This window comes from Papaver somniferum, chromosome 2 (genome assembly GCF_003573695.1).
Source record: "Papaver somniferum cultivar HN1 chromosome 2, ASM357369v1, whole genome shotgun sequence".
Lineage (NCBI taxonomy): Eukaryota > Viridiplantae > Streptophyta > Magnoliopsida > Ranunculales > Papaveraceae > Papaver > Papaver somniferum.
Window position 1 is genome coordinate 150,377,024 of NC_039359.1, and position 144,179 is coordinate 150,521,202.

Here is a 144,179-nt window from a genome sequence, read left to right on the forward strand (position 1 = left end):
CAAACTGGAGAAAAAGAGGATGATAAAGGGGAAGGAGAAAAGAAATCTGGAGACAGGGTAGATGATGAAACTCCTAAAGCAAAAAAACATCTTTTTGTTCAATCTACTCATGTTCTTGAAGAAATTTCTCAATTTCTTAAATTCACAAAACAGTTTGAGAGCTTTCTTAACAGTCCTTATAAGAAGCCTGCATCTGTGAATATCCCTAGTAATGAAGACGAAGACAAAATTGAAGATGAGCTAGAAAAAAGATGGGACGATGAAAAAAGGTTAAAATCCATCATTAATCTGTATGGAACTTTGCCTGAATACAAATTGAAAGTTGATATTCCCAACTTTCATGGTGGTTTACACATAAAAGAATTGTTGGATTGGTTTTATGAAATAGAATCTTTCTTTAACTTCATGGAAGTACCCGATTCTTCTAAAGTAAAACTGGTTGCCTGTAAGCTAAAAGGTGGAGCTGCAGCTTGGTGGGATAAGATCTGTGAAGATCGATGTAACTTTCACAAACCTCCTATACGTACTTGGAAAAGAATGAGAGATTTATTAAGAGATAAGTTTCTACCTCATGATTATATGCAACAATTGTTTATCAATATTCAACAATGTCGACAAGGAGCTAGACTTGTCGAAGAATATGTAGATGAATTTTATAGCTTGGTTGCACGTAACTAATTGAATGAAACTGAGGAACAATTGGTTGCTCGTTTTATCGACAGCCTAAACAACTTAATTCAGCAAGGGATGACACAATCAGTGTTTACCATGGTTGAGGCGATTCAACAAGCTATTAAGGTGGAAAGGCGTGTACTTAATACTACCATACAAGCAAACCCACGCCAAGCTCGTTATCAAAATTATTATAAAGCTGACAGGCCATATAATTCTTATTCTGGTAATCAACGTGAAAGGGGATCAACAGTCACTGTTGATCCATAGAAATTTAAAAATGGTCCATCTCAACCACAACAGCAACCCGTGAGTTTTTCTTTTGCTCATCCAAATGCACCTCCAACTACTTCACCTATTTTACCATCCCCCGTTGCACCTCAATCTATCCAGCAACAAGTTAAACCAACAAATGTCAGATTTTCTAATTGAATGTAACAACAATTTCCATCTCCTAATAAGGCTCCTAACATTTATTCAAAATTTCATAGACATAAATGAAATAAATGCAACCAACCTGGTCATTCCTCAGCTGACTGTAGACGCTTCAATGGTTTCATTGGAGATCATCAGTCATAAATTGACTCAAAAGATGATGAGATTTTTACTGAAGATGCAAGTGAAGAAGTTGAAGATATTGATTTACATGAGAGTTATGGTGATCACTTTGTTGGAATGATTCGACCACTCATGCTTACTGAACCATGTTATTCTCAAAGACATAGTATTTTCAAAACCAAGTGTTTTATAGGTGCAAAAGTCTGTGACATGATCATTGACAGTGGCAGTGTTGAGAATTACATTGCATCTTTTGTTGTAGAGAAAATGGGATTAATAACTACACCACATCCTACCCCTTATTCTGTAGGTTGGGTGAATAGTTCCTCTACTCAACAAATTACTCATCAATGTGTTATTAAGTTTTCTTTTGTTGGATATGAAGAATCTGTGATATGTGATGTAATCGATATGACTACAACACATCTCCTACTTTGAAGGCCATGGCAGTATGATGTTAGAGAAGTTCGTAATTGTTTTGAGAATACTTACACCTTTTATAAAGATGGTAAACGAGTGACTCTGTTTCCTTCAAAATCTTCTTCAGTAATTAAGGAACGTAGTGATTGCAAGACTACTGCTTTGGTGGCTACTATCTCTCACTCTTTACATTCAACTCATACTTTGAGTTCGCATGAATACACCAAACCTATGGTACAAATTCCTTCTCAGGTACAACCTTTATTATCTAAATATCATGCATTATTCCCTGAATAATTACTTGTGAGTTTACCACCTTTTCGAGATGTTCAGCATTGCATTGATCTTATTCCTGGAGATTCTTTACTAATCAAGCTCATTATAGGTTAAGTCCTACTAAACATGATATATTATAGGGTCAAGTTAATGATTTATTAACTAAAAGGATTAATTAAACCTAGTAATAGCCCTTGTGCTTGTCCTGCTTTTGTGGTGCCTAAAAAAGATAATGGATGGAGAATGTGTATAGATTGCAGAGCTTTGAATCGTATAACCATTTCTTATAGGTTTCTCATTCCTCGTATTGAGGATATGATTGATCTTTTAGCAGGGTCTATCATTTTCACTAAACTTGATCTTCGCAGTGGTTATCATCAGATTAGAATCAGAATTGGAGATGAATGGAAAACTGCTTTCAAAACAAGAGAGGGATTATATGAATGGCTTGTTATGCCTTTTGGTTTGTCTAATGCTCCTAGCACATTTATTAGACTCGTGAATCGGATTTTACAACCGTTTCTGAGCAGGTTTGTCATTGTGTACTTTGATGACATATTAATTTTCAGCAGAAGTGCAAAAGAGCATATCAATCATCTTTCTGAGGTGTTCAAAGTTTTGTATGACAATTCATTGTTTGTGAACTTGAAGAAATGCACATTTATGTCAGCTGAAGTTACTTTCTTGGGATATGTTACCTACTCCAAAGGCATTCACGTGGATCCTTCTAAAGTTCAACTATTATGGATTGGCATGTTCCTAATTCTATCAAAGAGGTTAGAAGTTTTCATGGTTTGGCTTCTTTTTATAGACGTTTTGTACGAAATTTAAGCACCATTGCTGCACCTCTTACTGATTGTTTGAAGAAGGAAAAGTTCATATGGAATAAAGAAACTGATAAAAGTTTCAATGCTCTTAAAGAAAAACTATGTTCAGCTCTTATCCTTGCACTGCCTGACTTTTCCAAGCCTTTTCAAGTTGATTGTGATGCTTCTATTATTAGAATTGGATCAGTTTTATCTCAGGAAGGACATCCAGTTGCTTACCATAGTGAAAAGAATTCTGATACTCAAAAAAAGTGGTCTACATATGAATTAGAATTGCTTTCTCTTGTACAAGCTCTTAAACAGTGGCATACTTATTTGGTTCATCAAGAATTTGTGATTAATACTGATAATAATGCTTTGAAATATCTCCAGACTTCATCTAAGGTTAACCGTATGCATGATAGGTGGTTATCCACAATTAATAAGTACACTTTTTCTGTCAAACATAAAAGTGGAAAGCTTAATCAAGTTGCAGATGCTTTGAGTCGACGGCGACATCTTTTGGCAACCATTCGAAATGAGAGTTTTGCTTTTGATTATATCAAAAAGATTTATGCTGAGGATGTTGACTTTAAGTCACTTTGGGAACAATGCAGTTCTTTGGTGCATGGAGTTGATGACTTTCTCATTCAAGATGGCTTCTTATTTAAAGGTAATCGTCTTTGCATTCCTAATGGCTCTTTACGCCTTCATTTAATACGTGAATTGCATGGCAGTGGACTTGGAGGCCATTTTGAAAGAGATAAAACTATTGCACTTGTAGAGGAACGCTATTACTGGCCTTCACTTAAGCGTGATGTATAAAAATACGTTATGAAATACATGGTTTGCCAACAAGCTAAGGGTACTGTTCAAAACACCAGACTTTACACTCCTTTACCAATTCCAGAAGCTCCATGGGTGGACATTATCATGGACTTCATTCTTGGTTTACCTAGAACAGCTAGAGGTAATGATTCAGTGATGGTTGTCGTGGATAGATACTCCAAGATGGATCATTTTATAGCCTGCAAATAGACTACAGATGCTTCAAATGTTGCATCTTTATTTTTTAGAGAGATAGTTCGATTGCATGGCATTCCTAAGTCTATTACTTCTGATAGAGATACTAAATTTCTGAGATATTTCTGGAAGACATTATGGATGCGTTTGGGAACTAGTTTACAGTTCAGCACTACTTCACATCCTCAAACTGATGGGCAGACTGAAGTTGTCAATCGTTCTTTGGGTAATTTGATTCGAGCTAAAAGCATTGATAACAACAAACAGTGGGATATTTTGCTACCTCACATGGAGCTTGCATTCAACACTTCAGTAAACAAATCTACAGGTAAAACTCCATTTGAAATTGTTTATTCAAAAGTGCCTAATCATGTATTAGACTTGGTTGTACTTCCTAAGTTACATAAATCCAATGTCAAAGCTGATAATTTGTTGGAACAAGCTTCTCAACTACATCATGAAGTAAAAACAAAACTTGAGGAGTCTAATGCTAAATACAAGGATGCTTCTGATAAGCATAAAAGATTCAAAACTTTTCAAGAGGGAGAGCTGGTAATGATTCATCTACCCAAGGAAAGATTTCCAGTTGGTACTTATAACAAGACTAAGATGAAGAAGTACGTTCTTCGTGTTCTTCAGGCGTGTTAATGGCAGCAGCAGCAGGTAACTTCTCTGCAACTCATCCTGCGCCTCTCTGCTCGCCTCCAAACCTCCCCAAAACTCCCGACAACCATTCTAGTAGACCCAAAGATCATATTTATACTCAAAGACACGCTGAAATCCCTCGCCATAACTCCAAATAATTCGTCTTTACTCGGCAGTGAATAACATTATTTTTGAATATTTTCTTACCAGATTTAGAATTTCACACGTAAACTTCGATCCTGCACGCTCTAGTAAGCCTTATACATGCCTCATAAGTCATCCAACTCCTCCAAAACACTTCCATGCACAACCAAAACACACAAAACACCGTGTACAGGTCGTGTTCACTCCGTGTAGCTCTGTTTTGAGCTCGAGAATCAAATCGATATTTCCATCCAATTCCGATCAAATTCGACACCCAAACTATCTTCCTTAGGATAAATCACATCTTTCTGCCAAAATTCAGCCATTGAATCGACCTACAACTACTTCATTTCTTCGATCGAAAATTCTCCTCAACTGTGAACATTTTCCCGCCAATTTTCAGTTTTCAAATTGTTGAAGAAGGTGCCCCTTATCCTGGACTGGGGTGCGAATATCAGATGCCTTGGGGGTGACCTGGGGGTGCCCCTTAGTAATTAGGTTACCCCTTATCCAAACTTGGGAGTCCGAATAACACGTGTCCTCCGGTTGCCAAAATCAACTTTTCGAGCCGAATTTTCTTAAAATATTTATTTCCAAAAAAATACCTACAAATACAAAAAATAACAAAATTAGTACAAAATCGAGTGCCAACAATATATAGTATTGAGAACAAATTGGGCACAAAAATGTGTCTATCATCCACCACAATCTTTGAATCCAGCTCGAAAACGACTTTGTCTATCCTCTTCTCCTTAGCCCAATGCACTGCCTCCCATAATCCTCTACTTTCAGCTTGTTCCGCACTCGATACGTGGTTCAAATAGATGCACTTTGATCTCCTATGGGTACCTGCAAAATCACGAATAATCAGTCCAACTCCACCTGTTTTATTAATATACTGAAACGAGCCATCACAATCAATTTTAAATGAGCCTTTCGAAGGAGGAGACCAGTGCAAGTTAGTTCTGGGGATAGAGAGATTAGTCCTTGGTTTGGATACTTTTTTAGTTTCAAAATCAGAGATCTCTTTTCTGCACTTATGTATGATCATATCTGGGGTAACTTGAGTATTTTTGAAAGCTTTTTCGCATCTGAAGTACCATATGCACCATGCTCATAGGACCTCTTCTTGAATCTGTGATGCATTGAGCTTATCAAACCAATCACAGAACCAAATCATAAGATTATCTGTATTCCCAATGTGCCAACCCAACACAGAAAACCAAACTAGTCTTGAGATATTACAACCCAGTATACAGTGAGCTGGAGATTCCAAAACTTGATTGCAGAATGGACAGTTATACAGTCCACCATGAAGAAAATGTTGCAGCTTGTCTCTTGTTGGCAAGATATCTTTAACACATTTCCAAACAAATTGATTAATTCTGGGAAGAAGAGGTAGATTTCATAGTTTCTTAAAGATACTTGTACCAACTGAATTATTACCAAGTTTTTCCTCCAACAATTTCCTATAACTTGACTTTACAGAGAAACAACCATTCTTCTCAAGTGACCGCACAAGTCTGTCTTCCAAGTTATGATGAATAGTAATCTTGAGAATAAGAGAAACTGTAGTTGGTTCAAATAAGTTTGAAAGTAGACTGATGTTCCAACCACCGGAAATTGGATCAAACAGTTGAGCCACAAAAGTAAAATTCTGATGATGTAAAACACTAGGTTTAGGAGTAGGCGGATTATCAAGACCTTCTATCCATCTATACTTCCAAATCTGAATCTTTTTCCCGTATATTTTTTGACAAATTGCAGTTCTGAACTAACACTCCTCCATGACTAGGTGGATTTAGGATGTTCTTCTGTATTAAACACTTGGCCATTAGGGAAGTATTTAGCTCTAAGAGATCTAGCACAGATGGATGATTCATCTGTACAAAGCTTCCAGACAGCTTTAGCTAGCAGTGCTCTATTAAAAAACCTCAAAATCTCTAAACCCCAAACCTCCTTCTTCTTTAGATTTATTGACCTCTCTCCAAGCAATGAAGTGTTTTCCTTTATTATTCTTCGTATTTCTCCAGAATTGTTGCTGAACTGAATTTAACTTGGAAATAGTAGAATCCAACACGCAAAGATAAATATAGAAAGAAATTGATGATGCATTTCAAAGCGACAACCCTCTCCATTGTGTACATCAAATGAGAGGGTTTGGTTAGTAAATTGAACAACAATTATCAAATCCCTACAGGGTTTTAGCAGAGATTCATCATTAACTAGCCACTGCCTTCCCCGTCAATAACATGTCTTGCGATTTGCTTGCCAAAGAGAGCAAACTTAAGAAGAGAAACAGTTTGCCTTTTGGTTGACTGGTTGAGCTATCATCTACACTGTTGCAGGTCTATTTGCATTCATCGATTTGCTTGTTGACTTGCCATCCTACAAATTTACAGAAAACAAACAGAAAGGTGAGTATCGTTTCAAGCGTCTTTATCAACAATACGAGTCTTTGGACACAAAAAGTAGCCATACATAACATAAAATCAGTCCGGGTCTTCCAGTTTACAAACCTAAACACACAACCCTGAGATCACATACAGGTTTCGTCCTAAAAGCTACAGTTGAATAAACTAGGAGTTTTCCACATTTTAATTCTCTATCTTACCAACTCCAATCTTTTATTTCGTAACCTTACACTCTAACCCCGGAACCTAATCCCTACATTCTAAAGCCAAAACTAAAACACGAAAGAGGATACAGAACAGATCAATGTAGATGCATAACATGCAGTTAATAGACATACAAATGGAAACTGATGGAACTCACCTGTTATTTATCTCACCATCCATGGTCATGAAAGCTTGTAAGACATAGGAAGAATTTTTGGCACCAGTCTCCAAGAACGGCATTCCAATCTCATCTGCAAATGCCTTCAGAAAGAGAATAAAAAAATAAAGTGAGCCACTCACACAAAGACACTCACTTTTTACCTTAGATTCTAGTTCTACACACACACAAAAAATGGAAATTACAAACTAACCTACCTTGTGTGATAGGTAGGTTACGACTCTGTTAGTTGTCATATCACACTTATTTCCTACCAAAAGCTTGTTGACATTTTCACTTGCATAGCCATTGCTTAACATTGTTGAAGCTTTCTTGGTCTGTAACATCATAAACCAGACATTTCAACACTTGGATACATAAACATCTGAAGATGATGGATATCACGACAAAATTAGAGTAAGTTACATCAGTGCCATGTGCACCATGGTAGTAAATACTCCCTCCGTTCCTAATTAATATGCTGTTTTTTTGTTTAGAGAAAATTAAGGAAATTAAGAGAACTAATCATTGAAAGTGGTCCTCATGACACTTGTCAATAAAAGAAGTGAAGTGAAATGTTCCCGTGACACTTGTCAGCAAAAGAAGTAAATTGAAATGGTCCACATGATACTTGTCATCAAAAGAAGTTAAGAGAAAAGTGGTCCCAGAAAACTAAAGTAACATTTGACTTTCCCAATTAGGAAACCGACCTATTTTTTTGAAACATCTATTTATAGAAACCAGCCTATTATTTAGGAACGGACGGAGTACTAGTTATAGTACGGAAACGCTCTTGACCAGCTGTGTCCTGCTAAGCATACTAAGAGGTACTCAACGTCAGGATAAAAAACTGTGTTAACTGAGATTCAAAAGATAGTAACTAACTGGGCACTTACAATTTGGAGTTTGATGGTCTTTCCATCCTGTTCCGCAGTTCTAATTTTTTACGAGGAAAAGCAATTAAAGTTTCAGCTAACTTCGAAGTTGCCAAAGTGATCAAACACAGAAAACATGACTTCGAAGTTGCGAAAGTGATCAAACACAGAAAACATGACTTCGGAATCTCCGATAAGCAAAAGCTTGAAAAGATGGTTGCTGCAAAGTAAAATGGGTCATCAATAACCTCATACTACAACAAATGAAGACATTTGACAGTAATAACTTGACAAGTATTTACTCAACCAAACAAGATCAAGGAGGAATACGACATTCCTAACAGCTAATCTCCTGGCTTCAGTAAGCAGTTAACAGATGCACTTGACTTTTTTCCTACGACACTGTAATTCATCATTATATACAGTTCTCTTTGGGGTTCTGAATCAAGTGCTCCTCAGTTCTCTTTGGCCTTTTACACGTCAGAAAAGTCGGGATTTAAGTTACTGCTATTGCCCATAATTTGTTATGTTGATTTATTACCACCTGTTCTTTCGCACAGCGTACGTAATGACATCGATCACTATGAGGTAAACTGTTTTGCTTGCTGGCCAGTTCTAATATTACACAGTAGCATATTCGGTTTAAGAACCAGCATATTTGGTTCTTAAACCGAACCATCATATACGGACATCCACGTCCACATCCAAACCCCAAAACCACTCCACTATCTGTCATCCTACATGAGTTTCACTGGCATTGGCATGTACGGACCAGTATTTTCATAAATAAAAAAAGAAAATTGCCCAACTTATACTATCATTTAGTAGTCTAATGTCCATAATCATTAACACCGTTGCACCAACCTCCTCCCGCTTACTCCAATTATAGAAATTAAATCACTAGTTAAATTAAAGAAGATGATAGAGTGAGCCACTCTCTCAAAGATATTATCACTTTTTACCTTAGATTCTACACAAACACAAAAAGAGGTAATTTACCAACTAACTTACCTTGCCTGTCCTGTTTCACAGGAAACAACTCTGTTAGTTGTAAGATCACACTTATGGCCTACCACTCCAACCAAAAGCTTGTCAGCATTTTCACATGCATAGCAATCGAATTTCACACAGCTATTGCTTAACATTGTTGAAACTCTCTTGGTCTGTTATATCATAAACCACCTAGCAAACAAGACAAGACATTTCTTTTTAACACCTGCAGTGTTGCATACATGACCATCTGATGGTGATTGATATGAAGACAACTAGTGTAACTTACAATAATACCATGTTCGCTGAGTAGGAAAAATCTCACTGCCACGTTTGTTCTTCATTTCTACACTGAGTTTCCCCTCCTTGTCTTTCATCTTTCTACCTCCTTTTTTAGCTGAAGCAGACTGCTTCTCCACCTTCATAGAACCTTCTTTGGGCATGGATGATAAAAAGCACTACAAAAATAACATTACACGAAGTTTCAGCTACAGAAATCTCAAATGTTGCACAAGAAAAAGTCCAATGTAAAAGCAATTGTGATACTAGCGTTGTAAACAATGTACAGTTCAATCCGACTGGTACAGATGTATCATTTTAGCGGCACACACTACTGAAACTTCAATTCAGTATCTGTAATACTAAGGTTTCAATCACTACTACCACTACTATTCTTCATTAGCTTTTCAATAGATTGCTAGTAATCATTCAAAACCATAAAAGTTCTACTTTTGCTGTCACCATATGGCAACATGACAAATTTTAAAAACCAAAGCTTATAGAATTAGGGTTTCAACAGTAATGGCAGCATCAAATTACTAAACTTTCCTCATAGTCTCAAATGGAAACCTACATTTTTCGTTTCCCTCTTCTCAATCCCAATAACAAAAACCTTCATCACAACTTCATTTCTTACAAATTTCATGGAACCAAAATAAAATTTTTGGTTGATTGGAATGTTCCCATTCCTTAACCATATTCATATCTATAAAAAGAATCAGCAAAAACAACAAACTGAAGAAATTAAAAGCGAGAAGCTAGAGATGATGGTTACCTGTAATTTATAGAGATTGTAAGGATTTTTTAAGTTAAATGGTTCTTGAAACCCTTCTTTTCTTTCTTCTTCTTAAGATAAAAGAACACCTCTTATTATATGGGATGTGATTAGAATAATCCCACATCGGTAAACTAAAACGGTCCGCGAGTTATAACCCCAAAGATGTCACTATCCATATACGAAAACTCCAACACAACAAATTGTTCACAAAAACCCCATTTAATATAAACTGTCTATATTACCCTTCTAGTTTAAATCACCCAAACAAAAACAAAAATCAATCACACTTTAATTCTTATTATATTGTCACCCCCAACAAGAAATAAACAACCACCAATAAGCACCGCCGCCACCGATAACCACCGCCACCACTTCCGACCACCGCCGCCACCGACCACCGCCGCCACCTCCGACCACCACCTCCGCCGCCGCCACTGACCACTATCACCGCCGCCACCACCGACCACCACCGCTCTGCCGCCGCCCCACCGCCCCACCACCGACCACCGCCGCCGCCCACCACCGACCACCACCGCCGCCCGCCACCACCACCACCACCGCCATCGACCACCACCGCTCCGCCACCGACCACCACCGCTCCGCCACCGACCACCACCGCTCCGCCGCCGCCGCCGCCACCACCGATACTGCGCAATTGCACCACCACTGCCAGCCACCCTACCATCCAGCACCACCATTGTCGACCACCACCGCCACCACCTCCGACCACCACCACCACCACCGATACTACGTAATTGCACCACCAATACCAGCCACCCTACCATCCAGCACCACCACTGTCGACCACCGCCGACCAAAACCAGCACCACGACCGCCCACCACCACCACCTCCCAAAAATACGATGAAACCGATTTTGGTTTCATCATAAATACGATGAAACCGATTTTGGTTTCATCATAAATACGATGAAACCGATTTTGGTTTCATCTTGGTTTCGTGAGAAATCACCTGCAAGAATTTTTTTAAGGGGTATCATACATCTTCATGGATAGAAATACATTGTTGAAATACGATGAAACCATAATTGGTTTCTGCGCTTCAACAGCAATACCACCAGTTATGTCTCAAGACCCATTACTCAGCTTCACCTGGTATATCTTTCCATCTAGGTTTACAGGAAATTCCTCATTGTATTGCAGCAATTCATTGCACCTGCAACTACAGATTCACTTCAATCTCATCCTTAGCTTCACTGCAAACACACAAGTTCCACTCATTACAGCTTCAGTTAACTCAACTGACTGAAACCATTACTCCATAGTTGTAGCTTCTGCAACAGTCACCAACTCCAGTTCCATTGCAACTGCAGCCAGGTCCTGTAGTTCAATTCTTGCAACTTTACATCTCCTGCCACAAACAAAACCACCTGCGATGCTTCCATTAAACTCTCCAACAGAAACTGCAACTGAACTTCAGGCCTGCACTTCTTTCTATCTCGCAATCCCTTCTAAACAACAGCAACATGAAAGACTTTCCCGGCCTCCAAATTCTGCACATACTAACTTCCATTACATTCATTCTGCAACCACACTTCTTTAATTCAGTTCGACTGCTCGTCTAATGTAGCACTACCTCCATTTCAAACTCCATCAGCAACAACTTCAGTTTCAATTCAACCACCTGTAGCAGCAACTCCAACTGCCTGCACTTGAGCATCGAACATATCCAGTTAAATGCAAGCATAACATCTCCTCCTTGAGCTGTACCTGCAACTTCACAACTTCCCCACCTCAGTCACAGATTCAACACCACCATCATCTGCCAATTCTTGTTATATACCCAGCCATCATCTCTGTAACATCACTGGTTCATTTCAGCTGCAGTTCTCTTTGCAGTTCAAAACCCATTAGATCCTGTAATTTTTACCTATCCTAACATACATATAGGTTCAGGCCTTTCAAAGCACAACTCCTCCTCCTTGCAGTTCCATCAGTAACTCCAGTTCATCTGTGACTTCATTCATTCTGCTACTTCAGTTCAGCATCAGTTACACAATTTGCAAACCTTCTATTCCTTGTAGCTCATAACCATCACTTCATCCCAGTTTCTAGCTTCAGTCTCCGCCATCATTAGCAACATTATCTTCAGCTTACTGTCGCCACTGCTATCTCCATGTATTGTTCTCAAAAGAAACAACATAAACAAATCAAACCCATTTAGAATTCTTCTCAATTGCAGCATTTCCAGTTTCAAATCTCAGTTCAAGGAAACCCTAATACGACCCCATCTTCTCTGAATCGAACCAAAACTTCCCTTGTTCAACTGGAAATCAAATCCAAGTTAAACCTATCTTCTAAATCTTCACAAACTCTTCGAATAGAATACCCATCTTTAACAAACCCATTTTATCCTTTTCATTTTCTGACTTCTTCTCTGATATCCACAGCAACAGAAACATCTTCTCAATCCCTTGAATTTCTCGGTTCAGAACTCAATAGTTCCTTCCATCCTCTCTCAAGATCGGACTCAATTTCATCTTCAATTTTCTCCTGCTTCAATTGTACTCATCAGCAGTAGAATCAATTCGTCACCAACCCATATATGTTTTTCTTGTTCTTCAATTGTAATTATAGGTTACTTTAACTAATAACTGAACTCTTTATCTCTCTCTCTCTCTGTGTAAGACTCAAATTACGACGACGATTGAATTTACACAAGGGGGAAAAGCTCTCATTACTTTGTTTCGATCGGATCTGATCGAAACTTTTCGTTTATTTCTTGCGGTTGGTGACGAAACAAAGTAATAAAGAAGATCGGAATGAAGGAATTGAAGGAGGTGGAGGAGGGTGGTGGTAATGGTGAGATACGGACGTGTAGTGGTGTGTCGGGGGAGAATAAAATTATTGTTGGTCTTCGTGGAGATCCATTGTTGCTGCTGGTGATGATGGTGGTGGGAGAAGGAGACGGAAGAAATAAGAAGAAAGAAATCAGAGAAGAAGAATAAGAAAAGGTCAAGGGCATGTTTGTCCTTTTTTAAAGTAACAAAAATTAAATTTACACATTATTATTTGGCTTGGGGTTTTTGTCCCAGTTTTATTTGAAACGGTTTTTATTTGGTAGAAATAATATGACCGGTTTTTGTCAAATGTTAAATTATGCAAATAAGTAGGCTTGGGTTTACTGTAGCTATCGCCAATTAGCGGTGGGTTGGATGTCTAGGGTTAATGGTCCTATATGGGCTATCAGCAATTTGCTTAAAACCTGATTGTTTGGTTCATTGACCGCTCCACCCATCACTAATTGGTTTTTATTTTGTGGGAATTATATAAATAAGAACCATTTTTTAGGGACCATGGTCTTATTAGGCCAACCTCCTTATACTTATAAGGGGTGTCCTAAAGTTAGGTAAGTACACATTTATCATTTACTTTAATTTAAATTAAACTAACCTAATAATTATATATATCTAATCTAAATGAATCTATTAACCGAAATCAAAAACAAAAATAGGGGGGAATCGAAATTTTTTAGTTTTGAAAAAAAAATTATCCTCTTCTTCTTTTCTCTTTGCTTGACGTTCCTCGTTCGATTGAAAAATGAGTATTAACCATCAAAATGAGTTGAAAATGGAAGTTGCAGAGAGAAGTTCGACTAGGAATTATGTGAAATTTTTTGTCGACTAACCGAACCTAATGGAAATGATGAACATGAAGAACAGTTTGGCTATTTTTGCACAAACAAATTCCCAATCGAACCTTAGTTCGGTTATGTCGCAATAAACATTTCCCAACCGAACCCTAATAGTTCGGTTAGTAGCAAAAAACATTCCCAACTGAATCCTAATAGTTCGGTTAGTTGCAAAAACATTTCCCAACCGAACCTTTGTTCGGTTAGTAGCTAAAAACATTTCCCAACCGAACCCTAATAGTTCGGTTAGTTGCAAAAAACGTTTCCCAACCGAACTTTACGTCGCAAAAAATGTTTCTTAACCGAACTTTAAGTTTGGTTTGATCGTAAAAAGTTTTAAATTTTTTTGTAACCGAACTATTTTATGGTCACACCAAATATAGAGTTCGGGTTGATCGCAAGGAAAAATTTCAATTTTTATAACCGAACTTCTTACTGGTAACTAATCATACTAATCATTACTAATCATACTAATCATTAACTTCGTTTTTGATCATAAATTTGGGTAACCGAACTTAATCGCAAAAAAAAAAAAAAAATCTCCCAAAGAAATTTTTTAATTTTTTTGTAATAGAACCTTTTAATGGTAACTAATCATATTAATCACTAATCATACTAACCATTAACTAATAACTAATTAATCATTAAACTAACACGTTTAATTAAGGAGGGTAAGTTTGGTATTAAGAAAAACATTTAGATAAGGGTGACTTAGGATTACTTATAATGTCTTGCCTAAAATAGAATCATGGTCCCCCACAAAAAAACCATGGTCCCCAAAAAATGGTTCATAAATAACCTCCTTTTTGACGGGCTTCAAAATTACCCTTATGAAGCAATAAAAATACCCCTCTCCATTCAAAGCCCATCAGGGGCCCATTAAAAATTCGGTGAGATTACTAAATTACCCTTTATATATAGTTAATGTTCATAAACCAAACTCCAGTTTACTCAACGGAAAGAAAGACGCTGGATATAGAGAGAGAGACAGAGTTATTCGTCAGCTGGAGGAGAAAAAAATTCAAAATTTTTCTGTGAATTACAGATTAAATCAGCATAAAATCATCTTTTTCTTCTATTATTGAATCTATTTTCATCAACATCGTAATCATTAACAAAATCAATTGTTTCTTCATCAGATCTGAACTCGTTTCTTCATCAACAACAAAATTTTCTCAATCTTAAACAAATTGGTAATGCTAATTCGTGATAGAAGATGAGTTGTGATTTATTTTATATTTGCATGTTCGATTTGTAGTATCTCAATTTGTTTTTTTTATTTCAGTTTTATTTGTATTTTTTGTTACAGAGATCGAAATTTTGGAAACTCAATTCTTTGTGTTTGATTCTACTGGATTGATTGGTTCATTTACATATTATTTGAATCCGAGATTGTTATCATATCTTAAACAGGTATTTCAATCTCCAATCTCCGGTTTTTGATTTTTGAATTTCCTGCTGTTTTGAGTTTTAGATCGGTTCATAATTCAATGTTGGGTTTGAGTTTTTAGCTTCAATGTACTTTGCATGAACTATTTTGTTTTAGTTTTGAATTATTCTGGAGTATTTCATAATGTTGATGAGTTAGTAGGAGAATTATTTGGATAATACTGATTGTTTGAGTATACTTGTTGAGAATTATCAATTAGTTAACTGAGAATTAGTAGTATAATTTCATGATGTTGATCTGTTTTGGTATAATTTTGTAGTTAGAAGTTAATATAATCAATTAGAAGTTACAAGTTAGTGTTTATATACTCAGTTTACATATCTAATGTTCGACGTTGAATATATCTTTTACGAGGGGGCGCAGCCCCCCGAGTGATGTGCGACGTAATCTGAATTTGTATCTTAGATTAGGTTTAGGCTTTTTCTAATGCTTTGCGGTGAATTTTTTATCAAGGAGCATTTATGTTCATGTAGTATTTCATGTTGCTGGTTCACATTTGCACCGATCGCATACTAATGTGATGCGTAGTAACATATATGATGTTGTTTATGTAGTTTTTTTGTATTAAAGTCCTTGTTGCTGACATAAAATTTTCATTGTTGATACTGAAAATTTGTACTAAAGTCCTTGTATCAACATTGGTTATTGATTCAGGTTTGTTGGATCAACTTTCACTGTTGATGCAAATAACCTGGATAAATTTCTGATTATGGTTGTTGATATCTGTTTTATTGGATCAACATTGGTTGTTGATTCAGGTTTGTTGGATCAACTTTCATTGTTGATGCAATATCCGGGACAATTTGCTAATTATGGTTGTTGATAGATGTTGTTTTATTGTATCAACATTGCTTGTTGACAGATTATGGTGTCAACATTGTTTTTATGTTTTATTAGATTTGTTGATCCAATTTGACTGTTTTATTGTTGCAGGCCAAAGATGGTTGTTGCAGAGTTCACTTTATGCAATTTGACCGTATCGCATGTTGTTTCGGAGTCAACTACTGTCAGCGAGATGATTAGTGTGGTGAAACAATACTGGCCTTATGTACCTGAAGACCTCGTAGTTTTTAGTTACACTGTAGATGGAAGATCACATGTGATCAATCAGGATTTGCAGTTGAGGTTTTTCATTCACTAATGCATCTCCAAAGGGATTGATGTAGTGAAGTTTAACATCCAGTTTAAGATTGTTGTTGAATTTGTTCCATCTTCTTCTTCTGTTGCTCCTTCTTCGTCATCATCAAGTTGTGTTTCAAACAACGATGTGGCTATTGTAGAAGATTTGACGGATGATTCATCTTTGGTCAAAAGGGTCCCCAAGAAGTCAGATACTTGGGCCAACATCTTAACCGGAGTAGGGCATATTTTTGAAAGTAAAATTGATTGTCGTGATACTGTTAAGAAGTATGAATATCATAGTGGTTACAAACTTGAAGTATGTAAGAGTGACAAGAAACGTTACATTGTGCGTTGTTTTAACAAGAAAAGTCAAAGTTGTAGCTGGAGGTTTCATGCATCTCTCGTTGACAATACTAAAGATGTGTTTCAGTGAAAGACGTTTCACGGAGAGCATGCATGTGATTTAGCTTCTTCTGATCCAGCAAAAGTCAGGATGACAAAGTCTTTTTTGAAGGATATCTTAATAGATGAATTTCGAGCATCAAATAAGAAGAAGACTGCAGCTGATGTCCAAGATCTTCTCCATCAGGAATACGGTATTGATCTCACATATAGTCAGGCATACTATGGTTTACAATTCACTAAAGAGTCTCTTTTGGGTGATGACATCAAGTCCTATTCAGACTTTGTTTGGTATAAAGACTCAATTGAACGTTATAATCCTGGAAGCATCGTCAACTTTGAGGATGATGGTGTAACGAAGCAGTTCCAGAGCTTTTTTGTTTCTTTCGAAGCTTCCATTACTGGTTTCAATAATTACTGTCGTCCGATGCTATTTATTGATTGCACTTTTCTCACTAGGAAGTTTAAGGGAGGTCTTATGGTTGCTTGCGGGAAAACTGGTAACCAAGGTATGTTTTTTAATTTTTTTCCTCTTTTTTAAGTATTAAGTGTTTCAACTTTAGTTGTTGAATCACACGATATAGTCTTATATGTCCCTGGATTTCAATTCTATGGATCACATAACTTTGTTAATCCCATAATCATTGTTGTTTGATCTCATAATTATTGTTGTTGATCCGTTATTTTCAAATGTTGATACCATAACTGTTGTTGTTGATCCCATGATTGCAGTTGTTGATCCCTTTTTTTTGTATCAACTTTTGTTGTTGTTCCATAATTGCAGTTGTTGATCATATAATTTCTGTTCTTAATCCCATAATTCCCACTAATTCTTGTTGTTGATCCCATAACTTTTTTTGTTGATCTCATAACTGCAGTTGTTGATCACATAACTTCTGTGCTTAATCCCATAATTCTTATTGTTGATCTCATAATTGCATTTGTTGATCACATAACTGCTGTTGTTGATCCCATAAGTTTTGTTGTTCACCCAATAACTTGTTCATGGATTTCAGTTTTTGTGTGTTACTTTATGAATCTTTGTTTTTTTTTTTGTATTTTCTCTAGAGATCTATCCAGTTGCTTTTGGTATTGTACCTTGCGAAAATTGTGAGAGTTGGGAATGGTTCTTAACCAACCTGAAGGGTATTATTAGGGAAGACCGTCCACTGACCATCATATCAGACCGTGGAGCTGTCCTTCTGAATCATGTACCTATTATCTTCCCAAAGGCTTACCATTCTTACTGTTTGTACCACATGAAATGTAATATTTCGGTTCCAAAGGGTAAGAGCAGGCAAACTGCTGTGAAGTTGTTTGAAGAGTGTTATACTGCCTTAACAAAGGAGAAGTTTTTTGCTGCTACCAAGAGTATGAGCAATCTCAAGCTTGATTCAGTGATTGATTGGATGGTAAAGATTCCATTCGAGAACTGGGAAGCTCATGCTTTTCAAGGATAAAGGTTTGGTGAGAATATATCGAATATTGCGGAGAGTTTTAATAGTGTTATCAAGCATGATAAGTGTCTCCCAGCAGTAGAGATTGTGGATTGTATTCGTGCTAAGGTAATGGAGCAAAACTACAAGAGGTTGGTGGAGTCTAGTAAGTGGGATTCCAGACTTACTCCACGGATGCAAGCTAGGCTCAACAAGAGGGTGACCGACTGCCATTTCTACAAGTTTAGAAGATCAAGTGATAAAGTCTTTGAAATAATTTTTCCTACTTTAAAGCACATGGTCGATTTGGATTCTAAGACTTTCACTGCAATTGGTGGCAGAATCATAGTTTCCCTTGCACCCATTTGATGAAAGCTATTTTGCAGATTGGGCCAGACGAACCTTACAAGCACATCAATCTGTATTATACCACTGAGTACTATAGAGGTTTGTATGCACGTCCTATCTATCCTTTTCCCGACCATGAGAGGCCGCCTAAAATTAATGAAAAAGGTTATGTCTTGCCTCCCAATGATGGTCGAGCGTCAGCTGGAAGGCCAACTACTTCAAGGTATAGGGGTTCTCGAGAGAAAGTTCTCAACAAAAGGAAGTGTGGCCAGTGTGGGATACTTTCCTTCCACAACCGTCGTAGATGTCGCAGAGCTCCTTTGGCTCCTCGTGCACCAGTGTTTCACAGAGAGTCCAATTCCAGGATGATCAACTTTTTGAGGAGGATGTTGTTCTGAAGTTTTACTGGTTGATTTACTATTTCTCTGAACTTCCTTTTTACCCTTTTTATGCTAGTTCTTGAATGATCAACATGGATGTTAGTTATTTTTATGCTTTCCCTATATTTTCTTGTTGGATTTCCTGTGTTTTTAATGACATACATTATGTTTTATTTGTTCATGAATGTTATTCTTGTCAGTTTATGTCAGTTTGCAGGTTTACTGGTTTTTTTACAGGAAAAATTACTATATAAACTGTATCAACATATCAATGTTGATGCCATTACTGGATCAACTTCCATTTGTTGAGGCTTGCTGAAAAGAAAAAAATTGCATGGCTACAAGTTAACTACTTTAGCTGTGTATACCTGCAAGCTTTACTATGTAAACAGTATCAACATGTTAATGTTGATCCAAGTCATGGCATCAAATTCCAATGTTGATCCCTCTTACTGCATCAACTTCCATTGTTGATGCTTACTGAAAAGAAAAAATTTGCATGGTTTTATCTGTATTTACAAGTTAACTCCATTAGCTGAGCATACCTGCAATCTTTACTACCAACATTCATTCATTTTATGTGAAACCAATCAGTTAGTCATCAATTATTTTTTTGACCCATTGATTTTTGGAATCAACTTCCATTGTTGATCCCAAAAAATGATCAAATCCCATTGTTGATGCTCAATAAAAAGAAAAAAAATTCATGGTTTTATCTGTATTTACAAGTTAAATCCATTAGCTGAGCATACTTGCAATCTTTACTACCAACATTCATTCACTTTCATAACCAAAAACCATTCATTCACTTAATAATCACTTTCATGACTAATAGTAATATTAATTCATAACAAACTAGAACTAAAATATCCTCCAAATTGTTTGAGAACATAAACAGACTTTCATACATGGATTTACAGTAGCTACAAGATGTCTTTTAAAACTAACAATTTAAATAAATTAGCAGACCTATACAGAGTAATTAAATTACTTACCAGCATATGTTAAACTACACCTAAGTGTGTTTGCACTAATCTAATGGTTCAACAGAATCTTGTATGTTGAGTACCTCTTCGACTGAGTCTGTAATTTCTTGTACTTGGCTACCTTCTGATGGTTCAACAGAATCTTGAATGTTGAGTACCTCGACTGAGTCTGTAAGTTCTTGAACTTGCTTACCTTCTTCCAAAGTTGGTTTCCATGAACCGAATTCAGCTAACATCCTGGCAGCAATCTTCGCTCTCTTACTGTTTATGTTCTCATGGTATTGGATCTTCTTACCATCTAAATCCCAGCATTCTCCACGCTTCACCAAGCACTTCATGAACAAGAAGACGTGCATTGCGCAGTCCAAACCCCGTTGCTATGGTACCATGTAATGGTATAAAATTGTAGTTACTGGTCCACCTGTCTCAACATCTTTTATACCCATTTGGTTCAGGACTGGAGTCAATGTTTGGACCATGACATTGTACTGCTCGTTGTATCTTTTGTAGTGATAAATGGTGTTGAAGATCAACCACCTTCCACGTATCAATGTAAGAAGCACCCAATGGAAGGGTTTCTGATCCACGTCTTGTAGACACATCGGCATCAACAATATTGCGTCATTGTCATCCATTGGGAAATTGTTCCTCAACGTATCTGGAATCCCACATTTTTCCACTTTCATTGCATCTTTGCTAGCAACTGCAGCCCTCATTATTTGCTGCATCATTTTCTTGGCATTTAGTTTGTTTTTGACAGATAACAAAAATAATTCATTCATCATGTATACTTGAACCATCCCTAGTACACTAAATTGTTTCATCTCACCTAAATAAGGTTTCAACTACGATAATGTAGAACTAAATAAGTTTATGTAACAAGTTATTCAAAAGACAGATTAAGAGTTTTCATTACTTACATAACAATTTGTAGAAATAATTAGGTGCTTCTTCCCATAGTATGCCGGCTTAGATGGATTTTTCATCTTTGATTGCAACATGTTGGTGTAATAGTCAACAATCTCACTGTTAATGTTCTGTTTATCCATTAGATATTGGATGTGCCTTCCATAGACGATCTCTTCCAGTACATTGTTGAAGTAAAAGGTACATGCTCTGGTACTGCATATGCAAAGATTATGTTAACTCCCTGACATAACATAACATATTATTGTTCAAGCATTACATATTAGAAAATTCTAACTGCAACTTGGATTTTACAATCTTTTTTTTCGCAGATATTGCATAGCATCAACTTTCATTGTTTATACCTATGAATAAACATGCAATTTGTTACAGAGTTACATACCATTGTTTTGCTTGCTCAAATAATGGACGAAGGACCTCTTGTTCCTCCTCAGTGCAGGATTTCCAGAGTTTGAGGTTTTCTGGCCTCTTCAGCGGTTTTGTCTCAGGTGGCGTCACATCAACGTAATCATCAAGGTCGATTATTTCCGGTTCTTCTTAAACACCTCTCCCTTTCTTCTTTCCTTTTCCTCCTCTTGTCCTCTTCTTCACTTTATCATCAAGTGTGTATTTATTTGGTGCATTTATTGATGACCTTGTGTTATACCTCCTTGATCTTCCAGTAGCTTCAGACTGATTCCTTTGGCTTTGCGTCGCTTCAGAATCATCATCGTCTTGGGTGGTGTCTTCCTCTTCAGTTGGTCCATCAATTTCATCTAATTTGAATAGAACTTTAAGCCCGTCCAACACACTATCATCATCTGGAGTTTGAGAATCACCATGTTCTATTTTCCGTGTAGGAGTATATTCCGTTTGTTGAGTCAGAGCATCTTCCATCTTTTCTGGTGGAGTAAGAGTAAATATTCTGGCAGTGATCGCACCGAAGCTTGGGGTAGTACCTGCAGGTAAATAATCTGATTACATTAAACAGTATTAACATATCATTGTTTACTCATTGTTTTTGGTATCAACAATTGTTGTTGGTCCTTCTATTGGATCAACTTCCATTGTTTACCCCACATTATTGTATCAACTTCCATTGTTGACACTTACAAAAAATAAAAAAGTATGCATGGTTTTATCTATATGTACAAAGTTAATTCCATTATCTGTAAATGCTAACACTCATTCATTATTTTGTTGATCCATTGCTTTTATGGATCAACTTTCATTGTTGACACTTAAACAAATCAATAAAAAAAAATGCATATAAACAACTTAAACAAATTAATTCATAACAAATCAATAGATTATCCAAAGGCTGGTATGACTTAAACATATTGGCATACAATTCTTAGAGTAACTAATATGTCTTTCAAATTTATTACTTCTTCAACTGAGTTAAAATAGTGCATGTAGGGAAATAATTCGATGTTTCTGGACGTATAATGGTAATTGGAGGAGTTGAATAAACAACTACATCTCCCACGATATCCCATTTTGCATGTTTGTACTCCTTTCTCCTTCTTTTACTTCATTCTCCTCTTCTATCTGTTGAGCTGAGTTACCAATTTCTGCAACCACAGTACTGATCTGAAGATCTTTCTCCTCTTCTAACTGTTGACCTGAGTTACCAATCTCTGCTATCACATTAGCTATTTGAAGATCTGTTTCTTCTTGTCTTCTTTTTTCTTCTCTTACTTCATGGAATCCCTTCTGCCAGTTTGTCTTCAAAGCATCCGACACCGAAGGTTGTACCTTGAAATTTAGTCCACTCTGATAACCCTTCTTAAAGATTTTCTCCAAATCAATTTCACCTGCATCTGAAAGTGACAGTGCTAGTTGATTTGAATCTTGTTCTTCTTCTACATTCAAGTCAAACTGGTTCTGATTTTCAGATGGTTCTTCATTTCTAACATCTTCCAACTCAGCTTCATTTACCTTTTCAGATGGTTCTTCACCTTTATTCTCCACTTGAGTTAATTCAGTCTCAAGCATAGCATTGGCTGTTCTTTTGTACTCCTCTTGAGTACTCTCTGATCTTGCTCTCTTGAGATAATTCTCCTTTTCATTCCATAGCTTCACTTCACTAGCAATATCATCAAGTCTCTCTTCTTCCCCAGGCTGCAACTGAATCCTGTGCTTGTTACTGTCAATGATTTTCTTCATGAATATTATGTTGCTCATCAATGACTTTATTTGTCCCTTCCTATGATAAGTTATTTCCTGCTTTTCTAACTCAAGAAATATGTTTTGTTCTTCCAGATTCTCATTCCTCTGCCTCTCTTCTTCCAACTCTCTTGCTCGTGCCGACAGATCAATCAAATAAATCTCTTCATCTGTCACCGGATCAACAAAATCTTCTTGAACCTGCAAATTGACATAAAAATATAGTTAGCAAAATATTTTTTTCTCACTTTTTACTCATAATATATCTTTCACGAGGGGGCGTAGCCCCCGAGTGATTTGCGACGTAAATGAAATTGCATCAATATATAACTGGAGTACATTTCAGATATGATGTCAACTTCCATTGTTGACACAAACATAATGTGGTACATTTAGGTTACTGTGTAAACATTGGTTGTTGACTCCATGCAATTGTATCAACTTCTATGGTTGATACACAATATCTATTGTTGATACACAAAATCTATTGTTGATTCCATTCATTGGTATCAACTTCCATTATTGACACAAACAAAATGTGGTACATTTAAGTTAGTGTGTAAACATTGGTTGTTGACTCCATACAATTGTATCAACGTCTATTGTTAATACACAAAATCTGTAATACATTTCAGAATGCAACTCAGTATTCATTTATAATCACACATAAAATCACACTTGTTTTCCTAATCCTAATCTGAACCAGCTCTAATTTAAATACATAGATACAATAAATGTGCATAATGATTTTTTTTGTAAAGTAGATTTCAATTATTGTCTAATCAGTATACATACAAATGTATCAACTTCAATTTGTTGATACACAAACTTTGTTTGTTAACTCCCTAAACTGGTATCAACTTCCTTTCGTTGACATGATAAAAACTGAAATCTATTTGAAATATAAATTGAGTAAATGAATATTTTACCTTACGAGTGAACCAAGTCATGTCTATTTCGTTGTCAACTTTATCTCCAAATTCTTTTACTAGTTCTTTGCATATTGCATGTTGGCTCCATCTCAGGAATCTTGGAGTTGCGCTTTCAAAATTTGACCTCTTTGCGACGAATTTTTCTGTATGTTCGCAGAACCAATACTGCATACAGAGAATCAATGAGGTTGGTTTGACATACAGTATGCGTTTTACTATGTTCAAAAATAAATATTATATTAAATGAACTTCTTTTTTTACCGACAGTATAGTTGTGCAGGCAGGAACACTTCCATTCTTTCCTTTCTGTTTTCCAATGTATTTAAGAAGATACTTTACTATGTGATCTGGCCATGAGACTTTGTCCATGTTCAAAATATGAGGAAGCCAATTCTTTGCAGTTCATGTTGCACCAGCATATATGAAGAAAACAATTGTGCACAACCACATAGCAAAAAGTCTCACAAAATGTTGTGGGTCAGACTTATCGTTAGCTGCCTCCTTTAGTTTGAACTCAATTTCAGCCTTCGTTATTTTAGCACTGGTATCTTCATCTTCCCCTGGTCTGAACTTGTTTTTTAACCATGTAGTGACTACATGATCATTCTTTTTATTCAGCAACTTCTTCAACTCTTCACTCTCGATGACCCTTCTTATCTTAAACATTATTGCAAAATCTCTTGGTTCTAGTGAGCACTCAGAAGCATTTTTATTTTTTCTAAACCTGAACTTGTTTGTTTCCTTATCGAATGCTCTAATAAGTAGATGTATTGCAATGAAGATTTTGGTTACCACTTATCATTCGTTATATCGATCATGTCTACTGTGTAGAATGGTCTGATGAAGTCCCACAACGGGCATTCCTTTAGTGATTTCCCATTGATTGTCTTCTTCTTATTTTTGGGATCTCCTACTTCAAACAGTTTGTATAGCAATTTATACATTTCCACCAACGACATCAGACATGATTTGAACTTGGTTTCGTTCTTCCTTGTTCGACCTGCATACATGTAACTCATTCATTTATTTTTATATTTAATTTAGAATGAACTTAACTATATTGCAGCATACAACTCAAATAAAAAATAATGTATAATTCATTTAGTTTTACCTTTTCGTTCTTCCACCGCTTCGCCATCTGCGACTACTTTTTCTTCTTCTGATTCTGACTCTGATTCTACTTATTCATCCTCTGAATCTCCTTTGTCTTCTTCTTCAACTACCACCTTTTTCTTCCCTTTATGTACAGCTTCTTGTTCATTTTTCTTCTTCTTCTTTGCCGCTGCTTCCTGTTCCTGTTCATTCTTCTTCTTGGTCTCCCTCTTTCTTTTTGTTACTCTAACTTTTTGACTCTCTTGTTGCGATTCGTCTTCTTCTGAATCTACTTCTGGTTCTTTATTTATGCTCTTTCTTCTTTTTTCAACATGTTGCTGTTCTTCAAGCAATAACTTCTTATTAACCCTCTTCCTTTTAGGGGATACATTTTCATCAACCGGTTGTGAATCATCTTCTTATATACTCTTCGGATTTATCCTTGGTAATCTTCTCATTCCTTTCACCTATTTCAAACAACATTAATCTAGTCATCCATCTTATTCATTCAATAATCGCAACAATAACAGTTGAACAGTTAGTAAAGAGGTATCAACATCTGTTGCTGATCCTATCTAATGGGATCAACTCCTGTTGTTGGCAACAATTTACTTGTATAACTCTTGTTGTTGATACCATCAAATAGTATCAACTCCTATTGTTGATTCCATTTAATGAGATCAACTACTGTTGTTGATCTCATTGTACATGTACTATTATAGTTAGCATCGCAAAATTTATGGCATCAACACCTGTTGTTGAACCATGTTATTGGTATAATATGGCATCAAATACTGTTGTTGACACCAACAACAACAACTATACCGCAGTTTGTGCATCAGATATTACATGACATTATTTTGTAAGTTATTAGTTGAGGTTCATTCCTTCATTTAGAATCACTAACAACAATTACCATAACTTGTTCACATATAGACTTAGATACTAGTTTCATATTAATAGAATACTGTAAAAAAACTCCTGAGAAACAGTTGTAGAATCAACAAAGCATTTTATAGATCAACTCCAATTGTTGACCCCATCTATAAGCATCAACATCATCTGAAACTGGTTTTTTCCACATTTTTTGTCATCAACATGTAAAGAACTTACACAACACATAGAACAAAGCATATTATGGTATCAACTCCAATTGTTGATCCCAACTATTAACATCAACATCAACTGAAACTTCTTTTTTACCCAATTTTGACATCAATATACACATACAGAAAAACAAACACATACAGAGAACAACAAAGTGGGTGAAAATCAAAATTAACTGAAGAAATTATTTCTTACCTCTTTCATCTGAAACTGCTACTTCTGAAACTCAAAATCAACTCCAACTAACCTAAAACCAAAATCAATTAGATACAAAACTAAGTAGATACCAATTCAAATCAAATATATTACAAGCAGGAATTGATCATAAATCGTACATGCAACAACTTTTTTTTCTTCAGAGATATAAATGTGATTTTATAAACCGTAAGAAATCAACTTCAAAATGTTAAAAAAACATCATCGGAAGCAAAATCCTCATCAATAGGGGTAAGTAGAAGATGCGAATCGTGTTTACCTCTTTCAATTTTGTCTCTGAAAATGATTTTTACAGTTACAGAACAATGAGGGAGAAGAGATGAAGAAGGAGAGAGAGAGATCGTGGGATGTATAGTAACGGCTACTGGAGTAAATGACTCCACAACGTTATAATCGTGATATTTATTTAGGGGCATTATAGTAATCCACTTGTCCGTGATTTTTAGGGGAGGGTATTTGTGTTAGGCCTCTATAATAGGGGCATTTAATTAATGCACCCTTTTATTTTTGCTCATAAAACCTGATTATTTCTCCACCCATTACTAATTGGTTTTTATTTTTGCTCATAAAACCTAATTATTTTTTCCCATTACTAATTGTTTTTTATTTTTGCCAGTATTACCCGAGAATACTCGACCTTGTTATAAACTATTATTTATTTACTAAGATGCCAAGATGCCTTTCGTGTCTAAGTTTAGGGTTTACATATCTTGGACACCAAGTCTTCTATCTATATAAATAGAGGCTTAAATATTGTATTCTATACACACATCTAATAGAAATCTCTATCTCTTCTTCCCCTCTACTTTGTGTCTCCTTCTCTATTTTTTCCTTTTACAAGACATTATCACGCACATCGTTCTACCAATTAGGCGATTATTTTTTTTTATTATTATTATTCTCATAAGAACGAATTAGCTTTGATCTTATGATTTTTTTTCATATGGGTTTCTACTTATGTACTCAATTGATTTGATTTTATTATAATCTAATCAAAAGTACGTTAGTACATGTTTTTGTAAAAAAAAAAAATTATCATCTATTGTCTATCAAATATGATAGTATAATGGATGTCGGAAAGGATTACAAACTGGATACTCTGGTGACATCAAATTGCTTTATTATTCACGATCATGTTTTCCTAGTTTTCTTGCATGTATACGGTCCCTTATTCACAGCCGCCGCCGCAATCATGGTTGGTTGAGTTTTAGGGTTTTATCTTTCTTTTTTTTACGTCTTATATGACTCATAAGAGAAATCATGCACTAATGCACTTAACTTTCTGTCTTATACTGTCTCATATGTTCCATGCACTACTGTTGGTCATGCTTTACTACTATTCACGTCTTTACTCCAAGGACATGTTTGACGTTCTTAATCTTATACAGCTTTTGTGAGCACACTATACCGGAAACATTCTCTTTACAAGCTAATTCTTTGGATAGATTTATTTATTTCACAAGCAAGGTAAGTGTGTTGTTGATTCTTTTTAGTACTACACATATTATATCCTCTTGCTTTTATTTTCTTTTGTGTCCGTTATTTTTTTTTCTTTTTCACATAGACAGAAAAATAAAATCCATCGAAAGATGGTCTACAGTTTCTATTCCTTTCGTGAAATTGTAATCACCAAAAACTGGTGTTGTCGCATCTTTACGGTAATTAATCACGTGTATGGTTGAAAAACCTGCGGCCAATTAACTTTGGTATCCTTGTCCTTTAGACAATGATCATGTGATTTAATTATATATGGTTTCTATATATCTACAAGAAGCCATCTTCGACATAAAATGGATTTTCCATAAGCGACTGGCTATTACGACATTTCTTTTTCTTTTTGTCGATGCAATTTTGGTGTATCGTATATACCAACCGGTGTTGATTTTCTCCATCAATTCTGAGGAAAGAGGTGTTAAAATTGGCATTCTAAGAAATTTTAGCCACTATTTTTTTCTCGTAGTTTAACGACAATCGTTTAAACAAACCATTACCGATTAAGGTTTTATTTTTCTACTAATAAACCATTGATTTCCATTTCTTACGGGAAAACAACGGATTCCTCAATAACGAAAATGATCTCTTTATTTTCTTAAAAAGAATCATATAAGCCAATTGATTTGGTTTTTTCCTTATCGGTCCTAAAAGGATATATAAAGTATCGTTATTATGATATTCACAATTGCAAACACCTAGAGGAATTGTTGTATTCTTAAGGGATATTGAGCATTTTTTTCCTTCTCATGGTAAATCTCCAAAATTTTAAAACAATTCCACTTGTGGTTGGAATTGGACACTAAAGATCAAAGGGTGCGCACCCGGCTTGTTAGCCTATATTATTAGTCCTTGTAGCGACTATATTGATCTTTATTTGATATTCTTTTGATAAAGAAAGTGTCTATAATTTCATTCTAAAGTGAATGATTATCTCGTCGGCCCTATAAGTCACGATTTTTTTTTTTTGGAGATTTACTTGCATATTTTATATCTTTTTGGTTGTAACCAATAAAATCCATGCTTTGTTCAATTTGTATATATATCAAGTGGATTACATTTTTCGGATAATTTTTAATGATCCTTGGATTCAGTATCTATTGTCCAACCTGGTATTGTTAAAATCCAGAAATTATTCTAACTATATGTCCCCGAATTAATCAGATAATATTTTACGAAACTTGATTTCGTATATGAGATACAATTATTTTCGCCATAATTTGGGGAGACTATATACACTATCAAAAGCCGGTATTAATTAACTAAAGTTATATCAATTTCTCTCTCATTAAATCAAATCGATAAATGCTGCCATCAAATAATAGGCGTGAAATTATCTCATTTAGCTTTTCCATAAGCTAATGCCGTTTGAAAAGGAAAATCCAATCACTTCTAGCAAAAATGTAGTGTTTTACTACATGCTACATATAATGCTCTGATAGAGTCTATCATAATATGTTTCACATTGTCAAAATTAGTATCTTCTCATTTGACGAGGAGGAGATTATAATGCCCGCGAAAAATGGTACCGGTAAAATTTGAATTTTTAGAAGTGTGTATACACCAGAGAATTGTGTTGGGTCATAATGAACTAATGATTGTCGAATATTCATTTACGGTAGCTACTGAAATAAATGATGGCGGTTGTAGACCCCTCTGCAGAGTAATATCGACATACATGATTGGTTGGCATACAATCTAAATTAAGTTGGATTAGTTTCTCAATTAACGCAATTTTGGATCCAAGACTTGACACCATAAAATTTCCTAGCTTATTTTAGGTTGGTGTAGTCATTATAATGCGTCATATGATAAAAATAATCGTTGAATAAACGATTGAGGGGTTTTAATTTTTACTCAAATCCTAGGATTGATTCAATAACATTTGGTTCTCCTTGAACAATGCATTTGGCGTGGTAGTCTTTAAATGACTTGTATTGCATTCGGAGAATATGTTCTAATTTGTAATCCTTGTAGGATTCAAATTATATTCAGGCAGCTATTTGAATCTATTATGTCAGGTTTAACAATCCTTTATGTGTTTTTAAAAATTTGGTACAAAACCGAAAAATGGGGATTAATTAGTTGATGATATCAACTTTACATGTCTCTTGAGGAGCCCTTAAAAATACAAAATCCACGTCTTAGCAGCATAAATTCTATTCTTTTTCCTTTATTTCTAAAATCTGCAGTTAGAGTTATGCTAGCATGAACTCGTCTTTGATATAGACTAGAGTTATGATTTTGATGCTTATTTTCTGAAATGCTCATATATTTGAGTTATCATCCCTAAATACGTCGAAAGTTGTACTGTTTTCCCTTCGCTTAAGGCTTTGTCCCATGTGATTTTCCTGACAAGGTTTTAATGAGGCAAAATCTCGCCGACGATGAATATTTATTCAAAATGTTGATATTGTGCTCTTTTTTTTTTCCTTCGTCCATATTTTTTCTCCCATCGGGTTTTTACTAGAAAGGTTTTGCTGAGACAATTTAATTCAACATGGTGGTCATCCAAGGGGGAGTTGTATCAATTCTGGTTATTTGGTGGATTCCCATCATTAACTAGGTCATTTTGTTAGACCACATAAACATAACCATCTCCTATGAATTTGGATATCATTTTGATCCATATAAGGTATGATCATAAACTTTACTCATCTTTGGTACTATAATTGCATATTGGCACTTTGTTTAAGAAACTACATCAACTACTTTTGCATACATCAACTACTTTTGCAAATCATCTTCGAGAAGCTAGCAATCCAAGAAGAAAGTCCTCAATGTACTTAAAGGAGCGTGAAGATTCGAGAAAATTACTGTTAGAAGACTTATAAAAAGGAAAACTTAATCAAGTATCAATTTTCTTCACGAAAGGACAAGAATCATATGCATTCAAGAAATACGTTCATCAAATTGGGAAGTTGCGACTCAAATATTTGGAAGCCAAGATTTAACTGAAGTACTCATCAGGGGGTGTCATCATCAAAGGTGCATTTACTGGACTTATCGCGTTGTACTCTTTTTCCTTTTTCAAGGTTTTGTCCCACTGGGTTTTCCTTGTCAAGGTTTTAACGAGGCAACATATGTGTGTCCAACATTAGTCTGAGTCTTTACATGCTTATGCAATTTCAGGTTTTTCTCTTTTGAGTTTTCCTGGTATGCTTGTAATGACTTAGCCACGGTGGTCATCAGGGGGAGTGTTATAAACCATTGTTTATTTACTAAGATGCCCTTCATGTCTAAGTTTAGGGTTTACATATCTTGGACACCAAGTCTTCTATCTATATAAATAGAAGCTTAAACATTGTATTCTATACATACATCTAATAGAAATCTCTCTCTCTTCTTTCCCTCTACTTTGTGTCTCCTTCTCAATTTTCTCCTTTTAAAAGAGGCATGCCTATGTCCATATAAACCCAAAGCTTGTCGTAGCCCGTTATTAGGCAGCTGGCATGATACCTGCCCAAACAAGCCGACCTGGTACCCATTTGAATTTTTTACGAGTTTTACTTTTACTAGGGTTGTAAGTAATACTCAAACATACATGTGTTTGTATAAGCTCAAAGCTTGTCATAGCCCGTTATGGGACGCCTGACCTAATTCCCGCTCAGACAAGACAACCTAGAGCTTGAATTTCTTAAGAGTTCTACTTTTACATTGAAGTAAATCATTATGTGTTTTGGTTCTATTTTGGATTAAAAATTTTATTTTCATTTTTATTTTACAGTAATAAAATTAATTACGTAATCAGAACTAGTCATAAAAGCCCAAGGTGAGCAAACCTGTGATATTTTACAGTAAGAAAATTTGATACAAAAACCCCAAATTTCAAAATTAGTTTCATCAAATTTTGTGATGAAACCAAAATTGGTTTCATTAATTTATATGATGTTTCATTAAATTCTTTGGGGTTTTTGTGTTACTTTTGTTTTTTTGGTGTTTTTGTGTTACTTTTATTTTGATGGGCTTTTTGTGGATGGATAGTGATATCTTTGGAGTTATAACTCGCGGACCGTTACGTAATATTATTTTATATTGTAGTTCATTTAATCTCCGAATCCCAGACAGAAATTAAATCAACTATTCAAAGTTTGATTGTAGACCACGTCCATAACATTTAAACATGATTGAGTTGCGTGATTGATACTCAAAAAACTCATGAGGAATATGCCTGAAATACCTTGTAATTGACACCCATACAAATAAATTTTCTTAGGTTCATCACTAGTACATTTATGTTGTTTGATTTCATTTTTCATCTTCAATATTCTTAACATATACTTGGGCTCCATTTCTCAAAATTTTACTTATTTAATAGCAATCTTTAATGAAATAAAATTATTCTTTTTCAACTGGTTTAAATGTTCACCCTCAAAACAACTTCAAGATCATTGATTTCTAAGGCTTAACCCTTCACCGACTACACATGACCTTTTTTCATGCCATTGACAAGAAAAGTTAGCAAAACATAAAAAGCAGTAATCAAATCCACCACACAAATGAAATAGAATAACAGTTCTACCGAGTCAAAGTTGACCGCACGCGACTTTAGTCCACCATTCAAGTTTTAAGATAGAAAGAAAGTGATGATGTACACAAAAGAGATTTGGGTTTGGTTAGTAATTGAAGAACAATTATTAATACCCCTACAGTTTTTTAGCAGAGATTCAGACTTAACCAATCACTGTCTCCTCCCTCATAAGTAACATGTCTATCCATTTGCTTGTCAAAGAGAGCAAACTTAAGAAGAGCAACAGTTTGCCTTTTGATCGACTGGTTGACCTTTCATTTGCACTGTTGCAGGTCTGTTTGCTGGTTGAGTTGCCATCCTAAAAAATACAGTGTTTGCATACACAATCTTTAAAGTATGACTTTCCACCAAACAACATTCCACTCTCACCCCCTAAGACTATTTATTTGTATATAATAAAGTATTTTAAGATCTTCGTTTCTTGGTTTTAAAGAAAATAATCATATTGAAATAATATTATGAATTTATAAGTATTTATTAATGTATTTTACAAGTATTTTATCTATAATATTTTATGATATTTGTTTTTTTTTGTGAATTATTTGAACTTAAGGATTTTATTTCTTAAAAATGAGTACAAAGTATCCAAATTCATAGAGATAGTATATGCGAAAAAAGTATGTATACTAAAAGAAAATGAATCGAATTTATTGTAAAGAAGAATTCATGTGCGTGTAAATAAGAATTCATGTAAGAAAAATACGACATAATAAGTAATCAAATAATATCTATATTCATCGACTCAAGCGTAAATATTAACATCTATATATATACAATTTCGTTCAAGAAGGTGTACTAGAGTGAATTCTTGGTTGAACACACATACCTTGGTATGTTAAGTATGTTATTAAGTTTAGATGCCAAAACTATTTCTTGATTCAGCCTATTGAAGTCAGCTTCAGTTTGGAATATAATAGGTAATAGTCTCAGAATTTTTTTATTTAGTAAAGAAGAATAAATAATTTAAGATTACACGAAGACATCAATTTGAAGAAACTTCATCGAGGTATGAAACAAAAACTGGTGTTTCCTTCGTGACTTATTTCCATTTTATTTATTTATATATTTCTCGTACCAAAAGTTGGGGACTTTAGTAAATGACCATGTTCAGAGAAGGTCATATAACAGATTAGCTATTTCTAAGTCTAGTGATGTTTCAACTTCCCAAGTCTTTCTTGTCGAGAACTCGAAATAAATATTGAGAGAAAGTGCATGTTATTTAATTAATGTAAATCTCAAGACTTTTCAATTCATTCTTGAGTTTGTAAAGTTTTGTTTTTGGTAGTGTACTACTAATGGTTTTCGCTCACTTGAGTTCATGAGCCCAAAAGTTTGGGTTTTTGAATCTATTGCTTGTAGAAACCGTAAATAAAGTCAATAAGTCAATTGTGTTCGCAAACCTAAATAGGTAAGTTCACCAACCTATTATAAAACTTCTTCTGAGACCTTTTGACATTTGAGTTTGAGAACCTAAAAAGGTGATTTCGAAAACTAGTGAAGAAAACTTCTCCTGAGACTTAACGCAATTTGAGTTTGTGAACCTAAAAGGGTGAGTTCGCGAACCAAGTACAATAAAAAATTTCTCATGCGACTTTTTAAGCATTTGAGTTCGCGAACGTAAAGGCTTGAATGTTTGCTATAATGTCATTTTCATTTGAGTTATCGAACTTCTAAAGATTTTGAGTTTTATTTTCTATCTTATGAGTTCATGAAGTCATCACCTGAGTTCATGTACTTAAAAGATTAACGGTTCAACTGAATACACTGTTGGCTTTAGACTTATTCATTCTTCTTTAATTTTCAAGGAAAACTTTTCACACGCTTACAAATTGTTTTTTCTTAACTAATCATGTATGAAAAGTTTTAAGTTTTTTCAAGAACTTATCTAGCTTGAGATTCAAGATTTTAGATCATATTCTAGACAACTGAACACATTATATATTCTTAGTAGTTTGAAGTTGTCTTTGGTACTAATTATTTTCATAGAATGAACTTGGGAAAACAATAATGTACAACTTCAAACTAAGGAAAAAACCTCATTGCAAGTCTAACTCTTACTAAAGAGACAAATTTTATGTATCTAAGGAAACGACTTAGATTTAACAATTAAAAATGAACTTATGTTACAAGAACATCATTCTCTACAGCTCAAGCAACCCAATATTGATTGATTACTATAAATTGGAGACATCAGCACACCGAAAACTCAATTCCTACATGCTTGTATATATTGTTGCCAGTTTCGTTCTCCAAATATCTAGGATCTTCGTGATCTAAGGTTCGACTTTTGATTACTTCATCTTAGATTTGTGAAGCACGGATACAACCTAGTCTTAGAGATGTAGATTTTTCTAAATCGGGAAATACATTTATGTCTCCCTGATCAAGCATCGGAAAGGAAATCATCAAGTGTCCTGTTGGAGGAAGGTAGCTCTAGTCTTCAAGAAAAATTGTGGAGAACTCTTAAGGATGTAAAGGACATCACCTAAAGGAATCAAGTGTGTAGGTTCTTGTGAGAATCAAGCGACGTTGAGGCACAACTGTAACAGAGTAGTTTGGACGGTTTTTTTTATCAATTACATTCCGTACCAAAATCTTATAGTAGGCTAGTGTTTGTAACTTTTTAATATGATGTGTGCTCAAACTGGACGAGGTCTCGGGGTTTTGCTTCTTCCACATTTTTCCTTGTTAACAAAATTTTTGGTGTGTGCTTTCCATTACTTTGAACTCTCGTATTATGTAGATTTTATTTTTATATTTGAAAGTACAAGCAAGTTGTACGTCAATCAATCCTTGTGATTTAAGAATCTTTTATTGAGATTATACAAGAATATTTCTTGTTTGATTTAATCTTGATTGAATTTCATGGAATTTTTTTTCTGTATGTTTCGTAACGAAGAAAATTGATGGTGTACTTGGTATCCTCCTATTTTCAATGTGTAATGCTAACAATTAATGTAAAGATTATAAACGATATCGGTAGTCGGAATAAAGCCAAGGATAAACAACATTCATTTATAGTTTGATGACACTTATGAATGTTGTTGGATTACTTTGATGACATTTTTTTTTTTACTTTCAGTTTAGTTATGTGTTTTATCATTTGGAGTCTTTGGACAGTGTAATAGGGTTGTCGCGCATAATGTCAGCAGATTAGAGAACCTATCCGGACTTGGAAGTTTGTCAAGGTATTCAGAATTCATAACAAGCATAGATGAGAATTAAACAACTTTGCACTCTCAAATAATTTTTATAGATGAATATTTGCAATAAAAACACATTGGATGATCCGCTAAACAATGAACATATAAGAGAATTTCGCGAAATCCATATGAACAGTTAAATTTTAGTTATCAAATATTAAAAGAGTGCATTTATAATAGCTTAACTTGTTATAATAATAAAATATTTATTTGTGGAACATGGTCATCAATGTATCAAAGCTTGAATATTTACCTGTTGTCAGGTTTGTTTGTTTGTCACCCTCCTTTCCCCTCAGGGTAGTGGCCATCTAATTTATCATATTAATTTCTCAAATCCTTGTAAGTTTCTGAATATCAAAGATCCATCAGGTAAAAGATAGTCAGACTCGGCTTCACGAATCCCAAGTGAAGTCTTCAAAGTCGTAACCTAGTTATGTTTCACGGAGAAACCTATGCCTGACTATACTTTATCTGCAAATACTATACATCGTGTACGGATTGAAATTTTACTTTGCAGAGTGCCCTCTATTTATAATGATGAAACATGATATAGGTTGCTTAAAGGTTCAAGCAATTGTTTCTTATGACCAAAGCAAGCTCGTGAACTAGTTTTCATGCTCAAGAATTACTTTGATCCAAGAAAACTAAATTTCTCAACATAGACTGATTCCAAATAATGGAAAACCATGTAAGCATGTGAGAAGTTTTCCTTGTAGTACAAAGAAGAATGTGCACCTGAAAACAGACCACTTGGCCAACTAAGAAAAGTGGTTCGTGAACTCAATATGTTTGAAGTATCCATGAACATACCCAAAAGTACATTGTTCGTGAACTGAAAACCAGATCGTAAACCCATAAGCAAATTTAAAAAAGTGTCCGGGAACACCTTGAAATTGTATAGTTCATGAACATTTGTGCACCTTAGAGTTTAGTAACATCAAAAATTACATAGTTTGGGAACTAAAATACCAGTTTTGAACAAAAGTACAATCTGACGTCTGTAGGCTTATATTAACATACATAGCTTTTTTAACAATAAAAATTATTTTCAACCTCAAAAGTGGTAAGACCTATGAACATTCAATGCTTGAGTTGATGCTTCGAGTTTTGTCAAGTACAATCTTGAACTCGAAACTTCTTCTTTGTGATTCATCATATACTAAAGCCGTACGACGTTGTCTCGGAATAGAAATAGAAATACAATTGAAACTCTATTAATTAATACTCAATTATTCAATAATCTTTCTAAAATAATATAATTCCTTGATCTCAGCTAGGCTTACAATAAATTTTAACTTGTTAAATTAATAATCTTGCTTAATTAATAAATTTTGTTGGTCCCAAGCGCATTAATTTATAGAGTTTCAACTGTAATAGTAAACATGATAGTCACTGTTCACATACCTTTGTTGATCTCACATGTCTTCGTTGTTCTTCAGTTTTTCAGTCTCTCGAGGGTATTCGATGATTTCGTATTATACTCAACTACCATGCTTTATCCTATCCCGAGACTGATTGTAGTACACTATAAAGCTTGACATACAAATACCTGTGGTTTCGACCAAACGATGCTCTATCAAGAATCTTGACTTCAAAAAGTTGATACTTGAAGTTTTGGTCTTTTCGAGTTTGATAATTTTTGTTGTAATATACGTTTTCCATTAATTGTAACATCAAACTTACAACGAGATTTTTCAACAAAAATTCCTCAACTACCACAATCGTAGCAATGGCACAACCTCTTGGATCAACCATGGTTTTAGTGGAAGAAACATGGGCCATGCCTATAGTGGTCAGAACACCAATAAACGGACAGTGAAAAAAAGTTGGCTTAGACTCTAACTTACAAAACCTCATTTATTCACCTCATTAACCGGACCGAGAGTCACACCATCGTACTTGCGAAATATGATCAAAAAAATCAAAGGCCTGATGCAGTCTATTCTACATCATGCAACCCACCAAATTTATATAGAGGCCAATCAAACGGTGATGCACTGGCAAATCAGACGGCAAACGTCAATCAGCGGAGTTCTTTTGAAACTAACTTTGAGGAATACATAGGCCTTGCTTTTTAGGATTATATGTCATTGATGAATCATGGATTGTAAGTTTGTAACGTACCCACGTATAATCTTTTTTTAGTTTAAATTGATATAATATGTTTCAAAAAAGAAAAGGAATTTGATCGAAATTTTACCTTTTTCTATTAGCATATTGATATTCATCAAATTTTAGATGAATTTATTAGAAAGGAAAACATCTAAGTTAGTTCGAAGAAAATTGCTTAATCCATTATATTCTGCTGATAATTTTACATAAAAAGCAGATAGCTAGATGGAATCGGAAAGCAGTAGGCAATCCTTACATAAGAAATGGCATTCTAATGCTTCAAAAATAAAAAAGGGAAAATTAGGCGCAGGCCCAAAAAAAAACAATATTCTCATTATCAGGCCCACAATTAATTTTAGGTATCGTGACACCCATAATTATTTGAAAATATTAAAAATGTATGCATGCCGGATTATGCATTCGCATGACAGGTTATCATCAGGGGTATAATTGGCAACGCAACTTAGATGTAACATATCTAAAAATCCGCTCCTTGGAATTTTTCAGATTTTTATTTAAGAGAGATGCGCAACGAGTACAAATAAGAATATCAAATTTTTGTTTTTCACGAAAAAATCGGAGTTGATCATCATTTTAGACAAAATTTTCGAAAACTTGATACATGACCATTATGCAGCCACAAAAAAAAATGCATAACACATTCTGCAGACGCATAACGAATTATGCAACCATTTTTTCCACTGCATAACAAATTATGCATTTGGATAACAAAGTTATGCATCTATAACAAGTTATGTAACCATTGTTTTGGTTGATTTTAGTGCGTACATAAAAAAATTTGATGCATAATGCAGTATGCATCCATATTTACAGATGCATATCAGGTTATGCATCTATTTTCACGACTGCATAACATGTTATGCAGATATTATTATAGGTCCATGACAAGTTATGCAGTCTTTGTTTTTGTTGGTTTCAATAGTAACAAAAAAGTTACTGCATAACGTGTTATGCAACCGTTTTCTGGATTGCATAACAAGTTATGCAGCAAATTTTGTAGACGCATAACAGGTTATGCATCCATTTTCACGACTGCATAACATGTTATGCAGACATTTTCTCGATTGCATGACATGTTATGCAGTCATAACCACATCATCATCTTCTTTCATGTTTCAATAAATCCCACGCAAACCATTATCCTCCATCTGTAGCTCCCAATCCACCACTACCAGCTTTCACCTACTTCAATGCAGCAACAAATACCAACAACAAACACAATTACAAACTATTCCTACTTCAGTTACACCATGAACAACAAACACAAATACCAACAGCAACACCACCATTCCTACTTCTCTCTAATATTCTCATTTTCTGTAGTTTTACAGCAATTCAATGGCACCACCAGTACCTTCATTGCAAGCCTAAGCATTCATCTAGGTTCCACCTGCACCATTTCAATTGAGTTCCTGCATACCCTTAATCCTAATCCAGCGAAACACTAAGCCTTTGTTCAGTTACAGCAGCAACCATTCCTCCTTTGCACATTTCCATCCTTGTTGTAGTCAGCAGCACACCCATACTTTTCTGAATCCACTGTAAAACCACCTGCAACACCAGCTGAAACTGCAGCAATAACACAACTCCATTTCCTGCATCTTCACCAGCACCGCAATCCCCTGTAAATCATCAAACCAACAATTCCATTATTCTGCATCTCGGGTCACATTACAACTTTCACCTTCTTTCTCTGTCCATCTCTCAATCTTACTCTTCAAAACCCACAACTCAGAATTTACCTTCTTCATCTTCGATTCTTAGTAACAGCAGCAACGGTAGACTCATCTTCTTCAATACTCTAGTCTCGATCTGATTCATTTCCTTCTCTGAGATCAATTTCTCCATCCGAGAACCCTAACTTCACCGGAATCATCAAATCCGTCAAACCCATCTTTCAATTTAGCATTCTCTATCTCAGATAGCATCGTCGCTTCCTTATTCAGACAAAACGCGTTCATAATCTCCTTCAATTTCTTTATGATTCTCAGCATCAAGCCCTAGATTTTCTTCCCTGATTGAATCGACCAAATGACAACAGCTTCATCTCCACCATCACATAAACAATCAAATCTGTCTGCTTTCTTCACGATTCAAACAAAGAATCACATCAAAATCTCACCATTCCCATTCTCAATCTCAGTTCAGAACAACTTCATCTTAATTCTTCTCGTTCTTCCCTGATTTATCCGGCTCCCAAGTCTCTGAGATTTCATTAACTCTCGGCAACATCCGCCATCAAGAATTCACGGTAGAGTGGAGAGGAAGCAGAAACGGAATTGAAGATGAAGAAAAAAAAGACTGAAACATAATTTTATAAATTCTGGGTGTGGGAGAATTTTCACCCATAAAATGGGTGCGCGCCTGTAAATTTTTGGGCGTGAGTTTCACAGTAAAAAAGTCTGGGAGAATGGGTCTCCCCGTAGTTTTCACAAGAAAAAAAAGAAAAAAAATTGTAAGAAAAATTAAAAAAATTTGGGCCGTAAGGCATTAGCCTAGCTGGCCTGGTCTCTATAAGCTCTGGCTCTGCTCACCAGCCGTGGTCACGTTAGCTTGTTCGACACTGGTAAAATTATTACACTCGTCTCCAAGAACAGAATTCCAATCTCATCTGCAAATGCCTTCAGGAAAAGAATAAAAGGATAGGTAAGCCACTCTCTCAGAGATATTATAACTTCTCACCTTGGATTCTACACACAAAAAAAGGGAAATTACCAACTAACCTACCTTTGCCCCTTTCGTAGGAAACAACTCTGTTAGTTGTAAGATCACACTCATTTCCTAATTCCTACCAAAAGCTTGATAACGTTTTCACTTGCATAGTGATCGATTTCACTCAGCCATGACTTAGCATTGCTGAAACTCTCTTGGTCTGTTGCATCATAAACCACCTAGCAAAAAAGACAAGACATTCCCTTTTTCAACACTTGCATGCATAAACATCTGATGGTGATGGATGTCAGGACAAAATTAGTGCAACTTACAGTATTGCCGTGTGCACCGTGATAGTAACTACCAGTTATTCTTTTCTACGTGAGTTTCCCCTGCTTGTCATTCATCTTTTTGCCTGCTAATTCAGCTGAAGCAGACTGCTTCTGCACCTTCATGGAACCTCCTTCAGGCATGGATGTCAAAGGCACTACAAAAATAACATTACTCGAAGTTTCAGCTTCAGAAACTTCAATCAAATGTTGCACAAAAGGTCCAATGGAAACCAATTTATTATGTCTTCTTGACTCTGTACAGTTCAATCCAACTTGTACATTAGGTTCTCACACTACTGAAATTTCAATTCGGTATCTTTTTAATATTAATGGCTTCTCAGTATAAAGAGTTTGCTACAAATAACTGGAAATCGTGTAAGTTCTACTATTGGGTTTAAAAAGCAAAAAAAAAAAACTAATTTAAGAGTTCAAGAATCAAATTACTAACCTTCTCATACTCTCAAAGGGAGACCTACATTTTTCCTTTCCCTCTTTTCCGCCATTGCTCGACATTGTTGAAGCTCTCTTGGTCTGTAACATCATAAACCACCTAGCAAACAAGACAAGACATTACTTTTTAACACTTGCATACATGAACATTTGACAGTGATGGATATCAAGAAAATTAGTGTAACTGACAATAATGCTGTGTGCACCACGGTAGTAACTACTAAGTATGGTATGGACACGCTCTTGACCGGCTGCGGCAGTGTCTCACACTATGCATAAAACAGGTACTCAACATCAGGATAAAAAACTGTGCTACATAGATTCTAAAGATTGTAACTAAATGGGTACTTGCAATTTGAAGTTTTGATGGTCTTTTCATCCTGTTCCATAGTTCTAATTTTCTACAAGGAAAAGCAATTAAAGTCTAAGCGAACTTTGTAGTTACGAAAGTGATCGAGCGCAAGAATAAATCCGCAACACTTACAAAAGCCACACCGATAGTACTGATGTAGCTCTCCAAATAAGAAGTATCCTAGAGACCATGATATGAAATCCACAATATAACAACTTCCTTATCTTTAAATACGATAAAAATAACAGGAGATGGAGTTAGAAATAAAACAGCTGTCTTCGATGAAAGAGGTGGCAGTTTCAAGATGAAAGTTCTAACACAGTGCAACAGCATATAAGATGCATACGCTCAGTTTTCAATTTCATTTATCTTCAGCACTTCAAATGTCAATCACTTGCGTTCGATAGACTAAACCAAAGATATACAGCTTTCTCAACTCAACTATTTTGAGCCAAGTTGACATACTATATACTCGTTCAATGGTTAATGCTTGATGCTTCAGCATAATTAACACCATTTGGGAGAACACATACCACCTAGTATATCCTCTATTAGCCAATGCACTATCACTTATACAGATTTACTAATTTGAATTCAACAGTAGTACTTAATTAACGTCAGTAGCTTACGTGCTAGTCTGGAAAACAGTTGTTAACCACATCAAGATAAACATGCAGATCATTGTTCATGCTGACACCGCTAAATCTGATAACTAATCCATAAAAAGTTTCGAAACATCCGTGTCCTTAATTTTTTTTCTTTCTTACAATAGAACTATTCCGCTACTAGTATTCGTAGAGGTGAATCTTTACACAGCTAAAGCCTACAAAGCCATCTTTCCTTAAGAAACAAGTCCCCATGTTAAAAAGATTGATCTTGTTCTACTTTCTATTCTTTTTCTTGGACACAGGATTGTCACCATTTCCACAAAACACTTCCTCAGTTTTTTATTTACTCCAAGAACCAACTTCAATAGGGGGAATTCGCAGATGATTACATAATAAAAAATGAACTATCAAACTATATTGTAAACAAGAGCATGGAGCGAAGAAATCAGCACCAAATATGACCAGAAAAAAAATATGAATTATTACCGCTCTCAGCAGAAGACATGACTTCCCAACACCAGAATCTCCAACAAGAAAAAGCTTGAAATGATAGTCGCTGCAAAGTAAAAATAGGTCATCACAAAGCTCACGCTATTTTAGTAATACAAAGAAAAGAGATATTTTTGGTGAAGACTTCCTTTTTGGTAAAGCTTTTTCACATGACAATTATACCCTTATTAATTAAGCTTTTAGTTAATATTTGTATATTTACAGGAATGCATTGTTTTAAAAATAGATCAAAAAAATTAAAATTTAGATATTTTTAAAAATACACATCGAATTTTTATAAAATTAATATATTTAGAAAGCTTTTTAAATTATGTACGTAATCAGTACAAATATGGATGTTAAATTTTTATTTTAAGAATTTTTTTTTGCATTATTATCAAATTTGGTGTTTTTAAAAGAATCCAATTCAAAATGCACATGTGGCCTTACTAGTAACAAATGAAGACATTTGACAGTTATAACTTGATAAGCATTTGACCAACCAAACAAGATATCTAGTCTAAAATCCATATACAATCAAATGAATCAAGGAGGAATACGGTTATGTAAATTAGATTTCATTCCTAACAATGATTTCAGTAAGCAGTTGGCAGATGCACTTGACTTCTCCTACAACACTGTAATTAATCATTATATACAAAAATTCACATTCTTCTTTCAAGATTCAACTCTCGGCATTAATTATTATAAGTAATAGGTCTAACCTCGATAAGCACATAAGCCAGTAAAATTACACAGATAAATCAAAATGTAGCGTAGTATACAACAAAAGAATGGAAAAACCCATTCTTAGCTTCTCATCAAGTCAACCTCCTAAATGAAAATGTGAAAATAAGGTGAAACAAATGATGCTATGATTAAAAAAAAAGGAATTAAATTTGACATACAGGGTATATAATTAAAAACAGCAAGAACAATCGAAAGACAAAGTCGAGTACCTCCAGCATCAGAATTTGCAATCCCTAGCTCAGTTTCAGGGTAGATTGTGAGCCCATCATTTTTTTCCTTCTAGGTCGAGATGGTGGATCTACACGACACCTTCCAGACACCCTATTTCTCTTCATTTTCTTTGCCGGGTTTCTAAGTTCCAATCTCCTTATCTTCTGCCTTTTCCACCTCCTCGTACTCTTTCTTCCTCTTCTTCTTAATGCAAATATCTCATCAATCTCATTAGCTACATTCTTCCCTTGTACACTGCACTTATCCTGTTTCTCTACCTTGTATTCCTCTCGATTCTTCTTCTTACTTGAAAATATATCGTCAATCTCATTACCCCATTTTTTTCTTAGTCGGCGAAATCTCATTGCCGGGTTTGTTCTTCTTTTCTAGACTGAGTTTTCCTGCTTGTTTTTCATCTTATTACCTGCACTTTCAGCTGAAGCAGACTGCCTCTGCGCCTTCACAGAACCTTCTTTGGGCATCGATGATACAAAGGCACTACAAAAGTAAACATTACTCAAAGTTTCAGCTACAATAATCTCAATCAAATGTTGCACAAAAAATTCCGAGTAAAAGCAATTGTGGTACTAGCATTGTAGAATAATGTCTTCTTGACTCTGTACAGCTCAATCCGACTTCTATAGTTGGTTCTCTTACACTGCACACACTACTAGCAGTGTAATACTAAGGTTTCAATCACTACTACTCTTTATTAGCTTTTCAATAGAAAGACTTTGCTAGTAATCATTCAAAAAAGTATAAGTTCTACTTTTGCTGTCACCATACGGCAACATGCATCTCAGTAATGGCAGCATCAACTTACTAAACTTTTCCTCATAATCTCAAATGGAAACCTACACTTTTCCTTTCCCTCTTCTCAATCCCAACACCAACAAAAACCTTAATCACAACTACATTCCCTAAACCTCCAATCTCTATAATTTTCCCCAAAATCTTAGCTACCAAAACCCCTAATGAAGTTTCAATCAAACCACCTCCCCCCAATTGGATGAAATTTCATAAGAAATCTGTGGAGTTACTGGAGTAAGGTAGAGTTTAGTAGTAACTCAAAAAGAGTCTATTCTGTCTTGTGTCTTCCTATACAGAGAACTGAATTTCATGGAACCAGAAGAAATTTTGGTTGATTGGAATCTATAAAAAGAATTAGCAAACAAGACAAGACATTAGGGTCTCTAAACACAAAGCATCTACAAAACTAACAATCATTTCAAATGAGTCGTGCTATCCCGTGCGGCTGCGCGGGAGAGCTTAATTAGCTAGCATCCTGTAACCGTTAGATTATGTTTTGTACGGCTAGAAATAAATTCCACCTAGCAAACAAGACAAGACATTCCTTTTTGACACTTGCATAAATGAACGGTGATAGATATCAGGATAAAATTAGTGTAACTGACAACAATGCCGTGTGCACCACCGGGGTAACTACTAGTTATGGTACGGACACGCTCTTGACCGGCTGCCGCAGTATCCCACACTAGAGATTCTAAAGATTGTAACAAAACGGGTACTTGCAATTTGAAGTTTTGGTGGTCTTAATATCCTGTTCGACAGTTCTAATTTTCTACAAGGAAAAGCACTTTAAGCGAACTCTGTTGTTACAAATGTGATCGAACACAAGAATAAATCCGCGAAAAGCCATAACATATCAACTTTAATACTTACAAAAGCCACACCGACAGTACTGATGTAACTCTCCAGATAACAAGTACCGTAGACATCATAAGAATTTATTTATCTATATATGCGATAAAAATAACAAGAAATGGAGTTACAAATGAAAACAACTGCCCTCGATGAAAGAGGTAGCAGTTTCAAAGTCAAAGTTCCAACACAATGCAGCAACATATAAGCTTAATAACGCTCAGTTTTCAATTTCATTTATCTTCAGCACTTGATAGATTAAACCAAGGATTCACAACTTTCTGAACCCAGCTATTTTGAGCAAAGTTAACATACTATTTACTCATTCAATGGTCAATGCTTGATGCTTCCGCATCATTAACACTATTTGGGAGAACATATACCAACTAGTATATCCTCTATTAGTCAATGCTACAGATTTACTAATTTGAATTCAACAGTATTGCTTAATTAACGTCTGTAGCTTACGTGCTAGTCTGGAATACAGTTGTTAACCACATCAAGATAAACATGCAGACTCATTGTTCATGCTGACACCGCTAAATCTAATAACTAATCCATAAAAAGTTTCGAAACATCCGTGTCCTTAATTTTTTTCTTTCTTACAATACAACTATTCCGCAACTACTATTTGTAAAGGTGAATCTTTACACAGCTAAAGCCTACAAAGCCTCTCATTCATCTTTCCTTAAGAAACAAGTCCCCATGTTATAAAGATTGATCTTGTTCTACTTTCTATTCTTTTTCTTCTTTAATAAAGAGCTCATTTCTTGGACACAGGATTGTCACCATTTCCACAGAACACTTCCTTAGTCTTTCTATTTACTCCAAGAACCAACTTCAACAGGCGAATACACAGATGATTACATAAAAAAAAAATGAACTATCAAATTATACTGCAAATAAGAGCATGGTGCAAAGAAATTAGCACCAAATATGACCAGAAAAAAAATGAATTATTACCGCAAATCTCAACAGAAGACATGACTTCCCAACACCAGAATCTCCAACAAGAAAAAGCTTGACATGATAGTCGCTGCAAAGTAAAAATGGGTCATCAATAACCTCATACTACAACAAATGAAGACATTTGACAGCCATAACTTGATAAGTATTTGCTAAACCAAACAAGATACCCAACCCAAAATCCATATACAATCAAATGAATCAAGGAGGTAAACGGTTATGTACACTAGATTTCATTCATAATAACTAATCTCCTGACTTCAGTCAGCAGTTAACAGATGCACTTGACTTTTCTCCAACGACGGTGTATAATTCACTATATACAAATCTCACATTCTTCTTCCAAGATTTAACTCTCTGCATTATAGGTTTTAAGTAACAGGTGAATCAAATATTAAGTCTGACCTCAAAAGGCACATAAGCCGGTAAAATAACACCTAAAACTGACATTAACAATAATGTAGCGTACAACAAAAGAACGGAAAAACCCATTCTTAGCTTCTCATCAAGTCAACCTCCTAAATGTTAATATGAAAACTGGAGTGAAAGTAATGATGCTATTAATTAAAAAATATAATAATAAAAACGAATAAGATTTGACGTACAGGGCAAGAACAGTCGAAATGACAAAGACGGGTACCTCCAGCATCAGATTTTGCAATCCTTAGCTCAGTTTCAGGGTAGATTCCGAGCGCATCATTTGTTTTCCTTCTCGGTCGGGATGGCGGATCCGCAAATGCGACACCTTCAGATACCCTATTCCTCTTCATTTTATCTTCTGCCTTTTCCACCACCTCTAACTCTTTCTTCCTTTAGTTCTTAATTGCAAATATCTCATCAATCTCATTAGCTATTTTCTTCCCTTGTACACTGGGATAATCCTGTTCTACCTTGTCTTGCTCTCCTTTCTTCTTCTTACTTGCAAATATATCGTCAATCAATCTCATTACCCCATTTTTACTTAGTAGGCAAAATCTCATTGCCAGGTTTGTTCTTCATTTCTACACTGAGTTCCCCTCCTTGGCTTTCATCTTTTTACCTCCTTTTTCAGCTGAAGCAGACTGCTTCTGCACCTTCAAAGAACCTTCTTTGAGCATGGATGATAAAAAGCACTACAAAAATAACATTACTCGATGTTTCAGCTACAGAAATCTCAATCAAATGTTTCACACTAAAAAGTCCAATGTAAGGATAATCATGATACTAGCATTACAAACAAAATAATGTCCAACTTCTGCAGTTGTTTCTCTTAGACTGCACACACTACTAGCATTGTGACCATTCAAAACCGTATAAGTTCTACTTTTGCTGTCACCATATGGCAACATGAACAATCACAAAACAAAGTTTAATAACCAAAGCTTATAGAATTAGGGTTTCATCAGTAATGGCAGCATCAAATTACTAAACATTTCCTCATAGTCTTAAATGGAAACCTATATTTTTCCTTTCCCTCTTCTCATTCCCAATAACAAAAACCTTAATCACAACTTCATTCCTTACAAATTTCATGGAACCAGAATAAATTTTGGTTGATTGGAATGTTCCCATTCCTTAACCATATTCAAATCTATAAAAAGAATCAGCAAAAACAACAAACTGAAGAAATTAAAAGAAGATTAAATCACTAGAAATTCTTATTTCCATTGTCATTAATACCATTGAACCAACCTCCTCCCGCTTACTCTAATAATAGAAATTAAATCACTAGTTAATTAATCTTAATTAAAGAAGATTCTCATCTGAACTAAATACAGTTGAATAAACCAGGAGTCTTCCACATTCTAATTCTCTATCTTACCAACTCCAATCTTTTATTTCATAACCATAAACTCTAACCCCAGAACTTAATCCCTACATTCTAAAGCCAAAACTAGAACAATAGAACATGCAGGATGATACAGAAGAGATCAACGTGGATGCATATAAACATGCATGTAATAGGCATACAAATGGAAACTGATGGAAATCACCTGTTCTTTATATCACCAGCCAAGGCCATGAAAGCTTGCTCAGCATTGGTAGAATTTTAGACACTTGTCTCCAAGAACGGTATTACAATCACATCTGCAAATGCCTTCAGGAAAAGAATAGAAGAAAAATTGTCACTATTTACCTTGGATTTTGCACACAAAAAAAGAGGTAATTTACCAACCAACCTACCTTACGCGCTTCATAGGAAACAACTCTGATAGTTGTCATATCACACTTGTTTCCAACCAAAAGCTTGTCAATGTTTGCACTTGCATAGCGAAAGATTTCACTCAGCCATTGCTTAACATTGTTGAAGCTGACTTGGTCTGTAACATCATAAACCACCTCCAGCATCAGAATTTGCAATCCCTAGCTCAGTTTCAGAGTAGATAGTGAGCCCATCAATTGTTTTCCATCTCGGTCGAGATGGTGGATCCACAAACGTGACACCTTCAGACACCCTACTCCTCTTCATTTTCTTTACCGACTTTTTTAAGTTCCAAACTCTCTTTTTCTTCTGCCATTTCCACCTCCTCTCCAACTCTTTCTTCCTCTTCTTCTTAATTTCAAATATCTCATCAATCTCATTAGCTACTTTCTTCCCTTCTACACTGGACTTATCCAGTATCTCTACATTGTCTTGCTCTCCTTTCTTCGTCTTACTTGAAAATATATCGCAATCTCATTACCCAATTTTTACTTAGTATGCAAAATCTCATTGCGAGGTTTGTTCTTCATATCTACACTGAGTTTCCCCTGCTTGTCTTTCATCTTTCTACCTCCTTTTTCAGCTGAAGCAGACTGCTTCTCCCCCCTTCCTAGAACCTTGTTTGGGAATGGATGATAAAAAGCACTACAAAAATGACATTACTCGAAGTTTCAGATACAGAAATCTCAATCAAATGTTGCACATTAAAAAGTCCAATGTAAGCACAATTATGATACTAGCTAGCATTGCAAACAAAATAATGTCTTCTTGAGTCTGTAAAATTCAATCCAACTTCTGTAGTTGTTTATCTTAAACTGCACACACTACTAGCATTGTAATACTAAGATTTCAATCACTACTATTCTTCATTAGCTTTTCAATATAAAGATTTTTGCTAGTAATCATTCAAAACCATATAAGTTCTACTTCTGCTGTCCCATATGGCAACATGAATAATCACAACAAATTTTAAAAATCAAAGCTTATAGAATTAAGGTTTCAACAGTAATGGTAGCATCAAATTACTAAACTTTTCCTCGTACTCTCAAATGAGAACCTACATTTTTCCTTTCCCTCTTCCCAATCCCAATAACAAAAACCTTAATCACAACTTCATTCCTTACAAATTTCATGGAACCAGGATAAATTTTGGTTGATTGGAGTGTTCCCATTCCTTAGCCATATTCATATCTATAAAAAGAACCAACAAAATGAAGAAATTAAAAGCGAGAAGTTAGAGATGTTACCTGGAATTTATAGAGATCGTTAGGTTTTTTTAAGTTAAATGGTTTCAAGATATTCTTGTTTCATCTTCTTACTTAGTTCCCAGTACTGTTGAGAAGATTTTGTAGAACACTGGAATTTTTTATGAGAGAAGAACACCTCTTATATTATTTTGTATATTATATGGGATGTGATTAGAATAATCCCACATCGGTAAACTAAATGTTAAACTATGCAAATAAATATGTTTGGGTTTACTGTAGCTATCGCCAAATAGCGGTGGGTTGGATGTCTAGGATAATAGCCCTATACGGGCTATCAGTAATTTGCTTAAAACCTGATTGTTTGGTTTCCTGCACCGCTCCACCCATCACTAATTGGTTTTTATTTTTTCCAATATTTTTTTTTCACACATCAACATCCATGAATAAGGCTATTGGAAAGCAATCAGGCATTGCCGACGGAACGGTATGTGATTTCAAGAAGTTAGTTTGGCTATCGAATGTCAAAGCGACTTTTAGAAGTAAAGAAAATTAACTTTTTCTAAAGCAAAATTATTTTGTTTCTGATTTCTATTTCTGGAGAAGCAAAAATACCTCTGTCTCTGGCATTCCAAACTCGCTATATAGCTAGTTCTCAGACACATGTTAATATAGAAAGACTACGGAGTGCAGTTTATGCCGATGCCCGTGATGTTTCACAAAAAACAGATACAAAGATTCTCATGTGAAGAAGCTTCTTTGTAAGAAGAAGAATACTGTTTTTCAAGTTCAAAATTTAATTGTTGATGAGCGATGACATTTAACATGATCGAGTTACCTAATTGACACTCAAAGAATATGCTTCAAATACCTTGTTATGACTCTACAGTTGATGAGTGACCATAGTTAACTATTTTACGGAGCTGAAATTCTCAACACGTTCTAAAATCATCTGATCCTATGTCACTATGTGTGTGACACAATCTAAGAGCAACAGCCCTGTGAATATTATTGGCAAGGTTGACAAAAAGGAGTCTTAAAGCATTTTCTTGTCAAGAACAGTAGTAAAGGTTGTCGTCATGGCTTTATCAGAGGATCAACGGCTTCATTTCGTGTTAATTCCGCAAAAGGGTCAAGGTCATCTGATCCCCATGATAGACATGGCCAAACTCATCGCACAACGTGGTGTGATTGTCACCATAGTTACCATACCACTCGAAGCTGAAAAATTCAAATCGTTCATTGACCGCGCTGTAGGATGGGGAGGACTTCAAATCCGACTTCTTCAGCTTGATGTTGCAACTGCAAAACCAAATGGACATGACAAGGAAGCAGCCACTCTGGTGTCCCACCTAAAGAGTTTCTTTAAGACGGCGTCTTCGTTGCAACAACCATTTGAGCAATCTTTTAGAAATTTGCAACCTGCTCCGAGTTGCATAATTTCTGACATAGTGTTTGATTGGACCTCTGAGACTGCTAATAAGTTCGGAATACCACGAATTGTGTTTGATGGCTTTGGTTGTTGCTCTCGCTTGTGCTACCACAACATTCTCCGATCCGAACTACATGGAAGCATCACGAGTGATTCGGAGCCATTCGTCATACCAGGATTGCCTGATAAAATTGAGGTGACAAAAGGAAAGGTGCCAATGCACTTCCTTAGTCAGAATTCAGATGAGCAATTAAAGGATGCTATTCGTCGAATCAAAAAGGCCGATGAGACGGCTTACGGTGTCATGATAAATAGCTTTCAAGAATTGGAGCCCAAATACGCGGAGATGTACAAGAAAGCCAAGAACAATAAGGTGTGGTGCATTGGCCCGGTGTCATTATGCAACCAGGAGATAATAGACAAGGCTGAGAGAGGTAACAAAGCTTCCATTGACAAAAACCAATGCCTGCAGTGGCTTGACTTGAAAGAACCGGGATCTGTTGTTTATGCTTGTTTCGGCAGCTTCTGGAACCTAACGTCTTCAGATATGATGGAGATTGGGTTAGGCCTGGAATCCTCGGGATATCCATTTGTTTGGGTTATTGGAGGTGGAGACATTTCAGAGATAGATAAGCTCTTAGCGGAAAATAGATTCGAAGAGAGGAACAAAGGCAGAGGTCTAGTGATCAAGGGATGGGCACCCCAAGTACTAATTTTGTCTCACAAAGCTATTGGAGGATTCTTAACGCATTGTGGTTGGAACTCAACTCTAGAAGGTGTGTGTGCCGGTGTTCCACTGTTAACTTGGCCTATGGGTGCTGAACAATTCCTTAATGAGGACCTGGTTGTGCAAGTTCTGAAAATTGGAGTGAAGGTAGGCGAGGCTGAAGTTCACGCAGACGATGGTACAAAATTAATTGAAATGACAGAAGGGGTCGGCAAGAAGAAGCAGGAAGTGGAGAAGGCGGTGAAGAAAGTAATGGATGGAGGCGAAGAGGGGGAAGAACGAAGAAAAAGAGCAAGAGAACTTGGAGAGACAGCAAAGAAGGCCATGGAAGAAGGTGGATCTTCGCATTTCAACATGACACTCTTTATACAACACATGATGCATTACAAAGCTGCCAGGGAATGACTACTACCCATACTGCATAGAAATAAATTTCCTTAGGACGAATTTACTAGTCTATTTTTGTGTACTTTGATTTCATATTTCATCTTCATATTCCGAAATTTTTTCTTATCAGTAGCATTCTTCACTGAAAAGAAGTGTTTAATTGGTCTAAATTGGCACCCTCAAAACAACTGTAAGATCATTGATTTCTAAGGCTTAGCCCTTCACAGGCTACACATGATCCTTTCTTACTGAAAGCACAAAAAGCAATCAGGCTCACGGTCATGCCATTGCCAACAAAGGTTAGAAAAACATGAAAAGCAGTGATCAAATCCACACAACTACACAAATGAAATAGAATAACAGTTTTACCGAGTCAAAGTTGATCCCACACGACTTTAGTCCAACATTCAACTTTAAAGATAGAAAGAAAGTGATGATGCATTTCTATGCGACAACCCTCTCCATTGACATTTTTTTTTCTATGTACACCAAAGAGGTCTAGGTTTGGTTAGTAAATTGAAGAACAATTATCAAACCCCTACAGTTTTTTAGCAGAGATTCTGCATTAACCAGTCACCGCCTTCCCCATCAATAACATGTCTTCCAGTTTGATTGCCAAGAGAGCAGACTTAAGAGGAGCAACAGTTTGCCTTTTGGTTGACTGGTTGGCCTTTCATCTGCACTGTTGCAGGTCTGTTTGCATTCATCGCTGGTTGACTTGCCATCCTACAGATTTACAGTAGACAAACAGAAAGGTAAGTATCATTTCAAGTGGTATTTTGAACATGTGAGAACATAAGCATGTTATGTCAGACAATTCAAAACTCATACCAAGCAAAACAACAATGTCCTAAAAGAGTCAGATCAATGCTTTTAGTGGAATTCTGCTCGTTTTTTCAAGGACAGAGGAGACTTGGGATGTAAAAGGTAACCAGTCACAATCTAGAATTTCAAATTGTGTCTGAGTTCTAGTTCACAGATCTAAACACACTAGCGTAACAGTTGAATAAACCAGGGGTCCTCCACATGCAGCTTGTGCCTTGTCCAAAACGGTCTAACTCTCTATCTTATCAACTCGACAATCTTTTCTTTCATAACCTTAAACTGTAAAGAATCTAATCCCTACATGCTAAAGCCAAAATTAGAATACACCAAGGATGATCCAGAACAGAATGTAGTTACATCAGATTCATACATAGCATATTAGCATGTATTTAATAGAGATACAAATGGAAACTGATGCGACTCACCTGTTCTTTATCTCACCAGCCATGGTCATGAAAGCTTGTTCGACATTCGTAGAGTTTTTGGCACTGGTCTCCAAGAACGGTATTCCTATCTCATCTGCAAATGCCTTCACAAAGAGAATAGAAGGGTAAAGTGAGTCGCTCACTCAAAAGATACTATAACCTTTCACCTCGGACTCTATACACAAAAAAAAGGCAAATTACCAACTAACATACCTTGCCCGTTTCATAGGAAACCACCCTGTTAGTCGTCATATCACACTTGTTTCCTACCAAAAGCTTGTTTACATTTTCACTTGCATAGCGATCGATTTCACTCAGCCATTGCTTAACATTGTTGAAGCTCTCTTGGTCTGTAACATCATAAACCACCTAGCAAACAAGACAAGACACTCCCTTTTAACACTTGCATACATGAAGATCTGACTGTGATGAATATCAGGAAAACATGAGTGTAACTTACAATAATTCCATGTGCACCACGGTAGTAACTGCTAGTTATGGTACGGAAACGCTCTTGACCAGCAGTGTCCCACTAAGCATAAAAACAGGTATTCAAATCAGGATAAACAACAGTGTTAGTAAAGATTCTAAAGATTGTAACTAAATGGGTACTTACAATTTGGAGTTTGATGGTCTTTCCATCTTGTTCCACTGTTCTAATTTTCTACAAGGAAAAACAATTAAAGTTTTAGCAAATTTCGAAGTTATACAAGTGCTCGAACGCAAGAATAAATCCACAAGAAGATATAACAGATAAAATTTTATACTTACAAAATCCACACCGATAGTACTGATGTAACTCTCCAAATAAGAATCATCCTAGACATCATAAAAAAATCCACAAAATTAAGAATTTATTTATTTTTATATACAACAAAATAACAAGAAATGGAGTTAAAAAAAAATGAAAACACCTTTTTGTCCTATTTAATTCGTGATGCTTCTACATCATTAACACCGTTTGAGATACCACAAACCACCTAATATATCCTCTACTAGCCAATGCACCAACGCTTATCCACATTTACTAATTCGATTTTCAAGCTAGTCTAGAGAACAGTTGTTAACAACATGAAGATAAACCGCCATGCTCTTTGTTCATGTGGACACCAGTAATTCAGATAACTAATACCATTAAACTTAAACCACAGAAAGTTTCTTAATATCTGTGTTCTTACTTTTTTTCTTTCTTACAATATAACTATTCCCAAATTTGTATTTGTAAAGGTGTAACTTCACGTAGCCTTTCGTACATCCTTCCTTAAGAAACAAGTGCCCGTGTTATAAAGATTTTTTTCTACTTTTTTCTCTTTCTATATCTATAAAGACCTAATTCTTGTACACAAGATTGTCATCATTTCCAAAAGACACTTCCTTTGTCTCTTTATTTACTACATGAGCCTACTTCAACAGGGGAGGGGAGTAAATAAATGATTACACAAAACAAAAGAACTATTGGATTATCTTGCCAACAAAACCATGGTGCGAAAACATCAACAACAAATATGACCAGAAAAGCAAACAAGAAATTTTTACCGCAAATCTCAACAGAAGACATGACTTCCCAACACCAGAATCTCCAATAAGCAAAAGCTTGAAAAGATAGTCGCTGCAAAGTAAAAACAGGTCATCAGCAACCTCATACTACTACAAACGAAGACACATGACTATTATAAGTTTATAAGTAATAATTGCCCAACCAAATAACATACCTATTCTAAAATCCATTATATAATCAAATGAATCAGTAAGGAATAAGGTTATTTACATTAGATTTCATTCCTAACAACTAATCTCCTAACTCTACACTTCAAATAGCATAACTCATCAGTCCATCCCTTTGAAAATCTTATGTATCCTCCCCTAAAAACAATTTAAAATCTACTAATTTATGACTTCATCTCAATTAATTATAATCCAAACTTAACCTCATTCAAAACCAATTACAATATAAATCAATCTTTATTCACCAAATTCAACAATTATGTTCGACTACTACGAAATTTGAATACATTAAAATAAAAAACCACAAAAAATCAAACCATAAAACGGAATTTTATAACAAAAGCTTAATTTCGCAAAAACCCAAATCAAATCTATAAATTCATACAGAAATATGTAAATCCATGATCAAGATCCATAATTCTACCCATGCGGGGTCAAAATTCCCAGTTCAGAAAATCACATGCAAGCAAAATTCCCTAATTATGCATCAGAAAAAAAAAAGAAAAAAAAGAAAAACGGAATAAGAATTATAAGGGCTTACTATTCAGGATTCATGATGGGAATTGAGTTGAATTGATTGATAACCCAGAGAGACTAGATTCAGAAACCCTAGGCTGGTTTCAGATGAAGAAAGACGAAAGAAGAATCAGAATAATGAAAACTGGGAGAGAGAGAGAGAGAGAGAGAGAGAGAGAGAGAGAGAGAGAGAACAGGAGAAAGGTGTTGAAAAAACCCAATTTATAGGTACAGATAGTTAAGGGGAACGCTTCGTCACCAAAGCTTCAGAGAATTTTCAGGATTCTTTTTTCTTTTAATTAATAATTAAATTCCTTATTATAAAGTAATTCAGAAATGATACACGTAACGCGGCAATGCAACGTGATGTGCACCGTGATCAGATCCAAGGACCATTAGGACAATCCTAGGGGAGATTTGCAAGGGTCCGGTCCACCACCTTTTTTCCTCTCATACCAAATATCACGATGCACATCACGGTGTAATGCCGCGGTACACCAAACATTTCTGAAAGTTATTTGGATACACAAGGGCAAGCCCAATGAACACGCTCAACTTTGACAGGTAAATCAAGTTTGTTTTTTTATATATACTAAAAGAATTTCATTGAGAAAATTTAAATCATACATTAGGCATTGTTTATCAGAGAATTGTCCAAAAATTAAAAGCTTGTTGCCTGTTGTCTAGCTTTTTGAGCTAATTCATGAGCAACATTATTACCAAGTCTATTTACAGACTTACAAAACCAAAAACTACTATTTCTAAATTTGTTTTTAATAACTTGAACTAAATTTTGGTTGTACCAGTGAACCCGCAGATCAACTCCGATTATTGATTTGACTACAGTTTCACAGTCCATCTCAAAAATTGTCTTTGTTATTCCAGGTTCCTTCACCAAGTCCACAGCTACCTCCACCTCCTCATTACAGAGTAGCCCTTTTGCTCCTAGACAAGTGCCTGCAAAATTTCTTATAATCAATCCCACACTACCTGTTTTAGTTAATGGTATATAAGAACCATCAATATTGATTTTCACAAACTCCTTGTCTGAAGGCCTCTAATTCTTGATCTGCAAATCATTAGTAATAGAAAATTGATACTGATTATTCAGATTAGTACACCGATTATACAAGTAATTAATTTTAGCAACAGTAACCTGCAAATTTGGTTTCTTGTCTTGAAAGACTACTAAACACCTATCTTTCCAGATGTACCAGACTGTACACATAAACCTGCAAATCAGACTTTCATTACTCAAACATAAAGCAGAGACATTATTAACTTCATAATGAAACCATCATATTGCCCATTGCTCAAAATCCGTATGTTGATCTTTGATAGCATCAATATTAATATTCATAGCAAACCAGATGACCCTACTATAACCGCACTCCATGAAGATATGATTCATGGTTTCCTCACTGTTTTTACAGAAACAACAATAAGTTTTTATGCCTTGTTTGTATCTAACAATTCTAGTTCTAATAGGAGCTATTTTCTTAAGAATTTCCATACAAATAACTGTACTCTATGTGGAACTTTGAATTTCCACAAATTTGTCCAGACATCAGTAGGAATAGTGTTACCTGCAATAACGGAATTAACATCATTAGTACAAATAGTACTATAAGCACTTTTGACAGTGAACTTACTTTTTATATCTGGCATCCATATCATGGAGTCTTCACCTGTATTAGAAATTCTCATACTAAGAATTAGGTTGGCACACTCTTGAGAAAAAAGGCCATTAACAATATCAATATTCCATTGTTTGGTACCAGCTAAGAATAAATCACAGACAAGAGTATAATTATCAAAATTAGATGATCCAACAACTGGAACAGGTGGATTATTTAGACCAATAACCCAACAATCTAGCCAAATATTCACTTTGGTACTACATCTCACTAACCACCTAGTGTGTTTTTGCTCAATTTCAAGGCCAGAATATATACTCCTCCAAAGCCAAGAACTGTCATCCTTAAGTTTATCTAAATGAAGAATACTTTCATTTCTAGAGTATTTTGCCTTGAAAACTTTATAGCACAAAGAGGTATCATCATTACAAGAATTCCAAGCTACTTTAGTCAGCAAAGCAGTATTAAGATGTTCTAGATTTCTAAATCCTAGACATCCTAGAGCTTTAGGGATCTGAAGTTTGTCCCAGCCTATAAAGTAAATGCATTTGTGACTACCATTTTTTCCCCACCAGAATTGACTCTGAATGGAGTCTAACTGGGTAATAGTATTCTTAGGAACTCTAAAAACATCCATTTGATGAGTGGGCAGAGCATTTAAGACATGCTTTACCATAGTAGATCTAGCTGCATGATTCATATTTTTTCCTTTCCAGGGAATAAGCCTAGCACTAAAACTATGAATAATAGGTTTGAGAGCTTTGGATTTATCTCTACCTATCAAAAGTGTCACACCTAGATATTTATCAGTTTCTTTCATTTCAATCATATCTGGAGCACTAGAAACATCAGTTCTAGTAGAAGGACTAATGTTGTTACTAAAGTAAACATTAGACTTACTAAAGTTCAACAACTAACCTGAAAACTTACCAAAATGATTAAGATTATCAAGAATACCTGTGACATTGTGCCTATCTGCTTTAGCGAAAATGAGAATGTCATCTGCTAATAAAAGGTGAGTAATTGCAGGGGCATTTCTTGCTGCTTTAACACCATAGATAACATGTTTAGAAGCAGCATTAACAAGAAGTCAGATTAAATAGTCCATGGAAATTATAAAGAGATAGGGGGATAAAGGATCCCCCTGTCTTAAACCTCTAGTATGACTATAGTCACTAGTGGGTAAACCATTGAGAGGAATTAAAAGAAATTGTTATTTTGAAATACATTGTTCAATGTGTTGACAAAATTTCTCACGGAAACCAACCTTCTTAAGCATTCCTAAAAGAAATGACCACTTTAATCTATCAAAGTCTTTGGATAAATCCAATTTAAGAGCCATACCAGTACAACCTTCCTTATGCTTCATGGTATGAATCATCTCATGAGCTATGATTAAGTTATCTTGAATGGCTCTACCTGGAACAAAAGCGGATTGGTAAGGTGAATAATCTTTTTAAGAGAGGTTTGATCCTATTTGCTAAAATCTTAGAAAATATTTTATAGATTGTGTCACACAAACCTATAGGTCTAAAATCAGCAAGATATTTAGCAATGTCATTTTTAGGAATCAAAGATAGAAAAGTCTTATTAAACTTTCTAGGCATATGACCAGTAATAAAGAAATTATGTACAGGTTGAACTATATCATTAACAACTATGTTCCAGTTAGCTTGATAGAACCCAGCTTGAAAGCCATTTGGTCCTGAGGAGCTCCAAGATGCCATATCTTTAACAACTTCAAGAATATCATCAGTGGATGGAATTCTGGTAAAATCTTCAAACAAAGCATTAGTGATGACAGTAGAGATGATATCAAAAATATCCTCAGATATTTGTTGTATAACAGAACATCTCACGGAACTAAAATGAGTGACAAGAATATTGGCTATATCATCTCTATTATCAAAGCAATTACCATGCACATCATATAAACAATCAATATTTTTTCTAAACATTCTTCTATTTGCTAGAGTATGAAAGTATCAAGAGTTATTATCCATATTTATTATGAATCTGTCTCCATATTTTTGCTTATAGAATTCAGTTTTGATATTAAACTAAAGTGATAATTGTTTATTTGTGTCACTGAGTCTATCATGGTGAGTATTAGATATTGGTTCATTTTATATTCTATGAATCTGATCTTGAAGAGCATTAATATTACTATCAATATCACCAAATTAAATCTTATTCCAATAAGATAACCTTTTTCTAGTAGACTTATGCTTTTCAATCAAAAGATGGGCAGGAAAACCTACTGTATTAGTATTTGAAGCAATTTCAAGTTGATTTTTAAAACCAGCATGCTTTATCCACATTACAAAAAATTTAAAAGGTCTCCACAGATTCTTAGTTACTTGATCAGTTTGCAACATTATAGAACAGTGATCAGATACAACTTGAACTAGGTGATGTGATCTAGCATTTGGAAATTCATTACACCACTGTTGATTGCCCAATTCCATATCTATCCTAAAAGTTCTAAGACCAGTACCAAGATTATTACTAGACCAGGTAAAGTCTCTCCTTATGTAACCTAAATCCATAAGACCACAATCATTTATTTTATTCTTGACAAATTTATCATCTTGGGAAAATGAATAACTAACATCTAAGGTATGAAGATGTGCATTCAGATCCCCTATAACAAGCCAGGGATGCATGGTATTGTCACTTATACTAGTCATGATATCCCATTGTATTTTCTTAACATCAGTATAAGTAGACCGATACATGAAAAGTGACAAAACATTTAGTTTAGCAGGATAAAAATCAGCAATCACATTGATGATATTATTGATTTTATCTTGTAATTCACATTGAATACCATCTTTCCACATCAAAATGAGACCACCAGCTAGACCTACTCTATCTATGCAATCATAATTATAGTAATTTAAAGATTTAGCCAAATCAATTATTTTAGTTTATCTATTTTTGTTTCAGTTAAAAACAAAAAATTAGGAGATTGTTTTTTAATTAAAACAGATAATTGATCTTTTGTGAATTTTTTGGCTAATCCTTGCACATTCAAACAGAGAATCTCCATGGTGTTACTTGAAAAATTAAAGTATTTAGAAATCTTAAAAGAGATATGGGATGTTGTACATACCTAAGAGGAGTCTCTGACACAATTATTCATGGGAGCATAAATTATTGCAGCTGGTTCATCCGAGTCCATCATAGTCTTGTGTTGATGGTCCATATTAGTAGTATCATGACCTTGCATAACTGCAGGTGGTTGAATTAAATATTGTGAGGATTCATTGATGGCTCAGTGTTGAGAGTGGAATTTCTCATCCTTTTGACATTTCTTGAATCTTCTATATTACCTTCATCAGCTAACTCTTCCTCCATATAATTTGTTGATCTACTTTCTTCCTTATCCTTATTAACTTCATTATCTTCCTTGAGGAGAGCTTCATAATCAGCAGCATATAGGGTGTCTAAATAGAGTAAATGAGAAGTATGCTCACAAGTTTCATCATTATGATCAATCACAAAACATTTTGGGCAGATGTTTTTAGGTTGTAGTTCCCAATGATATCTGATCCATACATCCTCTTCAGTTAAAGTCTTCCACCATCCCCCTCTATGAAGAGGTTCCTTCAATTCCACTTTAATTCTTGCTTTAATAGTATTTCCTGCACGAGGTCAGCAATTCTTTGGCTTAGTTGAATTCTTTCTTCCCATAAATCCAATTGCTTCATCTATCACAGCTACATTCATATGCTCCAGCTTCAAGTATTTGAATTATTGTAAAGTGAAAACTTGCTTATCAAAAACATAATCCTTCAGTGGAATATGATTATAGTATTTCTGAACATGAAAGAGGACACCATCAATTAACCACGGTCCATCTGCAATTACTTCATCTCTTTCAGCTTCATTGTTTAACCTGACCAGCATCAGATTGTGTCCCATAATTCTAATCTCTTTGTTATGATATTTTCCCCAAAGAGAATTAATTTCCGATCTTATGACCCTCATCTTTATTTTAGATTTCTCTTTCAATTTCCCTAAGATTCCAAATGTCCATCGATCCGCAGCTTCATTGATAGTTTGTGATGAACCTACTATCTTCTTTGGTTTGTAGATAAATCAATATTTGCATTCCTTAGTTATCTAGATAATTGATTGATACGATCACCTTGAGTAGAAGACATGGTTTTTACTGAGAGATAGATTTTTTGGTTTTTTCTAAGAAATTGATCTTTGGTCTGTGACTCTTTAATCTTTTTCTCAGTATTTAAATACCATTGGGTGTTAAGAAAGGTTATGCGGATTTTAGATAAACTGATTAAGAATCTTTTGTTTTGGGAAACCCTAGATTCAATTATATATGGGAGTAAAACAAGATTTGGATTGTAACCATACGTAGTTCCATAATATCGGAGAGAAAATTTTTGAGATTTCGAATAAAATGGTAACAAAGAATATGACTGATTTACTCTTGATTGGTTGCTAAAATCTCGAAAGATAATTGACTGAAAATTGAGAGCCAAATCTTTTTGAATTTTCTGGTTGGGTTTACTGAGTTGTGAAGATGATGGAGAAAAATAATTTTCCCATTGAAAAACTGATTGAAAATCTTGATTAGAATGGATAGTTATACCCTTACTTGGGTTGTGAAACTGACTTGTTGAAGATTCAAGCTTTGATAAAATCAAACAACCTTCTGAACTACTAATTTGGCCACACCACTGTTATTTTCCCAACTGTAATCTTCATGCTTTATCCACCACCGGTAATCCCACATAATGATTGATCAGAGATCTGGAAAATCACAAACCCATAGAAAAGTTAATAAACAGAAATTGAAAAATATGAGTTTTAAAATCAGAGATAAGGGATTAGAGAGATTTAAAATAGATTGATTCCACAACCATCAATCAAGAACAAATGAAAAACATATTGTTAATCATGAATTAATGAAAAGAAAGGTTAAATATCAAAGAAACATGAGATTTCAATAACCGATTTTCATCATGAGTTGACTCGGCAATCGCCCGATACTCAGAGCTGCGTTCGTTTTCTTTAGATGGTGTGTACCAGAAATGGTAAAGAGTTTACCGTTGTAATCTGATTCGGCCACTGGGGGTTGAGACAAGGCTCGGGTCAATTTGAGACGGTCGACTCAATCCCCTGTCACAAAAGTCGAATTTTGAAAGCCAAAAAATGGTCATAATTTCAACGCCGATAAAGTACCAAACTCATTTGACTTTTTTCATTCAATCAAAACTTACTTTTTCTTGAATTTTTTCTACTAATTTTTTTTTAGTTTATGTTCAACCTCTCTAATTCTCGATAGAAATGTTTCAAGATATTAGGCACCAGGGAAATAGAAAACCACGTCAATATATGTCGGCAACACAAGGACACTCTGTTGAAGAGAACAACTCCAATCTACTTTACGGTCGAGAATTAGCCCAAACTCAAGATCATCTATTTACAAAAGTTGAGCGATGCCCAGAGGTGCTTGATACGAAGTTATAAAAGTTTATGCAGATCTACCTCCTGGTTCTAAACTAACTGTTGATTAATTTCCTCGGATTACTTTGTACATTTTGATGTGAAGAAACATCATCCCAACTTGGTGTTTGTATTGGTGGACCATTGGTGGTACACTACTCACATGTTTTTTTTACAGATATCGAAATAGGTATGTCAAATATTTTGATTCATAGTTTTAATGCAATCAATACGAAGATGTATATGAAATTAAAAATTTTAATGTTTTACAAGAATAACACTATTATAATTGTATTTTATACTTGGAATACCTTCTGGTGTGGGAGATGATGTTCCATTTGACCAATAAATCGGTAAGAAGAAGACGGATATAAAGATGCACTTCTGTTGTACTTTGCCTTCATAACCCAGGTGAAGCATTACAATACAATAAGTGGTGCAATTCCTGATTCCAATTTAAAGATATTTTTAACCCAAAAATTACATGGCAGAGGAATTTCTGATTCCGAAACAGATGATCCTGAAGTCATATACAAAATTTTCAAGTGTTTTTATTTTATGGTTACTTGGTTCATGTTCTTTTCCAAGCCCAAGCGCTAGTACTCGAGTTCGATGGATAGAGGTGCTGCAAAATGTGAAGATTGTTTCAACTTATAATCGGCGGTCCTCTATCTTAGACGAGTTGTATATTTCTCTCGACCATGATTAGGTTCGTCAAGCCTCGAGGGTCTATGAGGCCTCCTAAGTATGACAGTACATATCTTTTGGATTTATATTAGTTAAAAAGAAATTTAGCAAGTAACTAATTGTATGATATTTGCTTTCATCTTTGGTGGCATACAAATTTTTACATTGGTGTATCAAGATTTATAGACCACACCACAAAAAAGTTCCCAATTATAGTAAGGTATAATGACAATAACTAGAAAAAGAAACAAAACAAAGGTAGATAATATGCATGTATGGAGACACCAACACATGCTTAGGAACAAACATACTATTAAATGGATGTCGTATGAGGATTTTGAGGAGATACATTATCATGCTTCCCAAAGAATCAAAGATCACTTCAGTGCATTGTATTTTACAGCCCAGTCAGAGAACGTGGTGTTTATTATTATGGAGAAATATGTGTTAGACAGTTAGTTGGTAAAATTAGAGTGTCATAAAGCCTCGATCAATAGCCACCGTCTTTAGAGAAGAATACACAGGGCTGAAGAGAAGAAGCTGGAAAAGGTACAAGACATTACTCACCCCATGTGAAGAATACCAACACAATGAATGGTTCGAAACAGTCATGTGGAGTCGTTAATTGGTCAGTATGTTTTTCACATCTATGGGTTGGAATTTTTTCCGTGGTGGGTAAAGCATTACCGAAAACTAACTGTCTAACACATCCACCGCCGGTGATTTCATTTTTCACCAGTTATCCTTCAGCAGGAGCTTCATCTTCATCTACGCTTTCAAGACCGGAATCTTCATCAGCTAACCCTGATTTTCCAAAATTGATGTGGGAGCTAGAGTCTCATACCTTGGGTGGAAAACGTCTGAGACTTTTGATTATCTCACAAGGTATCGATCGTCCCAATTCATACACGAGAACTTCGTACAGTCGTGATCAATTGATAGAAAAACTGAATCAAATCTATGGAGGATGGCTAGTGTGGGTCATAAGGAGATCACAAGCTTGGCAGTTTCAAATATGACCTAGTTTCTAACGTTTTATTTGAGAAAAATGAGTTTTGGGTCATTTACGTGAAGATGTTTATGGAAAGTTTGTGTTAGAGCACAACTCGGTTGAACCCACCAAGCGTTCGTACATCAAGTTTGGTTGTCATATTTTAGTATCAAAATTAATCTAGAGTTGCTTTATTAAATACTAGAGTCAACTTCGTTTAGGTTAGACTAGAAAGTATAGGAATGTTGAGACATACAAGTATTACTCTGAAGACCTGAAGAATGAGAACAACTACAACGACGACATCATCCTTCCAATTGAGGTTAGTAATATTGACTTGGTTTTGTTTCCATTTTTAACGTATCTTTCAAGTCGTGGAATATTGAAAACATAACATGAGAAGCTGTATATATATATTTATATATAATACTCTAGTGATGAGACTTTTTCATAACAATATGATCAAAGTATCAAGGAAACATATTACGAAGTATAAACTCTTATTTTTTGGAACTTCGTAAATACGACGTCGACATAATCTGTTGTGCATAGTTATTTGATTATGTGTGCATTATATAGGTGTGATTTCATCCTAGAAAACTATGTATCTTTACATTAGCTTAACGAAGTAGATGTATGAACTTGTTTTCATAATCGAAAGGGAAATCATGATTGGTAGATTTATCTATTACCGTAGACTTTTCTGTGTGATACAAATTTGTTTATTAAAGTCTTCGACTTTGGCTCGTAGCAACTCTTAGTTGTGGGTGAGATCAGCTAAGGGAATCAAGTGCGTAGTATCCTGCTGGGATCAGAGACGTAGGAGCACAATTGTACCTTGGATCAGTGTGAGATTGATTGGGGTTCAACTATACTCTAGATCGAAGTTAGTTTGTAGTAGTCCAGTGTCTGTAGCGGCTTAATACAATGTGTGTTCAATCTGGACTAGGTCCCGGGGGTTTTCTTCATTTGCGGTTTCCTCGTTAACAAAACTTCTGGTGTCTGTGTTATTTATTTTCTGCATTATATTTTGTTATATAATTGAAATATCACAGGTTGTGCGTTTGAATCAATCAATTGGGAAATCCAACCTTTGGTTGTTGATTGAAATTGATTGATACTTGAACATTGGTCTTTGGTACCGTTCAAGTGATTTCTCTCGTATTCAATTAGACTCGCAGATTTCTATTTGCTTGAGTAAGTATTGAATCGAGAAAGAGAGATATAACTCTTTGATATACTTTCATTAAGATTGAGTCTGACTGTCTAGTTGATTCTATTAAAAGTATACTGGGGTTAGTCCATACAGATTGCTAATCGAAATACTGGGTGTGGTTGTTAGACCCCCGCTTTTTCAATTGGTATCAGAGCAGGCAAACACGTTCAAAGACCTTATAAGTCTATGTTTATAGCGATCTGACTCTATGGACAAGATTGTTATCTCTGATAAACGCATCACCAGAAATAAAAGTTATGTCTCTACTGTATCTATTAAAGAGAAAGATTCTTCAATCTCAAATATAGACGAACCTAGTGTTTTGCTGAGATAGACAAACACTGACATGTGTTGTTCCGATTACCCTTCAAAAGAGTCTATCTCCATTAATGAAAGGGAAACAGCTGAAGAGAGTCAACTGATTCTAAATCTTGTTAGAATTCAAGCTGATAGATTTAATCGATTGAAAAACCATGTCAATGTCCTTCTTGGTGTAGTAAGAGACTGCAATTCCAAAAACGCTGAAGATCAGTCTTCACATATCCTACTTGAGGCAAGTCTTGAAAAGGATGTTTTGGAAATTGAACATCGCCTGAATAAACTCTCTATTCAAGGTCGTGTCAAAAATTCCTATATACCATGTACTTCTATTGAAACCAAAGCTCCAGGTTTAGAAGTAAAATCGAAATCCTTTCCTATTAAAAAGGACGTGCCTGAAATCTCCATTAATCAAGGATGTTGCACATCAAATGGAAGGAAAAAATATTCAAACGATGATGTTAAGACGAAGCCTTATAATCATCCTCATGATCAGAAAGTATATCTCTTTTGTGATTCAAAAGGGCCTGTTAAGCTAAAGAGAAACTCTATGTTGAATAAGAATTTCATTGTTCAACTTCAACACACCTTAGACTTAATTCTCAAAGGTGTAACTGACATTCGCATGTCTAAACCAATTGGTTTTAGTACTTACCCGGTGTTTGCGACCAGGAGATTCAGTTCAATGAGTTCCTCGAATGCTCAAAAGCAGAACAAATGTCTTAACAAAAATCGTCTAAGGAAAGATCAAGTCGTTTCCTCTGGAAATAACATTACCTTTGATGTGAATGAAATCCCAGGAGAGAGAAGAAAAATTGATGATATGATAAATAACCTGAAGGAGATAATTGAAGGATATAAAGAAATTGTCAACCGGTTGTCATCCTCCTCAAGTCAAAATTCTTCTGGTAAGAACTCAAACTATGTCTCATATTTTGATGACAGTAAATTTTATGATAACTTTTCACATCAAAAGATATTTTTCCTAGACTTGAAAGGAAAAAGAAACTCAACCATGAACTTCGTTCATCTAATGAGCTGAAAGCTCATTCTTGTGCTAATTAATCACAAGGGTTGAGAACTTACTCATAAAAATCTTGTTGGGTAAGTCGTGTTAATAATCGGGTATACTTCTGTCAAAATTGTTTTCTGTTTAGTTGGGTTATCTTCTTATCGTTTATGACTCAACTATTGACTGAAGACATCTTTGCCTAAAGTATTAACTGTGTCTAATGTGGTTCTTCGTTTTGCCTTCTCTTTTTCGAATAAGTTTTTTTTTGCAACCATGTTGCTTGCTACTTTTGTGCTCTAGTATTGTTTCTCTACTGAGATATAACATTTATTGAGCGAAAAAATCTTGTGATATTTTTCACATAGCAGAAACTCTGTCTTGTCGTAAATTTACGACCGGTTGCGTACCTTTTGTGTTGGGTAAAGATTGTGTTTCGTACGAGTACCCGTGTTACTTTCACGAATCAATTTTTAGAAACCATAAAAGTTACCTTCCCTAAGAAACCATTTAAATACCAATACCCTTGAGTCTTGTACGCATACTCTGGAAAAAAGATTGGTCTGCCAAGAATGTCTTCTTCTAACTCTAGTGGTTTTGAAAAAGGGTTTCTTGACAAAGGAAGGAAGAAAATAACCCTAGTAGAAGATGATCATCCTAATGCCTCATGTTACTATGCCTATACACATCAGGGTGTTGAGAATGAGGACATGGTTTTTGCTGAAGTGGTTCATGATTTTCTTAAATATTTTGAGCAAGCAAAACTGCAGCTCGTTGATACTTTGAAGAGTCTTGATGTGTTAAAAACTGAGTTGAAAAAGGTTACCTCTAACCTTGGTCTCATAAAGACACATGTTAAAGAACTTCTCAATGAGGATATCTTCTCTGAAGAAGCATTTGATGCTCAAAGACCTCAAGGCTCGTGAGGATCCCGAATTGTCTATCTAGTTCGTGTTCGCCTTCGGCATAGGAGTCCACTTTGTCTTTAGCTTGTTGATTTTATTATGTCTAGTAAATCTTCTTATGAGAATTTTATTCTTGTGTTTTTAAGAAGAATAACTAGAGTTTGGAATAGCCATTATTGTGATTACACATAGCTATGTCCAATGTTGTCATCTTTATTGTTTTTAGATTTATTTGTTTAAATTCTAAAAAATTTGTTTGGAAGATGATTTTTGCAGTATTAATATTTATGGTTTTATATATTGCAAACTTGTTATGGGATATGTGTGTTTGCGACCGTGAACCATGATTGTCCCATACTTTGTCAAAAGTTAAGTCTTTCATATGTCAATATGCATGTATTGATAAAAGAATGAATGAGATTTTGAAATTACAAAAGTTTTAAGCCTATTATGTCATTATGAAAATATTTATGGAAGATAGGATAAACTTTTGTTTACAAGGATTATGTCTATTATATGTCATTGTGCAAATAGTGATGGGAAATATAATGAATCCTTGTCTATTCCGCAGTATTGATCTTCCCTGATCCATATTTTATGCATATATTGTGTGGCTCCGTAAGTTCTCTTATGTAGAGCATGACCAATTGAATTGATCACACTCTTGTGGTAATTTAGTTGTGTATTCCGATTGAATTAATCATGGGTTTTCTTGTGGTTAATTTAATTGAGTATTTTTGGATTCATATTCATATTCGTATGTGATTTGTTATGCCCAAAGAAATCCTTCTTTTCTTGTGAAAGTAAGGTCGCTCTTGTTGTTCTTTCGGGAATGACATTTTATGGGGGAGAGTTCTTAATTGAACTTGTGCTCAATTGTCAAATCTTTGTGGGGAGTGCGGTTGTGGAATATTATAGGGGTTATCTTGAATCTTTATAAACTCCTTGATGAATGCATTTAGCTTCGGCTATATGATGGCATCTAAGAAGTTGATATGTGCTTGCTTTTGGTCATGAAATGTCTCTATGGAAATTTCATTAAGATCCCACTAGTTTTCGTACCTTTGCCAATTTTATTGACAAAAAGGGGGAGAATTAATGTGTAGTTCACACTACAAATACATATGGTTTTCATATCATTATGTAAGGGGGAGTGGTTTCCATGTGATATGGAGTATTGACTAAGGGGGAGTGATACATATCACCATAGTGTTTGTATCCTAAATATTCTACACCAAAAATGGGCTAACTTAGGCCTACATAGCTCCTCCTATTAGCTAAGTATGGTTCATTGGGCCCTAAAAGAACTCCATGTGCAAGCCCATATGCAACAAAGTAAACAAATTAGCTAGCTAGGCCTCATAAGGTTTGAACATAGAAGCCCATGTGCAATGATCCAAGTCAAGGCAAGGAGGGACCAAATCACCACTGCCACATCAGCAAGTTGGGCGAACCAGAACGCGACACGTCAGCATTGCCTTCCACGTCGGCTGCCACGTCAACAGTATCTGCCATATCGACTTGCCACGTCGGCTGCCACGCCAACAGTATCTGCCATATCGACTTGCCACGTCAGCAAGTATGCCCAACCAGGATGCGCCACGTCGGCTAAGAAGAACAGTCAGCAGATGACGTCATCATGACGTAAGCAAGGTTAACGTCGTCAGCGTTAGTGACGTCGTTAGCGTATTCACAGAATATGTTGTCACAGTTAAACGTCGTCAGGTTATCGTTAACCGCGTCACTTAGCAGCGAATCTGGGCCGTTCATCTAAACGCCGTTAGATGAGCCGTCAATTGCGTCAGCACAGCGTCAGCAAATGACGTCATACTGACGTCAGATCGTCTTCTCGGGCGATGGCGACCGCCGGTGCAGTAGCAGGTTGCCGGCGGCCTTGCCCGACGGCTTTTATCCTGGCGGCAGTGGTCATCGGCGGCGGCAGACAACACTTCTTCGGTGTAGCACGACGCAACTGAATTATGTAGTCCTGATTCAATGTTGCACGATGCAACTTAAATCTGTAGCCCCGATTCAGTATTGCACGACGCAACTTAATTGTGTAGCACGACGCAACTTAATCTTGTAGCCCCGATTCAGTGCAGCGCGACGCAACTTATTTCTGTAGCCCCTGATTTTTCAGCCCCATACTGATTTGCCTAGAGGATTTCTACGCTCCACTGAGGGCTTAAGTGGATTATTCACCTTGGGCTTGGCATGTAAGCTTATCTGTTGGGCCAACCCTTTACACCATTTTGGCTTGGCTAGTTTCATAACCTTAGAGGAGGTTTCTGGAACATTCCAGGAGGCATGCAAGGGCCAATTATTCCAGAGCCATGCAGTTATGCAGAATATCAATGCAGAGAGGCATGCAAGGGAATTAAGACAAATTGTATTCATTTCGAAATTGGGATTGAGGGCCTAATTCAGACCATATAAATACAGGGCTCCATAACCCAAAAATGTATTCAATCTTACCCACAAAAACTCATGTGAAAATTCTCTTGCTAACTTAGGCATCGGAGGGTTTTTTGCAGGTACCCCCCCCTCCCCCCCCCCCCCCCCCCCCCCAATTACTCAATTCAATTGGAGATTAAATGGCAGATCAATCTTCAGCAAAATTATCAACAAATTCGTGTTTGGGGTAGAAGTAATTTTACCATACAAACATTGGCGCCGACCAAGTTTTTCGAGAAAAGATTATCGTGTTTTACCAAATCGAGTTATGGCAGTAGTCAAACAGACTGTACGAAGGGTCGATTCTGTTAACAATTCTCAACAACGCAGGAGAAGCGAATCTGAAAGGCACGAGATCGAGGTTCAGTCAGCTCCATCAATACCCACTGGAAACATGCAAGGTCAAGATCGTTCTCATGACAGAGCCCTAGATCATGGACGAGATCGAGATTGTTTTCGTGACGGAACTCCAGATCCGAATCTTAGAAGAGAAAAACAACTAGTGATTGAAGACGAAGCGATGGATGTGGATGGGGAAAACCCACAAGTTCGAGGAAACAAAGATCGTGTATTCGGCAGTCCATCAAGGAGGAATGGCGATCGACATGACATGCGAGATGGACGAACCGCGACTCCTAGTACAGAGGAAGAACTGTTGCGCAGCCGGCTGAACGAGGTGGAGAAAGAGAACGCTCTCCTGAGATTAGAACGTGAGAACCGGTCTAGACCTAGGACTGGTAATCTGAAAAACCAAAGGGGTCGAACTGTATGGAAGCGCCTTGGAAGTCGAATTAGCCCACAAGTTGCAGACCAAAACAGAGAAGTGATCGATCTTGATCGACCAAAGAAAAATCTGTTGGTCACTGGAGATCTACCTAAACGAAGGCGTGTACGACCCCAGCGAGTAGGGACCCGGCCAGCTGCAACTCAGCAGAGTGCGGTCAGAATTACCACCAATTCAAAACGTCTCAGGAACGATGAAGATGAGGTTTGAGATCGGCACGATCCGAGATAATTTTCGCCCGATTACTATGCTCGTTCGGAGCAAGGCAGAGCTGGAAGAGAGCCCTCTGGACACCAACGGAAAAGAATGAGATCTAAAGCTTATATTCCAGAGGACCAAGATTATGAGCAGGAAGACAGTTCCTTAGATGGCGATGTGGATGCAATAACATAAGCTCACCTTTGCAAGATGATCGAGAAAGTAATGTCAGAAAAGTGTTCCAGAGAGGAAAAGATTGACAGGTTGCATCGAGCCGATGGGGCTCCTTTCAAACTGAATATCAGATAATTCCGTCCGCCAATGAATTTTCAGGTTCCCAAGATGCCACAATTCGACGAGAAAACAGATGATTCAGATCAGCATGTTTTACACTATGAAACTGCCATGACTCTGTGGCAGTTCAGCAATGAGTTGATGTGCAAGATGTTTCCACAGTCACTGACTGGGGGAGCAATAACGTGGTTCAATCAGCTACCAGCACAGTCGATAGGGACTTACCATAAGCTAGTTGACGAATTCTGTGCTCACTACAAATACAACAGACGTGATCGAAAGGGATGCCACACATTGTTCCTTCTAGCAATTCGGAAGGAGGAAAGCATCAGACAGTTTACTCGACGCTTCAAGCAAGAGGTGGCCGATGTGGATGGTGCCAACGATCAAGTCGTCATCACGGCTTACAAACATGCATAGCAGTATGATCAAAGGGTTGTGTACGGTTCTTTGGTCAAGAGACCAGCAAATACTTTGGAAGAGTTGTACGATCGAACAGAAGAATACGCTCGGGTAGAGGATGACTCCAAAGCTCGAGAGACGAGAGATGTCAACAGATCATCCAATCATCCGAACGATGGGAAGAAAGACAAATCAAAGAACCGTTCGAGCGGACAACACAACAATCGAAGTGAAGTACGAGAGAAGAACTAAGGAGAACGAATGGAAACTGGATATCAGAAATACCATGATATGAAACTGACACCTTTGAACATACATCTTTCAGAGTTGTACGAGAAAATAAGCAAGGATTTGAGCCCCCCTCATCCTTTACCAGCAGAGACACGTGATAAACGTGATAGAAGCAAATACTGCAAGTTCCATAAAGACCATGGTCACAAGACCGAGAATTGCCGCGCTTTACAGATCGAGGTCCAGCGAATGATAGACGCTGGAAAACTACAAGAGTACGTGAAAAGGGATTTTGGGAAAGGTCCTGGATAGTTTGGCACAACACATGTGATTAACGCACATGTAATTAATGTCAGTCACGCCAGGACCCATTCAATGACCAGGTGGGCATCGGAAGATAATACCAGGAGAAAGCTTAGGCAGTTAAAAGAATGGTACTTGAAAAATCACATCGATTTTGTCAGTGGCAATGGAGCAGAAATTCAGGAGTTTGGGTGCCCAAAGATCGAGTTCTCTGCAGCAGACATGATAGGTGTATATGCTGCCCACAATGATGTTATCGTTATAACTGCTTGGATTGGCATTGTAGTTGCAGGAAATCCTACACTACACCCCTCACAAGATTTCATTAAAATTCAACTCATTTTAGATTAACAATCTTAATTTTATTGATCAATCTTTGAACAATCTTACAAGAAAAGATAAAGGAATCAAGAATAGCCACTGCTCTAGATTTTCTCTCTCCTATTTACTTGATTCTCACTCAGAAAAAGATCTCCCTTATCCTTTACAATGGAACGACTATTTATAGGGAATTACATAGTGGATGACAGCTAATCTGTCCTTTATTTTCGGATATGGCTTGCGACATTCTCGCAACCTTGCAAATGTTAATCTCGCAAACTCTCTAATTTTCGCAGGACCATCACATTTTTCTCATGATTTTAGCTGACGTCGTTTATCATTGTCATTTCAGAAATTGTACTGCGACACTGTTGTGTTGTGTTGTTGATAATTTCGTTGAGGCATTATTGTTACGAGATTCTGATCCTACATATTGCCTCTTCTCTTCGAGAAATGCCGCAACTGTCCATCTCTTCATATTCTGCATTTATCACACGTATCCTTTCTTCCATTTATTTCTTGACACGTCTTCTGTAACCGCTGCTTTTCAACCGCTCACGTATTTTCGCATTAATGGTGTTTATTTCTTCGAGTAAAAAAAATATTCTTTATATATTCTTCTTACTCTTCTTTCCATTTTCTTTTTACTTTCTCTTCTCTTTTTACTTTCTCATCTCTGCAACTCTTTTGTTCTTCCGTAAGTTCTGCTACTGTAATTCTTCCCTCTTCAATCTTCTTACTTTTTATTCATTCCCATAGTCTATATTCAGATATGCCTCCAAGTGGCCACAAACATGAGAAAAAATTAAAAGACGTCCAAAAAGATCTTGCTGAGAAAGGTTTCACACTTTCTACCATTCCTGGTGAAAGTGCCAAGTCAATTCTTTCTATCAAACTTTTCTCTGATCAATATTATGATGATCAATCAATCATAATTTCTCTAGGTCAAATTCTTGCAGGTCTCCCCATTCCTCTTTATGACCCAGATATTCCTCTGTTCTATGAAATTCTCGCTCACTCGGGATTTTCGCGAGCTATCTTCCAATTGAGTGGGGATTGCATCCGTCTGATGCTAGAGTTCGCTAACCGTGGTGCTGGTAAAGGATCTCTGTACTCCAAATAACTTAGGGATCCTAAATTCGCAGACTTGGATTTAATTGCTGAGAAATACACAGTAGCGAGTTTCTTTGAAAATAATGAATTGATCTCCATGAAGAAAGAGAATACTCGCTGGGGTATTCGTTTGAAAAGGAAAGATAACATTGATGAAGCTAGAATACTCATGCAAGACATTTATTGGCATTCTGGTAAGAACACAACTCCTCGCCAATCCAAAGATGATAAATGGTGTGTTTTTCCCTTGATGCTAAAAGGACCTTACATTGCTGGGTCAAATGTTCTTCCTGAGAATCTCGCTACCTATCAACCTTAGGTATTCTCTTGGCCCGAGAAGGATAAAGAGGTATGTTTCTTCCAGTTTCGCTCACTTTACATTTCTTTATTTATATTTATTCATTTGTTGGCTGATTCTTGCGAAATTCTACAGATCCAAAAACTGAAAGATAGCTATCACAGGACTGGGAAGGCTAGTACCTTCTTAGCTCTTCGCTCATACACAGATGAGGTAAGAAATATTCTCTTATGATTTTAAACAGTATATTGTTGCCTCTATTTCTTATTTCTATCTGTGTGTGAAGATTATTGCTGAAATAAAAGAGCCTGCCAATGTTGCGAAGACTGGAGATAAAGGCAAAGGTGCTCTTCGCAGGGAAAAACCAACTGCTCCTCCTTCAAAGAAGAGAAAAATCCGTTCTTCCTCTCCTTCAAATATTCCTTCTCATGAGAATTCCGAGAGTGATGAGGACAATGAAGATAATGATGACCTTGCTGCAAATGAAGATTCTCCATCTGAATCTTCTATGGCTAAGCTCTCTGGCCTCTTTTCTGATTCTTTGCAAGAAATGGGAGATAGTCAATTCGCTAATACCTTCAAAGCTCTCGCTACAATTTGCGATGGTCCTTTATTGGATGGTGATAAATCTCTTCGTGGAGTTTCTAGATCAGTGACTCCCAATTTCCTGCATTATTGTAACTCAAAGTCTCTTTCTATTTTAATACTTTTTATATTTTCTCGCAGGCTGGAAAAGCTTCTTTTGTTGTTGCCTCAGATCTGGAGAGGAGACGCGAAATTCTTGAAAAGAAAAATCTTCAATTTCGTACAAAGAATGAGGAACTGGAAGCTGAAATCAAATGTCTTCGCGAGAAGAACAAACAACTAGAAATTGATTCTTCTTCTATAATAACAAAATCTCTAGTCTTCAGCAAGCTAATAATCAACTCTATGGTATGTTACTTTTCTCCTTTCCCTTCATTCATTCATCCTGTTGTTTTATCTTATTTAATTGATCCTTTTTGCAGACATTTATGGTCTTTCTGATGAAGCTACCATTCTTCGTTCATTTCCTAATGCCTTGGATAATGATACCCTTCTTGAGCGTCTTAATAAATCTTTAAATAGTTTCTCAAATGATAAAATTTCATCTCTTTCTATGAATGAACTAAGATCCAAATTTCGCCTCTTAGAAATTGACCATAGATCTAGTTTAGGCTTAGCCAACTGATTTACGCGTCTCCTTCTTAATTCTAAAGAGAAAATCAATGAGTTGAGAACCAAAATTAGCGGTTTCATAGATGATAAGGATCGCATCTCTGATCAAGGTGCTAAGGCTTTAGCGAAATTCCAAGAGACCCTTCTTGAAGTTCAACTTGAACGAGATGAAGCTAACCGCAAGAACATCGAGCTCTACGAAAGAGAAAACCAAATTCGTTCTCGTCTTCTTATAAGTAATGAGGATGAATTTGCTTGGGCTGCGAAAATCTTAGACGATGACAGAAAAGATTTAGGTGTAAATGTTAGTCTCCAAGTTGAGCATACAGCCTTGATTAGAGATATGATTTCTGACAGAGAAGGTTATTAACTGTTCTTCTTCACTAATCTTTTGTTTCTTATGAATTTTCATCAAGTTATTAATTGATTGCCTTTTTATCGCAGATTCTGAAAGTAGATATCGCGAAAGGATTGAGGAACTTGAAGCTGAAAAAGAGGAACTCGCAAAGAATCTTTCTTCTCGCAACGACAAGTATTCTAGATTAAAGAATCAAATCAAGATCACTGTTGCGAACTTTAAGAATGATGTTATGCATTTTCGCAATCAAACTATCCAAATGGTTTGTGATGACCATAGTATTCCTCATTCTGATTATCCTTGTCTCTTGGAAGAGATCCCAAATAACATTCCCAGTATTATTATTTCTGATAGCGAAGTTGATGATGAAGAATCTGATGGTGATGAAGGTTCTGATGGAGATGAAAGTTCTGATGCAGATGAAGAAGGGAACAAGTATGATGAAGATGATGAAAGATCAACTAAGAAGTAGTCTTTGTTTCTTTCTTTGATCTTCTGTAATACTTGTACATTTATTTCTTCTTTCTGTATATTTGCGAATTCTTTTGGTTCCCCATGTTCCTTAATATATGAGTTTCTTTCATTTTGACCTGCATTCATTAAAACAATTCTTCCTTGCAATACAACTAATCAATATAATCATTAATTTTTGAATTTTTGTGTAAATCTATCATATGGAGACAATTAACATTTTCTAATTTCATTCATTCCCATACTTGCCTCTGTTATTTGTATCCAAATGAGAGATTTTGCAGATTTTTCTTATTTTGTGCCTCAACTTCGCAGTTATTTATGTATATTTCGCAATCTTATGCGAAGTGAATTTTGATTCTTTTTAAAATCTCATTCTTGTGTGGTCTTATTTTGCCTTCTTAATTAAAGGTCTTATTATGCCACCTCTTGTCATTGCGACAAAATCGCAGGACATTCTTGCACTTTCATGCAAAAACCCATTGATCTTGCCTCAACATTTTCTTTTGTATTATGGCCTCTTCAGGAATGTTGCGATAGTATGACAGGCCTAAATATTCTTACGAAAATAAAGCCCCATGACATTGCCGTTTTGCGACGAAATCGCAGGACGTCTTCGCACTTTCATGCGAAAACCCATTGATCTCGTCTTATCTTTTTCTTTTGTATTATTTCCTCTTCAGGATTGTCGCACAAATATGACAAGCCCTAATACCCTTGCGAGTAAAAAGCCTCATGACATTTGCGTCTTAAGACACTTATCAGCTCCCTAATGGAGGGTGCCGCCCTTATCTTCCCCCTGGTTGCCCCTTCAAGGAGGCGTACCTCTACCATACAAGGTTGGCTCCTCTCATCCGGTCTTAACAACAACCCGTAGTTTTTGCAGCCTTTTATCCCTTTTTCCTATAGGTTTTATGGTTATGAGACTGCACCCTACGTGGGGTTTTCTTCGGGCCGAGTGCAGTATAAGCCAAGACTTGTCAAGAATGGAAAGGTACACTTCAAATTCCCCTGGCACTCTTGACTCAACCGTGTACCTCGGCTCCTTGATCAGATTCTGCACTCCTTGGGAGAGTCCTTATTACCTTAGTCGCCCAACCTAAGTCATATGCTTAAGCTGAGAATCCAAGGTGCCTCTCCCGAATGAGCTTTATTGACCCCAAATCTCCATGACTCAGGTTTCGGTGCCGGTGTAGCCTTTCCCTGAGCCATGCAATAGGTACCCCCTTATATGACGTACTTTAGGTCTTACATTTGCCTCTTGCGAAATTGTATTCGCGAACTAGGGTGTACGCCATAAAGGTTTGCCCCTTTCTCTTTTGTCATTGTTCTCTGACTGTCTTCTGTAAAATTCATTATCTCTGCGAGATTCTCGCACATCATCATATCGTATTTGCATTTCGCAATATCAATTTTTTCATTCAATAAAATGTATTTTTGAGAATTTTACTTATTGCGAGAGTGTCCCAACAAATTAATCATTCATACATTTCTTATTTTTATTACCTTTGTCATCCTCTGCTTCTTTGTTATTTTCTGCTACTGCTTCCTTGGTCGTGGTATGTTCATCATTTTTTATTCTGAGCTAGAATTAGTTTCGTAACATATCTTCTTCTTTTCGTTCGATTACATCCACCATCAATTTCTCACTTCTTTGTGTCTCTTTGATTTTTTGTCGCCAACTTGCTTTCTTGTTTGCTCCTCCTTCACAGGATTCCACCTCAGTTTCGTAACACCTCTTTCCTTCAACCCAATCTCCCTTTATGATTCCTACACCGCTGGGGTGAGGAAATTTGATGCACTGGTGGAAAGTTGAAGCTATACCTAGAATCCCATGTAGCCAAGGTCGGCCAATTAATGCATTGTAGGGTGATTCTACATCAACGACACAGAATAGGATTTCATAAGATATTCCCTTCAATGGAATTCGCATAGTAACCTCCCCTTTAGGCTTGTTGGTAGTACCATTAAAACCATATATATTATATGTTGATGGTATAAGATCATCATCTCTTCCTCCCATAGTTTTATAAGTATGATAAAATAAGATGTTCACAGAGCTTCCAGTATCGATTAGAATCCTATTAATTGCCCATGAATCTTCAGCTTCATCATCCTCATCTTCTTTCGGTTTTGGATTAATTTCTAATTTTACTACCAATGGATTATCGTGTACCTATTCACCTTCGGGGATTTCTTCTGCAGTAAAAGAAATAATTTTTTTCTGCCATTCCTCTAGTGGCGAAATTTTCGCAATATTCATAATTTCTCTTCCATCATTATCTCTTGCGAACACTCTACTCAAAACATTGTCATGAAAATCTTCAATTGTCTTGTATGAATGTACGATAGAGTGACATAATAGATTCTTTGCTTTTGTACCAACTTCTATGAAGAATGTTTCCTTCTTTTTCATCGTGTTTACTTTGTGATGCTCTGGTGGTGGTGGCAATGGTTGAGATTGTGGGTGCCCTACCAAAAAGTGGTTTAGTTTTCCTTGATCTATCATTCTCAGAATAATTCTTCTTACATTTCTGCAATCATTTGTTGTGGGATCAGAATCTCGCAACAATAATGTCTCAGCGAAATTATCAAAGGCACAGCACAATAGCTTCGCAGAACAATTTCAGGAAGAATATAACAAACGACATCAGCTAGGATCATGAGAAAGATGTGATGGTCCTGCAAAAATTAGAGAACTTGCGAAATTAACATTTGTAAGGTTGCGAGAATGTCGCAAGCCATATCCGAAAATAAAGGACAAATTAGCTGTCATCCACTATGTATTTCCCTATAAATAGTCGTTCAAGTTGTAAAGAGGAGAGATCTTTTTTGAGTAAGAAACAAGTAAATAGGAGAGAGAAAGTCTAGAACAAAGATCTCTTGATTTCTTTATCTTTTCTTGTAAGAATATTCAAAGATTGTTCAATAAAATAAAGAGTTTAAACCTAAAATGAGTGGATTAATAATAAAATCATACGAGGGGTGTAGTGTAGGATTTCCTGCGACTACATAATGGCGCTAGAAACAGGGAGATTGAAGATCGAGAGTTGAAGATTGTTGATTGAGAATATTCAAGTCAAGAAAGTGATTAAATAAATAAGTGAATCAGTTAGAAGAAAGATGAATAGAATTAATGAAAATGGCAAAAGATTGGAGTGTAATATGATAACAAAAACGATGATTAATGAATTCCATGAAAACATCAAAGGAAGAATACATAAACGAAATTTTGAAGGAAGAAAAGTTATGGAGGTAAAAAACATCGTCCTTGAAAGCTTGGTAAAAGCAAAAAAATTGCATTCATGGCGGAATAAATATAAAAAGAAAATTTGAACCACACATCTCCGTTGGTCATCACAGTGCCTATTACACGGAAAGAGAAGGAGACAACAATAAAATCCACAGGAGAATGGATGTTGAATAGAACTTTAATTGATACAGGAAGTTCAGTTGATATAATATTTTATCATGCATTCCATAGAATGGGATTTAAAGATGAAGAAATGTCCAGTTCAACATATTTTGTTCACGGCTTCGGAAAATCCAAAACAAAACCTAAAGGAGAGATAATGGTACGAATTCCACTTGGAGAAATCGAAACACATGTAACATTGTGCGTAGTGGATATGGAATCACCATATAATATGTTATTAGGAAGATCATGGATACATGCGATAAAAGCTGTGGTATCAACGTTGCATCAATGTATTAAATTCCCCACTCCAAATGGAATAAGTGAAATCAGAGGAGATGTTGACAATGCGAAATTATGTCATCAGATTAAAGTAAATAATTATGAAGAACAAGCAAAAAAGAAACAATTTCGCAAAAAATTGGCAAAGGAAGCAAAGAAAGAAGAAGAATTTAGAGTATATATAATAAGTGCAAAGGAAGGCAAAGGAATACCCAGCGAAATTTCGGAAGAAGGAGAAGAGCCTATGAAAACAATAAAAGAACCAACACCAATGGGAGAACCTAAACCCAGTTACACTGCCGCAGAACCAACAAAAGAAATAAATGTTGGGACTATAGAGGAACCTCTAATACTGAGAATTGGAACCAAAATGGATAAGGAAGAAGAAGAAAGAACTGTTAACTTGTTGCGAGAATATAAAGATGTTTTCGCAGGAAGCATGGATGAGATACCGGGAATAGATCCATCAATTGCATGTCACAAGTTGGAGATTAACAAAAATGTGAGACCATTTAAACAGAGAATAAGAAAAATTGCAACAACTTACCATTCCCAAATAGAAGAAGAACTACAGAAAATGCTTGAGGCAGGAATTATAAGAGAAGCTAAATACCCAGAATGGATAGCGAATATGGTCATTGTCCCAAAGAAAAATAAAGGAATCAGGATTTGCATAGATTTCACTGATTTAAACAAAGCTTGCCCCAAAGACAGTTTTCCGTTACCAGATATTCCTCAAATGGTAGAATCCGCAGCGGGAAATGATAGGGTATCATCTTTAGATGGATACAAAGGGTATAACCAAATCCCTCTCGCTGAAGAAGATCAAGAACATACTGCTTTCTTTGCCCCTAGAGGTTTATATTGTTACACGAAAATGCCATTTGGTTTGCGAAATGCGGGAGCGACATACCAAAGAATGGTAGAGAAGGTGTTCGCAAAATGGATACACAAGACGTTAGAAGTATACGTGGATGACATGTTAGTAAAGAGTAAATAAGCTAAAGACCATGTACAAGATTGAGGGAGATTTTTGAACAAATGCGGCAGTATAACATTAAACTGAATCCTGAGAAGTGTACTATTGGAGTTGCATCGGGAAAATTTTTAGGCTACATTGTATCAAAGGAAGGAATACAGGTTGATCCAGAAAAAGTGCAAGCAGTTCGTGACATGCCAACACCAGCAACAATAAAAGATGTACAGAAGTTGAATGGGCTTCTAGCTTCGCTGGGGAGATTCATTTCGCGATCATCAGACAAATGCAAATATTTTTTCGATATACTCAAGAAGGGTGCAAAATTTAAATGGAGTGATGAATGTGAAAAGGCTTTTCAAGGAATCAAAGAACATCTTATGAATACAACTATTTTACAAAAAGCAGAACCAGGAGAAGAATTATTGATCTACCTTGCGACAACGTCGCATGCATTAAGTGTTGTGTTATTGCGAGTAGACGCAGGAGTGGAGAAACCCATTTATTACATTAGCAAAACTTTTAATACTGCCGAGAAGAATTACTCAAAGATTGAAAAGTTAATCTTAGCATTAGTTTATGCATCATTTAAGCTCCGCATATACTTTCAAGCACACAAGATAAAGGTATTAACAAAAGTACCAATTGAATCAGTGATGAAGAATTCTAAAAGATCAGGAAGGGTGGAGAGATGGAATGCACAAGTAGGCCACTTTGATATTAAATATGAAATTTTTCTTCACCAAAATCACAAGTTGTTGCGGATTTCTTGGCAGAATTTCCTTTAGAAGAAGATGAAGCAGTAGAAGAAAATGGATGTAGAAAGAAGAGCATGGAGATCCAAAAGATTTATTAACAGAACCAAATAGATGGGAAATATTGGTAGATGGATCATCAAATGGAGAAGGAAATGGAGTTGGAATTTTTTAATTTCTCCAGAAGGAATAAAGATGGCTTTTTCATTCAGATTGGAATTTGCATCCACTAATAATGAAACAGAATATGAAGCTGTGATACATGCCTTAAAATTCGCAATAGAAATGAAACTAGAAAATGCCAGGATCACTAGTGATTCGCAGCTAGTTATTCGCCAAATAAAAGGAGAGTATACTACAAATGAACCATCCTTGAAGAAATACAAGAAGCTGGTTGAAGAATTGTCAGCGAAAATCCCAAAAATAAAATGGAGGCACATTTCAAGAAAAGATAATAGACTCGCAGACGCTTTTGCTTTCATCTCAAGCATGATGACAGATCCAACTGCGAGATGCATAAAAATACAAACACTTCTGTCACCATCAATCAATAAAGAAGAGGAATGTGGATGTGATGATAATAGATAATGAAAAAGAAGAACAAAAATAATGTCGCAGACTGGAGAATGGAACTTCATGCATATTTGGCGAAAGGAGAAACACCAAGAAATAGATTGGAAACACACAAGTTAAAAAGCCGAGCAACGAATTATGAATTAAGAGATGGGTTGCTATACCGAAAATCCTTTAGTGGACCATCACTCAGATGTTTGACACGAGAGGAAGGAGAAAAGGTGCTGAAAATGTTACATAGTGGAGATGCTGGCAATCATAGTGGAGGAAGATCTTTGGCACATAGAGCAAAAAGCAAGGTTATTACTGGCCATACATGCATGAAGATGCAAAACAAATATCAAGACGTTGCGAAGATTGTCAGCGGCATGGAAAGAAAATACATGCACCAGGAGCACCATTGTCATCTTCAACAGTGTGTGGCCCTTTGGAAAATGGGGCTTAGATATTGTGGGGCCATTTTTACCAGGAACTGGACAAAGAAGATACTTAATAGTCGCAACATATTTCACAAATGGACAGAAGTGAAGGCAGTACAACATATTCGCGACAAAGATATCTTTACATTCATATTCGAAAATATCATTTGCAGATTTGGAATTCCTGCACAGTTGGTATCTGATAATGGGAAACAGTTTGAGGGCAATATAGAAATGTTACTTAATGCATTCAAGATAAAATGTGGAAAGTCACTCCTTTGTATCCACAAGCTAATGGGCAAGTAGAAGCAACAAATAAAACAATTGCAGATATATTAAAGAAGAAATTGGAAGGACATCACAGAGCATGGTGCGAACAAGTACATAATGCAGTATGGGCTTATAATACAACTAGAAGAGAAGCTACTGGAATGTCACCTTTTTGTTTAACATACGGGTTGAAGCGGTGTTACCAACAGAAGTTGTTATTCCGACAACAAAAAGAGAAGCTTGGGAGAAAAATCTTAGTGCGGGCTTAATTTTAAACAAACTTGATGAATTAGAAGAAAGAAGAGAAAAAGCTTTACAACATATGGAGAATTATCAGCGAAGATTAGCTCGAGAATATAATAAACGTGTCAAAATACGCGAATTTCAACCAGGAGATTTAGTTCTGCGAGAAACACCAATATATCAGCGAGAAAATGGTGGAAAATTAGCGAAAAAATGGGATGGACCTTACATCATTAAGGAGATAGTTGGAACAGGAGCTTATAGATTAATGGATCCAGAAGAGAGATGTTGGTCATAGATTAGACAGACCATGGAACAGGTTGTTTAAAAAGATATTATCCGTAAGAAGCTTTGAGAAGTTATGGAATTCTGAAAGAATAATTGCAAGATTACTCATATCAAAACAAGATCATGATGTGCGAAATTTTCGCAGAGATAATCACAACAATGACATAAAAAAAGGGGCGAACCTTTATGGCGTACACCCTAGTTCGCGAATAAAATTTCGCAAGAGGCAAATGTAAGACCTAAAGTACGTCATATTAGGGGGGGTACCTATTGCATGGCTCAGGGAAAGGCTACACGCCACCGGAACCTGAGTCATGGAGATTTGGGGTCAATAAAGCCCATCCGGGAGAGGCACCTTGGATTCTCAGCTTAAGCATATGACTTAGGTTGGGCGACTAAGGTAATAAGGACTCTCCCAAGGAGTGCAGAATCTGATCAAGGCGCCGAGGTACACGGTTGAGTCAAGAGTGTGGGGCGTTTGAAGCGTCCTTGCCATTCTTGACAAGTCTTGGCATACTGCACTCGGCCTGAAGAAAACCCCACTTAGGGTGCAGTCTCGTAACCATAAGCCCTATAGGTAAAAGGGATAAGAGGCTGCGAAAACAACTGGTTGTTGTTAAGACTGGATGGGAGGAGCTAACCTTGTATGGTAGAAGTACGCCTCCTTGAAGGGGCAACCAGGGGGAGATAAGGGCGGCACCCTCCATTAGGGAGCTGATAAGTGTCTTAAGACGCAAATGTCATGAGGCTTTTTATTCGCAAGGATATTAAGGCTTGTCATATTTGTGCAACAATCCTGAAGAGGCAATAATACAAAAAAAAGATAAGACGAGATCAATGGGTTTTCGCATGAAAGTGCGAAGACGTCCTGCGATTTCGTCGCAAGACGGCAATGTCATGGGGCTTTATTTTCGCAAGAATATTTAGGCCTGTCATATTGTCGCAACATTCCTGAAGAGGCCATAATACAAAAGAAAAAGTTAAGGCAAGATCAATGGGTTTTTGCATGAAAGTGCAAGGACGTCCTGCGATTTTGTCGCAATGACAAAGGTGGCATAATAAGACCTTTAATTAGGAAGGCAAAATAAGACCATATGATAAAACAAATTAATTATAAGTATTCGCAACAGATTATTTTTTGCAAGAAAGATAATGAGAGGCAAGTATGGGAATCAATACACAAGAAGCATTATCTTTCTCATCAACAAAATATTAAAAGAAAAGTTGATTCCAAAGTTGGTGAAAATGTAATCTCAAAAGTGATAAAAATAAGACAGTTCAAGAAGACAAAGCTAGATAAGAAGCTCAAGCTTCAATATTAATTCAGTAGCAGGAGATGAAAAATTCTTCGCCAATATTCTCGCAAGCTCTCCTTCATTTCGGTTTTGATCTTCGCCATGACTAGCATCTTGATTATCGCCAGCAATTACTTCTTCAGGAGAAATTTCTTTCTCATTTGATTAACACCAGCAGATACTTCTTTAGAAGGAACCTCTTCTTCATCTTCCAAGAAATTATCCTCTGCACCGCTTTCGTAATCATAATCACTATCAGCAGGACGAGGAACTTCATCATCATCTACTTCTAAAGGATCAATTGATGTAGGAGGAAGAGAGTTGGACAATAAAATGTCATTTACAAGGACTTCAGCCCGGAGATGAACTTGGCGAAGAAGTGCTTTGATGATTCCTATCTTGAATATCCTTAAAATAAGCAAGATAATCAAGTCTTTTTCGCGCGATCGGGCGAGAACCAGTAAGTAGAGACGAGCAATGCATTTCTTTGCGAATTTTGGCATATTTAGCCTCCAAAACAGAAATAGAAGAATGAAGATTCTTCTCAGACTCTGCGAAAATAGAATACAAAATTTCATTAATATAAAGAGTTCAGAGAGATATGACAAAGAAAAGATAATTAAGGAAGTCAAACTATTATGACTACCTTCCTTTTGCGAAATAAGGTGTTGAATCAAAGACAAACAACTATTCTCCTAACGATCCATTCTGTCATCAAACTTATCTCCAACTAAACCTTTAAGTCGAGACTGAAGATTTTTCTCTTTAGAAATAAGAAAGGCATTTTTCTTCGCAAGAGAAGAATAAGATTCTTCTAATTTGGAATATTGTTCTTTAAGTTGATTCGCCTTTACACTTAAAGCTATTCTACCTTGAATGAGTGTATCTCTTTCAGTGATAGATGACTCTGTTACTTCTTTAAGTTCATTTCTCAAAGAGCGAAGAGATTGCTCTTGGTCAGCACATACTTTTTGGAGAATACTAATTTGTTGCGAAGATATCGCCATCTTGTTTAAACAAGTTCGCTTCTCTTGAGATAAGGTTTTATTCTCATCTGATAAAGTTTTCATCCCTAAATTAGCTTTAGTTAAAGAATAAGAAAGACGAGATACTTCATTACTTAATAGATCTTGTCTTTGAACTAATTGGGTATTTTCATTGGTAAGATTATTTATCTAATCAAGAGAATATGAATAGAGGTTATATAATTGGTTATATTGATCCATCAAGATTTCTTTATCAACACGGGCTTCTTCAACAGCAGATTCAAATTGATATCTCTCCATTATTCGTTTCTGGTTTAATGCTTAACATGCGAAAGAGGGATTTCAAGGATAATTAAACATGGGAAGGATAAAACCATCGAAAAGGCAAATTAAAGACATAGATAAGAAAATCATACCTCTCAATTCATCATTCTTCTTGCGAAGATTGTCACGATCCAACAAAACATTCTGAAGCTTCTGATTTCCAAGACGAAGAGCATTACATTATTTTTCTAAAGCTGTCTGCGAAAAGAAGCTCTGTCAGAACCCAAATGCTTTCTTAGAATTTCGCAAACATTAGACTTGATAGGATCAGTAGAAGACTTCTTGCCATCATCCAGAATTTCAGATAAAACTTTGAAAGCAATATCTATCCCTTCCACGATTTCTTTCGAAAGAGGAAGAGACTTGGGTACAGAACTGGTAGGGATAGAAGGTTGAGAGATATTCTCAATGGGAAGAGAAGAGGTTTCATTCGCAGAAGGATCTACAAGGGGGATTTCAATCATAGAAAGGTCAGCTGAAGAAATGAAGTTAGAGGCAGCATTTTCGCGAATTGGAGATAAAGGTTTATCTTGGGAAGATGTCGCAGGAGATTTGGAAGAAATGAGTAGGTGGAAGGGAACAGAAGTTGGAACAGTTTTAAGGTGGCGAGATTTCTTGAGAGGTTTATTAATATCTTTATCACCCTGCGAATTACAATCCTGATAAGAAACAGAGGCAACCATATTGTTATTAGAAAAAGATAGTGTTTCTTACTACCTTCTCATTCGCAGACTTTCTTTTATGTGCGACAACCTTATGTTGTGATTTGGGAATGTTAGGGTTCTGAACTGTAAATTTAGTGTTGGAGCCGCTTTTGCTGAAATAACAAGAGTATGGGAATCATATAAACAACATCAAATAAGGCAATAAACAAGATCAATTTCAAATATATCAATCTCAGCAAAACTCATAAAGAAGAAAAGAGAAAGTTAACCTTTATGAATCCACGAACTATGAAGATCTAGTATGAAGATGTAGAAGAGCTTAAAAGATTGAAGAAGAAAGAATAAAAATTGTAATAATGGAATTTGCAGAAGAACGACGAAGTTGCAGAGAAAATAAAAAGAAAGAAAAAGAGAGTGGGAATGAATATATATAGAGGGAATTTCTCCTCGAGAAAATAAACACGATTAATACGGAAAGATATAAGCGGTTAAAAAGTAACGGTTACAAAAGACGTGTCGATAAATAAATGGAGGAAAGAATACATGTGATAAATGCAGAATATGAAGAGGAGAACGGCTGCGGCATTTCTCACATCATTCTCTAATTCGCAGAGAAGATATGAGAAGTGGAAAGATGTAGGATCAGAATCTCGCAACAATAATGTCTCGGCGAAATTATCAAAGGCACAACACAATAGCGTCGCAGAACAATTTCAGGAAGAATATAACAAACGACGTCAGCTAGGATCATGAGAAAGATGTGATGGTCCTGCGAAAATTAGAGAACTTGCGAAATTAACATTTGTAAGGTCGCGAGAATGTCGCAAGCCATATCCGAAAATAAAGGACAAATTAGCTGTCGTCCACTATGTATTTCCCTATAAATAGTCGTTCAAGTTGTAAAGAGGAGAGATCTTTTTTGTGTAAGAAACAAGTAAATAGGAGAGAGAAAGTCTATAACAGAGATCATTCTTGATTTCTTTATCTTTTTTTGTAAGAATATTCAAAGATTGTTCAATAAAATAAAGAGTTTAAACCTAAAATGAGTGGATTAATAATAAAATCATACGAGGGGTGTAGTGTAGGATTTCCTGCAACTACATTTGTAGTATGTCCATGAAAATGATGATAAGAACAAAACTCATGACTTCTGTGGTTTGGAGGTGGTTTCGTTCCCATGTTCCATGGTGTTAGTATATTCTCCATCAAAATTATAGCTTCCCATATTTTCTCCACACTTGCATTTAGAGGTGGCATCTTGATTTCTTCCCATACTACCTTGTGACCTCCTTGTCCTCTATTATAGTTTTGTCTTTGACCTCCATAAGTTTCTTGTGGCTGATCGAGTCTTTGAATCTTGTTATTTCCACCACGATTGTAGAAATTTCTTTCTCTTTCATACTCCTCTTGATCTCGGCTTCCCATAGCCACCAGTTTCTGTTGATTGTTACCCGTCACCTTCTCTTGTTGTACTTGCGAAGTGTTCGCCACTATGTTTATTAGTTTGGGTAATAAGCTTGCATTCGCTGTTTGTGAACTGGTGTTCGAAACTGGATATGATTCCATTTCGTTTTGCCTTTCCTTTAGAGAAATATATTCTTCTTGAAGTTCTCGCAATTCAGTCATTGTGATCGTATTCTTGAATCTGAAAATTTGGATGTACAATAGGTTGGTTGCAAACATAGCATTGATAAATGATAAGATAAGATATCTTTCATCCACACGGCCAGCCATTTCGCTACACATAGTCCTCCATCTTTTAGTTAGATGCTTCAAACTTTCGCCAATCCTTTGTTTTAATCCAAACACGTCTTCAATACCAGGTCGCGAAGAATTATTACTTATATATGCCCCCAGGAATGTAGTCTTCAAATGATTAAAGGATGTTATTGTATTCTTTGGAAGACCTTCAAACCATTTTAACGCCTCCCCTGTTAAGCTGGATGCAAAATATTTGCATAATACGGCATCATGATTTTCCCATTGCAACATACACCTCACGTGGGCTTTAATGTGTTGAATTGCACAAGTTGTTCCATTAAAAATGCTGGTTAATGCGGGCAAATTGCATTTCAGAGGTATTCCTCCTAGTTGTGCTTCCCTTGTAAATGGAGTTTTCGCAGCTTCTTCTATAGCTTCATCCAATTGTCTTCTGCCTACTTCTCCTCTATTATTTAGCATTCCTCTCATTTCTTCTAATTCTTTCAAGATTTGTTTATTTACACCTGAATTTTGATCCATTTGTCTTTTTAATTTCGCCTCCCTTCTTCTGCGTTCATGTCTTTCTTCTCTCGCGAAATTTTTCATTTCTTCTTTATTATCCTCATCTCGTCTTCTTCTGCGATTCTCTTCTTCATCTCTATCTTGAATTCGTATATGATGATGTCTCTCATTTTCCCCTTCATGATTTTGTTCATTTCTTATTAATTCCATTCGCTGTCTTTCATCCATCCTCTGTACTCTATCATACTCTTCATTAATATTACCGTTATTCCGGTTTTGTGTACACCTTCTTTCTAAATTGTCGTGATTGTTCTGGCGAATTGTCTCCTGAAGCTCTTGTTCTTCCATTTCCGCTCTCAATCTTTCACGTTCGCAAATTAAACGTGCTTGTTCAGCATAATGTCTTTCAATTTCTTCTTCAATCGTTTGTTGATTTCTTTGAGTTTCTCTCTCTCGTAAAATTCTCCTTCCTTCCTATCGATTCCCTTCGCCATATTGATCATTGTGTCCCTGACGTTGTCCATTCTCTTGATTTCTACCATTTTTCCTATCATCAAAAGTTTCATTTTGTGGAACGTAACGATCATCAGTTCTTTCTCTATTTTCGCGATATTCTTCATTAGGATTTGATATTTCTTCTTGAATATTGTTTCCATCATTAGTTATGGGTGAGTTTCGCCTCATCTCTCTTCTAGTCGATCTTGAATATGATTTTGTAATACTTCTCGATCTTCTACTCTGTAGTCTCATATTTTCCATCCTCAATTCGTGATTTTGCCTTGTTAGATTTGCACGTTCTTCTGCCTCATCTCTTCTTTCTTCATGTATTCTTCGTCTCAACGTTTCTAACGCTCCAATTTCCTCATCTACATGAATTATTCCTTCATCTGCCTCCTGATTTCTCTCTACCTGTCCATGGTTTCTGGTTTGCTGTTCTTCTTCTGCGGAATTTGATTGCCAAGTGTGTATACTCACCCTATCATAATCTATATTCCTTCCTTGTACTAGTGTTTGTTTAACTGGTGGTTGAATTTGATTTTCTCCATTATTTCTCGTTCTAGTAGATTCTCCCATTTCATTTCTTTCTCTTCCAGCAATTCTCTTGCTTCTTCTAACAGTAGTTGGTTATTCTGATGTATTTCTTCTTCTAGCCATTTCTTCAATGTTAACGAATTGCAAGAAATTATGTAAAATTCTTAATCAATCACACCAAATCTTCACAAATCTTAATATTAATCTTCAATTTTTTCTAGAATAATCTTCAATGTTTCCCTGTTTCTAGCGCCATTATGTAGTTGCAGGAAATCCTACACTACACCCCTCACAAGATTTCATTAAAATTCAACTCATTTTAGATTAACAATCTTAATTTTATTGATCAATCTTTGAACAATCTTATCAGAAAAGATAAAGGAATCAAGAATAACCACTGCTCTAGATTTTCTCTCTCCTATTTACTTGCTTCTCACTCAGAAAAAGATCTCCCCTATCCTTTACAATGAAACGACTATTTATAGGGAATTACATAGTGGACGACAGTTAATCTGTCCTTTATTTTCGGATATGGCTTGCGACATTCTCGCAACCTTACAAATGTTAATCTCGCAAACTCTCTAATTTTCGCAGGACCATCACATTTTTCTCATGATTTTAGCTGATGTTGTTTATCATTGTCATTTCAGAAATTGTTCTGTGACAATGTTGTGTTGTGTTGTTGATAATTTCGTTGATGCATTATTGTTGCGAGATTCTCATCCTACAGGCATGTTTCGTGTACACCGGATTCTAGTGGATACAGGAAGCTCAGTGAGCGTGTTGTTTTCAGGAGCTTATTCCTCTATGAATCTCCCACACAACTTGATATCGAGGAGGATGAAAATCCAATTATTGGTTTCAGCGGCGAAGTTACAAAGGCGATTGGAAAAGTAAAGATACCTATAATAGTGGCTGACAAGTCAGTTTTGTGCACTTTCTTGTTGCTGGATTGCCGAGCACCCTACAATGCGATCGTAGGACGAGAATGGATGCATGAGATCGGTGTAATAGGATCCTCATATCACAAATTCCTGAAGTATATTACCCCTGAAGGAGTCGTGAAAGTCAGAAGCGACCAGATGGCCGCCCACAAGTGTCACGAGAATGCAATAATGGGTACAAGAAGTCAGAAGTTAGCGGGAACCAAATCATGCGAGTCGAGCAGAAATAACAATTACAAAATCCTCTCCCTCCAGAATCATATATGGGAGAGGACACAGCTGAACCCCCAACAGTTGAGAAACTGATCGAGGTCCAGATTGGAGATGAGGAGCACAAAACAACGTTCGTAGGGACAGATCTTCTTGCACATGAACGTGATGGTTTGATTACATTGCTAAGGGCAAACGCCGACGTTTTCGCATGGACTTTCACTGAGATGCCTGGGATAGATCATAATGTAGCCTGCCACAGGCTAAATATCGATGAGAAGTTCCATCCAGTTTGTCAGAAAATCAGAAATATGGCGCAAAGCAAAAAAGATGGAGTTACTGCAGAAGTCGAAAAACTTTTGGAAGCAGGCTTTATTCGCCCAGTGCAGTATCCTCGTTAGCTGTCAAATGTCGTACCCGTTCCAAAGAAGAAAGGTAAAATTCGTGTTTGTATCGATTTTACCGATTTGAATAAAGCATGTCCGAGTGATCCGTACCCGCTGCCACGGATAAGAGATTTGGTGGACGCAACCTCAGGGTATGGGAGAATGTCATTCATGGACGGTTTTTCAGGGTATAACCAAATACCTTTGTTCGAGGAAGATCAAGAGCATACTGCGTTCGTGACTGACAGATGAGTTTATTGCTATACTGTAATGTCGTTCGGGCTAAAGAACGCAGGGGAAACCTATCAGCATTTGGTAGACCATGTGTTCAAGGATCTGATTGGGAAGTCGATGGAAGTGTATATCGACAATATGGTAGTGAAATCTGAACAAAAGGAGTCGCATTTTCTTGATCTGCATAAGACGTTCGATATCTTGAGGAAATATCGTTTGAAGCTCAATCCAGCAAAGTGTTCATTCGGGCTGTCATCGGGAAAGTTCCTGGGATACTTGATGACGCACAGAGGAATCGAGGCTAATCCGGAGCAAATCAAAGCCATCGTAGAGATCGCATCCCCAAGAACGACTAAGGAGGTCCAGAGGCTAGCGGGACAATTAGAAGCTTTAAATCGTTTCATTTCACGCTCTTCAGATCGATTCAAACCATTCTTCGATGTATTGAAAAAAGCAGTGAATTTTGGATGGACGAATGAGGGCGAAAAAGCTTTCGATGAGATCAAACAGTATTTGTCAACTCCTCCAGTTTTGGTGATTCCAAAAATTGGACTACCTATCGGAGTTTATTTGGCTGCAATAGAGAACGCGGTCAGTGCAGTGATGTTTTTTACGGATCCACATGAAAAACATGTTTACTTCGTCAGTAAATCTTTGACGGGGGCGGAAACACGGTACAAAAAGATTGAAAAGATAGCACTTGCACTGATCCATGCATCTCTCCGCCTCAAACCTTATTTCCAAGGGAGGCAGATCGTTGTCTACTCGGAATACCCGCTGAAGAGAATCCTGGAACGTGCTGATGATTCCAGCCGACTATCCATATGGTCAAATTTTCTGGGGGCGTATGAAATCAAGTACGAGACCATAACCGCAGAGAATGGACATGCCCTGGATGCACTACTAGCAGATTTTCCTGTGGACGACATACAAAAAGTTACCGAAGAAGAAGAGGAATTGTTCAAACCCATAGCGCCAGCCACCGATCAGACTAGAGGCGAGTCCGAAATGGAGGTAAATACACCTGAACCATTATGGACTGTATTTACTGATGGGTCATCGAATGTTGGTGGAGCTGTAATTGGATGTGTCATCCTTACTCCTGAAGGTTCGAGGATCGAGAAAGCGACCAGGCTTGGTTTTCAAGCATCAAACAATGAAGCTAAATATGAAGCTGCAATTATCGGTTTAAAGGATGTCAAACAGTTAGATGCGAAGAACGTAAAGCTGGTGACTGATTCCATGCTAGTAGTTAACCAGTTTCGGGGGACCTACAGAGCCAATGAAGAGAGGATGACCCTGTATTTGGATCATATGAGAGAGCTGGCAAATGGGTTCGACCAATTCTCTATTGGGCAGCGATCACGACTGGAAAACAAGCACGCAGATGCTTTAGCATATCTTTCTTCCGCAGTGGAAACTGATACCACCCGTTTCGTTGTAGTGAATTTCTAAGAGTTACCTAGCATCTCCGACAACCACTTTGTTTTGGCTCTCGAACACGCTAGTGGGGGCGAGAGGGCAATTACATCAGTACAGGGAGATACCGATAAAGTTGACAGCAATATGGATGTTGACAGCACAGTGATAGATGATTCGGGCAGTCCTGCTGAAAATACTTCAGACTGGCGTCAACCTTATGTTCGGTATTTGACAACCAGTGAACTCCCAGAAGATGAGCATCTCGCTTCAAATGTGAAGAAGAATGCTTGGAGATATTCAATGATCGAGGGTGAGTTATACCTCAAACCTGTAGCTTTGGAGCCATTTTTGCGGTGTGTATCGTCCGAAGAAGGGCAACAAATATTGGCGGAGGCTCACGAAGGAATATGTGGCATCCATTCTGGAGGACGCAGTCTCGCGCGCAGGATACTTACCCAAGGGTATTTCTGGCCATATATGCAGAAAGATGCTAAAGAATACGCGCAGAAATGTGTACCATGCCAAGAACATGCTCCGATCCCTAAAAGTCCCGCCAACGAATTACATCCAGTTTTCGGTCCCTGGACGTTCTCTATGTGGGGACTGGACATCGTCGGACAACTTCCCAAAGCTCCTGGTGGCGTTAGATTCGTACTAGCTGCTACTGATTATTTCACCAAATGGGTCGAAGCAGTGGTACTGGTACATGTTACCAGACATGATGTGAAAAAGTTCATATGGGAGAATATCGTCCGCAGATTTGGAATCCCAGACGCGATAGTATCAGACAATGGAAAGCAGATCGATTCTGGGGTGATCAAAGACTTCTGCGAGAACATGAATATTCGCCACAATTTCTCATCTCCTTACTATGCTCAGAGCAACGGGCAGGCAGAAGCGACCAATCGCGTTATTATGGACAATCTCAAGAAAAGGCTGGAGAAGGCGAAGGGAAAATGGACAGAAGAATTCCCTGGAGTCTTATGGTCATATCGAACAACCCCGAAAAGATCCACTGGATTTTCACCATTTACATTGGCTTATGGGACAGAGGTAGTCATACCCACCGAGGTACATCTCAAGACTGCCAAAACTCGTGCTGTCAAATCTGGGAAAAACGACAGCATACTGGCTTTGGATAAAGAGTTACTATAAGAACAAAGAGAAACAACTTTACATTAGTTGGTCCGATACCAGCAGGCAATCAAGCTGATCTATGATCGTAAAGTCAGAGAATGGTCATTCAAACCAGGGGAATATGTCTTGAAGAAAACCCGAGCAGCCACAATGAAACCAAACTGTGGGAAGCTCGGAGCAAACTGGGAAGGTCCATACATAGTGGACAGGCCAGCATCTCGTGGCTCCTACCACTTAAGGAACCTCGATGGAACTAAGGATTCGAAACCATGGAAGCCATGGAATTCGTTCCACTTGAAGAAGTTTTATCATTAAGAGTAGTTTCAAATCCTGTTGTGTTGCACTCTTTTTCCTTTATGATGGTTTTATCCCATTGGGTTTTCCACGCAAAGGTTTTAACGAGGCAGCTGTTGTCGAGCAGTAGGTATTTATCCTGTTATTTCCATTCATGAATTTAATTCAACATTATTTTGGTATTCCACACTTTATCAAAATTGTTCGTGTTTAATTATAAGTTGTTACGGACGTTCAAATCCGCAGTCAGTCCTAAATGGAAAAACAGTACAGCCAAAGTCTACTATCAGCAACGTCTCTGACACCTCACAGATAGGGTGAATGCACAGTTCGAGCATTTTTACCCTATCCCAATTGTATCCCCAATCATGTGGGACATCAACAAATGTGGCGAACATTTTCACCTGTCCAGACATGTAAAAATGTACACATCTCGACTCTGCTCGCATCTTGAATAGTAGGATTGGCCCCCTGCGCGAATTCAAGATAGCAGAAAATCTCAACTATACATCCCATGCGCGAGCGAAATGCAGCAAGGAAGTGCACCCTTGCGCGAGCATTATGCAGCATGAAACAAAACATACTGGGGGCGAGTTATATATCACATCAACCATTTGGGGGCGAGATATATAACACTCCATCACAATCATTACATCCCTGGGGGCGAGTTGCATAACACTCCGAACAACGCGCTTGGGGGCGAGTTATGCTACACTCCAGAAAAACAAAAATTTGGTAGGATTGGGGAACCCGAACTTCTTAACCCAAAACGAGTTATGGATTAAGAGGGGGCGATGTTAGTACCCTAAATATTCTACACAAAAAAAGGGCTAACTTAGGCCTACATAGCTCCTCATATTAGCTAAGTATGGTTCATTGGGCCCTAAAAGCACTCTATGTGCAAGCCCATGTGCAACAAAGTAAACAAAATAGCTAGCTAGGCCACATAAGGTTTGAACATAGAAGCCCATGTGCAATGATCCAAGTCAAGGAAAGGAGGGACCAAATCACCACTGCCACATCAGTAAGTTGGGCGAACCAGAATGCGACACGTCAGCATTGCCCGCCACGTCGGCTGCCATGTCAACAGTATCTGCCACGTCAGCAAGTATGCCCAACCAGGATGCGCCACGTCGGCTAAGAAGAATAGTCATCAGATGACGTCAGCAAGGTTAACGTCGTCAGCGTTAGTGACTTCGTTAGCATATTCATAGAATATGTCGTCACAGTTAAACGCCGTCAGGTTATCGTTAACGGCGTCACTTAGCAGCGAATCTGGGTCGTTCATCTAAATGCCGTTAGATGAGCCGTCAATTGCGTCAGCACAGCGTCAGCAAATGACATCATACTGACGTCAGATCGTCTTCTCAGGCGATGGCGACCGTCGGTGCAGTAGCAGGTTTTCGGAGGCCATGCCCGGCGGCTTTTCCTGGCGGCGGTGGTCATCGGCGGCGGCGGCAGATGACACTTCTTCAGTGTTGCACGACGCAACTTAATTGTGTATCCCCGATTCAGTGTTCCATGGTGCAACTTAATTTTGTAGCCCCGATTCAGTGTTGCACGACGCAACTTAATTCTGTAGCCCCGATTCAGTGTAGAACGACGCAACTTAATCCTGTAGCCTCGATTCAGTGCAGCGCGACGCAACTTATTCTGTAGCCCCTGATTTTTCATCCCCATACTGATTTGCCTAGAGGATTTCTACGCCCCACCGAGGGCTTAATTGGATTATTCACCTTGGGCTTGGCATGTAAGCTTATCTGTTGGGCCATCCCTTTGCACCATTTTGGCTTGGCTAGTTTCATAACCCTAGAGGAGGTTTCTGGAACATTCCAGGAGGCATGCAAGGGCCAATTATTCCAGAGACATGCAGTCATGCAGAATATCATTGTAGAAGTTGTGATACAATTGAACTTTGATGTTGTATAATAATACTATGACACTGTATAACAATGATTGAGAATTCTTGTTTTCTCATTGTTATGACTACGGATTTTCAAAAACGGTGATACTAAACTTACAACCTTTAGGATCATTGGAGTACTTGGAAGTGACGAAGATTTCGAGTAACGTTGAAGAACCAAGAAGATCATGCATGTGGAATAGAAGCTACAAAATTTTGTTTATCTATTTTTGTATTACATATGTATTGATAGTTTTGTCATTAAAATTGACAAAGGGGGAGATTGTTAGAGCACTGCTCGGTCGAACTCGCATGCGTTGCTATCTCAAGCATGTTTGTCAATGTTAGTGATCAAAACTATAAGTCTTAATTTCTAGTCTACTATTAGCTAAGTCTCAGACTAGGATAGAAAGTGTAGTTGAGCTCAAGACTCCATGGCGATCATCATACAAAGACGAAGAACTACTCAAGGAACTGGTGGAACTTCATCGACTAAAAGGTATGTGGAGACTTGAACTTATCTATCACTCGAAAGTCTATCTACTTTATCTCCTATCTTGAGACAAAAGTCGTTTTGCTATATAGACTTTGATTATACACATTTGCTATTTCGAGCCGAGTTTATCTCGCTTATCTATTTCTCTAAATATGTGTTGGTAAGCTTTCGCTTTGGCCAAGTTCATCTTTACTAGTGACAAAAGTCATGTTAAGTTTCAATCACTTGAAAATGGCTTTGACGAAAAATGGTTTGTGAACAACAACTAGATAACGTCATCTAAGAATGTTTCAATGATTGAAATGAGAGTTCAGATTATATAACCATTGTTGGATATAAGTATTGTGTGATAACTCATACATGTATAAGTCCTTATTTCTTGAACCAGAGTATGCGTACATTGTTGATCAGGAAAACCGGAACAGAATCCGCGAACCCAGTCCGCGTACTGTCGGAGGTTCTCTTCCCGAGAAAATCTGCTGGAGTTTGTGAACTATTTACAAACTTATTCCGGGTACTTAAGTCCGCGTACTTAAGTTGGTTATTTTCTAAAAATGATTATTCGTGAACTTAAACTTATATAAACTAAGGAATGCAAGTTTGCAAACCGTGGATATAAAGTTCATGAATCGATTCGAGTGAATCAAATCGTTTTTGTTTCAATTGTGTATATTATAAAGATCTAAGCAATTGAACAACTCTCTAACTAGTTCATTTGAATCATTTGAACTAGTTGTGGTAAAGAAGGATATGGTAGATATGAAAGTGCTCATATGGCTAACCATTTGGTTAACTACTGTTGAACCAACTAGATGTACATGTTTGGGTACGGTTACACAAACCTAGATAAACGTGCACTTCATTTGTGTGTAACAATCTAAGTTTCGATCTAACGGTTGAAAGATATTAGCTTGAATCTAATCAGGTTTTCATCTTACGGTGAATATTGAATGCTTTGTTACTAAGCTAACATTGATTGCAAACCATGACTTGAAAGACTATATAAGGGAGAACTCTAGCAACTGGGAAACCTAATCCCACACCTCCTGTGTGATACTAGTTGTATTAGATAGAGTCGATTCTCCTTTAACCTTAGGTATCTACCGAGACCCTGTAGGTTAACGACTTGAAGACTTCATTGGGATTGTAAAGCCAGACCGATACTACTTTCCCGTAGTTATGTGATCTGATCTTGCTGTTTCTATCGTAATAAGTACAATTGTAAGGATTGACTTGAGATTGATTTCTCCGATAGGCAAGATATAAAAGTAGTCACAAACATCTTCGTCTCATCGTTTGTGATTCCACAATATCTAGTTTCGCCATCATACGATTTAGATTCTTGTGAGGTGATTGATAATACTAAGCTGTTCTTCGGGAATATAAGTCTGGATTATCAATTGGTTCCTGTTCACCTTGATTTATCAAAAGACGGAACAAAAACTCGTAGGTATTTCTGTGGGAGACAGATTTATCTATTACCGTAGACTTTTCTGTGTGATACAAATTTTTTTATTAAAGTCTTCGACTTTGGGTCGTAGCAACTCTTAGTTGTGGGTGAGATCAGCTAAGGGAATCAAATATGTAGTATCCTGCTGGGATCAGAGACGTAGGAGCGCAAATGTACCTTAGATCATTGTGAGATTGATTGGGTTTCAATTACAGTCCAGACCGAAGTTAGTTTGTAGTAGGTTGGTGTCTGTAGCGGCTTAGTACAGTGTGTGTTCAATCTGGACTAGATCCTGGGGTTTTTCTGCATTTGCGGTTTCCTCGTTAACAAAACTTCTGGTATCTGTATTATTTCTTTTCTGCATTATATTTTGTTATATAATTGAAATATCACAGGTTGTACGTCTGAATCAATCAATTGAGAAATCCAACCTTTGGTTGTTGATTTAAATTGATTGATACTTGAATATTGGTCTTTGGTACCATTCAAGTGATTTCTCTCGTATTCAATTAGACTCGCAGATTTCTATTTGCTTGAGTAAGTATTGAATCGAGAAAGAGATATATAACTCTTTGATATACTTTTTATCTAGATTGAGTCTGACTGTCTAGTTGATTCTCTAGCAATCTGAATATTTCGCTTAGCAATCTGTATGGACAAACTCCAATATACTTTCTAGAGAATCAACTAGACAGTCAGACTCAATCTAGATAAAAAGTATATCAAAGAGTTTATATCTCAATCTCTCGATTTGATATATACTCAAGCAAATAGAAATCTGCGAATCTTTATCAAATACTAGAGAGATAACTTGGATGGTACCAAAGACCAATATCCAAGTGTCAATCAATTTAAATCAACAACCAAAAGGTCGGATATTATAATTGATTGAACAACGCACAACCTGTGATATTTCAATTATATAACAAAATATAATGCGGAAAAGAAATAACACAGACACCAGAATTTTGTTAACGAGGAAACCGAAAATGCAGAAAAACCTCGGGACCTAGTCCAGATTGAACACACACTATATTAAGCCGCTACAGACACTAGCCTACTCCAAACTAACTTCGGTCTGGACTGTAGTTGAACCCCAATCAATCTCACACTGATCCAAGGTACAGTTATGCTCCTACGTCTCTGATCCCAGCAGGGTGCTACGTACTTGATTCCCTTAGTTGATCTCACCCACAACCAAGAGTTGCTACTACCCAAAGTCGAAGACTTAAATAAACAAATCTGTATCACACAGAAAAGTCTACGGTAATAGATAAATCCGTCTCCCACGAATATAACTACGAGTTTTGTTCCGTCTTTTGTAAATCAAGGTGAACAGGAACCAATTGATAAACCAGACTTATATTCCCGAAGAACATCCTAGTATTATCAATCACCTCACAATAATCCTAAGCGACGCAACAAAAAAAGATATTGTGGAATCACAAACGATGAGACGAAGTGTTTGTGATTATTTTTCTATCTTGCCTATTGGAGATATAAATATCGAGCCAATTATTACAATTGTACTTGTAACGATAGAAGATGCAAGATCAGATCACACAACTACAAGAAAAGTAGTATTGGTCTGGCTTCACAATCCCAATGAAGTCTTTAAGTCGTTAACCTGGTTTAGAAGAAGAAACCAAAGGTTAAAGGAGAATCGACTCTATCTATGCAACTAGTATCACACGTAAGGTGTGGGGATTAGGTTTCCCAGTTGCTAGAGTTTTCCTTTATATAGTATTTCAAATCAGGGTTTCCAATCAATGTTAGCTTGGTAACAAAGCATTCAATATTCACCGTTAGATGAAAACCTGATTAAATTCAAGCTAATATTTCTCAACCGTTGTATCGAAAACTTAGCTTGTTACACACAAATGAAATGTCCAATTTTGGGTTTATGTAGCCGTTACCAAACATTAACATTTGTTGGTTCAAAAATAGTTAACCAAATGGTTAGCCATATGATTACTTTCATATCCACCATATTCTTCTTCACCATAACTAGTTCAAATGACTCAAATGAACTAGTTAGAGAGTTTTTTAATTTCTTAGATCTTATGTAACTACACAAGACACAATCGAAGCAAAAACGGTTTGATTCACTCGAATCGGTTCATGAACTTTATAGCCACGGTTTGCAAAAGAATTCTTTAGTTTATATAAACATGAGTTCAAGAAGAACCGGTTTTAGATATAACCTGCTCAAGTTCGCGGACTGGGTTCGCGGACTTAAGCTCACGGAAGGAGTTCACAAAATCCAGCAGAAATTCTCGGGTCGAAAACTTCTGCCAGTTCGCGAACTTGGCTCACACCACATTCCGTTTCTCTTGATCAACAAAATTCGCAAACTTTGGTTCAAGGAATAAGGACTTATACATATATGTGTTTCCACAACAATGCTTATATCCTACTATTGATGGTGGTTTTTAGCTTAAGGTTAAAATCGTAAAACCTTAGTCAGACAGTGACGTCACACTTGAGTAATGATGTCGCTACTAGAACATTTATTGAACCATTCAACGTGTCTGCGTAAAATTATCGGGGTACCTTTTTATATGCCATGCTCCACGGCAGAGTCCTCGGTACTGAATGGCATCATCTCTGCACATGCTAGCCACGCATGCTAGCCAAACGTGCCAATGGCGTGCCATGCCAGCCACATCTCCGCGCCAAAGTCATGCCAACCATGCCAGCCGCACCACCGTGCCAATGACATGCCATGCCAGCCACATCTCCGCGCCAAAGGCATGCCAACCATGCCAGCCGCACCACCATGCCAACAGCATGCCATGCCAGCCACATCTCCGCGCCAAAGGCATGCCAACCATGCCAGCCGCACCACCGTGTCAACGACATGCCATGCCAGACACATCTTCGCGCCAAAGGCATGCCAACCATGCCAGCCGCACCACCGTGCCAATGGCATGCCATGCCATCCACATCTCCGAGCCAAAGGAATGCCAGCCGCACCACCGTGCCAATGGCATGCCATGCCAGCCACATCTCCGCGTCAAAGGCATGCCAACCATGCCAGCTGCACCACCGTGTCAATGGCATGTCATGCCAACCACATCTCCACGCCAAAGGCATACCAACCATGCCAGCCGCACCTTAGTGCCAATGGCGTGCCATGCCAGCCACACCTCCGCACCAAAGCCACGCCGGCCATGCCTCCATGCCGCTGGCTGCCAAACGAAGAGTTGCAACAATCAACGGCCACCCTTCCTTCTGATATACAAATCTCAACCGTCCAAGTTCGCCACCAAACGCGTGATAAATTTTGGCCCAATGCCAAGCCCTAATTTTGGCCGCGCCTAAACTATGCCAAAATCCTAATTTTGGCCGCGCCTAAAACTATGCTAAAATCTTAGCTTGGCCGCGCCTATACCACGCCAAAGTCATGCCTCCATGCCGCTGGATGCCAAACGAAGGGTTGCAACAATCAACGGCCACCCTTCCTTCTGAGATGCAAATCTCAGCCGTCCAAGTTCACCACCAAACGCGTGGCAACTTTTGGCCCAATGCCAAGCCCTAATTTTGGCCGCGCCTAAACTATGCCAAAACCCTAATTTCGGTCGCGCCTAAAACTATGCCAAAATCATATGCCGGCCATGCCTCCATGTCGCTGGCTGCCAAACGAAGGGTTGCAACAATCAGCGGCCACCCTTCCTTCTGAGATGCAAATCTCAGCCGTCCAAGTTCGCCACCAAATGCGTGGAAACTTTTGGCCCAATGCCAAGCCCTAATTTTGCCGCGCCTAAACTATGCCAAAACCCTAATTTTGGTCGCGCCTAAAACTGTGCCAAAATCCTACCTTGGTCGCGCCTAAACCATTCCAAAGCCACGCTGGCCATGCCTCCATGTCGCTGGCTACCAAAAGGAGGGTTGCAACAATCAACGGCTACCCTTCCCTCTGAGATGCAAATCTCAGCCGTACAAACTTTCCACCAAACGACTTGCGGAAATCTCTTGGCTACGGTGCCAACTCTTGGCCACGGTGCCAAAACCCTAATTTGGCCACGCCAAATTCATGTCGGGCATGCCTCCATGCCGCTGGCTGCCAAACAGAAGGTTGCAACAATCAACAACTATCCTTCCTTTTGAGATGCAAATCTCAGCCATACAAGCTCGCCACTAAACCAAACGACTTGTGGAAACCTGATAGACGCATTTATATGTCTAATTTGTCCTCAATGTTTCGTATTGTTAGTACTCGTTTTTGTACTTATTATGGTGTTCTGTATGTTTTTAGGTATTTTTTGGAAATAAATATTGTTGGAAATAGAGCTGGCAAACCAGCCAAAAACCTGCGGGTTGGCCCGGTTCGTCCCGTGAAAACTTGCACCCATCTCGGATGGTTACTAAACAAGACGGGCGCGGGTTGGAGAATTAGCGGCTTGTGAAGGAACGGGTTAACCCGTCCTGTACTGTGAAACCCGCAGTTGTACCCGTAAACCCGTAATTCCATTCCCCACATCCATATATATTATTTAGGTCGCGTGTCACACACTATAACGTGTTACGTGTCTTCCCAATTCCCTCTCATATAAAAGCGAAAAAACCCTAGCGCAGCAGCAGCCTTCCTTTTCTTTCTTCTTCCTCTTTTTTTCTTCTTCTTCATACTTTCTGAGTCCTGACGGACAAAACAACATATTTAAAAAGCGTTAGATCTAAAGTTCTAAGGCATGTACTTTGATCTAAAGATTAAAGGAAGGCAGGTAATTAGATTCTCCTCTTTATTTTCTTCTTCTAGGGTTTTACATAGGAATCCTGAGAAATATTTAGTGTTCTTAGGACTGTTGTGATTCGTGAAGAGTGGAAAACACTTCTTGAATACATGTGTTCTTAATTTCATGATGTTTGTGTTCTTTCCACACACACACAAAAAAAGAAGGTTTTTTTGCTTGGATTTTTTATGTTGTTTCATATTTGTATCATTACTCATTAGTATGCTTTACAGAGATTTAGGGGATTTGTTTGTTAGATGCAACTTGCAAGAATGATACTTGTTCGGTTTGTAATAAATGTTAAACTTGTTGAATTTTGAATATGGCACTTAGATTGAATTGGATACTAGCTAATTAGGGGTGCAGAAGCATTGGTAATTGGTGATTTTCAATTAGCTCTAATTAGTCACTCTCTCTGATGTGTTTAACTCTAATTTTGTGCTATTGTTTTGGGTTACTTGCAAATACATGTACTGTAATAGTTTTGTTGGAATTTCTTTACATGTATGATGTACCTTGTTACTTGTAATTTGCAAATGATATGTTTTGCTTTGCTTATACTTTTTGTTAATGTATTTTTCACGTTTCTAAATGACTCTTTGACCTATTCTTTGTGGCTCCATCCACTCCAGGATGTCAAGTGTACAAGAACAAGACCATTATAACGATGTTATGAGTAGTGACGGTGAGGAGGATGATGATGTTGAGATGCTAGATTCTGTGAATGAGGATGCAACTGTTGGTTGTGCACCTGCACCAGTTTCACTTGGAAAGAAACATAAACTTAGATCCCAAGTTTGGGAATTTTTTAAACTCGTTAAATATAAAGATGGAACAAAGAAGGGAGTGTGCAAGGCTTGTAATGCAGGATATAAATATGAAAGCCAAAAAGGTGGAACCTCAGCCATGAAAAGGCATAAGTGCCCTAACCGTCAGTCTCAGGACGTAGGGCAAATGATATTATCTGCAAAGAATGGCCAGGTGTCTACCCGCGTACGCAAAGTTGATCAGATGAAATTAAGGGATCTGTTTTCAGCATTACTCACTGCAAGAAATGTTCCATTTGCTTTGGTGGAGTGGAAAGAATTTATGGATATATGTGCTTATTTAAATGAGGATGCTAAACCAATATCAAGGAATACTGGGAAGGCCGATGTAGTAAAGAAACATAAAGCACAAAAAGAAGTTATTCGCAACAGATTGAAACTTGCTCCAGGTATGATTCAAAATTTCAAATCCTAATGACCCATATGTTTTGTTTTATACTTTTATGTATGAGTAATTGATTAATATGATGTGCTAATGTGTATGACTTACCCTTACAGGTAGGATATGTCTAACATCAGACATGTGGACTTCTGTAACGACTACTGGATATATAAGCTTAACTGTGCACTATCTTGATCAAGATTGGGTGTTGCAAAAGAAGCTTCTGAATTTCTGTCCCCTTCCACCACCTCATACAGGTAAAGCACTTACTTTTATTTCTTTATCTTTAATATAAATTCTTGTTAACTTTTCTCCTTTCTACTACCTCAAACAGGTGAACACCTTTCTGCTAAGTTATTTGCAATGATAGAAGATTGGGGAATTGAAGACAAGGTATCCAACATCACCTTGGATAATGCTGCAAATAATGGAGCTTGTGCTGGAATTATGAAGAGTAGACTTGTTGCAAAGAAGATCTTGTTGAACGATGGAAAATTCTTTCATGTGCCTTGTTGTGCTCATATCTTAGCTCTTATTGTAAAAGAAGGACTTAAGAAGATTGATTCAGCCGTGCTTAAGATAAGATTGTCAGTGAAGTCCCTTAAAAAGTCCCAAGTAAGAAAACAAAAGTTCTTGGACATTGTTGATACTTTAGGAATGTCTGGAATAAAAAGGGGTATTCGTCAAAACGTAAAGACAAGGTGGGATTCCACTAATCCACTTCTATTCTGTTATAACTTATAAAGTTAGATAATTGTATTAAAGTTTATTATATACTCACTGAATGTTTGTTTTATACAGGTGGAATTCAACTTATCTTATGTTAGATAGTTGTATCCTGTATAAGCCAGTTTTCTCTCATTTGAAGTTGGTAGATTCAAACTATGAAGACTGTCCAACTGATGAAGAATGGGAACAAATCGAAGTAGTCACAAAGTTTCTCAAGGTGTTTCATGATCTCACAAAGATATTTTCTGGTAGTAAGTATCCTACTTCCAATCTGTATTTTAAAAGAATTTGTCAAGTTCAGGTGTTACTAAAGAAAGAAAGCAGAAATGATATTGAATTCATTAGGAACATGGTAAAATAGATGCAAGCAAAATTTGATAGTTATTGGAAGGAGTTGAGTCCTATATTGGCTATGGCAGTTGTGTTAGATCCTAGATCGAAAATGAATTTTTTGAAATTTACTTACTCCAAGTTGTATCCTGAGGTGAGAGAATTAGAACGTGAAGTTAATAAAGTGCGTAGTAATATGACAACACTTTTTAATGAGTATTACACCTTGTCAAGGTCAACAGCTTCCAACAGTTGTGCAACTCAAAATTTGGGTATTCAAAATGGTGGGAATTCTGCTGCCGAAGAAGGGAGTGATTTTTTTCAGGTAATTTTAAAGATTACTTAACTCTAATTCATTTAGTGGTGCCCAGTTATATTGCGAAGATTTTAGTCTTTTGAATTATTGCTTTTCATCTTAAAAACCTTGTAGTAGAATACTGTTTGTCTTTTGAATTACTGTCAACTGTGGATGTAGTATGTGATGGTGTTAGCTTGTTTCCAAGACTTTTAAGACTCATATATTCATAGTTCACTCACTTCTAGGTTGTTTCATGAAGGAATATGTTGCAACACAGGAACGTGGTGGTGATGTACTAACTGACTTGTCAGAGTTAGATGAATATCTTGGCGAGTCGTACAGAGGTTGTCCAAATTCACCACTCGACATCCTAAACTATTGGAAGAACCATGAACAACGATTTCCAGTACTTTCAAGAATGGCAGGGGATATTTTGTCAATTCCTATTTCAACTGTCGCTTCAGAATCTGCATTTAGCATTGGAGGAAGGGTAATTCATCGATTTCGCAGTTCCTTATTACCTGAAAATGCTGAGGCGTTGATAACAACTCGTGATTGGGAATATAGAATTGGTAAGCAAATCAGTAATATTTTTTTTAGTTGAATGTCTAAATCTTATATATAACATTGGTTGTTTTTAATCATGTAGGAAAAGAAGATATGGATGAGAACAATGGGATTATTGAAGAAGATGTATTAGGATTTGAACCTGATGCAGTGGAGTATGGGGCAGTGGAGGATGTGGAGGAAGTAAGTTCTTATGCGTCTAATTAGTATGCGTACTTCTTCAATATAAAGCTGGGTAATTATGCAAATTCCATGTTTTTGACTCGAATCTTTTCTTTTGTTTGGTTTATTTTTTCTTGAAATTACAGATTCATATTGAATAGTTGGAGCAACTGAAAGATAGACATGGAATATGAGTGTTTTTTGGACAGACAGTTATTTATCACTTACCAGTGTCTCCAAATATTGCATAGAAAAGAGATTGGAGATGTTTTTTTGGACAGTACACTTTTTTTGATTAACCACACAATATATATTTTGTGTAGGAAGTGGTTAATATCTTTGTTGTCGCACTTGGTGATACAAAATTACAAATTACAAACAATGGTATTACTACAGTCACGGGTTTTTTTTTTCTTTGTTGAAAATATCATCATGAACTGATGAAGTACTGTAACTAAAGTATTAAACTACTAATGACTAGTATTTGTGTTCCTTTAATCCTTTAAATGCAAAATTAGTTTAGTTTTGCAATTTTGAGTTTTTGAATCGAAATATCAAATGAATTAGATGAAATGATGAATGTTAAGTTAAGTACTTAGGTTGTAGGGAAGGAGATTTACATGGCCTGAATGTGGCCGGAAATAGCCCAGAAATCGATTTCTGGCGAGTTGACTCAACAAAAACCAGCTAACCCGTGAGCCCCAGTGAACCCGCAAGCTTTACCCGGGACGGACGTGGGTTAGAGGAATGACCACCCGTGAAGAATTTCAACCCGCAAGCTTAGGCTTGTATTAACCCGTAACCCGCGGGTTGGTCACAAGCCAGCACCGTCATGCCCGTTTTCCAGCTCTAGTTGGAAAATTCGGCTCGAAAATTTGCTCGGAGCACCCCCGGAGGACAGTTGCTATACGGACCCCATTTTTGCTAACTGTCACCGACGGCTATATATAGCCCAATTTTTTCCACAACACCCATTTTTTTGTCCACAACACCCATATTCTTCATTTAAAAAAATTAAGTTTTGGCGGAAAATATTTGGTTTCAATGGCACAATTGGGGTTGCGAATTTGAGCTTGCTGCGGTGAGACTAAAGGGCTAGAATCAATTGGGTGTATTCCTAAGGTCTTAATAGGGATGGTAATGTTCTTTTACTCTGTTAAATTTGGCTGGATAATCATGGTTCGACGAAAACAGGAAGATTAGAATTGGCGGGAAAACTGAGTGTGAAACAACCAGAATTAGGGTTGGAGATTTTGTGCGATTCAGTGAGACTCAACGGCTAAAATTGATTGGGAAGACTTGTTAGAGCTTCACAGGCGTGGTATGGTTGATTATTTTGATCATAATTGGCTGAATCATCAAGATTGAGGGAGACAGGGAGTTACGGGTTTTGCTCAACAAAACCCGAGTGTTGCTGGATTCGGTTTTGGAGATTTCTGGAGTGATTCAATCACTCAAGTGGATTGGTTTGGGCCTGTTACTCTTAGACAGAGTTGGTATAGTCGTTAGATTCATCTAAATTGGGCTGAATTATCCAAGAGAAGTAAGTAGAGCAACACGTATCCGAGAGAAGTATTTCACGGATTTTACCAAGCTTTGTTGTTGTTTGCGTGTCCTTAGAAGGATCCATCCACCAGTTAGATCGTGTTAGAGATAAACAAGGAGAGTTTTGCAGTTGTAGACGCGTGAAGAAAAAAAAATCAGGGAAGAAAATATTCAGAGTTTATTGCCTGCATGAAACGATTTTGGGGATTTTTCGGAGTTATTAGGGAAGATTCTCGCTGCTGTGATTGTATATATAGTGTGCTGGGGACTCAGAGACGGGTTACGTAGTGATTGGGAGTAAGACAGAGCAAAGAATAGAGTGCACCCATCGTTGATTCATCAACAGGGAAGAAAGAAGGTGAAGAACATAATATAGTCATGGACCACAGTTTTGGGCTATCATCTATTCTTCCCTTCCGTAACAATATTTTTGTAATAGTCAATACACCCTGTAACAGCTATAAACCGTTGCAAAACTCTATTTTCTTATATAATCATTTTGTAAGCAATGAAAAATCATTTTGAGCGTATTTCCAACATGATGATGTGCTAATTCTCCCACAACCAAGGCAATGAGGAAGCTATTTACGCATAAATAATTGGTAATCATTTATTTTCTCTAATTTATAATTTATAATTCACTCAATCACTGCTTTTGCAGAGTTTTTAATTGTTTGCATAATTTTCTTCATTAGTTATAATTTAATTTGATAGGTTATACTTTGTTTAGATAATCTATGCATAAGGGATAAAATTAATATTTGAGAATATGCCTGATTATATGTGAATTAAGAAATAAGGTACTTAAAATATAATTAGAGTGTTGAGTTATTTACCATAATTTATTCATGTGTAATAGTGGAATTAGTGTCTTGGTTGTCTTTAATATCTTGAAATAAATCTTGTATTAAGTTTTCTCTATTTTTAAGTTTTATTAAGTCTAGAATCTTTTGCTTTCACAAGCCTCAACGAACTTTTTACTACAACATTATTGAGATCACATCAATTTTTGGCGCCGACGACGCAGGCTTGTTTTTAGGCTAGAGTTTGTAGATTTTTTTTTCTTTTTTTTTTTTTAGGTTTTTATTTGTTTTTATTTTGTTCTTCTTTACGTTTTTGGGTTTTTGTCTTTTCCTTACATAATTTGGAATTTAGAGCGAAAGAAAATTTTGCCAAAGATTTTGGTGAATACTTAAAGACTTGGAGTAAAAGGCAACGCGAAAGGAGCGAAAGAAGAAGATTTTTTTATTTTATAAAAAAAAAAGGAAAAAAAAAAAGAGAGACATTTTTATTTTTTAGATTTTTTTAGACTTTCCTTTTCTTTTGCACTTTATTTTTGGACTTTGGACTTTGGACTTGGACATTATTATTATTTTTTAAACCCTACGGAAGGGTAGTTTAAATATAAATTGTGTGCAGAGAAGGACGACTATTACGATATCGTCTCGGCCCCTCGGGTTCGTAAATGACATAGGAGTCGTGGCCCGAGTCGACTACAACGGTTCATCCCCCGTCTGGAACGGGAGGTAAGTTTGTCGAAACACTCGTGAATCCCCTGTTAGCGAGTTATTGTCTTCCTTCGTGTGAATATATGTCGAGGAACTGAAAACGGCTGCTTTAATTTCCTAGTAAAGGGAAAGGACTGTCCATACAAGATAAGGGTTCGGATTTCATCACCGTTCTCTTCTTTCCTGCCTTAGGAAAACGATATCAAACGCGAACCTAAGCTTAAAATACTGACTAGAACGAGACCGATAGGGTAACGAGCTTAATAGGAAAGTCATTCGAAAAATATTGGTTGCTCTTTTAAGCATACTTCGAAGTTCATGATGGTTTCTGTGAGTTGAATGCGTGACTGCGCCGCCTTGTAATGCCGGTGAGGCCTTGGGTATCAAAGATCCACTAAGCTTCCCTCGCCTCTATTCAACTTACTTTAACTCGGATTGATTCCAGAGGGGTTTTCTCAAATTGTAACGAATTCCCTTTCGAAGGATTAGAAGCTGGTCTAGAAACAATCTAAGTTGAGCCATCATGCTTTTTGTTTGCTAGAAATCAATAGGTTTGCTGTGGTGGAGTCATCCTTGTTTGTGTTTGCATAGAACTTCCCTTCCTGTTAGGATTTTTCTTCTTTTTTTTTTTCTAGTGTATGCCCGAGATCATTAGAGAACGGGCTTGGAAAAGAAACACTCTAGGTCGTTTGATTAGTGACAAACCTAGTAGTTCTTCTTGTGAAGGCGGGGAGCTCGAAGACTCTTCTTTTGAGAGCCCCGTTTTTGGAAACTTCGGTTTTGATAATTTGTCTCTTCGTGAGGAAAGTACCCCTAGTACTTCAGTTGTGCCAGCGATGGCAACTTTGAAAGATTACATGTTCCCAACTAGGACCAACCGAGCTTCGTGCATTAAATTGGCAGTCAATACGGCTAATTTCGAGATAAAACCTAGTATTCTTCAGATGATCCCTATATTCTTAGGAAAAGATGATGAGAACCCTTATTTTCATATTAGGGACTTTGAGGAAATTTGTGGGACAGTTAGAATAAAAGACCTTACTGATGAAGTTTTGAAACTTAAGATGTTCCCATTTTCCTTGAAAGATAAAGCCAAGACCTGGCTAAACAACCTACCATCTGAATCCATTGAAACATGGCAGTAACTTATTACTGCTTTCTATATGAAATTCTACCCTAAGCATAAAACTGCAGCTGTTAGACAGAAAATTAGTGATAGTGTGCAACAAGAGGGAGAGTCTCTTTATAGGTTTTTAGAGAGATTCAATGATCTCCTATCCCAGTGTCCTCACCACGGATTTGATAAGATGAAACTCGTAGAGATTATTTATGATGATTTAGACTATTCGACCAAAGTCGTGGTCGAGTCTATGTGCGTTGGTGAGTTCACTAGTAAAAGTGCTGAGGATGCCTTTACCTTCTTAGGAGTTGTTGCTGAGAAATCCCAACAGTGGGAGTCTTGTGTTGAACCCCCTAAAAGACTCTTCGTTAATAGAAGTAGCACCAATATGGTAGATACGACTTTTGCGTCAGATGCTAAGTTTATTGCTTTGTCTAGAAGGTTAGAAGCTTTGTAAATGGGTCAATCTAAAAATAGGTCCCTTGTTGAACCTAATAGAGCCTCTCAAGTCTCTAGTTATGGAATAGATCCCGATAACTCATTTTGGGAAGGTCATGTTAGTGAAGAGCAAGCCCATGTTGTCTATAACAATGCTAGGTTCGAGAACCGTCAGAAGTTTGACCCATACTCAGAGACCTACAACCTTGGTTGGAGAAACCATCCTAATTTTTCTTGGTCTAAGGGCCAGAATCAAGGTCAGCCTAGTAATTCTACAGGTTTTGGTTATGCTAAGAACTCTTCAGGTCAACCCCAGTTTTAGAATACTTCTGATAAAAAGATCTCTACCTTAGAAGAAGCTCTCACTATGTTAGTAAAGAACCATGACATGTTATCAGCTAGCCACCTTAGATTTCAACAAGAAACCATGCAGGATTTGAAGAATAATTCCCAGTATCTTGCTAAATTAGAACTTCAAGTCGGCCAAATAGCTAAGTTTCTCACTGAGAGAGAAGATGGAAGGTTCCCTAGTCATACTGATCCTAATCCCAAAGGAGAGAAATCGAACAATCATGTGAATTCTATTACAACCCTTAGGAGTGGAAAGAAAGTTGACAATAAGGTTTCCATGCCTGGTAGTGAACATGTTGTAGTTCACCCTTCTGAGACCGAAAATGAGGAGACTGATAGAGTCTCCAAAGAGACCAGTGAGGGTCCTGCTAAGCCCGGCTTTGTTCCCAGAGCCCCATTCCCACAGCTGCTAGTTCCAACTAAGAGGGAGTCCAACTTTAATGATATATTGGAGGTTTTTAAGCAGGTAACTATCAACCTACCATTGTTGGATGCGATTAAGCAGATTCCCGCTTATTCCAAGTTTCTTAAGGACTTGTGTACACGAAAGCGTAAGATTAGTGTCCAAAAGAAAGCCTTCCTAGCTAGTCACGTGAGTTCCATTAATCGGAATACCACTACTCCTAAGTATAAATACCCAGGGTCCCCTATCATTTCTTGCACAATAGGTAAATACCGTGTTGAGAAAGCGTTGCTTGACTTAGGAGCCAGTGTGAACCTACTCTCATACCATATGTACCTTAAGCTAGGACTTGGTGAGATGAAACCTACCCAGATGACACTTCAGTTAGCTGATAGGTCCGTTAAAATTCCTCGTGGTGTGATCGAGGATGTTCTTATTGAGGTCGACAAGTTTATTTATCCAGTGGATTTTATTATCCTAGATACCCAACCTGTCCCTGACCCAGAGAACCAGATACCAGTGATTTTAGGTCGCCCATTTTTAGCAACATCCAATGCAATCATTAATTGTCGAACTGGTATTATGAAACTGTCTTTTGGTAATATGACTATTGAGTTGAACGTCTTTCATATTAGTAAGCTATCCTCTGAACTAGATGACTCGAGCATAGAAGAGGTAAACATGATAGGAACATTAGTCGAGGAGTCATTACCAAACACTTTATTAGAAGATCCATTAGATAAATGCCTAGCTCACTTTGGGATTGATTTCGATGATGATAATGTGATTAATGAGGTGAATGCTTTGTTAGATTCAACCCCTTTGTTAGACACTAGTAATGGATGGAAACCTAAGTTCGAACCACTACCAGTTTCTAAGTCTACCCTAGTTCCTTCGTTAGAAGAGCCTCCTAAGTTGGACCTAAAACCATTGTCAGATACCCTGAAGTATGTGTTTTTAGGCCCGTCTGAGACTTTACCTGTGATTGTTGCTTCCGACTTGGATAGTAATCAGGAAAGTAGGCTAGTGACTGTCCTTCAAAACAACAAGGAAGCTTTAGGGTGGACCATAGCAGACATTAAGGGTATAAGTCCTACTGTTTGTATGCATCATATCTATTTAGAGGAAGATACCAAACCTTCTAGGGAGATGAAACGAAGACTAAACCCTAATATGAAAGAAGTAGTTCGAACCGAGGTTCTTAAGCTATTAGATGCAGGCATTATCTACCCCATTTCAGACAGTAAGTGGGTCAGCCCCGTTCAGGTTGTTCCCAAGAAATCTGGTATTACTGTAGTCCAGAATGATAACAATGAGTTAATCCCAACCCGAGTGACCACGGGTTGGCGTGTTTGTATTGACTATAGGAAATTGAACAAGGTCACTAGGAAGGACCACTTTCCCCTTCCATTCATCGACCAGATGCTAGAGAGATTAGCTGGACATAGTTATTACTGCTTTTTAGATGGCTACTCTTGTTATAATCAGATTTTTATTGCCCCAGAAGACCAGGAGAAAACCACTTTTACCTGTCCCTTTGGTACCTTTGCGTATAGACGCATGCCTTTCGGGCTATGTAACGCCCCTGCGACTTTTCAGCGTTGCATGATGAGCATATTTTCCGATATGGTAGAAAAGTTCTTAGAGGTCTTTATGGATGATTTTTCAGTGTTTGGTTCGTCTTTCGATGAGTGCTTGCATCATTTGTCATTAGTGTTGACTAGGTGTAAGGAAAAGAATCTAGTGCTTAATTGGGAGAAATGTCATTTCATGGTTCGATCAGGAATTGTTTTAGGGCATATCGTATCTTCTAAGGGTATAGAGGTATATAAAGCCAAAGTTGACCTTATCAAGACTTTACAGGTCCCAAAAACCGTAAGAGATATTAGGTCATTCTTAGGGCATGCAGGTTTTTATCGTCGATTCATTAAGGATTTTAACTTGATTTCTAGACCTCTTTGCAATTTACTTGCAAAAGATGTTAAGTTTGTCTTTGATGATGCTTGTTTAGAGGGTTTTGAGAAGCTTAAGACTTTACTCACTACCGCCCCCATAGTCCAGGCACCCAACTGGAACCTACCCTTTGAGATCATGTGTAATGCTTCAGATTATGCTATTGGTGTTGTGCTAGGTCAGAGAGAAAACAAATTACTTCATGTGATTTACTATGCTAGCAAAACTCTGAATGATGCCCATTTGAACTATACCACTACCGAGAAGGAACTGTTAGCCATTGTGTTTTCCTTAGACAAGTTTAGACCCTATCTCTTAGGTTCTAAGATCGTCATATATACTGATCATGCTGCTTTGAAATATCTTTTGTCTAAGAAGGATACGAAACCTAGATTGATTAGGTGGATCCTTTTGTTGCAAGAGTTCTCTCCAGACATTATAGACAAAAAGGGTGTCGAAAATGTAGTAGCAGACCACTTGTCTAGGCTAGTTGTTGATTCCCCTGATGATTCCCTTCCTATAAGGGATAGTTTTCCTGATGAACAACTTTTCTTTGTTACCCAATTACCTTGGTATGCGAATATCGTGAACTATCTTGTTACTGGTTGAATGCCCCAACATTGGGGTAAACAAGATATTTATAGGTTTTTAGCTGAGGATAAGAACTTCTTTTAGGATGATCCTTATTTGTTTAAGTATTGTCCAGACCAGATTATTAGGAGATGTATACCTGAGAGTGACCAGTCCAGTATTATTTCCTTTTGTCATGATCATGCTTGTGGGGGTCACTTTAGTGCTAAGAAAACTACTGCTAAGATATTGCAGTGTGGATTCTATTGGCCTTCGTTGTTTAAAGACTCGCATAGTTATTGTGTTACTTGTGAACGTTTCCAGAAATTAAGAACCATTTCCCGTAGGAATATGATGCCCTTGAACCCGATTTTAATTGTTGAGGTCTTTGATGTGTGGGGTATTGACTTTATGGGTCTGTTTCCTAATTATTTTGGTAACCTTTACATCCTTATCGTCGTAGACTATGTCTCTAAGTGGATTGAGGCGGTTGTGTGTAAAACCAATGACCATAGGGTTGTGATTGAGTTCTTGAAAAATAATATACTTGCACGTTTTGGTACACCGCGAGCTATAATTAGTGATGGAGGGTCGCAATTTTGTAATGGGCCTTTTAGGCTTCTGATGAAGAAATATGGTATTACACATAAGGTAGCTACCCCGTATCATCCACAGACTAGTGGTCAGGTAGAGGTTTCCAATAGGGAGATAAAACGTATATTAGAGAAAAAAGTTAATCCTAATCGGAAAGACTGGTCGTCTAGGCTTACTGATGCCTTATGGGCTTACCGTACTGCGTTCAGGACCCACATTGGAATGTCGCCTTATCGGCTTGTGTATACCAAGGCATGTCATTTACCTGTTGAGTTAGAACATAGAGCTTATTGGGCTGTTAAGCAGCTAAATTTTTCACTTGACAAGGCAAGATCCCATAGGAAACTCCAGCTCAATGAGTTGGACGAGATTCGTATAGATGCTTACGATAGTGCGAAGGAGTATAAGAACAAAATGAAACTTGTGCATGATAAAAATATTTTACGGAAGTCATTTTCTCCAGGTCAAAAAGTTCTTCTGTATGATACCCGCTTGCATATTTTCCCTGGGAAGTTACATTCTCGGTGGACGGGTCCTTTTATTGTTCGCACTGTCTTTCCTCATGGAGATGTTGAAATTGAGACACCGGATGGTAGTAGTTCTTCGAAGGTTAACGTTCAGAGATTGAAACCCTTTTTAGAGCCCTTTCCTACAGGTGATGTTGAGGAGGTCCCTTTGGAGGACCCTGTTTACCCTTGATTGACCATCGAGGCAGTTGTATGTTGTATATTAGTTTTTTATTTTCTTCACCCAGGTACTATCTTTCCAACTTCTCCTCGTGTTATTTTACTTTTGGTACTGCTCTTTCATTAGAAACATTGAGGACAATGTTTGATTTAAGTTTGGGGGTGGGGAAGAACTTTTTAGTCGCATTTTTGAAACTTCTAGCGTCACATAGTATCCGGTTAGCTAAGTTTACATATTGTTTCTCACCGAAAAGATAGAAATTGGAATGCTAGAGATAACAATCTTTTGACATTAGAGAAAAAGACATTGAGATCTTTGAAATTCAGGAGAGAACTCGTTCCTTTTAGAGGGTAACCGTGATGGACCTAACCATCCATGATGGAAAGGAAAGTAGGTCAGGAAATGTCAGAAAGACAAAGCAACCTCACAATGTAGTCTTAGTTACTGGATTATGACTCTCTCTCAGTAGAAACTTATCATCATCAACAAGCGGAGCGACATCAAAATCTATGAAGAAAGTTGAAGGTTTAGAAGCAACAATAGAAAAGAATAATTCAAAAATCAAAGTTGAAGACTTAGTTACAAGAAGTTATAAGAGCAAATGATATAAGTTGTTGGAATTCATGATACCAAGACATCACAAGTTGCGAAGATCCAAGTTTTTAAAGTCCTTATCTCATGGCCATGTAAATTTTTGTCTTGTAATTTTTGTTCCAAAAAAAAAATCATCATTACGTTCTTTTTGTTCTATAATTAGTTTTTTGTTCAATAAGGCCATAGGGAAGTAGAAATTTTTAAGTCAAGCAAGAAATCGAAGAGAAGAGTTAATTTAATTGTCAAGGTTCTATGAGGTTCGATAGTTTATCATCAACAGTTGAAGACCGAAGAAGACGTTGTTTCTACTGAGCACTATGAGAGAGTCGAAGAAAGATACATTTTGGTTGCTTTTTTAGTCCACTTTCTATCTGGAACAAGATCTTTCTATCACTGGTTCAACTCATCACACGTAATTAGTCCAGTTGTGTAGTAGATGTCCATCTCATTTTTATCTCTCTCCTAATCTTATCCAGTTGTAAATCAGCGGACGCATCTTACAATGTTTATCTAGCGGTGTAGAGGATATCTCTTTATCTAGCAGTGTTACGGATGTGTCTCCCCTTTGCTTTAGTCAGCTTTAGAGCTGGCACCTTTAATTTCTCTGGCATTCTAGTTACTTGGAGATAGGTTGAGAATATGTATGTCCTCTTAGATCTTTGGATACTTGTGACCAATTAGAAGTCATGGTTTTGTGGGTACACCTCTGTTAAACCCACCCGAGATTAACTCGGTTTCATTTTTCTAGATTAGATTTGCTCGAGGACTAGCAAATAATAGGTTTGGGGGTATTTGATAGACGCATTTATATGTCTAATTTGTCCTTAATGTTTCGTATTGTTAGTACTCGTTTTCGTACTTACTATGGTGTTCTGTGTGTTTTTAGGTATTTTTTTGGAAATAAATATTGTTGGAAAATTCGGCTCGAAAAGTTGCTCGGAGCACCCCCGGAGGACAGTTACTATACGGACCCCCATTTGGGTGTATTCCTAGGGTTTTAATAGGGATGGTAATGTTCTTTGACTCTGTTAAATTTGGCTGGATAATCATGGTTCGACGAAAACAGGAAGAACAGAATTGGCGGGAAAACTGAGTGTGAAACAACCAGAATTAAGGTTGGAGATTTTACGCGATTCAGTGAGACTCAACGACTAAAATTGATTGGGAAGACTTGTTAGAGCTTCACAGGCGTGGTATGGTTGATTATTTTGATCATAATTGGTTGAATCATCAAGATTGAGGGAGACGGGGAGTTACGGGTTTTGCTCAACAAAACCCGAGTGTTGCTGGATTCGGTTTTGGAGATTTATGGAGTGATTCAATCACTCAAGTGGATTGGTTTGGGCCTGTTACACTTAGACAGAGTTGGTATAGTCGTTAGATTCATCTAAATTGGGCTGAATTATCCAAGAGAAGTAAGCAGAGCAACACCTATCCGAGAGAAGTATTTCACGGATTTTACCAAGCTTTGCTGTTGTTTGCGTGTGCTTAAAAGGATCCAGCCACCAGTTAGATCGTGTCAGAGATAAACAAGGAGAGTTTTGCAGCTGTAGACGCGTGAAGAAAAAAAATCAGGGAAGAAAATATTCGGAGTTTATTGCCCGCATGAGACGATTTTGGGGATTTTTCGGAGTTAGTAGGGAAGATTCTCTCTCGCTGTTGTGATTGTATATATAGTGTGCTGGGGACTCAGAGACGGGTTACGTAGTGATTGGGAGTAAGACAGAGCAAAGAATAGAGTGCAACCATCGTTGATTCATCAACATGTAAGAAAGAAGGTGAAGAACAGAATACAGTCATAGACCACAGTTTTTGGCTGTCATCTATTCTTCCCTTCCGTAACAGTATTTTTGTAATAGTCAATACACCCTGTAACAGCTATAAACCGTTGCAAAACTCCATTTTCTTATATAATCATTTTGTAAGCACTTTATAAGCAATGAAAAATCATTTTGAGCGTGTTTCCAACATGATGATGTGCTAATTTTCCCACAACCAAGGCAATGAGGAAGCTATTTACGCATGAATAATTGGTAATCATTTATTTTCTCTAATTATTCACCCAATCACTGCTTTTGCAGAGTTTTTAATTGTTTGCATAATTTTCTTCATTAGTTGTGATTCAATTTGATAGGTTATACTTTGTTTAGATAATCTATGCATAAGGGATACAATTAATATTTGAGAATATGCCTGATTATATGTGAATTAAGAAATAAGGGACTTAAAATATAATTAGAGTGTTGAGTTATTTACCATAATTTATTCATGTGTAATAGTGGAATCAGTGTCTTGATTGTATTTAATATCTTGAAATCAATCTTGTACTAAGTTTTCTCTATTTTTATGTTTTATTAAGTCTAGAATCTTTTGCTTTCACAAGCCTCAACGAACTTTTTACTACAACATTATTGAGATCACATCACAACCTTTGGCTACGCAGCTAACTCTTTGGTCACGGCACCAAACCCTAATTAGCCATGCCAGCACCGTGGCCACTCCACTGGCTACCAACGGAAGGTAACCACAATCAACGGCTAACCTCCCTCTCAAGATGCAAAACTCGACCGTCGAAAGTCCCCACCGAGCCGGCAAGCCTCCCAAGATCAACTTACCAAACAATAGCAACATGTTACACAAAACACACGAGACATCAAAACATGTCACAAACTGGGGGATACTCATCAGGGTATTGGTCTGGCGGTTTACAGCGTGCGGTGTACACTACGCCCGTTACAAGAAAGTGTCATAAGAGTGAGGCGGTTAGTAAATACAAGAAGTAATGGTGAAATGTTTCCTTCATTATGAAACATCAATTCCAGGCGTTACCCGTTACCGCTTTCTTCCATTTACTCAACCGTTTCCATTTTTTACGAGACCAGGGTACGTTTAGTTGCGACTTGTATAAATAGGTCTCACCTATTTCCACCAAACAACAAGTTTTTGGTCAGGAGAATACAACACTCAGAAATCACTTGTTAGATTTCCCATCTGTTAGCTTTCCACTTTCTGATACAAGTCGTCAAACAGCTACTCTTCCCGAATCAACTATTCTGGTCTCAACACTCTCTTCGCTTCCCTCCCTAGACCAACCCTTCTCCTTCACTTTGTGACCGAAGCAAGTTGATAGACGCATTTATGTGTCTAATTTGTCCTCAATGTTCCGTATTGTTAGTACTCGTTTTCGTACTTATTATGGTGTTCTGTGTGTTTTTAGTTATTTTTTGGAAATAAATATTGTTGGAAAATTCGGCTCGAAAAGTTGCTCGGAGCACCCCCGGAGGACAGTTACTATACGGACCCCCATTTGGGTGTATTCCTAGGGTCTTAATAGGGATGGTAATGTTCTTTGACTCTGTTAAATTTGGATGGATAATCATGGTTCGACGAAAACAGGAAGAACAGAATTGGCGTGAAAACTGAGTGTGAAACAACCAGAATTAGGGTTGGAGATTTTGCGCGATTCAGTGAGACTCAACGACTAAAATTGATTGGGAAGACTTGTTAGAGCTTCACAGGCGTGGTATGGTTGATTATTTTGATCATAATTAGTTGAATCATCAAGATTGAGGGAGACAGGGAGTTACAGGTTATGCTCAACAAAACCCGAGTGTTGCTGGATTCAGTTTGGGAGATTTATGGAGTGATTCAATCACTCAAGTGGATTGGTTCGGGCCTGTTACGCTTAGACAGAGTTGGTATAGTCGTTAGATTCATCTAAATTGGGCTGAATTATCCAAGAAAAGTAAGCAGAGAAACACGTATCCGAGAGAAGTATTTCACGGATTTTACCAAGCTTTGTTGTTGTTTGCATGTGCTTAGAAGGATCCAGCCACCAGTTAGATCGTGTCAGAGATAAACAAGGAGAGTTTTGCAGCTGTAGATGCGTGAAGAAAAAAAATCAGGGAAGAAAATATTCGGAGTTTATTGCCTGCATGAGACGATTTTGGGGATTTTTCGGAGTTATTAGGGAAGATTCTCGCTGTTGTGATTATATATATAGTATGCTGGGGACTCAGAGACGGGTTACGTAGTGATTAGGAGTAAGACATAGCAAAGAATAGAGTGCAACCATCATTGATTCATCGACATGTAAGAAAGAAGGTGAAGAACAGAATACAGTCATAGACCACAGTTTTTGGCTGTCATCTATTCTTCCCTTCCGTAACAGTATTTTTGTAATAGTCGATACACCCTGTAACAGCTATAAACCGTTGCAAAACTCTATTTTCTTATATAATCATTTTGTAAGCACTTTATAAGCAATGAAAAATCATTTTTAAGCGTGTTTCCAACATTATGATGTGCTAATTTTCCCACAACCAAGGCAATGAGGAAGCTATTTACGCATGAATAATTGGTAATCATTTATTTTCTCTAATTTATAATTCACCCAATCACTGCTTTTGCAGAGTTTTTAATTGTTTGCATAATTTTCTTCATTAGTTGTGATTCAATTTGATAGGTTATACTTTGTTTAGATAATCTATGCATAAGGGATACAATTAATATTTGAGAATATGCCTGATTATATGTGAATTAAGAAATAAGGGACTTAAAATATAATTAGAGTGTTGAGTTATTTACCATAATTTATTCATGTGTAATAGTGGAATCAGTGTCTTGATTGTATTTAATATCTTGAAATCAATCTTGTATTAAGTTTTCTCTATTTTTAAATTTTATTAAGTCTAGAATCTTTTGCTTTCACAAGCCTCAACGAACTTTTTACTACAACATTATTGAGATCACATCACAACCTTTGGCTATGCAGATAACTCTTTGGCCACGGCGCACACTTAGCTATGCCAATTTTATGGTCACGGCACCAAACCCTAATTAGACATGCCAGCACCGTGGCCACGCCACTGGCTACCAACGGAAGGTAACCACAATCAACGGCTAACCTCCCTCTCAAGATGCAAAATCTCGACCGTCGAAGGTTACCACCGAGCCGGCAAGCCTCCCAAGCTCAACTTGCCAAACAATAGCAACATGCTACGCAAAACACACGAGACATCAAAACATGTCACAAACTGGGGGATACTCATCAGGGTATTGGTCTGGCGGTTTACAGCGTGCGGCGTACACTACGCCCGTTACAAAAAAGTGTCATAAGAGTGAGGCGGTTAGTAAATACAAGAAGTAATGGTGAAATGTTTCCTTCATTATGGAAACATCAATTCCAGGCGTTACCCGTTACCGCTTTCTTCCATTTACTCAACCGTTTCTACTTTTTACGAGACCAGGGTACGTTTCGTTGCGACTTGTATAAATAGGTCTCACCTATTTCCACCAAACAACAAGTTTTTGGTCAGGATAATACAACACTCAGAAATCACTTGTTAGCTTTCCCATCTGTTAGCTTTCCACTTTCTGATACAAGTCGTCAAACAACTACTCTTCCCGAATCAACTATTCTGGTCTCAACACTCTCTTCGCTTCCCTCCCTAGACCAACCCTTCTCCTTCACTTTGTGACCGAAGCAAGTTGATAGACGCATTTATGTGTCTAATTTTTCCTCAATGTTCCGTATTGTTAGTACTCGTTTTCGTACTTATTATGGTGTTTTGTGTGTTTTTAGGTATTTTTGGAAAATAAATATTGTTGGAAAATTCAGCGCGAAAAGTTGCTCGGAGATCCCCCGGAGGACAATTGCTATATGGACCCCCACTTTTGCTAAGGGGCACCCTTATTCTCAGCACCCACGGCTATGTGTACCCCAAATTAATCCACAACACTCATCTTCTCCGTTTGAAACTGATTTTTGGCAGGAAAAGATATTTTTAGAAAACATATTTAAGTTCGTGATTTGGAGGGGTTATAGTGTGATTCAATGGCTAAAATTTTATGGGAAGACTTGGTTGAGCATAACAGACGTGGTATGGTTGATTGTTTCGGTTAAATTTTTCTAGATAACTCGCAAGAAAAAAACAGGGCAGCACATCAACGGGAGAAGTGTTTCACGGGATTGGACGTGTTCTCCTGTGCATGGCGTGAGATAGAAGTGTGTATAACTACATCTGAGGCGTGTACATGACGAATTGGAGCGTGCTGAAAGAAGTTTAACGCGTGGTGAATATAAAAATGGAAATTTTGGCCGTAGAGAATAATGATGATGAATGAAGATTATTTGGGAGATATGGTGTAATTAAATGAGGCTTAGGAGTATAAATAGATGGCTCCAGGTCCATAGACGGGGATGAAGAGTTAGGGGTGAGAATACAGCAGAGAATCGGGAGTTGCAGAGATTGTCTCTGCTGCTGCCATTGAAGAACATACGAAGAACATAAGACTACAAGGAGCAGTCCTAATTGTTACAGTGGTTGCGACACATAGTGACAGTCGTAGAAGCTACAACGATAACGACCCACAGCCGAGGATCGTAGTTCAGGAGACAGTCTTAGAGCAACAGTAACAGTGACACATCCTCTGTATCGTTCTCTGGTTTGTAACAAATATAATTGTTACAAACCCAATTTTGAATTATTTCTCTATTTTCTCCTTGTAAACACCTTTTTGAGCAATGAAAAATTCCTTTGAGTGTGTTTTCACCATGCGGAGATAGACCCCATCACTGGGACAACGGAGGAAGCAACTTTTCATGATTGTGGTAAATGAATTAGTTCTTTTATTGACTTTTTGCATAGATTTAATTGCTTTATGATTTCTATTAATTATTTGTTATTTTGTTACAAATAATATTTTACGAAATCTATTTTTGGCAAAGAACTAGAGTCACAACTTCTTTTGTTTGAGCTATATTGTCTAGAATTAATGACTGAACCATAACAATATGAAAAGTAGTGGAATCCCGCGTCTCAGCGTCTCTTCATCTTGTGACAAATTGTGTATATATATTTTTCCTTATTTTCTTTATTAAGTCTTAAAACAAATTCTCAACAAATCTGAGTGAACGAATCATCTTACTACAACTCAATTGAAAATCACATCACAAGTCTGGAACGGTTAATTCTTGGTTTAGGCCAGATTTGTACAGATTGATATCTCGAATCAAAGTACTTCCTTGCAATACATTGTTTAGTGTTTAGACTCGTTTCTCACCCACACACTCGAAATTACCAAAATCAGCAGAAACTGTTTTCACCCTCAAACAATTGGCGACCACAGTGGGAGATTAATCTTTCGGTTACAATGTCAATTTTCAATCCTCGATCTCATCATTCAACTCATGTCTCGGGACGATAGCACCAAACGATCCGCTCAGGGAACGACAACTCGATTATCATACGACTCAGGAACGACTGGGGATTTTCCACAATCTCGGTGGCGCTTCCCACAAAACTCGGACTTACACCCGTAAGATTCGTTTTCGTTAGGAGATCCGGAAAAAAAACCGAGGTTTGCACCAAGATGGAAGAACAAACTAAAGGAGGAACGTTGTAATACATACCTAGAATATGCTTGTTGTGTTGCTACTGCTTTGCCGCTAGCTCCAAGACGAGGGAATAAAACTGATGATACGGGATAAAGAAGATGGGTAGTGCCTTTTATGGGCACGATGTTTTTGGAGCTCGAATGGAGGAAGGTTTCCTATTTTTTGGTTACACATGGGAAGAGGCAACCGGGACCACTAGCAACGCTCCATGGCGCCAATAGGTCGTGGCCAAGCTAGCACCAAGAGACCGCCAGCGCCATCTCCACGCCCCAGCCGACACCATCTCTGCATCCTTACCAGCGCTAACATCTTTCATCCTTCCAGCACAGCTTGCATCCTTTCGGCGCTAACAGCTTGCATCCTTTCCAGCGCTAACATGAAGCTTGCATCCTTCCAGCGCTAGCGGCTTGCATCCTTTCCAGCGCTAGCATCTTGCGTCCTTCCAGCTCCAGCAACTTGCACCTTCCAGCGCCATCTTTCCGCTCCACATCCATCCAAAGTCCAGCGTCATCTCTGCACGTTCCATGACCTAGCTAGCCAGCGCTCGTTCCACGGACCAAGTTGCAGTGCCACCGTCACCGATTAGTAGCCAAAGTTGCAGCGCTGACGCCATCGCCCAATGGCCAAACCAAATTTATGCAAATCAGTGAATGCAAGGATCACAAATTCTTCATGCCTCCTAACAAAGTGACATTAATACGTCACCTATCAACACCAGCGGCGCGGAAAATGTCCCTTCAGGCATTACACCTCCGATCACCAGAGCCAGAGCCGCTGCCGCCACCCCCAACGTTTCTTCAACTGTGATAGCTCTAACCGTCACCATAGCCGCTACTACCCCATCATTAGGACGAGAGACTGGAGGAGCCAGAAGAATCCGACCTCCTCTCACCACTGTTGATTTGATGGAAAGACAAAGGTTCTCGTAAGGCTCAGACAGACATGGCTACAACTCAGAAAGAGATACTTATTTTCCTCAAGACACTCACGGAGCGGCCACCACAAGAGTCATATCAACCCCAGATGGACGTAGCAAGGAATACTTTTGACATCCGGTGCAGACACTTCAGCAGGACGCGCGTTTATAGACAAAGAGGCTCGCGTCGCTCTTGAACGCCTAGTATAAGGGAATCAGCAATCCAATTTCATCACACGGGAAGATAAGGAACGACTTATCCAAAATCGAGGCAAAGAAAATCAGCAACCCTCCTGAGTTCACAAAGTCTCTCTTCCTGTCAGGGGCTGCATGATTTCCGGGGACTTCGCCTACAAAATCGTGCAATCTATGATGAAACATTTATGTGGGATTCTATATTTCCCCAAGGCGCAACGTCAAGACATATTTGCGGCCCTCAACCGCACTGCAGGAAAGCAGCTGTTTCCAGCCAGAGAATATGTTCCCAAACCCCAACCTCTCTTGGAAAGAACGATTGATAGATGAAACTGGGGACTCCTAACCACCGTTCGCTTGAAGGGTGTCTGGTTTGACAGCACGCTGATTGACGCAGCCGCTCCGTTTCAACGTCCTCTAGCAGCGGCTCCGCTTCAACGTTCGCTCCAGCAGCGGCTCCGCTTCAACGTCCGTTTCAGCAGTCGCTCCGCTTCAACGTTCGCTTCAGCAGCCGCTGCACTTCAATGTCATCCAAAAGCTCCGTCTCAATGTTCGCTCCAGCAGCCGCTCCGCTTTAGCATTCTCTCCATAAGCTTCTCCAGGATCCGAAGACGAAGCTTCGGCGTTTTGCTCTACAAGTTTCAACAAGAATCGAAGCCGCTTCAACGCCTACTTCCTGCCAAGGTTCGTTCCCGCGTTCGCCGTTCCTCCCTACCAAGGGTCGTGCCACCATACTTCTCATGTCAAAGATCATGATCGCATCCAACCAATCCCTTTACTTCCATGGACGCTCATACAATTCCATCCAACCTACTTTGTTCCCACGACAATGTAGTCTCTTCTGACCACATCTGCTGCCAAGAACTGTTTCCGCCCGTTTGTTGATACCAGCCAGAGCTTTACCACGACAACGATCACTACAAAGGTAACCCGTACTCCTCCATATTTTCACGTAGAAGAAGTAACAAAATCACAAGTACGAACGCACGATGGTGATATCTTTATCACGGTCAACCCACCGACCCTACAAGATGGAAACCCGTAAACCACACTTGGGGACTGAGGATCTACATGGAATCCCTCCGCTGTCAAAGCTCAGAATACACGGTCAACCAAAAGGTCATATCCACAACAAGGTCATCTACTCTTCAAGGATGTAGCGTAAGAATATCATCGCCTCTCTGCCTAGAAGACGCCTGCAACACTTTACGAGGCCGCGGTGGATCCTAAGCCTGCTCAGAGGAAACAACTTCAGAAACTAAAGAAAAATACGACTGGGGACTGCTCATCGCTGTCTATCCCAACGACCATCAAAGATTCATGAGATAACTCCAGAGATGCGGTTGAAACATTTTCTTAAAGAAGCAGAGGGAGCCACGATAAACAACATGACTCTCTCATTTCTACCTCTTCACTATCCAGAATATTTCGTCCATATGATATTCTGAGCATCCCAGCGTCACATCCAGAAGAATACAATCAGCTTGTATCAAATCCGGTGGACGTGGATTCAAGGCGATGCAATGAGAGTAAGATGCACATGGGGACTACCAGCATGGGACGCTTTCACTCCCCTCAACCAGGTTATTTCTGATTTCAACATCATCACTGTCGAAGTTTTACGAGCCACGGGAATTTCTCAACATGAAGGCGTACATGTGCATCGAAGACTCCAAAAGCACTCCACAAAGATAAATTCACATATTCGACCATGCCATCGGATCCAACAGAAGTATAACTGGGGACTGCTCACCGCATCCCATTCCATATGATAATCCAAGATTCAGAAGATGGTTCAAAGGATGTAGTTTGGAACAAAGTCCTTGAAGACTTGATAGAGCACATCGGAAACAGAACGTCTCCCAACCCATCTATTTCATCCAGTGGCTCCGGAAGATTTCGTCCATACAAGCATCCACGGCATATCATCATCGCGATCAGAAAGTCCAGGCACTGAACAACCTAAAGTCGAGGATAGACCGACAACGCAACCAAAATCTCCAAGATTTGCCCTGACATGATCGTTGCCGAGCATATATTTCATCCATCCGTCCCAAGAATGCGAGGGAGTTGTTAAATTTTGGTAATCCACTGGAGAGACACTGCAGAAGAAAGCAAGGATCCGGACGAGCAACTGAAAACAGAAGAGGGTTGATACCTCTTCTCATGCGGATATAGTTTCTAGAGTTTGCACAGAATAAAGTTTCCTTCTTGCTCCATGAACGGGAATAGATGACTGGGCGCGACTATGCTTCCACGGGCCCGCAACATCCCTCCTGAATTCTTCCCGAGTTTTACTGGCGGACTGTTTTCACCTCCTAAACGAGCTCAAAACCTAAATATTCTCGCGAGGGGAGATAGGAAATTCTTTTCCAATCAGAATGGAGGGGCAGACCGTCAAAATCCGAGTTCGTACGAGAATCCTACAACGATTTTAGTAAGGGGCGCTAATTAGGGTTTCAGCTTGCTAAACCCTGATTTAGACAAAGTTGCCAGGCGCCATCACCACTGTTCGGTAGCCGAAGTTCCGAAGCCAGTTTCCATCCTTCCTCGGAACTGAAGCCGATCGCCATCCTTCCACGGAACTGAAGCCAGTTGCCATCATTTCATAGGCCCGCAACATCCCTCCTGAATTCTTCATGAGTTTTACTGGCGGACTGTTTTCACCTCCTAAACGAGCTCAAAACCTAAATATTCCCACGAGAGAAGATAGGAAATTCTTTTCCGCTCAGAATGGAGGGATGGACCATCAAAATCCGAGTTCGTACGAGAATTCTACAACGATTCTAGTGAGGGGCGCTAATTAGGTTTCGACACGCCAAACCCTGATTTAGAAAAAGTTCCAGCGCCATCACCACCGTTTGGTAGCCGAAGTTCCAGCTCCATCACCACCGTTTGATAGTCGAAGTTCCGAAACCATTTTCCACCATTCCGCGGACTGAAGACAGTTTCACCATTCCGCAGACCGAAGACAGTTTCCACCATTCCACAGCCAAGCCAAGTTAGCAGCACCAGTGGCTCCATTCCAAGCCAAGATAACGCTAGCAGCTCATTCCAAGCCAAGCCAACGATAGCGACTCATTCCAAGCCAATCCAACTCCGCACCACGGCTAAGCCAAGCCGAGCCACAATTCCGCGTTCCCCAGCCTAGCCAAGCTGACGCCAACTGTTTGCATCCCGAACAGCAACCACCACTACCACTCCGCGACCTAGCTAGCAGCACCACGAGCAGAATCTACACAAAGCCACCAACACAGGAATCACGAATTCTCCTTACCCCTCGAAAAGGTTAGACGGATCTTCCTGACCATCTTTTCATGACTTGCCATTTTGTTTTGTCCTTGTTTGTCACCATCTTATGCTTACCTCGCAACAATGCCCCTGTTCTGAGCTAAGAAGGGGACTTAATGTTGATGGTGGTTTTTAGCTTAGGGTTAAAATCGTAAAACCTTAGTCAGACAGTGACGTCACACTTGAATAATAATGTCGCCACTAGCACATTTATTGAACCATTCAACATTTATGCCTAAAATTATCGGGGTACCTTTTTTATATACCATGCTCCACCGCAGAGCCCTCGGTACTGAGTGTCATCATCTCTACACATGCCAGCCGCGCATGCTAGCCAAACGTGCCAATAGCATGCCATGTCAGCCGCACCTCCGCGCCAACGGCATGCCAACCATGCCAGCCGCACCACCGCGCCAACGGCATGCCATGCCAGCCGCATCTCCGCGCCAACGGCATGTCAACCATGCCAGCCGCACCACCGCGCCCAAGGCATGCCATGTCAGCCGCACCTCCGCGCCCAAGGCATGCCAACCATGCCAACCGCACCACCGTGCCAATGGCATGCCATGCCAGCCACATCTCCGCCCCAAAGGCATGCCAACCATGCCAGCCGCACCTTAGTGCCAATGGCATGCCATGCCAGCCAGACCTTCGCACCAAAGCCACGTCGGCCATGCCTCCATGTTGCTGGCTGCCAAACGAAGGGTTGCAACAATCAACGACCACCCTTCCTTCTGAGATGCAAATCTCAGCCATCCAAGTTCGCCACCAAATGCATGGCAACTTTTGGCCGCGCATAAACTATGCCAAAACCCTAATTTTGGTCGCGCCTAATACTATGCCAAAATCCTAACTTGGCCGCACCTAAACCACGCCAAAGCCATGCTGGCCATGCCGGCATGCCGCTGGCTGCCAAACGAAGGGTTGCAACAATCAACGACCACCCTTCCTTCTGAGATGCAAATCTCAGCCGTCCAAGTTAGCCACCAAACGCGTGGAAACTTTTTGCCCAATGCCAAGCCCTAATTTTGGCCGCGCCTAAACTATGCCAAAACCCTAATTTTGGTCGCGCCTAAAACTATGCCAAAATCCTAGCTTGGCCGCGCTTAAACTACGCCAAAGCCATGCCGGCCATGCCTCCATGCCGCTGGCTACCAAACGAAGGGTTGCAACAATCAACAGTCACCCTTCCTTATGAGATGCAAATCTCAGCCGTCCAGGTTCGCCACTAAACGCGTGGCAACTTTTGGCCCAATGCCAAGCCCTAATTTTGGCCGCGCCTAAACTGTAGCGCCCCCTAAGCTAGCAGCTGACTAATCCAAGAGATTAACTATAAAATGAGGCACTAACGATCTAAAAAATCTATTTAAACATTAAGAAAGAAGTTCTAAACAAAGATAAACCCGAATCTAAACCCTCTCTGAAATAAATACAAGAACTCCTCTCAAGTGTTACATATTTAATATTGAGTTGGTTTAAAAATATAATATAAACACAAAATAAACATAGCGGAAGCTGACCAACTAACGAAACCAACTCCTCGAAGCTTTCATAGCCTCGTGCGCATCTTGCATCTGTCTCTGAAACTGAAAGTGGGAATTGAGTGAGCACGTCATCCCGAAGGGTGCCCAGTAGAAATAACAACTAACTTTCAAGTAATCACTAGAATGATTTGTAAACAATGCAGGTTTTGTTAAAAACCGATAAAACACGGAAATACAGTAAAGCATATTAAAATAATAGTAGTACTGAAAATATAAAGTTTTACCAAACAATAAACCGGCACACATTCACAACATAAATAATAGTTGAGAGACGTCTTCCTTCGGAGTAGCAAGGCATGACTGTTGCGGATTCTTCAATGATCATTAAAGCGCCCATGAGGTTTCCGTCCTCAAGTCATAAACTATATGTACCTTACCAGTACCTCATTCTACGCGCACTCTACACATCAAGTATTCAAAGAAAACAAATGGTAACAACATTATATCCGACCGAAGTCCTTACACAGTGGAGAGCCCACAATCCGCCCACGTGTAAATCCAACAATCTTATATAATATTCTCAACATCATTCTCTCTAAACACCAAAACATAATAAAATAGCTTTTGAAAGTAATTTAAAAGAAACAGTAAACATTCACGTATGAGATATGCGTTGCCCCCGTACAGAAATAGGGAAAGTATAATGGCCAAATTAAAACCAGACCTATACAATATTCAGCCCAACGAGGCCTATCTAGGTTTGCAATAAATAGATATAACATTTGGGAGCACATATCTCACACCAATCAAAAGGAAACCTTCTCCCTTTCATGATAACAACAAATAAAGATTGTAACCACTTTCCAGTCAATGGAAAGAATCACATTTTTAAAAAATAAGTAAATACTCCCCAAAACACAGATATTAGTTGTTTCTATAGATCCAAGCCCATCCCAAAGTGTAAAAGAAAACTAGTTTGTATTACACACAGATAATACATGCATACACTATCATATAGTAACAAAGATATGCATAGATTTCACAAAAGATAGATTTGTAAAACAATAATGAATACAAAAGAGTTCGTCATCGATTCCCACCTCTTTTGATGACAAGCCTCGCATACCTTGAGATCCATAATCCACTAGTTCGTTCTTTAGATCGATTGTTGTTAATAAAGATTAATTGTTAATCACACATGCACTTTAAAGATTAGCCAAAAAGGCTCACACAAGGCTCATAACACAATCTCATACAATACTTTAGTTATAAGCTAAGTGAACTATCTAATGGTACTAAGCCCATTTATGGTTCTACATCTTTTAATTATCTAACTTTAACACACCTAAAGGTTTACTAATTCAATTGTATTGGTTCTATAGTCCATTAGATATGCCTTATGAATGAACGATTTTTTGGGGACCATGGTTTTTTTTGGGGGACCATGGTCCTATTAGGCCACCTACCCTATAGTTATAAGGGGTGTCCTAAAGCATTGAAATGACTAACCTACCCTTAACCTAATTTAATTTAAAACCAACCGAATAACCACCTATGTATATATATATATATATATATATATATATATAACCACCACCACCTCCCACCACCACCTCCCACCATCGCCGATTACCACCACCAACCACCACCAACCACCGATTACCACCACCACCACCGCCCACCACCGCCCACCACCGCCTATTATCACCACCACCAACCATCGATTACCACCACCACCTCCGATTACCACCACCACCAACCACCACCACCACTATATATATATATATATATATATATATATATATCTTAATTTAAAACATTAACAAAAATATTCTCACAAACCCATTACTTGTCAATCGTTTTTGGTTGAATAAATGAGAAGTAATCATTAAAATGAGTTGAAAATGGAAGTTGCAGAGAGGTTTAATGGAGGATTTTTTTTCAGAGAAAAGTTCGGTTATCAAGAATTAATTTTTTCTTAACCAAACTCTGAGTTCGGTTGATTCGCAAAAAAATACTTTTAACCGAACTCCTTGTATTAGAACAACACAAGTCCATAAGTTCGGTTCCTTCGCAAAATAAGGATATCACCGAACTTTAGTTTACGAAAATAATGAGAAGTCCACAAGTTCGGTTCGTTCGCAAAAATGTTAAGTTTTCTTTGTAACCGAACTCTACCTTTGAAACTTCGTAACCGAACTCTACCTAATTCGCCAAGAAATAAATTTTGTAGTAACTGAACGTTTGCCTAATTGCATATATGCATATATAAGCCTAGTTCGGTTGATTCGCAAAATATGTTGAAGTTTGCGAACCAACCGAACTTCTAACACTAGTTTACTTTTAACCTGCAGTTCGGCTGGGAACTTGGTTGCGTTGAAGTTTGCGAACTAACCGAACACACAAGATGTACCCAAATAAATTGTTAAGTTCAAAGTTCGGTTACCTACCATTTTATCCTAGGTAACCGAACATTACACCGTACGACCAAAACCTCCATTAACGAGCGAGTTCGGTAACCTGCGTGTTTGGAAAACGTAACCGAACTACACTTTCAGGTGTGTTCGGTTACATGTTCTTGACATATGGTAACCGAACTGGCCCAAATCTATATAAAAAATTTCATTTCTTTTGAAAGTTTGGAGCAATTCAACCAACAATATCTAAGTTTGAAGCCTACCTGGGTACCCAAATACTCTTCCTCCGGTTGTGGTTGGTAAAATCCATCGTTTTTCATGTTTTCCATCTTCATCTTCTCTAACTTTACTCTCTCAATAATTCTACTTCTTTAAAAAAAAAAACCATCTAATTTTTTAATCTCACTAATTATCTTTAACTTAATCATTACACTAACTAATCATCACCCAAAATTAATCAGGAGGGTAATTTAGGTATTAATATAAATATCTAGATAAGGGGTGACCTAGATTTACTTCTAATGTCTTTACCCAAAATAAAATCATGGTCCCCAAAAAAACCATGGTCCCAAAAAATCGTTGCACTAAGCCCAAGTCCACTAAACTCGACCCAATACTCAAGGCCTGGTCCATCTAAGTCAACTAACGGTCTCTAACAGTCAATGGGGTCAATTAACAGTCAACGTCTAATGCCAAGGTCAAAGTCCAGTCAAACTAAGTCAATGGTCAAAGGTCGGGTCAATGGTTCAACTCAATCATACATACTGATTCAGGTGAGTCGCCTCAGTCAGACAAACTGAGTCAGACAGAACAAGATCTAAGTCGGACATCTAACTCCGCTAACAAAGAGCAGAACAGAGTCGAACACTTTAATTCATAATCAAAACACAAAAGCAAACACACAGTCTCAACAACATTCTAACTAAACCCAGTTCTCTAAGTTACAAACTAACTTCCATCTCCAAAGTCTTGTTTTCATCAAACACTACACTCTGATTCCTAACTCAAAGTAACATACTCTTCACATCTATACATAGCTTCATAATCTGGGCGTAACCCACTTGTACCTGCGGTTGTTCTCCATTTCAATCTCTTACACAAAATCATATACAACACAGTCAACCACCTGCAACCTTCTTTATCAGCACCAACAGCTACATCCACAACTCGTCCCAACACAACTAACCAGAACGACATCACCACACCAATTCCAGACTAACTCAGACTCTTACATACACATAAGGACACTTACTTAATTCTTGTAATTTCAATTCCATGTATGAATCCTCAATCCAACCTCAGCAGCCACATATGTAACTAACTTCACCCTTTCTTAGAAATCACCACCAGCAGGTCTATCTCATGACTCAACATCCTCCGCTAGCAATCTCAGATCTTGTACAACTCATCTAGACCACCAACACCACATATTTTTGTTCTCATACACAACACAGACAACAACCTGCAATCAAAACCTACAACCTTCATTTATCTAACTAGGTTCAGCTGCAATGTCATAGTCGCAAACAATCAGCAATGTTCATTTTACAGTCCAACTCAATTTCCATTCTAAGTCATGTAACTAACCCAACCTCATCACCTGCAATACTTTATCGGTAACTCTGCTTCATTTCAGTCATACCACCTACATAACTTGAACCATGCACATACTTTGTTCCATCTGCAGTCTCAGCTTCAGTTGCAATCTAAGCATCCATACTTCATATACCTCTACCAGTTACCCTGTAACCATATCTGCCACTTCACTTGCACAGCATATCAATCAACTTCGACCCATTCAACACACACAACGTATAACACCCACACATTCAAAAAACATTTGTTACAACCTTTCACCACCAGCTCCATTAGCTTCAACAGCACCACCACCATAACCAACTTACCTGGCTAGCCAATATCCAGTTCATCTCCATCTTCTAATCACAGGACCCTAATTCCAAAACACCAACAACGATCCAAAATCACCAATTCTACCAAGACTGTTGGTTCTATCATCCACCATGAGTTGCTAGAACTCCATTCTGTTCAACACCAGACATTGTATCTACACCATCTTCCCTTCCTTTGATGTACACACGGATCTCCATCTTCTCCTTGTTAAACATCAGCATAACAACTCCAATTTTCTTCTCCACAGACCCAAATCCATACCAACTAACCCTAAGCAGGATGAACCCTAATTTCCAAATCAACTTCCTAGAAACTGAAATTAAACCTAATACATCGATCTAACTTCAATCCAAAACAAATCCACAAAACATAACATCAAACCAAACTCAATTTCATAAAGAAATCAAAATATAAACCCTAATTAAATCTCTGATTACCTTTTTCTGATCGATTCATCATTAGTACAGCATCACCTAGCCAATCCGATAACAACCCCTCGATTCTTCATCCCAGAACGTCACTTTATCATCATCAGCCTAAATCCAGATATCCCAACCTCAATTTAACTTTTACATCATCTTCTTCTTCTCCTCCCGATATAATTCAACCAAAGAATCAACATCTCCACTTTCGATTCACCTCACTAACAAGATTCTACGAATATATCACACGAAAACAACTCAATTCTTATGAACTGAGATCGACAGAAAGAGAAGGAGAAAGAACGGGAAGAAGAAAAGCGGAGAAGAAAGAAGAAGAAAGAGAAATATGATTCTCTCGACACGCGTAGAAGATAAGGCAGATGGGAATTATTAAGTCGCCCAGAAAAAGGATAAGGGCAGCCAAGGCGGTTTGTCTAAAAAATATTATTAGTTCCTATTAATTAACGTTCGTCTCTAATTAATCGAGTCATTAGCGGCTTAGTCGTCTCTTGACTGTTCCAATAGCGTTGACGAGCTTGAGTGTCGTCACATAAACCATGCCAAAGCCACGCTGGCCATGCCTCCATGTCGCTGGCTACCAAACGGAGGGTTGAAACAATCAACGACTACCCTTCCATCTGAGATGCAAATCTCAGCCGTACAAACTTGCCACCAAACGACTTGTGGCAATATCTTGTCTACGGTGCCAACTCTTGGCTACGGTGCCAAAACCCTATTTTGGCCACGGTGCCAAACCCCTAATTTGGCCACGCCAAAGCCATGTTGGCCATGCCTCCATGCCGTTGGCTTCCAAACGGAAGGTTGCAACAATCAACGGTTATCCTTCCTTCTGAGATGAAAATCTCAACCGTACAAGCTCGCCACTAAACCAAACAACTTGTGGCAACCTTTGGCCACGTTGCCAACTCTTTGGCCACGGCGCACACTTAGCTATGCCAATTTTATGGTCACGGAACCAAACCTTAATTAGCCACGCCAAGAGCATGCGCAAGCCATGCCAGCACCGTGGCCACGCCACTGGCTACCAACGAAAGGTAACCACAATCAACGGCTAAACTCCCTCTCAAGATCCAAAATCTCGACCGTCGAAGGTCACCGAGCCGGAAAGCCTCCCAAGCTCAACTTGCCAAGCAATAGCAACATTCTACACAAAACACACGAGACATCAAAACACGTCACAAACTAGGGGATACTCATCAGGGTATTGGTCTGGCGGTTTACAGCGTGCGGCGTACACTACGCCCGTTACAAGAAAGTGTCATAAGAGTGAGGCGGTTAGTAAATACAAGAAGTAATGGTGAAACGTTTCCTTCATTATGGAAACATCAATTCCAGGCGTTACCCGTTACCGCTTTCTTCCATTTACTCAAATGTTTCCACTTCTTACGAGACCAGGGTATGTTTCGTTGCGACTTGTATAAATAGGTCTCACCTATTTCCACCAAACAACAAGTTTTTGGTCAGGAGAATACAACACTCAGAAATCACTTGTTAGCTTTCCCATCTGTTAGCTTTCCACTTTCTGATACAAGTCGTCAAACAACTACTCTTCCCGAATCAACTATTCTGGTCTCAACACTCTCTTCGCTTCCCTCCCTAGACCAACCCTTCTCCTTCCCTTTGTGACCGAAGCAAATCTGAAACGGCCATTTCTTGGTTTAGGCCGGATTTGTACAGATTGATCTCTCGAATCAAAGTACTCCCTTGCAGTACATTGTTTAGGGTTTAGACTCGTTTCTCACCCACACACTCGAAATTACCAAACTCAGTAGAAAATGTTTTCACCCTCAAACACCTACCAATGGTTATGTAATCTAAACTCTCATTTCAATCATTGAAACATTCTCAGAGGACGTTATATAGCCGTTATTCACAGACCATTTTTCGTCAGAGCAATTTCCAAAGTGATTGAAACGTAACATGACATTCGTCACTAGGTAAAGATGAATTTGGCTAAAGCGAAAGCTTACCAACACATATTTCGAGAAATAGATAGGCGAGTTACACTCGTCTCGAAATAGCAAATGTGTATAATGAAAGTCTATATATCAAAATGACTTTTGTCTCAAGAGTAGGAGATAGAGTAGATAGACTTTTGAGTGACAGATAAGTTCAAGTCTCCACATACCTTTTAGTCGATGAAGATCCACCAGTTCCTTGAGTATTCCTTCTTCTTGTATGATGATTTCCATGGAGTCTTGAGCTCAACTACACTTTCTATCCTAGTCCGAGACCTTTAGCTATATAGGCTAGAAATCAAGACTTATAGTTTTGATCACTAACATTGACAAACATGCTTGAGATAGCAACGCATGCGAGTTCGACCGAGCAATTCTCTAACAATCTCCCCCTTTGTCAATTTTAGTAACAAAACTATTAATACATATGGAATACAAAAAATAAGTAAATTAACTTTTGTAGCTCCTATTCTACATGCCTAATATTCAACATTACTCGAAATCTTCGTCACTTCCAAGTACTCCAATGATCCTAAAGGTTGTAAGTTTAGTATCATCGTTGTTGAAAATCCGTAGTTATAACAACAAGAAAACAATAGTCCTCAATCATTGTTATACAGTGTCATAGTATCATTACACAACGTCAAAGTCCAATTGTATCACAACTTCAACAACAATACTATGGTGATATGTATCACTCCCCCTTAGTCAATACTCCATTTCACATGGAAACCACTCCCCCTTACATAATGATCCGAAAACCATATGTATTTGTAGTGTGAACTACATATTAATTCTTCCCCTTTTTGTTAATAAAATTGGCAAAGGTACAAGAACGGGATCCTAATGAAATTTTCCGAAAGAGACATTTCTTGACCAAAAGAAAGCAAAGGTATATCATCTTATTTAGATGCAATCATAAAGCCGAAGCTAAATGCATTAATCAAGGAGTTTGTAAAGATACAAGATAACCCCTATAATATTCCACAGCCGCACTCACCATAAAGATTTGGCAATTAAGCACAAGTTCAAAAGAACTCTCCCCCATAAAATATCATTCCCGAGAGAACAACAAGAGCGACCTTAATTTCGAAGGAAAAGAAGGATTTCTTTGGACATAACAAATCACATACAAGTATGAATTTGAATCCAAAAATATTCAATTAAACTAACCACAAGAGAACCCATGATGAATTTAATCGACAAATGCTCAACATAAGTGAACTTATGGAGACTCAAAATATACAATTAGATTAATCATAAGAGAACCCATAATTAATCTAATCGAAATACACAATCAAACTAATCACAAAAGTAATCAATTTAATTGGTCGTGCTCGACATAAGAAAAACTTACGGAGCAACAACTAAATAACCAAACAAGATGATTTATATAGTTGAATATGCTCGACATAAAGTACCTTACGGAACAACAACATGGCTAATCATGAAAATAATCAACTTGGTCGTTCAACGCTCAACATAATACACTTTACGGAGTCTCACAGTAATACATAAAATATGGATCAGGGAAGATCAATTACTGCGGAATATACAAGGATTCATTCTATTTTCCATCACTATTCACATAACGATATTTAATAGGCATAATCCTTGCAAACAAAAGATTTTAACCTATCTTCCATTGATAATTGACATAATAGGCTTAACTTTTGTATTTGTCAAAAGTCTATTCATTCTTTTATCAATACATGCATATCGACATACAAAAGACTTTACTTTTGACATGGAATGGGATAGTCATAGTTCACGGACGCAAACACACATATCCCATAACAATATTGCAATATATAAAACCATAATGATTAATAATGCAAATCATCTTCCAAACAAATTTATAATTTAAACCAATAAATCTAAAACACATGAAGATGAAAACGTTGGACATAGCTATGTGTAATCACAATAATGGCTATTCCAAACTCTAGTTATTCTTCTAATAAAAACAAGAAAATAGAATATTTAATATGAAATATGAAATAATACCTTTGAAGAATTCTTTATCATCCCCTAACTCCTTGTCGTCAACAGCCATTAGGATATAAGGTTCATTAAGGTAGGAGTTTATATCAATAAACCTTCTCGTCTGATGTTGTCGAACCAAGGCCTTCTGAATATCATGAGTCTTAAACACAAAAGCCTTTACATGTTGAATCTCCTTTCTCATCTCCTTCAACTCTTCAAGAACACCAGAAAACTTATGAGAGTTTGAAGGAACGGCTATTGGCTTCCTCACATTCTTTCTTTTTCTTTTCAAGGTAGGAGATAAAGGAGATTTTTCTTTTTCCTTCATGATTGATGGATTAACAATCATATTAACATTTTTTCCATCGGAAGACATCATGCTTGGAGTATCCATAACGTATGGGTTTGTGAGAGGAAATCACAAATTGAACTCAACAAGTAGTCTTGAGATAAAAAGAGGTTTTGAGGAAGGAAAAAGTAATTTAGGGTTTCAAAACCTTTAAAAAGGTTCGCACACGTCCAATTCATAACCCTATAAAGAGTGGAATTTTCGATAATAACCCTCCTTTGTTGATAGACAGGAAGAACAAAAACTAAGAAAAGAAGAAAGAAAACTTTTCCTAAAGCCTGAGAGGTACAAAATCATTGTCTCTTTTGATCAGGCACATGAGACAAGATTTCCAAATCAACACAATCAAGTTGTGTTGTGGTGAACAACAATTTTTCCACCATTTTCCTCTTGAGAGGAATCCACAAACCTCTGGTTATCAAAAGGATTCGACCATACTCTCTTCTCTAATGGTCTTTGTTTATCCTTGGAAACTAACTTCTTAGACGAAGATAACATCCTACATACCTCAGCGGTCTTCTGAGCAAGTTTAAGCTTCCTTGCTAAATGATTTGTTCTTCGTTGAAGTTTGTTGACGTGCCTCAATTTGTGTTTGTACTTGTAACACCTTGAAAGTTCATGACCCTTCAGAGAACAATACGAGCACGTCAAACTAGGATAAAAGTCAGGCTTCTGAGATGTGCACGCAGCTAGACACACGGTGGAACCTGAAACATTACAAACAGAGTTTCCAAGTAATTGGTCAATTTTTTCTTCCAGATTAGTTGGATTATCTTCTGAAAGAATATTGAGATTGATATATGTATTGCTACAGTTATCAAAATCAATATTTTCACCAAGAAGTGCAACACTTGATTTCTCGTCTTCATTTGAATCATAGTTGTCAGACATTTCATCAAGAGTTGCAGCAAGACCTTTGTTCCCGGTGTATTTTCTAAGATTTGGGCACTCGTTTGCAAATGACCAAATCCCTTACACTTAAATCACTGAGGCATATCCTCATCATCAGTTTCATCTGTTTCCCTTTTATTAGTAGGGATATGATTATGAGGTTTAACTGATGCTTTAGGCTTATCTCTGGAGAACCGTTTACTTCTCTTCAACAAAAGATCCCTAAACTGTCTTGTGATCATCGAAACTGACTTGTTAAGATCTTCATCTGATGAATCTGTCTCAGACTGATCATCTTCAGATATATACACTTTTTTACTCTTATCAAGTAATTTAGTGTCCTTGTGTGCTTTGAACGCAACATCCTTAGTTTTGGATGAATTTCGTGATCAAAGATCTTAAGCTTCCCAACCAGCGTATTTATGGAGAGATTATCAAGGTTATTTCCTTCAACGATGGCATGCTTCTTAGAATCTTATCTGGATGGCAACGATCTGAGAATTTTCATCACAATGTCCTTTTCAGGAATAGTCTTACCCAATGTAAAGGATACATTAACAATTTCAGACACTTTGTGATTAAACTCATCAAATGTTTCTTCATCTGCCATACGAAGGTTTTCCCAATCGGAATTAAGGTTTTGAAGCCTAGCTTCCTTTTCACTGGCATTACCTTCAAAAACGGTTTCTAAAATATCCCAAGCTTCTTGCGACTTAGTGCAGTTTGACACATGGTGCTGAAGATTTGGGGTAATGGCATGTATAATGGCATTCAAACCGTCGGATTTTTCTTTGCAGCATTTATCCCGGCAGGGGTGTATTCACCAATAGGCTTGGGAACGTTTACATCTCCAACTGCCACGACAGGAGCATTATAGCCATTAACAACATATACCCATGATTGAAAATCACGTGCTTGAAGAAAAGCTCGCATAGCAATTTTCCACCATAAGTAATTAGAGCCATCGAAGACTGGTGGTACGTTAATTGAGATAACACCTCTGTCCATAGAGTCAGATCACTACAAAAACAGACTTGTAAGGTCTTAAACGTGTTTGCCTGCTCTGATACCAATTGAAAAAGTGGGGGTACAACAACGACACCCAATATTTCTCTTAGAAATCTGTATGAACAAACACCAATATACTTTCTAGAGAATCAACTAGACAGTCAGACTCAATCTAGATAAAAAGTATATCAAAGAGTTTATATCTCAATCTCTCGATTTGATATATACTCAAGCAAATAGAAATCTGCGAGTCTTTATCAAATACTAGAGAGATAACTTGGATGGTACCAAAGACCAATATCCAAGTGTCAATCAATTTAAATCAACAACCAAAAGGTCGGATATTCTAATTGATTGAACAACACACAACCTGTGATATTTCAATTATATAACAAAATATAATGCGTAAAAGAAATAACACAGACACCATAATTTTGTTAACGAGGAAACCGCAAATGCAAAAAAAAACCCGGGACCTAGTCCAGATTGAACAAACACTGTATTAAGCCACTACAGACACTAGCCTACTCCAAACTAACTTCGGTCTGGACTGTAGTTGAACCCCAATCAATCTCACAATGATCCAAGGTACAGTTATGCTTCTACGTCTCTGATCCCAGCAGGATGCTACGTACTTGATTCCCTTAGTTGATCTCACCCACAACCAAGAGTTGCTACGACCCAGAGTCGAAGACTTAAATAAACAAATCTGTATCACACAGAAAATTCTACGGTAATAGATAAATACGTCTCCCACGAATATACCTACGAGTTTTGTTCCGTCTTTTGATAAATCAAAGTGAACAGGATTACAGGAACTAATTGATAAACCGCACTTATATTCCCAAAGAACAACCTAGTATTATCAACCACCTCATAATAATCCTAATCGACGCAGCGAAAAATGATATTGTGGAATCACAAACGATGAGACGAAGTGTTTGTGATTAATTTTCTATCTTGCATATCGGAGATATAAATCTCAATCCAATTATTACAGTTGTGCTCGTAACGATAGAAGATGCAAGATCAGATCACACAACTACAAGAAAAGTAGTATCGGTCTGGCTTCACAATCCCAATGAATTCTTTAAGTCGTTAACCTGGTTTAGAAGAAGAAACCAAAGGTTAAAAGAGAATCGACTCTAGATATGCAACTAGTATCACACGTAAGGTGTGGGGATTAGGTTTCCCAGTTTCTAGAGTTCTCCTTTATATAGTCTTTCAAATCAGGGTTCACAATCAATGTTAGCTTGGTAACAAAGCATTCGATATTCACCGTTAGATGAAAACCTGATTAGATTCAAGCTGATATTTCTCAACCGTTGGATCGAAAACTTAGCTTGTTACACACAAATGAAATGTCCAATTTTGGGTTTATATAGCCGTTCCCAAACATTAACATTTGTTGGTTCAACAATAGTTAACCAAATGGTTAGCCATATGATTACTTTCATATCCACCATATTCTTCTTCACCATAACTAGTTCAAATGACTCAAATGAACTAGTTAGAGAGTTTTTCAATTGCTTAGATCTTATGTAATTACACAAGACACAATCGAAGCAAAAACGGTTTGATTCACTCGAATCGGTTCATCAACTTTATAGCCACGGTTTGCAAAAGCATTCCTTAGATTATATAAACATGAGTTCAAGAACAACCGATTTTAGATATAACTTGCTCAAGTTCGCGGACTGGGTTCGCGGACTTAAGATCAGGAAGGAGTTCACTAACTCCAGCAGAAATTCTCGAGTCGAGAACTTCCGCCAGTTCGCGGACAGAGTTCGCGGACTTGGCTCACGCCACATTCCGTTTCTCCTGATCAACAAAGTTCGCAAACTTTGGTTTAAGGAATAAGAACTTATACATATATGTGTTTCCACAACAATGCTTATATCCTACCAATGATTATGTAATCTAAACTCTCATTTCAATCATTGAAACATTCTCAGAGGACGTTATATAGCCGTTATTCACATGCCATTTTTGTCAGAGCAATTTCCAAAGTGATTGAAACATAACATGACATTTGTCACTAGGTAAAGATGAATTTGGCTAAAGCGAAAGCTTACCAACACATATTTCGAGAAATAGATAGGCGAGTTACACTCGGCTCGAAATAACAAATATGTATAATGAAAGTCTATATATCAAAACGACTTTTGTCTCAACAATAGGAGATAGAATGGATAGACTTTTGAGTGACAGATAAGTTCAAGTCTCCACATACCATTTAGTCGATGAAGATCCACTAGTTCCTTGAGTAGTCCTTCGTATTGTATGATGATTGCCATGGAATCTTGAGCTCAACTACACTTTATATCCTATTCCGAGACCTTTAGTTATATAGGCTAGAATTCAAGACTTGTATTTTTGATCACTAACATTGACAAACATGCTTGAGATAGCAACGCATGCGAGTTTGACCGAGTACTGCTCTAACAGATGTGACATCTCATGAAGGAGTTACCAATCTTCTTGTCCAAAACAGTTTGGATATTAAGATTGATATACTCAATCTCCGTCAAGTACTCCTCAGTACTGTTAAAACTCATCATAAACAAGCATCATTACTAAAAATTGTTATCCATAACCAAAGAAAGCTGATTAAACTTAATCGGTAATAGGGAGTATGCTCGGAATATTAATCTAAAGGTTAATGCTTTATTCTGTGAATATAATCAAGGTACTGCCTGTCGTATTCGGGAAATCAGTCGTGATGTTGTAGATGAGGATCCCGAAAAATTTGAGGATATTGAGGATGATCTTTGAGAAAGACTGATCAAATATCTAATCAGGAATAAACATCAATGTGTTGATTTATTTCAATATTTTGTATAAAGTCTATTTGGATAATACTATCAATTATTATTATGAAAGGGGGCCAGAAGGCTTTTATTCATAATTTTATTATGAATAAAATTATTATTTTATAATTTTGTTTCATGTGATAGTTTCCGATTGCATAACCTGTGTATGAATGTTTATATTAACACCATATGAGATCGAAACCTTTGTCAATCTTATAGGTGGATAATTAAAAGATTGTGGTGTATTTGGGTACCCTCGTCTTTTCAGGTCGGTTCTGAAGATATGTTATGACTTGATAGTGGTAAAGTATTGACCTAAGATAACCCTTTATCGATATATGAGCATAAAACATGGTCACCTAACTCACCTCTTTAAAGAGGCTTCATATTTGGTAATTCCTTTTGTTCCCGACAATCCTTGGTTATAACATTATAAATAGTGGAGCTTGTATCTTTATAAACTCATCCCTTGACAAACTCTCTAATCGTTTATGTGGGAAGCCAACTCGTTGATATGGAAGAGTAATCTAATTGGGTGAAATCTCTTACATTTCCTTCATTTAAAGTCTTATTTGGGATTAGTAGTATCGTTGGAGGAATACTAAATCGTATTGTTATTTTCATTTTAATTATTGAATTGACTGACTAACGGTATTGTTATCCTGATAGATCAAACTTGATTATTGCATGGTGATTCTTTTCTTATACAAAGCCACTAAAGTTTGTTTGAGGATTGACTTTTATAAATCTAATG

At 37.5% G+C, this 144,179-nt stretch overlaps 4 protein-coding genes and 1 pseudogene across 4 annotated transcripts; 2 read left to right on the forward strand and 3 right to left on the reverse strand.

Moving 5' to 3' along the window:
* The first annotated feature begins 16,280 nt into the window (after nt 1-16,280).
* On the forward strand, nt 16,281-18,324 carry LOC113352238. Its single transcript, XM_026596082.1, has 4 exons — nt 16,281-16,439; nt 16,524-16,808; nt 16,899-17,373; nt 17,933-18,324. Exons 1-4 carry the CDS (start codon nt 16,281-16,283, stop codon nt 18,322-18,324), a joined length of 1,311 nt encoding a protein of 436 aa, XP_026451867.1.
* A 14,344-nt stretch (nt 18,325-32,668) lies between these two features.
* Nucleotides 32,669-46,944, reverse strand: LOC113349441 (annotated as a pseudogene).
* A 3,787-nt stretch (nt 46,945-50,731) lies between these two features.
* On the forward strand, nt 50,732-52,372 carry LOC113352239 (UDP-glycosyltransferase 73C6-like). The gene has a single exon (XM_026596084.1). The coding sequence runs from the start codon at nt 50,732-50,734 to the stop codon at nt 52,214-52,216; it is 1,485 nt and encodes a 494-aa protein (XP_026451869.1). The 3' UTR covers nt 52,217-52,372.
* A 157-nt stretch (nt 52,373-52,529) lies between these two features.
* Nucleotides 52,530-55,888, reverse strand: LOC113349442 (ras-related protein RIC1). Its single transcript, XM_026593414.1, has 8 exons — nt 55,715-55,888; nt 54,985-55,057; nt 54,220-54,267; nt 54,065-54,112; nt 53,909-53,980; nt 53,662-53,817; nt 53,449-53,552; nt 52,530-52,924 (listed from the first exon to the last, which is right to left on the reverse strand). The coding sequence occupies exons 1-8, from the start codon at nt 55,726-55,728 to the stop codon at nt 52,828-52,830; spliced, it is 612 nt and encodes a 203-aa protein (XP_026449199.1). The 5' UTR covers nt 55,729-55,888; the 3' UTR covers nt 52,530-52,827.
* A 462-nt stretch (nt 55,889-56,350) lies between these two features.
* LOC113352240 lies at nt 56,351-61,253 on the reverse strand. The gene is made up of 10 exons (XM_026596085.1): nt 61,169-61,253; nt 60,662-60,973; nt 59,535-60,201; nt 58,849-59,225; nt 58,554-58,745; nt 58,245-58,367; nt 57,342-58,157; nt 57,205-57,275; nt 56,904-56,921; nt 56,351-56,746 (listed from the first exon to the last, which is right to left on the reverse strand). The coding sequence occupies exons 1-10, from the start codon at nt 61,251-61,253 to the stop codon at nt 56,351-56,353; spliced, it is 3,057 nt and encodes a 1,018-aa protein (XP_026451870.1).
* Between the last annotated feature and the right edge of the window lie 82,926 nt (nt 61,254-144,179).

What these genes read in the sequence shown, in the direction of transcription:
- LOC113352238 (XM_026596082.1), top strand. Translation starts at nt 16,281, where the DNA reads ATGGTTGTTGCAGAGTTCACTTTATGCAATTTGACCGTATCGCATGTT. An exon ending in CTGTAGATGGAAGATCACAT is followed by an intron (nt 16,440 to 16,523) that starts GTGATCAATCAG and finishes TTTAACATCCAG; the next exon opens with TTTAAGATTGTTGTTGAATT. An exon ending in GTGACAAGAAACGTTACATT is followed by an intron (nt 16,809 to 16,898) that starts GTGCGTTGTTTT and finishes TTTCAGTGAAAG; the next exon opens with ACGTTTCACGGAGAGCATGC.
- LOC113352239 (XM_026596084.1), top strand. Translation starts at nt 50,732, where the DNA reads ATGGCTTTATCAGAGGATCAACGGCTTCATTTCGTGTTAATTCCGCAA.
- LOC113349442 (XM_026593414.1), bottom strand. An exon ending in AGACCATCAAACTCCAAATT is followed by an intron (nt 53,981 to 54,064) that starts GTAAGTACCCAT and finishes TTTTATGCTTAG; the next exon opens with TGGGACACTGCTGGTCAAGA. An exon ending in GCTGGTGAGATAAAGAACAG is followed by an intron (nt 52,925 to 53,448) that starts GTGAGTCGCATC and finishes GTAAATCTGTAG; the next exon opens with GATGGCAAGTCAACCAGCGA.
- LOC113352240 (XM_026596085.1), bottom strand. Translation starts at nt 61,253, where the DNA reads ATGGGACACAATCTGATGCTGGTCAGGTTAAACAATGAAGCTGAAAGA. An exon ending in GGAAGAGTTAGCTGATGAAG is followed by an intron (nt 60,202 to 60,661) that starts GTAATATAGAAG and finishes ATGATTGCATAG; the next exon opens with ATAGAGTAGGTCTAGCTGGT. An exon ending in ATGGATGCCAGATATAAAAA is followed by an intron (nt 57,276 to 57,341) that starts GTAAGTTCACTG and finishes CCGTTATTGCAG; the next exon opens with GTAACACTATTCCTACTGAT.